The following is a 116,879-nucleotide window of genomic DNA, read 5'->3' on the forward strand; positions in this document are numbered from 1 at the left end:
TGTTGTCTCCTTGTCTCTGTTACCTGCCTGTGAAGCTAGCCCGGCCAGCCAGAGCCCTCGAAATTTTAACAACAAATGGCGCCCACGTGGACCTGACCTGCACATCTCTCAGATAAGTAAAGACAATTTGGCTACCTATGCACTATGGCCTTCTCTTCTGCTTGTGAAGAGATCTCCAAAGGCCTCTGCTCTTTCTTCACGAGACTGTTTTGCTGTTTCTGGAACATTTATCTCTGGACCACTCTGTGGTTTCCACTCGCTCTGGCGAACTCAGAACAGCCAGCAGGAATAGCCAGCGGGTGGGAGGCAAGGCGCGGAGCTGCTGTTTCCACCTGGTTAAACAGCCAGCCAGCTGGCTGCGCCCAGACAACCCCGCGCACCGCGCCCGTAGCCCCACAGCCCCGCAGCCCACAGGAGGCCGACGCCACCACACAGGAGGCTGACGCCAGCATGCAGGAACCCGATGCCACCACACAGGAGCCCGACACCAACACGCAGGAGCCTGATGCCAACACGCTGGAGCCCGATGCCAACACGCAGGAGCCCGATGCCACCACGCAGAAGCCCAATGCCAGCACGCAGGCCAGCCCACAGGAGCTGGCTCTCCACCACGTGGTGCAGGGCACTGGACACGTGATCCCTCCATGCTGCTCGGCCACTGCGAGCAGGGCAGCAGACATGGCAGGGCCATGGGGCAGGGCCGCAGTGGCCTATCATGGCCGCCACCCCTGGGCACCTAGGCCCACGCCTTCTACAATGCTGGCCTGCCCGCCCTCTTGCTATGAATTCTGGAACGATCCTAGACCTCCCGGACCCCCAGGCTCCTTGCCGAAACTGGGCACACGAGATCTCCAGCCGCTGGTCCGGTCTGAAGGCAAACAAGCTGGAGTACGCAGAGATTTGTACAGAGATCGCAACCTGCAATTCCTAGAAGTGAAGCTGCCCAAGAGACCACCACTGGACAACGCACCCCCCAACAACTAAGACAGTACAGATTTAAATTCGTGTTTAAAATGACATGTCTTCATAACAAAGGTTTCTCTCCTTGTGTATTAATGACCATGTTTATGTGTATGTTTAAAGTTTGGTAAACAGTAACTTTTAGGCTAAATTCTTACTAGTCAAAGTTAAATGAAAAAGGTTTTCAACGTAATTCTCATAAAGATAAAATTAATTTACATTTAAAGTCTGACGTAAAAATTAGTTAACAATCAAAATATTTTAACTAAGTTGGTCCAAACAAAAGGTTAAATAGACTTGTTGATATGTAAAACTCTTCATTACCTTCTTTATTAGAAATGGTAGATCGCACAATGGCTATGCTAATTATTCCCATGCCTGAGGTTTCCTTTCCTGTGCACGACTCCATCTTGAATGGGTGTAACAAAAGGTTAAAAGACGTTGTTGATATGTAAAAGTCTCAAATTCCTTCTCTATTAGAAATATGCTAATAACAAGTTTTGTTTCATAGTAAGTAAGTTGCAGCCAGCTGCCTTTGGGACTCTAGGCCGTTCCCTGCCCCCATGCAAATGCCTGTCGAGGCAAGTACGCCCCCCAGAGGCAAGAAATGTTTTTTTTAAGCTGATAAAGTTTAGCCCACAGAGGCAAAAAAAAGGCCCCCTCAGGCCTTCCCTTGGCAGCTCACTGGTTCTTGTTACTTGCTTACATGTTTCTCCATGTTTGTGCCAGTTTCTTTTTTAAAAATGCCTGTATGATAGAGGTTTCTGTTCACCCCACACCCTTGATACTGTAGTCATTTAGTTAAAAAGAAAAGGGGGAATTGTTGTATGCTTTACATTGGGTTGTTCTAGTTCTCCCCCGCCAAGAGAATTGGATCAGTCCAGTTAGTTTCGCGGGCCCTCTTGGCCCCGCCCCTAGGAACCCCGCCAGAGTTCCAGAGTTCCAGAGTTCCAGAGTTGGAGAGTTGGAGAATTCCGGAGTTGGAGAGAGTGCTTGCGCCGCCGCAAAGAGACAGCAGAGTTCTGTTTGGTGATTAGTTTGTCTTAGTTTATGAATCGTTGTTCCTGAATAAAGAAATACAGCTTCCCTGCCCAGCCGTTGTCTCCTCGTCTCTGTTACCCGCCCATGAAGCTAGCCCGGCCAGCCAGAGCCCTCGGAATTTTAACAACAAGACTGGCTGGGCTTCATGCCGGATTCTCGTATCATCAAGGTCACCACACCCTGCACATTAAGCTCACGCGAGGCTGAGGCATGGTGTAGATGGAAAACAGATGATACCGTTTTTGCAGTGCTAGGGATTAGCCTAGTACTACTGACCCCAGAAGAGGTCCTGTGGGGAGAAGAAATCAGGGGAAACTTCAAAAAGATGTTCACTCAGATCTCTCCAAGCAGAATCTCTTCATCTGCACCAATTCTGAGAGTTGGTTTTCAAATAATCTGCCATAAACCAGTTAGAGTTTTTTACAGGTCACTTTACAGTATATAATTATTTTCATGTGGCCTATTTCCTAGCTGTGCATCCTTAGACAAGTCCCTCTGCCTTTGAGTCAGAGTTCCCTCATTTGTAAAAACAGGAATAATACTGAGGCTCCCAAATCCCAGGTTCAATTCCCCATACCTCCGTAAACCAGAGCTAAGCTCTGGTAAAAAAAAAAAAAAAAAACAACAAAAAAACCCCAGGAATGATAATGCCTATCTCCTGAATCAAATTTTAAATAAATTTATGATAACTAGTGGTAATTGAATACTGGTAACATTAAGTAATTAATAACCTTTTTTTGAATATAAAGTCTTTGTTTAGTTCTTCCTTTCTGTCTACCTATATCACAGTAAGACAGCCAGCCTATATCTAGCTGGGTATGCTAGACTGACTATTTCTCTTTCTTCTTTCTTCCTCTCTTCTTCTTCTTTTTAAAAATTCATTCATTTATTTTTTTATTTTTTAATATTTATTTATTCCCTTTTGTTCCCCTTGTTGTTTTATTGTTGTAGTTATTCTTATTGTCATCGTTGTTGGATAGGACAGAGAGAAATGGAGAAAGGAGGGGAAGACAGAGAGGGAGAGAGAAAGATAGACACCTGTAGACCTGCTTCACCACTTGTGAAGTGACTCCCCTGCGGGTGGGAAGCTGGGGGCTCGAATGGAGATCCTTACGTGGGTCCTTGCACTTTTTGCCACCTGCACTTAACTTGCTGCACTACTGCCGGACTCCCAAAATTCATTCATTTACTAATGAGAGGGGAAGAAAAAGGAGAACCAGACTATTACTCTAGCATATGTGATGCTGAGGATTGAACTCATGGCCTCATGCTTGTAACTCAGAGATTTTACCTGCTACTCTCTCATCCCAGGCCAAATAAGTAAATTTTGGGTATGATCACAATGCTGTAATTTAAAAAAATGAACATTTTTGAGATGTACTTTGAAGCAACAAGGGGTTATTTTATACTATGCCTGGAATTTATCTTTAAATATTCCAGCAAAGCAGCTCAGGAAATGACGCAGTGGACAAAGTGTTGGACTCTCAAGCATGAGGTCTAAAGTTTAATCACTGGCATAGTAATGCCAGAATGATGTTCTGGTTCTTCCTCTTTCTCTTTCTCTGTCTCTGTCTCTTTATCTTTCTTTATCTCCCTCCCCTCCTCCTTTCTCTCATAAATAAATAAATAAATCTTTTTTTTTCTTTTTTTTACCAGAGCACTGCTCAGCTCTGGCTTATGGTGATCTGGGAGGACTATTATGTAGGAAGTAAGGAAGCTGCAAAAAGAAGGGGGCATTTACAGTGAATCTAAACTCCCTACCCATATTCTAACTTTTGGCCTCCATTCTGCCCTAAAGAACCTTTATTAGATTTAACTAATTCCTGATATCTTTCCCTTATTTTCTGAGAGTATTAAGAATATAGGCTACTAGGGAGTTGGGCGGTAGCGCAGTGGGTTAAGCGCACATGGCGCCAAGCGCAAGGACTAGTGGAAGGATCCCGGGTCAAGCCCTGGCTCCTCACTTACAGGGGAGTCGCTTCACAGGCGGTGAAGCCAGTATGCAGGTGTCTATCTTTCTCTCTCCCTCTCTGTCTTCCCCTCCTCTCTCCATTTCTCTCTGTCCTATCCAACAACAATGGCATCAATAATAATAATAATAACTGTAACAACAATAAAAAAAAAAAAAAAACAAGGGCAACAAAAGGGAAACTAAATCAAAAAAAATTTTTAAAAATTAAAAAAAAAAGAATATAGGCTACTGGGGAGGGGAAGCTGGGAGATAAGTCATCCAGTAGATTTCACAGTTTTCTGTGCACAAGGTCCTCGGTTTGAGCCCCTGGCCACCACATAGAGGCAAAATGCAAGAGGTAAGCTTCAAAAGTGGTGGAAGAGTGCTGTGTTACTGTGTTATCTTCTTTTTCTCTGTCTCTCATCCTCTATCTAAAACAAGAAAAAAAAAAAAAAAGAAAGCAAATTCCGCTAGGAGCAGCACAATCTTGAAGGTGCAAAACTATAGCAAAAACCTTAGCAAAAAGAAAAGGAATGCTAAAGAGAAGAAGAGAATGTTTTGTTCTCCAGCCAAACCACAGAACCCTATTATGTCTTGTTGTTTTCGACAGGTTATGTTGTTTTCACCGGGCTGGCTTCACGGGCGGGTAACAGACGACCAGGGACTCATGGTTGAGCTGTAGGCAGTATCTCTTTATTCATGCAGGACGCAACACAATCTAAGACGAGCTAAGTTAAACTCAAAGTACAGTAAAACTCACAATGCTGTCTTTATATATACTTGCCAAGTAAGGTGGAAACAGGATGTGACATAGAGAGGGTGGAGAGAAAAGTGACTGGTGAAAATCAGAGTGTGACAAAGAGGGGGCAGATTAGGCGAGAATCCTATCACTGAACTACAAATGCCCTGGAGGGAGGGTGGAACTTGTTAACAGTGGTTATGTAAATAGAATGAAGTGGTTATGTAAATAGAATAGTGTTAAGCAGGGGGGATTTAAACAGAAGGGGTCTCATGCATACCAACAATGTCTGTACACTGTACTTATAAATAGCATAAAGGAATTAATTACTTAATCTAGAAATGCTTCACTTAATAATAGGGACACATTTTGAGAGATGTGTCATCAGGTGATTTTCTTGTATCAATATAAGAGTATGAACCAATTTAAATGGTATAGTGTACTATACAGAGTCATATATATCTGCAGTCCATAGCTGACTGAAACATCATTATGAGGCATTTATGGGAAAGAAGGTAAGGAAATGTGGTCCAGGAGGTGGCGCAGTGGATAAAGCACTGGACTCTCAAGCATGAGGTCCTGAGTTCGATTCCTGGCAGCATATGCACCAGAGTGATGGCTGGTTCTTTCTCTCCTCCTGTCTTTCTCATGAATAAATAAATAAATAAAGTCTTTAAAAAGAAGAAGAAGAAGAAGGAGGAGGAGGAGGAGGAGAAGAAGAAGGTAAGGAAAGAGAGAAAAGTGGAATCCAGCAGCTAGAGGTAAAAAACAGGTAAGAAGCCTTGCTGAGAGGTAAGAGAAGGGCTGGAAGGTTGGAGGACGACAGAGAGGATTCTTGAGGTATGACAACGGGGGGCACTTAACAACATGCTCATTCCTAGTTGGTGATCCGGTACACATTTGATTGCCAGCCCTGGGCTTTCATCCTTCATATTACATACTTTTCTCTGTGGAATAGTGGGCTGATTTCTCCAGAGATGTGCCCATGGCTCTTCTATCTGGGATACAAAATTAGCCCCAATTCTGTCCTTTCTCAGGCCAGGAGTTGACAGAGTTTCCAATGGGGGCTTAAGGTTTATGGTGGGTATTTTCCAGGTGCTGGGATATGCTGCTTTCTTTGCACTGGTCTTAAAAGTGGAAGAAGAACCTGTGGCCCCCTTTCTAAAATGTCTGTGCATGGGTAACTACAGATCCTGGAACCTAATGAGGCTGAGAAAGTCCTATGGAGCTCCACCAGTCCCCTTTCACCCCTGAGTAGAAACAAATGGCTTTGCTATTTCCTAAGCAGCCTTATTCCTTCCCTCCCCAAATTTTCTCTTATACCCAAGTGTTACAAGAGTTCTAAGACAACATTCTTTTTTTTATTTTGTATTTTATTTATAAAAAGGAAACACTTGGGGGTCAGGCGGTAGTGCAGCAGGTTAAGTGCACATGGTGCATAAGGATGCTGGTTCGAGCCTCCGGCTCCCCACCTGCAGGGGAGTTGCTTCACAGGCGGTGAAGCAGGTCTGCAGGTGTCTATCTTTCTCTCCCCTCTCTCTTGCTTCCCATCCTCCTCTCTCCATTTTCCTCTGTCCTATCCAACAACGATGACATCAACAACAACAATTATAACTACAATAAGGGCAACAAAAGGGGAAACAAATAATAAAAAAATTTCAAAAGCAAAAAACAAAACAAAAAAGGAAACACTGACAAAACCATAGGATAAGAGGGGTACAACTCCACACAATTCCCACCACCAGAACTCCATATCCTGTCCCCTCCCTTGAAAGCTTTCTAGGACAAGATTCTATAGGTTATTGTCAAGGGCACAGAGCTAGCCAACTGCTTATTTTTGTAAAAAAAAAAAAAAAAAAAAAACGGTTTTTTAAATGTTTTGTAAAAAAAAATTGTTTTTTAAAATATCTATTAGTGGCTTAATAATAACTTGATTTGTAAGATTTGTAAATAAAGTTTTATTGGAATACAGTTATGCCAACCACTGTGGTGGGGGGCAGTCTTGACCAGCCACACCCTCCTCTCTTCCTCACCAACCTGATTTCTCAGTTCCCAACTAGAACTACTAAGGCTACTAACAACATTTGAATTACAAAAATAAACAAACAATAGAAATAGTCTATGCAAAAAATAGCCTATGCAGAAATCTGGATTTTGGGGGGATATAAAACAAGAACACACAAAAACTACACATCATCATATTTATGCATTCTGGTCTCCTCACAAGCCTGCATTCTTCCACTCTAAGGCAGAATGTTGGTTCTGGACATCCAAAATGTCCATTAAAATCTTCCAAAGACAAGAGTAATTTTTCTCCAAAGAGACAACAGTTTCCAGACCAGTAAAATATTTACTCAGTCATTTCTTTGGCAATTATTCTAGGAGTATTTGCTACGTGCCAGGCAGTACAAGGGCTTAGGTGCCAGGCTAGCGTGGGGGTGCCTCTTCCCAGGTGCATACTCTCTGGGTTGGAGAGAACTCGATTGGAGCCAGCCTGGGCTGCTACTCACTCAGCAATGTGAAGGAGATGACTCAGGAACCAAGCATGTGGTGGCGAGGCAACGCAATTCTTTATTAATTAGAGAACCAAGGCTTTTAAAGGGCAGACCTGGAAGTGGCAAGTTGGAAATGGAAATGGCTAGGAAAGGGGCGGAGAAAGGCAAAAGGGGGCTGGGAAGGTAGAAACTCCCTTAGCAACGGTTGCAAGGGTTTTAACTGATAGGATTAATACTACCCTGCAGACTGGGAAGGTCTTGAGGGTAGAAAGAAGATAGATCAAAGAAATGGAATGGGTGGGGATCTTTCGGGCAAAACAATGATTATGTAGATATGCCATAGTATCAGGAATGCAGAGTGCTTTGTGAGCCTTCTGGAGCTCAACCACATCCTCACAATTTCCTGACACCTAGGAACAAGATTTACATAAAATCTACTCACTAAAGTGTACAAACCATTGGGGCTTGGTGGTAGCTCAGCAGGTTAAGCACATATGGTGTGAAGTGAAAGGGCCAGCATAAGGATCCCAGTTCTAACCCCTGGCTCCCCACCTGCAGGGGGGGGTCAATTCACAAGAGGTGAATCAGGTCTGCAGGTGTTTTTCTCTCCCCTTCTCTGTCTTCTTCTCCTCTCTCAATTTCTCTCTGTCCTATCCAACAACAACAACAGCAATAACAGCAATAACAATGGCAAAAAGGGAAACAAAGTGGAAAAACAAAATGGCAGTGGATTTGTGGTGCAGGCATGCAGCCCCAGCAATAACTATGGAGAAAAAAAAAACAAACAGAAATTTCAAATGAAGTGTACAACCCATCAATTTTACTAAATTGATAGAATTGTAAAACCATTGCCACCATTTAGATTCAAAAAACTACAGTTCTATAACCCTCAAAAGATGGCAGTTGGTCCACCTGCATATTAGATGTCAGGCACAGGCAAAAACTAGTAAAGTCATGGACCCCTTGGAATATACCCAAAATAGACCTACAAGCTTTTTCCAAAACAGAGACGCCCAAATCGTCATCTGTAATATTCTTGCCTTTAGGTTCATGATTAATCAGCAATTTGTTCTGCTTTATATCTTAATGTTTTTTTAGCCACCAGGTTCCAGATGATACCATGATGCCAACCTGACTTCCCTAGGCAGATGACCCCACCATTTATTTTTGGAGCCCTGCCTCTCCAGATCCCTGCTCCACTAGGGAAAGAGGGATAGGCTGGAAGTATGGATCAACCTGCCAACGCCCATGTTCAGTAGAGAAACAATTACAGAAACCAGACCTTCCACCTTCTGCACACCATAATGACACTGGGTCCATATTCCCAGAGGGATAAAGAATAGGGAAGCTATCAAGGGAGGGAATTGGATATGGAGCTCTGGGGGTGGGCATGGTGTGAAATGTACCCCTCTTATCCTATAGTCTTGTCAACATTTCCATTTTATAGATAAAAAAAAAAAGATGGCACTTGAGTTCAGTCCCAACACCAGTCCAAGGACACAGCAATGACTGGGTACAATAGGTCACCTGGGATGAACAGCCTGCACTAAGGAAACCTCTGGTTGCCAATGTATAGTCTGATTTCACTGCCCATTTGGGGATTGACCTTGTGTTCTTGTTTTCACAGACCCCTCAGCCCTGTTCAAAGCCAGAAGAGACAGCAGAAAGGACACCTATCAGCCACCCCTTGAGGCCAACATTGAAAAGATGAAAACCACCCACCTCAAAGAAAAGAAAGCATTTGCTCTAATCAGAGAAATTCTGGGTAGGTATGAGGATTACCTACAAACTGTCTTCCTAGTTGCTGTTCCAAACAAACCTAAACAGACCATGCTACAGTTACTGTCTCAGTGGATCTGTTCCTAGATAGCAACTTGTATCAGCTTTCCCTCTAAACTCAAAATCCTTCAGTAGCTCCTCATGGTCTTTAAGGTAATGTCCAAGTTTACTGTGGTTGCATGGACCCCAGGTCATCTCACTGAGTCCCTTGAACCCTTAGCTTAGTCACAGCAGACTGTAGCTCCTTGGAAATTGTGGCCTTTCCAACCCCAGACCTTTACCTAGCTGGTATGTGAGGCTTATCTACCCAGCTGCTCAGCCCTCCTCTCCACCTTTTCTTCTGTCTAAACCCTCTTGTTCTTACACTCTCAGCTTCAGACAGGCTTTTTAAAAAAAAAAAAAAAAATTATTTATAAAAAGGAAACATTGACAAAACCATAGGATAAAGAGGGGTACAGCTTCGCATAATTCCCACCACCAGACCTCCGTATACCAACCCCCTCACTGATAGCTTTCCCATTCTCTATCCCTCTGGGAGTATGGACCCAAGGTCAGTGTGGGTTGCAGAAGGTGGAAGGTCTGGCTTCTGTAATTGCTTCCCCACTGAACGTGGGTGTTGACAGGTGGATCCATACTCACAGCCTATCTCTCTCTTTCCCTAGTGGGGAAGGGCTCTGGGGAAGCTCCAAGGCACATTGGTGGGGTTGTCAGACAGGCTTTTTAAAGACCACCTACTGGGCAGAGGGTAGATGGCATAATGGTTATGCAAACAGACTCTCATACCTGAGGCTCCAAAGTCCCAGGAACTTTCAGATTGAGTTAGCATCTTAGTCTGGGTTCCACCACAGGCAGATTTGAGTAAAGCTGTTGGTTTGGGAGGTGCCTCTCAATCATGGGGAGGGGAAGCACAGGGGCAAAGAAGGTAAGAAAAAGTTCACTCATGAGTGGGCTTCACATAGGCAATGGAAGCTCAGACTTGCTGGACACCCAAGAAACATGATCCCAGGGGCCAGGTGGTAGCGCAGTAGGTTAAGCACACATGGCATGAAGCACCAAGGACCAGAATTAGGATCCTGGTTCGAGCCCCCAGCTCCCAACCTGTAGGGGTTTTGCTTCACAAGCAGTGAAGCCGGTCTGCAGGTGTCTTATCTTTCTGCTTCTCTGTCTTCCCCTCCTTCCTTAATTTCTCTCTGTCCTATTCAACAACAATAATAATAACAACAATAATAAATAAGGGTGACACAAGGGAAAAAATAACCTCCGGGAGCAGTGGATTTGTAGTGGAGGCACCAAGCCCCAGCAGTAACCCTAGAGGCAAAAATTAATTAGTTAATTAATTTTTAAAAAAGAAGCAAATTGTTAAGAAGCAAATTGTTACCCACCAGCTAGTGGAAAGCTCCTACTGAGGGTGCTGACCAAGAACTTCCAGCATGTCCTCACATGAACCAAAGCAGAGAGCAAGAGAACCTATGTAGGAGGAGTAGTATACAGAAGGAAGAGCTTGGAGGCTCCACGCATCTGGAGGAGGTGTACAGAAGACAAATTCCTAGGTCCCAGGTCCAGACAATAAGCCTAGTAAGGCTCAGTAATACTCTTCATCCTACATGGAATTCTAACATTTGGGCTTATACACTAAATCCTTGTACCTGATGAGCTGACTCTTCTGTCTCCCATAAGACAAATGAGTTCCACAAGGGCAGAGAACCTGTATGTGATGTTCATCATCCTATGTTCATCAACACAACATGGTATTCCATTTAATGCAGCCTGGGAGGTAGCAAGCAAAAGCACTGGATTGGTAAGCATAAGGTCATGAGCTTGGTTCCTGGTGCTGCATCATCAGAGGAATGCTCTAGTAGTCTCATTAATAAATAAATAATTTTAAATTTCTACTTAATAAATACCTATACAGAAGCCTACAAGGTTGCACAGTGGAATGGCAAAGAACTTGCAAGCATAAGGCCCCAGGTATAAAATTCTCCCCCCCCACACACACACATATACCACATAGGCAAAGGGTTGGTTGGTGTGTGTGTGTGTCTCTCTATCTCACTCCAGAGCCATGGCCTTTCTTTCTTTCTTTTTTTTTTTTTTAGCCTCCAGGGTTATCACTAGAGCTCAGTGCCAGCCAGCACTATGAATCCACTGCTCCTGACAGACATTTTTTTTTTCATTTTATTGGATAAGACAGAGAGAAAGGAGAGAAGAAGGGAGATAGAGGAAGAGAGAAAGATAGACACCTGTAGACCTGCTTCACTACTTGTGAAGTGTTCTCCCTGCAGGTGGGCAGTGGGAGTTTGAACCTGGATCTTGCACAAGTCCTTATGCTTTGTACTATGTGTGCTTAACCAAGTGTGCCACTACCCAGCCCCCAAATCCAAGGTTTCTTTTGTTTCCCTTCCTTTCCTTTCTTTCTGAGAGACCAAAAACTGTAGCTTCACTCAGTGCTATGGCACTCCCATGTAAATCTAGGGCTTGAGACTAGATTGTATGAGTTATTTCTTTTTTGTTGTTGTTGTTAATTAATTAATTTATTTATTCCCTTTTTTCGCCCATGTTTTTTTGTTGTTGTTGTTGTTGTTGTTGTCGTCTTTATTATTGTTGGAGTTATTGATGTCATCGTTGGATAGGACAGAGACATGGAGAGAGGAGGGGAAGACAGAGAGGGGGAGAGAAAGACAGACACCTGCAGACCTGCTTCACTGCCTGTGAAGTGACTCCCCTGCAGGTGGGAGGCCAGGGGCTTGAACCAGGATCCTTACACCGGTCCTCGTGCTTTGCGCCACCTGCGCTTAACCTGCTGAGCTACTACTGCCGGACTCCCTGTTGTTAATTTTTATTATCTTTATTTATTGGATAGAGAAAGCCAGAAATCAAGAAAGACGGGGGCTATAGAGAGGGAGAGAGACAGATAGGCACCTGCAGCCCTTCTTTACCACTTGCAAAGCTTTCCCTCTGCAGGTGGGGGCTGGGGGCTCAAACCAGGGTCCTTGCGCACTGTAATGTGTGCGCTTAACCAGGTGCGCCACCACCCAGCCCGAGACTAGACTGTATGAATGATGAGGCAGGTGCCCTACCTAGTAAGATCTCTCACTAGCCCAATAGTTTACTCTTTAGTGAAAAAGAAAAGAAATACTTGTACATGAACTTTGTGCAGGCACTATCTTTAGTTCTTTGTAAAATACTAATTTATTGAGCATACCATCACAATTGATTTATTATCATCCCCATTACACAGATGAAGGGAGTGAGGCATGAAGGGGTTAAAGCTTATTGGAAGAGCACATGGTGGGTTAGAATTGGAACCTGAATGGAGGGAGGCTCTTGGTCGTGGACTTTACTACTTTCTGCTTTGTCTAGAAGGGTTGGCCCCACTGTCACCAGAGGGCTAAGTAGTTGGCCTTAACTAATCTGATCTCCAGCACCATTCCCATCCTGGGTTTGTTGGGAGTGGGCCACTTCATCTGACCTGAAGGTATGCTTCTCTTCCCAGTGCACCTGGGCTGCCAGTGGATGCTATTGTTGGTGGCCTATGGGCAGAGGGACCCCAGCGCCTACCACTTCAACAAACACCTTGAGGACAGCTTCACCCAAGGCTTCTCAGATGTGCTGAGCTTCTGGGGGTTCTTCACATGGGCTAACACAACCCTCATTTGCAACCTATACAGTTGTCACCCAGGTCTCTGCTTTGAGATATGTGTCAGTCCCTTGTGCATGCTCCCTTCTGGAACAGGCATGCGTCACTATCAGCATTAGAATCAGGGAGAACCAATATCCACAGGACCAAAAGATTGGAAGAAAAGACCCCACCAGGCACTATTCATGAAGCTTTGCTTGATGCCATGGGTAGTGCTCCTATGAGGTGCTGGGTGTTCAAACCCAGGTTACACTTGACAAAGTGTGCACTCTATTGAATGAGCTGTCTCTCCTTATTTATTTATTTATTTATTTATTTATTTATTGCCACCAGGGTTATTGCTAAGGATCATTTGATAGGAAAGAGAGAAGCTGAAAAGAAAGGGGAGGAGGGAGATAGAGAGGGAAAGAGATAGAGATACTTGCAATACTCGCTTCACTGCTTGTGAAGCTTCACCCCTGCAGGTGGGATGCAGAGGCTTGAACAGGGGTACTTGAGCATGGTAATGTGTGTGCTTATCCAGGTACACTACCACTTGGCCCGTATTTATTTGATAGTGCGACTTAAGTACCACTATGCCATTTTATGTGGTACTCAAAATAGAATCCAGAGCCTTGAGTTCTACTGATGAACCATCTTATCCTCAAAAGTTCTCTCTCTCTCTCTTCCTAATGGTTTTTATTTTTGTTTTTAAGCACAAGAGGATCAGGTAAAATATTCCCATATGGTATGCCCCACTAGGGACTTACCCATTCTAATCTTCCTGAGATTAGAGTTTATATATGTTTGAAACTTTTTCTTAGAGCTGATGGTCTTTGCCAGCAGCCTCTCTAAGTCCACTGCTGAGCCCCTCCTCCTTAGGCAATATTTTTTCCCTTCTTTTCTTGCTCACTAATTGGTTCCTTTCTAAGGGAGATTTTCTTCCTCTTGAGAAGACTTATACTTTTAAATGTCCTTTCAAGATCACTACTATTAAGTTCTTTTTGGGAAACATTTTATTTTTCTTGGGTTTGAAGAAAGACACAGATCTTCCAGTCCACTCTCCTGAGCAACTTTCTGGAATCTGTTTTTTCTTCTTTTGGAGTGCACTTGCCTACTCATGATCCTGTGGGTTCTTACTATTTTCTGAAGATGTGAGAACAGTCACAGTTAGACACTGATATTCTTTCAAGTCTTTCTTCTCCAGCTTCCCAGTGAGAAAGATGATTTTGATGGAACCCATCTGGTTTTTATCTTTAGGCTTTATCACTGATGGTAACTCCAAGTTGGTTGGCAGTGCTCAGATTCCTTAAGTGAGAGCCCAGGAAAGATCCTGCCCTCTTGTCTAGCAGCTACAGGCCTCTTTCAACAGGTGTCATGCACCATATTCCCTGGATTTTGAAGATATGTCAGACCATGGGGAAGGCTGGAACGCTTCCAACCTCAATTACAGTAATGGCTTTTCCCAAGCTTGATAGTACCGGAGTCAGAACCAGCGCCGCCGAGAGTATCCCATTGGGGCAAACTCACTGTGTACCTGGGAGGAGGTTACACAGTTCCCTTGGGGACCAATTGTCAAAGCACATCAAGGTAAGGCTGGTGATTCATGTGCAGCTGAGGAAATTCATTTGCCAGGATCCATGTTTGACTGGTAGACCTGTGTGGCCTTCCAAATAGAGCTCAGCCAAGCTTACAGTCATGTAGGAAATGACTGAGGATTTACCAGCATTTGGGTTGTATTTTATTTTATTTTATTTTATTTTATTTTATTTCATTTATTTTGCCTCTGTTACGAGCAAGGAATAGAGCAAAGGAATCACTCAGAGAGGGTGTTGGGTTTAAACAATATATATATATATATATATATTTTTTTTTTTAACTTATTTTTACATGCCATAGAAAGATCACACAGTTCACACAATCACACAGTCAACCCATTACTTTCTCCTTACTTAGTAGTTGCTCGCTGGTAAGGCTCATGCCGTGGTCACCACCCGCTGTGTTGCCGGGAGAGGGTCCTTTGTTCTGCTGGCACAACCGGATTAGCAGAGGCTCTGGCAGCTGGGAAGCTGTTATTCAACCATCCGCCTGTGCTTTAGGATTTTAGTCACACAGGCAGCATCCCGTTCAGTAATGGTGGAATTGCTTGCTTCAGCTGATTTCTGAGCTTCTATTTATACTTAGCTTGCCTCTGGTTTCAGAGTTACATCTCCATTGGTTCAGGTTGACATCTTATCTAATGCATACATATGTCTCTGTCTTATCACTCTATGCAGGGGCACTATGGTTATTAAAGTTACACTTGGTTTACAAGTTCATGTTCATTACATTTATATATTCACTACATTAGGGTTACATGTTCACTACAGCCTCCAAGGTTACTGCTGGGGCTCAGTGCCTGCATGATGAATCCACTGCTCCTAGAGGCCATTTTTCCCATTTTTGTTGCCCTTGTTGTTATAGCTGTTGTTGGATAGGACAGAGAGAAATTGAGAGAGCAGGGAAGATGGGGGAGGGGGAGGAGAAAGATAGATACCTGCAGACCTCTCTGCAGGTGGGGAGCCAGGGGCTCAAACCACTATCCTTACACCAGTCCTTGTGCTTTGCGTGCAACTTGCACTACCGCCCGGCCCCCTTAAAAAGAATCTTTTTTTTTTTATTTTTTAATTTTTGTAACAGAGCACTGTTCAGCTCTGGCTTATGGTGGTGGTAGTGGTGGGGATTGAGACTTCAGAGCCTCAGGCATGAGAGTCTGTTTGCATAACCATTATGCTATCTACACTCCACCCTTGAGCTGTATTTGTAGGTCCCTAGTAATAAATAATGTGAAGGGAAATCCCTCCAGAATCCTTAGCCTGGTGGCCATTTCAAGAAGGAGAGCTGAGATGGAGAATGCACTACCACATAACAATGTTAATCACCTTGCAGCTTGGAGGTGATTAAAGCTTAAGTGCACTGAGATTCAAGCAGGGTCTGAGATTGTACACTACTTGTATGCTAATAAGCTCGTCTGTTGCTGATCATAGATACTGACAACAGACACAAGATTCTGGGTCAGAGACAAAAGCCTTTCTACTCATAGCAAAAGCAGTAGCTGAATTTCAGTGATTGGTTCCCAGAAAATGGCCATGGCAGCTGCACACACGTGAAGTGAGATGCACTACCACTGAGCTTGGAGCATTCATTGTTTGCAGTGGCAGAGCCAAGCCAGCTATTTTTTATTTTCTCTTTTCTTTTCTTTTTTTTTTTTTTGCCTCCAGGGTTATCGCTGAGGCTTAGTGCCTGAGCTACAAATCCACTGCTCCACTTTTGTTGTCCTTGTTATTGCTGTTGTTGTTGGATAGGACAGAGAGAAGTCGAGAGGAGGGGAAGACAGAGAGGGGGAGAGAAAGATAGACACCTGCAGACCTGCTTCATGGCTTGTGAAGCAACCCTTGTTCAGGTGGGGAGCCAGGGACTGGAACCGGAATCCTTATGCTTGTCCTTGCCCTTTGTGCTATGTGCTCTTAACCTGCTGTGTTACCACCCGGCCCTTACCAGCTATTTTTCTAAAGGGAGGTATCACCTCATCCCTTGAGGTTGACCACTGCAAACACAACCCTGAGAAACAGCGTTGGTAAAGCACAATTAGGACCTTGTATTGCTGGAATACTCAACATGAATGTGCAAAGATGCTTAGGGTCTCTGCAGACTGACTCAGCAGCTTGAAAGTCAGAGAAAACCTGTGTAGAACTGCCACTGCTCCATTGGCTCAGTAGTCCGAGGCAAGTTAGTAAATCCTGTGAACCTCTTGTCTCTTTATTATTACAGTGATTTCAGCAGACCTCAAAAGAGAATAGCTATCCAGAATTAAGAACAAACAAGGAAATGTCTATTTCAAAATAGGATGTGTTTCCTGCCATTTGGAACAACTAACAGTTTGTGTACCGAGGACACAGACCCATGGGAAAGAGGACATGCCTTAAAGCAGACCCATTATTGTTTTTTTTGTTGTTGTTGTTTATTTTTTTATTGTTGTTGTTATTGATGTTGTTGTTGGATAGGACAGACAGAAATGGAAAGAGGAGGGGAAGACAGAGAGGAGGAGAGAAAGATAGACACCTGCAGTCCTGCTTCACTGCCTGTGAAGCAACTCCCCTGCAGGTGCAGAGCCGGAGGCTCAAACCGGGATCCTTATGCCAATCCTTGAGCTTTGTGCTACCTGCGCTTAATCCACTGCGCTACCGCCTGACTCCCTAACAGGCCCATTATTATTACTACTATGCCTATCATTACATACAGTTCTGTTTTCTCCACACAATGACATTGAGGCACTGTTGCTAAAACTATTTTAGATAAGGAAATTGTGGCCATGAGAAATCAGTCTGCCCATAGGACTAGTAGTATGTAAACTCAGGTCTCCCTGGCTCATGCTTTTCCCTCCACACCCATGAACAGAACTCCTTGAACTGGTCTCATGAGAGCTGTAACAGCTGCTGGCTAAGACCCCTGAACTTCAACTGTGGCCCTCAAACTTTATTAACAATTTTTTTTAAGTCTCATACTTGCCTGAAAGTTCCCTCAAAGGAGAACCCCCAGTCCTCACTCCCAGAGAAAATGATTCAGGAGATTTGGCATGGGGCCCTGATAATCTGCATTTCAAACAATTTTCCATATGATACTGATAAAACTGGTTTGGGACCAAACATCTTTTCCTTTTTTTTTTTTCCACACAGAGAAAAACAGAGAGGGAAATAGAGTAGGAGAGACAGATGAGAAAGGTCAGACATCACAGCACTACTCCACTGCATGTGAAGCTTCCCCTGTGCATGGAACTTCCTTGTAACTCCAAGGATTTCAACCCAGGTCCTCGCCACTGTACTAGGTAAGTCTCCCAACTTTGCAGACTGCACTTTAAAAACCTCTGTTCTCTGTAGCTGGGGACCAATTTCAGCTGATAGAGTATCAGACTTGAATACCTGAGGTTCCCAGTTCAAACCTAAGCACCACATGCATCAGAGTAGTGTTCTGGCTTGTTTCTGTCTTGTGTGAAATTCTCTCTCGTCATAATAAATAAAATAAAACTTTACATATATATATATATATGAGCTAACACTTCTGCCATAGGGCCAGTGAGATAGCTCACCTGGTAGGACACTTGCATTGGTCCAAGTTCAGGCCCGGCACCACATAGGAGGGTACTATGGCAACAGAGGATGTTCAGGTGCTGTGGTGTCTCTCCCTTTCTCTGTTTCTTTATTTAAATGAAAAAGCAGCAATGAAACTGCTCATGTGTGAGGTCCAAATTCTACAGGAAAAAATAATACTATGCCCTAATAGCCAAGAGGTCCTGGTTGCCAAGACACTGTACAGTAGAATAGGAACTTGGGAGAGTCGGGAGGTAGCACAGCGGGTTAAGCACACAAGGCGCAAAGCGCAACGACTGGCCTAAGGATCCTGGTTCAAGCCCCCGGCTCCCCACCTGCAGGGGAGTCACTTCACAAACGTTGAAGCAGGTCTGCAGGTGTCTATCTTTCTCTCCCCTTCTCTGTCTTACCCTCCTCTCTCCATTTCTCTCTGTCTGATCCAACAATAATGACAACAACAGTAACTACAACAATAAAACAACAAGGGCAATAAAAGGGAATAATTAAAAAAAAAAAGAATAAGAACTTGGTCACTCATATCGCACCAAAGTAAAAGACTCTGGGGTGGGTAGGTGGGGAGAATACAGGTCCATGAAGGATGATAAACGACATAGTGGGGGTTGTATTGTTAAATGGGAAACTGGGGAATCTTATCCATGTACAAACTATTGTATTTACTGTTGAATGTAAAACATTAATTCCCCAATAAAGAAATAAATTAAAAAAAAAAAAGAATTTGGTCACTGCCAAAGGTAGTACCAAGGCCCTGTGACCTGGGGATTAGTACAGAAGCAGAGGTATTGGCATGTTGCACCAAAGTAAAAGACTCTGGGGTGTCAGGCATTAAGCCAGCCCCCCCTGCTCCATTGCTAATACTATGGCCTATTTACATAATCATTGTTTTGCCTGAAAGATCCCCACCCAATTCCATACCTTTGATCTATCTTCTTTCTACCTAGAGACCCACCCTGTCTGCAGGGTAACATTAATCTCACCAGTTAAAACCTTCGCAACAGTTGCTAAAGAAGTTTCTACCTTAGCCCGATTTTTCCTTTTCTCCACCATCTTTCCTAGCCATTTCCTTTTCCAACTTGCCACTTCTGGTTCTATCCTGTAAAAGCATTGTCTCTGATCAATAAAGACACTTTGCGTTCCTACTATGCCACGAGTTCCTGGTCTCTTTCCCAGGTCGCTGAGTAAGCAGCAGCCCAGGCTGGCTCCGGTCGAGTTCACTCTAACCCAGAGAGTATGTGCCTGGGAAGAAGGCACCCCCACGCTAGCCTGGCACTGGGGTGGGTGGGGGGGAGAATACAGGTCTAAAAGAGTGATTCAGGTGTCTCTCTGTCTCTCTCCCTCTGTATCTCCCCCTTCCCTCTCAATTTCTGACTGTCTCTATCCAATAAATAAAGATAGAAAAGAAAGAGAGGAAGAAAGAAAGAAAGAAAGAAAGAAAGAAAGAAAGAAAGAAAGAAAGAAAGAAAGGAAGGAAGGAAGGAAGGAAAGAAGGAAGGTAGGAAGAAAAAAAGAAAGAAAGAGAAAGAAAGAAATGGTGGTTTGAGGATTCTGGGACCCATCTAATGCTCATTATATGCCCCTACCCCTCCTCTCCCACAGCCTCTTTAAAGTCTAGAAGATGCTCTGATTATTACTAAATGGCAGGTAAATTATGTCAGGAACTTTCTCTGGTTTTTTGCCTTTACACCACTAGGAGAAAAATTCTGTGGACTCCATTTCACAGAAGAGGAAGTTCATATCTGGAGATGTTAAGTAGTCTTACTGAAGTTAAAAATGCAAATTTAGAGAGTCTGGACCCTGATCTTGCCTCTCAACCCCCATGCCATACCACAAGACTCAGAAGCCAAGATCCTACACAGTTTCTGAGTTTCCCCAATTCACAGTCAAGAGCTATCAAATAGCAACTTGAGTCTCCCACTTTTCTAACATAACCAGAGGAGCTGTTTCACCACCTACTCCCAGCTTTGTTCTTCTCCTTTCACAGTCCTCATGCTCTGCCTGTATCCTTTCAGAAAAATCTCTCTCCCACATCCTTAAGTCTTTCTCAAAATACTACCTGAGTGGTTTTAAAAGTCTCCCCCTTGCATAGAAGGTGGCGTAGTGGTAGAACTTTGTAATTACAAGCATAAGGCCCCAAGTTAGATTCCCCACTACTGCAAACACATATGCTGAAGTGCTGCTCTGGTCTTGTTCTCTCTCTCTCTCTATTATTATTATTTTTTTTATTAACTATAGGTTTATTTACATTTCACCTTGAGCAGATATGGCAACTCAAAGAAGAAAGATCAACATAAAATCATTATTTTTAACATTTTCCCTTTTATTGGGGGGTTAATGCTTTTTAGTTGCCAGTAAATACATTAGTTTGTACATGCATAACATTTCTCAATTTTCCACATAACAATACAACCCCCATTAGGTCCTCTGTCATCCTTTTCCAGGACCTATACTCTCCCCCACAAATAATTATTTTTAAAAGATTTATTTTAATTGTTTCATATGCAATAGAGAGATTCACATAGAGAAAATGAAAACTGTTTTAACTAGAGGAAATTGCTGTCATAAAGATGGGCTTCTTAGTTTCCATTTTTTTATATATGAGCAAGAAATGTAAGGTATATATTTTTTAAGAGGCAGGAAAAAGCTGTTGCAGGGGACAAAGGAGGAAGGAACCATCCATACCAGCAGCTCCAGTTAGCTCAAGGAGCAGGAAGCATCTGGAAGACAGATTAGGTAGGAAGGTTTTCACTTGTTCCTGGCTAATACCAAAGGTGTGTGTGTGTGTGTGTGTGTGTGTGTGTGTGTGTGTGTGAGAGAGAGAGAGAGAGAGAGAGAGAGAGAGAGAGAGAGAGAAACAGAAAGGGGCGGACACTGCCCTAAGTGGGCTTCTGAGTCCCTGCCGGACTATATAGGTAAGACTTCTGAGGTAACAGGTCTTGGTGGGTGTCAGTTTCTTGGACCTGTTCAGAAAGACCTCCTCTGTAAAATGAGCTTTAAGGCAGGACACACACTTTTTTTTTTTTAATTCACAAGAAAGACAATATTTCTAAACTTGAAAATATAGACTAAGAAAAAAATTTCTAAGTGAATTTCAGAGGAAACATATTGGCCTGTTTTGTTTGTTTGTTTTGACACCAAAGTTATTGCTGGGGCTTGGTGCCTGCATGACTCTACCATTCCAAGTGACCTTTTCTCTTTTTTAAAGAGGGTGGGAAAGAGAGACAGAGTCAAAGAGAGACAGAGAGAAAGTGAAACACCTACAGCACTACTCCACTGCTCAAGATGCTTCCACCTTGTAAGTGTGGAACAGGGATTTGAACTTGTGTCCTCTAGCACAGTCACATGTTAATTCTACTGGGTGAGGTATCACTCAGCACCCTAATTTCTTGGAATACACATTAAGTATATATTAAATTAATTATATAATAAATAATTATGTACATATAAATAATTACATGGCTTATATACATATTTTATAATTAATTACATTTAATAAACAAATTATATTTGTTCATATTGTATAAAATTTTAATATTGCATATGTATGACTTTATATATACATTGTTGTAAAGTCTATGGAAATAGTATTATATTCACATATAATAAAATATAGATATACTAGGCCATTGTAAAAGTCATGATGCATTTTTGCATAGAAAAATACTTTATGGGGAGTCAGGCAGTAGCGCAGCAGGTTAAGCGCAGGTGGCGCAAAGCGCAAGGACTGGTGTAAGTATCCCGGTTCGAGCCCCCGGCTCCCCACCTGCAGGCGAGTCTCTTCACAGGCGGTGAAGCAGGTCTGCAGGCGTCTTTTTCTTCCCCTCTGTCTTCCCCTCCTCTCTCCATTTCTCTCTGTCGTATCTAACAATGACAACATCAATAACAACAATAGTAACTACAACAATAAAAACAACATTGATAACAAAAGGGAATAAATAAATAGATGTTAAAAAATTAAATAAAAAAAAGAAAAATACTTTATAACTTTTCTGACAACCCACTATATTAAGTACCTTTACAAACCTGGGATCACATAAGTTTGTTTTACAACTATTCTCCTTTGTTTGAACAGACACAGGTCTATGTCGTTTTTTAATGGCACATAGTCATTGAACTGCAAAGGCACAAAAAAAGAGTGGAGGACTAGGTAGGAAGGCTAGAAGAACCTAGACTCTGGAATAAAGTACACCTGCATTCCAACTTTCATTCCTCTAGGTCATTGTATCACTATGACACCAGCTGTGTGGTTTATACCAGCTCTATGTCCTCATTTATCAATGGAAAAAGCAATACTTGCCTCATTCCTCATTTTATGCTCTTTTTAAAAAATTTTTTTTATTTAAGAAAGGATTAATTAACAAAACCATAGGGTAGGAGGGGTACAACTCCACACAATTCCCACCACCAAATCTCCATATCCCACCCCCTCCCCTGATAGCTTTCCCACTCTCTATCCCTCTGGGAGCATGGACCCTCCTCATTTTATGCTCTTAAAGGCCAAATGAAATAATGCAAAGGAGACTCCTTATCTTCCTTTTATTTTTATTTATTTTCTTTTTTTCTTCTTTGCCTCCAGTCACTGGGGCTTGGTCCAGCACTATGAATCCACCGCTTCTGGTGGTCTTTATTTTATTTTATTTTTGTAATTTTATTTATTTATTTTCTCTTTTATTGCCCTTGTTGTCTTTTTATTGTTGTTGTAGTTATTATTGTTGTTGTTACTGATGTCGTTGTTGTTAGATAGGACAGAAAGAAATGGAGAGAGGAGGGGAAGACAGAGAGGGGGAGAGAAAGACAGACACCTGCAGACCTGCCTTACTGCCTCTGAAGTGACTCCCCTGCAGGTGGATAGCTGGGGGCTCGAATCAGGATCCTTAGTCAGTCCTTGCACTTTGCGCCACCTGTGCTTAATCCACTGCACTACCACCGACTCCCGGTCTTTCTTTTTTATTTGATAGGACAGAGAGAAATTGGGGGGGTATAGGGAGAGAAAGGTAGACACCTGAAGATCTTCACCACTTGTGAAGAGTTCCCCTTGCAGGTGGAGAGCAGAGACTCGAACCCAGGTCCTTGCAAGTAGTAATATGTGCATTTAACCAGGTGCGCCACTGCCGGGCCCCTGCAAAAGAGATTCCTTAGGTCCTCACCTAGCACCACTAGATAGCACTCCCATCCTTCACCCAAATGTGAGGGCAGCATGGGCATACACTCAGAGAAGTATGCAGGCAGACATTGCATCTACTGGCAGGGAGGAAAAATTGACAGAACCCCTCCCCCTTTTCTGTTTTCTGGCCCTTTGGGAGGATTCCTCCTTTGTCATTCTGCCATGCGTTGTAGCCATTAACTTAGATTGTACCACAAACAGGCTGCTGAGTCCCCATGATCACCATCACTATCATCATTCCTATCATAGCATTATCCTTACCATCATCACCATCTTCACTGTCAACTTCATCACCACAATCATCATGACCACTACTCAGCCATCTCCATCATCCTTGCCATCACCAGCATCATCGCTGTCATAATTATTATCCCTCACTACCACCTTCATCACTATCACCATTATCATAGCCATCATACCTACCATTATCATCATCAAACTGGGGAAAATGAGACAGCTCTATCTCTCTTGACCTGTTGTGGGAAATAGTGGCCTCTGAGATCATGCTTCTTGGGGTGAACACATCCCACATGAACTCATGGTCTCTGAGATCCAGCCTATTTTTTTACCCCACAGGGAGATCAGTTTCAGTGAAACAGCAGCAGCTGATGATGCTGCCCTTGACTACATCATTGCCTTCCTGGTATTCCTGTCAACAGTGAAGCTTTGGCATCTGCTCAGGTTGAACCCTAAAATGAACATGATCACATCAGCCCTATGTCAAGCCTGGGGAGACATTTCAGGCTTTATCATTGTCATCCTTTTTTTTTTTTTTTAATATTTGTGTATTTATTCCCTTTTGTTGCCCTTGTTTTATTGTTGCAGTTATTATCGTTGTTGTTGTTGATGTTGTCGTTGTTGGATAGGACAGAAAGAAATGGAGTGAGGAGGGGAAGACAGAGATGGGGAGAGAAAGATAGACACCTGCAGACCTGCTTCACCACTTGTGAAGCGACTCCCCTGCAGGTGGGAAGCCAGGGGCTCGAACCGGGATCCTTAAGCTGGTCCTTGCGCTTTGCGTCACGTTCGCTTAACCTGCTGCGACACCGCCAGATTCCCTATCATTGTCATTCTTATCATGCTACTGGCTTATTCCATTGCAGTGAGTAGTTACTTTGGGAAAGCCTTTATGGATAGTTTCCAGGGAAGACAAAGATACCTAATGATGGGGGGGGGGTAGTCGCGGAGGTGCAATGGTTAGGAAAGTCTTGGGAAGCTGAGGAAAATGGTTAATTTTCTGAGTCTGGGGCTTTATGAGATGGCAGCTCATAAACCTCCACCAGTCAGTCCAAACAAGCAAAGATGTGATACCTCATTTGGGTCAAAGGAGGTGTGGCCTCTAATGGCTAAAACTCTTTCCCACTAAGGATTCATTTTTTTCATCCCCAGATGTGCCAGTTTTCCTGATGCTTCTTTCTTTCTTTCCTTCTTTCTTTCTTTCTTTCTTTCTTTCTTTCTTTCTTTCTTCCTTTTTTTTTTCTTTCTTTTTTTCTTTCTTCTTTCTTTCTTTCTTTTTTTTTTTGCACACACTGTGTTGGGGGCTGCAAAAATGAATTGGATAGTCCCTATCCTTGAGCCAGTGGAGAGGTAGAGAGGTGGCCACATCAGCATTTGATGACCAACCCATGAGACATGAACTTAATAAATCAAGACCACTTCAGGTGCTGGGAGGTAGCTTATCTGGTAGGAAATGCACTTCACCATGTACTAGGACTCAGGTTCAAGCTCCTGGACACTAAATGAAAGAATCATGGAAGGGGGATACACTTCATGAGCAGTGGGGTAGTGTATCTCCTCTCTGTATTTCTCTCTCCCTTTCAAGAAAAAAAATTCACTAGTGGTAGAATCATGCAGATATGAAGCCCTAATAACTTCCTGGTGGCAAAACAAAGAAACAAAAAAGTTTATTTTACTTAGCCCCATATGTGATTTGACAATCACATATCTTTTATAACTGGAAAAACTTCAATCTGCTACATATTTTTTTATTATCAAATAATGTGGAAAAACCTCTCTTTGTTACACCCTGGTCTCCAGCTAAATATGGTCCCATCCTCTTGATTTCTATGATTTCCAGTATAATGCTGGTCCCCAACAGATTCATCAGCCCAATCCTGACCCACTCTTGACCCAACTATATTACCAGTTCTCAGTCTGGACCAATTCAACTCACCTTTTACCACCTCCCACCTTCATGTTACTCATTAGACCATATTATTCTAGTCTCTACTCCATTTCTCACTCTCTCCCCACTCCTGACCCCTTCCTCTTCCCTATCACATCAGTTCCATCCCTGTGCACACTGTTTCCCCCTCTTCCTGCCTCCCCCTTAGAAATGGGATGAGTTGTCTACAGCCATACCCCCCTGAACATGCCCGATGTCATCTGATCTCAGAAGCTAAGCATGGTCAGGCCTGGTCAGTACTTAGATGGGAGAAGTGGGATAAGTTATACTGACAGACAGCAAATTTTCCAGATAATGACATTTTGAAAGTGCCAGGCAGTTTGAAAATTCCAAGGTATAAAGGTATAAAACCCACACGTGTGGTCTGGGAGGTGGCGCAGTGATAAAACTTTGGACTCTCAAGAAGACAATATAGGTGACAAAAACAAAATCATACTTTATAAGTACATAGTCTCCATTCTGAGAACTGTCATGCACATGACTCCTACAGCACTGAAGGAAACCTAGGTGATATATATATATATTTTTTTTAAGTTATCTTTATTTATTTATTGGCTAAAGACAGTCAGAAATTAAGAGGGGAGGAGGAGAAAGAGAGGGAGACAGAAAGACACTTGCAGTGGTCCAGGATGAAATCAAGAGGGGAGGAAGAGAGAGGGAGACAGAAAGACACCTTCAGTGTCTTCTTCAGACTTTCAAGCATGAGGTCCTGAGTTCAATCCCTGGCAACACATGTACCAGAGTGATGTCTGGCTTTTTCTCTCTCCTCCTATGTTTCTCATTAATAAATAAATAAATAAAATCTTTAAAGAAAGAAAGAAATAAAGAAAGACACCTGCAGCCCTGCTTCACCACTCATAAAGCTTCCCCCATGCAGGTGGGGATAAGGAGCTTGAACCCAGGTCCTTGCGCACTGTAACATGTGCTCAACCAGGAGAGCCACCACCCAGTCCCTGATGATATGGACTCTTACCCTTCTCATACTATCTGTCTCTCCCTCTCTCTCTTTTTCTCTGAAGAAAAAGTCACCAGGGCAGACTGGGGAGAAGGGAGAGTAGAAGGCAAAAAGTTTTTATATGATAAAAAATAAAGAACAAGGTGCAGGTAGATAGCATAATGGTTATGCAAAAAATTCTTATGCCTGAGGCTCAGAAGTCCAGCTTCAACCCCCTGCACCATCATAAGCTAGACTTGAGCAGTGTTTCAGTTAAAAAAAAAAAAATAGAACAAGGAAGAGAAAAATAGAAAATAACTGATTGGGTGGGATGATACACTAAGCTTTGTTTGGGGAGGGGAGGAACAAGGAAACAAATATAGAGTGCAGAAGTAGCTTGGTGTTTGGAAATTGACCAAATAGACTACATTTCTAGTCAAATAGAATGTTTACCGGAACAGGAAAGCTATTTAAATTTTAGTTTATAGGCATAGCAATGGGATCGGTTCTATCCTGGGCCTAGAAATGTATTTCAACAATTCATACTGCAACTCTAGCTTAGATTTACACAGTACAACTTAGCAGCAATGTATAGATCTTCATATGTAAATTTAGGGGCCAGATGGTGGCTCACCTGGTTGAGAATGTGTAAGGAGCTAGGTTCAAGCTCCCAGTCCCCACCTGCAGGGGATAAACTTTAAAGCAATGTTGCAGGGGTCTTTTTTTCTCTCTCCCTATCTTTCTCTTCCGCCTCAATTTCTCTGTCTCTAGCAAATAAATAAAATATTTTTTAATGTACATAAATTTCTAACAACCTCCACTGGCCTTGTAGAGGGCATGTTGGAAATAAAGACAGAGCAGACAGCTTTTGAACTCCCAAAAGAAAGTGGATCTCAACCCCAAAGATACACTAAACTATGAAAGGACACAGGCAAAGACCAAAATTGACAGTTAAACCATGGTTTCATTCTAGAAAAAAAAAAACTCCCATAGGATAACCTAGGAGTGCATTTATTTTTCTACGTGTGTAACCCATGTTCAAACCCCTGGAATAACACATGAGAGCACTATGAGACTGGAAGAAGCTTCAGTACTAATGGTGTCTTTCTACCTATTTATTCTTAAGAAAAAAAAAAAGTATTTACTTATTTATTTATCAATGAGAACGAGGAGAGGAAGAGAGCCAGAGCATCACCCTGGTATATGCAATACCAGGTGTTAAACTTGGAAACTCATACTTGAGAGTCTAACACTTTATCCACTATGCCACCTCCAGAGGTGCTCTGCTTATTTGATAAAAGTCATCCCAGAGTGGTGAAGTTCCTCCAATTCTGACATCAAGAAAATAAATAAATAAAATAAATAAGTATGAAAAATCCCTTCAAAGAATGGTTCTATATGTCTCACAGTTCTTTCTCCCTTTACAAAGGAAGAAGATCTTCAGAGGAAGAAAAGATCATTTGCTGTTAATGAAAATACTCAATTTCCTGGGCATTAAGTATAAAAAAAATACAGAAGCCTGGAAGCATCATGGAACAGTCTGAACAAATGTCAGATGTCCAGATCTCTCAACTTGTACCAGCTGTGCCCAGATTTAAGTAGTCTGTCCATACACGATCAATTATCTATGAGTTAGAGTGATTCTGTAATCTCTTCATGTCAATGTTTTTCTGTAGACATACTAGAGGCATCAAAACTGATCATCGGGGGTCGGGCGGTGGTGCAGCGGGTTAAGCGCACGTGGCGCAAAGCGCAGGGACCGGTGTAAGGATCCCGGTTCGAGCCCCCGGCTCCCCACCTGCAGGGGAGTCGCTTCACAGGCGGTGAAGCAGGTCTGCGGGTGTCTATCTTTCTCTCCCCCTCTCTCTCTGTCTTCCCCTCCTCTCTCCATTTCTCTCTGTCCTATCCAACAACAAAGCAACGTCAACGATGGCAATAATAACTGCAACGAGGCTGCAACGACTAGGGCAACAAAAAGGGGGGAAAATGGCCTCCAGGAGCGGTGGATTCATGGTGCAGGCACCGAGCCCAGCAATAACCCTGGAGGAACAACAACAAAAAAAAAAAAAAAAAAAAAAACTGATCATCATCAGAACAACAAAAATAATAAGGCAGGGAGGAGCAACAGCAGCAGAATACATACAATCACCACTTCTGTGAGAGAGAGATTATTTGTTCAAATAGCTGAGTACTCCTAGAAATAAAACAAATATTGTTGGAATTCAGAAAAAAAAAAAAAAGCTTCCTCCACAAACTAATTATTTCATCTTATTGGTTGGTCAAGGGTTGACTGTCAATGACTCTACTTCAGAGTTTCCCAAACCAAGACTGTGAGGTTCTGATGGGTATACTCATTTCCTAGGGCTGCCACAACAAAACTTTAAAAAACTGGGTGGTTTTAAACAATAAAAATATGTTATCTCATAGTTCTAGAGGACGTAAGTTCAAAGTCAAAGTGACAGTAGGGTCATGCTCCCTCTGGTGCCTCTAGAGAAGAATCCTCTTGACCTGGAAGTACTGAACTTGCAGACATGAGATCCTAAGTTTGACCCCCAGAATTACAACCTTTCTCTTTCCTCCATATCATTAGTAAATAAGATAGATTTTATTTTTTAAATTTTTAAAAAATATTTATTCCCTTTTTGTTGCCCTTGTTTTATTGCTGTAGTTATTATTGTTGTTATTAATGTAGTTGTTGTTGGATAGGACAGAGAGAAATGGAGAGAGGAAGGGAAGACAGAGGGGAAGAGAAAGATAGACACCTGCTTCACCACCTGTGAAATGACTCCTCTCCCCACCCCCCTGCCCAGGTGGGGAGCCAGGGACTCGAACCGAACTGGGATCCTTATGCCAGTCCTTGTGCTTTGTGCCACCCGCACTTAACCCACTGCACTACCGCCTGGTTCCCATAAGATAGATTTTCGAATAGAGACAGAGAGAAGAGGAGGGAGCAAGGGAGGAGAAAAGGAGAGGAGGGAGGACAAGGACAGGAAGAGGGAGATTGAGAAGGAGAGGGAAAAGGGCCCCTCTTCCAGTTTCTCTAGTTTGTCAGCAAGTTCACTGGCTTGTATATGGATCACTAGAATTTCTGACTCATAGTCATATTACATTCTTTATCTCTGTGTCTCTTCTGTTCTCTCTCTCTCTTTATATTTATTAGCATGAGAGAGACAGAGAAAGAGAAAGAAGAAGATTGAGAGAGAAAGAGAGAACCAGAGTATCACTCTGACACATGTGATGCTAGGGATTAAACTCAGGACCTCATGCTCCCAAGTCTACTACATCAGCCACTGAACCTTCTGGGTTTTTTGTTGTTGTTGTTGTTGTTTGTTTTTTACCAGCGCATTATGGTGGTACAGGGGATTGAACCTGGGACTTCAAAGCCTCAGGCATAACAATCTCTGCATAACCATTATACTATCAAACCCTGTCCAAACCTTCTGCTCTTCTTATATGAATAACTAGCCACATTGGATTAGGAACTCACACTCCTCTATTATGACCTCATTTTAACTAACCACATCTATAAAGGTTCCATTTTTTAATTCCAGACGTGAGGGCGATCTGACTGCAACATCGGTAACCCCATTGATCACAAGGGTTGATTCAGCTGATCTTTGAGCATGTCAGTCACATTGCAGATTGCCTTTTCTGAGGTCAAGGTCTGATAGTGTCAGAGGCAGAAAAAGGCTAGAAAGACCTTGAACTTTGATATCAAGACATTTCACAAAGAAGTGAGAAAGTCAGCCAGTGCAGGAGTTTCAAACTACCCACCAGTGGAAGTTTTTTAAAAAAACTACTTGCCAGGAAAAGAAAGGAAGGAAGGAAGGAAGGAAGGAAGGAAGGAAGGAAGGAAGGAAGGAAGGAAGGAGCCCATTATAAGATGAATTGTGAAATGCCCTGTGCTAATTAAAGTATTCTGGAACTGCAACTCCAATAGGTTAAAATAAGACATTTTATAGGGACCAATGGCAAAATAATTTAATTGCTGCCACTCTAGTCCACTAATGACCTCGGAGGGGGTAAAGGGGAGATAAAAAAAAAAAAGACTGGCCAACAATAGTGGAGTCACTGCCTACATACATTGGTGTGTGTATTTGACTGTTTTCCCCGCCTGTTTTACAGGATTCCTTTAATTCTTTGTGGTGACTACCATGATAGACCTGGCTTTAAAGAAGAAGCCCACCAGACTTCTCCTAAAAGAGCTGTTAAATTCCTTGGAATCAGAAAGGTCCTTTTCCCACAACAATAGTATTTATTGATCTTTGTGAGTGATTGGGAACTGGTCTTTCCACACTCTCCAATCTCAAGTATCAGGACAGCAAACTGAAATTATGTCCTAAAATATTCCCAGCTTCATCATTCCCAATAGCCTTTTTTTTTTTTCATTTCTTCACATAGAGGGCGAGAGACAGATAGAGGAAGAGAAATAGAGAGATGATAACTGCAGAACTATTCTACCACTTCTGAAGTTTCCATCCTGGTGATGGAGATTGAGAGCTTGAACCTGGTAGACTGCACACATTGCCATGCACAAGGACCCAGGGCCAACCCTCCAGTCCCAACCATTATGCTGCACTGGCTTGTAAGAAAACAAGCATCACAACAAGCAATATTGACATTATAGAAGTTAGCCAGGATTTGAAGTTTAAAGTAATTATGAGCCAGTCAGCATCTTAAACAGAAGCAAGTAGAACAGAACAATTGTGAATTGGACTAGAGTCAAGTGCTACTGTTACCACCAAGTTAGCTCCTTAAGTTATAAAATGCCCTGCCTATTCCAAACTCCAGTGCAAGTTAGTTAATCTTTTTAGGCCTCCAGCTCATCTATGAAATGAGAGTAATATCTCCCAGAAAGGAGTTTTGAGAGTCAGTACGATATTTGTATAGCAGCAGCTACATAAAAAGGCTCAATAACAGGCTATTTATTATGTACACAGCAAAATGGAGCATAGCAGTCCTTGCAAGTCACTTCTTCTACTAGCGTTTGCCCTTCTTCCGTAGCCAGTCAACAGCATCAGGTTGAGTGTGATGTAAAGTTTCAAGACCTCCTTTGAATCTGGAGATGTGGCAGTCATTGACTATGTGGGTCATAGTCTGTCTGTAGCTGCAGGGTCAGTTCAGGTCGTCTCTGGCTCCCCAGCGATGGAACATAGCGGCGCACTGGCCATGGCCTGTTTGAAAGCGATTGAGGAGAGCCCAATCATAACGTGCTAGGTCAAAGCCGGGTTGACGCTTGCAGGGGTCTGTGATGAGGTGTTTGTTCTTTACCTCAGCTGACTGCTGCGACAGGCAGTAACTAGCTGTTACTTTAAAATCCCCTTGCATTCAAGCTAACTTTAAGTTCCCCCCCTTTTTCATTTTTGAGTTTAGATGTTAAGTTTTTGAGTGTTTAGTGTTAAGTTCCTTTTTTTCCTATAAGTTCCCCTTCTTATTCCTGTTTGTGAAAACCCCTTGCCCTTTCCCTGTTGAGAAACAAGACTAATCAGTGAAAGCCATCAGGTGTTTTGCAGAAGTTCTGTGTGAGGGCCAGCCTTATCAGGACCTCTGCACAGCCCCAGTGGTATACTGATCGCCAGATGGCCTGGTATGATGGTAGGGGGATGTGAGGACCTAATACCTGGTCAAGCCTTATTGGTTGTCTGGTCTTGCAAGGTTTGAAATTAGCCCGCGCTTCGCTTTGTATGGACCCCACTTTTTGCTTGGTTTAAAATGATTGGATTCCGCATTTTTTGTAATATGTAATTGGATATAGATTGTAAGATGGAGTGGACTCCCTCCTCAAGTGTGTTCTGAATTCCTATAAATTGTGTGGTTTGAGCCCTGTTCGGGGTCGAGCTTGGTAGACTGCGGCCAATCTCCATCTCGGCCCGGATTGCAATTCGTCAATAAACATCTTTTGTTTCCTTGCAGTGCATGGTGGTTTGATTTATGCTCACTAACATTTGGAGGCCCCAGCGAGATCCCTCAGACGGGAATTCCTGAGGACGCCCCATCCCGGGTCCGGACCCCTGGAGGCCTTGGAAGCCCTGCCCGGCGCCGGTAAGTCAGGCCTAAATTTTGTGCGGTACCGTTTTCAGTTTTGTGCCTATGGAGGACTGGTAAGCCAGCTTGATTTTTGTGCATGTCCCGCGGGGCCTGGGGGGTCTGTGGATTGCGGGACGCCGCGTTGAAATCCCAGACCGCAGCGCTGGGAAGTGACGACTTCCAGGCTGCTTGGGTTGGGTGATAACTGGATCTGAAATAGGATCTGCGCCCTAAGGATCTGAAACAGGGTCCAACTGCGTTTTGTCTCTTGTGGCCACACTTCGTCTGTCTTCTTTGTCTTTTCTCACTTTGGCAATTCGCGAAAAGGTTGAGCTTGTTAGTGCAACTGAGGGGTCTGGCTGGAGCCACTCTCCAGTGATTCCCGAAGGCTTAACTAGCAATATTTCTTAGTAGCGGCGGCCGGAATGGTAATTGCCCTATCTTGACTGAGTGAGTGGTCTGCTGTAAGTGTCTGTGTGTGTGAACGCTATGTGCCTCATGGCCTAAAAGCTACGGGGCTTGAGTGGGCTCTAACCTGCGTGTCTGTGGGGTCATTTCAGCTGAGTGGGGTTCTCAATTCGCTTGAGACCTGGACCGGGGATCATACGGTCACCCATAAGCTAAGACCCCTTAAGGTCCCGCGAGGGGCCTGGCCAGGCGAGCACTGTCGAGTGAGTGTCTGACGTCCTTCGGATGTTAGTTCTTTTTCCCACTTGTAATCTGTCTTGTCGAGCTCGTAGTACTTGCGGTCTGTCTCTTTGTTTGTCTCTCCCCCTGTTTTGTGTTACGGTACCACAAGAGGCTAAAAATTGAAGACTAGAAAAACTGGAGTCTCCACTAATAGAACTCTCCCATATCCCTGAAAGGGGAGAAGGTCCCAAGTGGACACCCTTTGGGTTGATAGGGAGAAGGTGTGAGAGTGGGAGAACGTGTGAGAGTGGGAGAACGTATGAGAGCATTTTGTGTGCTGGCCAGCAAGTGAGTGGACGAGTAAAGGTGGTTCTTAGTGTGACTGCTGTGATAATTGTTATCTTGTTTGTTTCCTTACTATTCCATTTTGACAGGGAAATGGAACAGACCCAGTCGAAGACCTACCCTCTCTCCCCCCTGGAATGTCTAATTAAAAATTTCCCAGATTTCTCTCGCAGGGCTGCCAGGTTTGGGGTTCGGGTGGATGTCTTCACGCTGTGGAAGTTCTGTGCCAGAGAATGGCCCATGTTTGGAGTGGGCTGGCCGGAGGAAGGGAGCCTGGACCCAGGCACCTGCGCAGCCGTGCAAGATGTGATTTTTGGGGACCCGGGGCACCCCGACCAGATGCCATACATAGATATTTGGGCTGGTATACTTTATGATAAGCCTAAGTATTTACAAGAGTGTCAGAAGGGTTCCAAGGAGAAGAGAGAGTCCAAAAGAAAGTCAGGATACGGGGGGACAGGAGAGCTGGGACGCGTCAGCGCCCCTCCTATCCTGTTCTCCCGAGCCCCCCTGAGTCTCGTCCGAAACCAGGTAGATGGAGGATTGGGGGCCCCCCTCCTTACTCCGGCTCCTTTAAGGCCACTGCTCCCGAACCGGACTCCACTACAGGGGTCCCTTTGGGTCCCTTAAGCCCGCCCCACACTAGGGCTGGGATGACCTTTGCACCCGAGTCGAGAGGGCACCAGCAGGAGCTTTCCCCTTAAGGGAGGCGGGGGAGTCGGACGCTGGAGGGAGGCCCCTAAGAGTGTATATTCCCTTCACTACCTCCGACTTATATAATTGGAAGAATCAAAACCCTCCCTTCTCAGTGGACCCAGAGGGAGTAGCTGCCCTACTTGAGTCTGTTTTTTACACTCACCAACCTACTTGGGATGACTGTCAGCAACTGTTAAATACTTTGTTTACGGTGGAAGAAAGGGAGAGAATTAAGCAGGAGGGAAGGAAGCAGGTTCAGAGTCATCGGGGAGAAACACTCGCAGACCCGGAGGTGGAGGAGGTGTTTCCTCAAACCCGCCCTAAATGGTATCCGAACACAAGTGCCGGGTTTGAAGCCCTTGCCAGGTACCGCCAGACTCTATTAAGAGGAATTCAGGCTGCTGGACGAAAGCCTACTAATCTGTCTAAGGTGACCGAGTGTAGGCAGGAGGCAAACGAAAGCCCAACCGCTTTTTTGGAGAGGCTTTACCAAGTGTACCGCACTTGGACTCCTATAGACCCTAAAGCCCCAGAGAATGTGCAAGCTATCGTTCTCCAGTTCGTAGCCCAATCCGCCCCAGATATTAGAAAGAAGTTGCAGAAATTAGAAGGTTTTAAAGGGAAGTCTCTTTCTGAGTTACTGGCAGTAGCCCAGAAAGCCTTTGAGAATAGAGAAGATCCGGCAAAGACTACGGTGGAGTTTAGTAAAAAGATGACCCAGGTCCTTATGGCAAGAGAGACAAAAGGCAGAGAAGGGAAAAGAAGTTTTAAAAAGGAAAGTGGAGGAGGGAAGAGTTGGGGACTGCCTAGGAATCTAGGGAAAACCAAACCTTTGGGGAAGGACCAGTGTGCATTTTGTAAGAAGGAGGGACATTGGAAGAAGGACTGTCCGGAGTACCAGAAGACTAAGAAGTCTCCCCTGGAAGGGGAGGCGCCCCTATTGGTTTTTGATTAGGAAGGTCAGGGCTCCCTCAGCCCCCGGGAGCCCAGGGTAAAATTCTCAGTAGGGGGAAAGTTAGTTGATTCTTAGTGGATACCGGGGCCACTCATTCAGTAATTCAGCAACCAGTAGGGCCCACTGGACAAGAAAAAGTAAAGATTGTAGGTGCTACTGGGGAAGTAAAGAGTTATCCAAAGTCTATAGGGAGAATTGCTGGCCCTGGCTGACAGACTATCACCCATTCCTTCCTGGTAATCCCTGAATGCCCGGAACCACTCCTAGGAAGAGATCTCCTCCATAAGCTTCAAGCAACTGTCTCATTTGAGGCAGATAAGGGACCCACGGTGCAACTTGGTGGGCGGATCCTGCTCACTATGCCAGCAAGTGAGGAGTACTGGCTATATGGGGACCTGGAAAAGGTAAACAATTTGGACTTGCTAGAGCAATGGAAGAAGGAGGTTCCTAATGTCTGGGCCGAGACCAACCCTCCCGGGTTAGCTAAACATGTGACCCCCATAGTGGTGCAATTAAATCAGTTCTGCCACTCAAGCCCGTGTTCGTCAGTATCCCATGAGCCGAGAAGCCCAGCAAGGCATCAGGACACATATCCAGTGCCTGAAGGAGGCTGGTATATTGGTACCCTGTAAATCAGCGTGGAACACGCCTCTCCTCCCGGTTCAGAAGCCTGGAACAAATGACTACAGGCTGGTGCAGGACCTGCGAGAGGTAAATAAGAGAGTAGAGACTGTTCACCCCATAGTTCCTAATCCTTACACTCTCCTCAGCCTTTTGCCACCAGAACGGACTTGGTATAGTGTCTTAGACCTGAAGGACACCTTCTTCAGCATCCCTCTGACCCCCCAGAGCCAGCCCATATTTGCTTTTGAATGGACGGACCCTGAAGAAGGGGAGACCGGACAGCTGACTTGGACCCGTCTTCCACAAGGGTTCAAGAACTCCCCTACCCTGTTTGATGAAGCCTTGAGCAAGGACCTATCTAGCTTTCGGGGTGAACATCCAGGGTGCAGCCTCTTGCAGTACGTGGATGATCTTTTTAATTGCTGCCTCCTCCCAGAGAGATTGTGAAGAGGCTACTCGAGACCTGTTAAAGGTACTGGGGGCCCTGGGGTACAGAGTGTCCACCAAGAAAGCCCAACTGTGTGTCCAAGAAGTAACCTACTGGGCTACTGAATAAAGGAGGGCCACCAGGCATTGTCCCAGGGAAGGATCCAGACGGTCCTGAAGATCCCGACCCCTTCCACAAAAAGACAGGTTCGGGAATTCCTAGGGGCAGTAGGCTACTGCAGGTTATGGATCCCAGGGTTCGCAGAATTGGCCAAGCCCCTCTACACTGCCACCGGAGGAGGTGATGCGCCGTTGAAGTGGACAGAGACGGAGGAGAAGGCCTTCCAGGCACTGAAAAAAGCCCTGGTGAGTGCCCCTGCCTTGAGTCTCCCTGACCTCAATAAACCTTTCCAGCTGTTTGTCGCAGAAAGTGCTGGGGTAACCAAGGGGGTGCTCACCCAGACCCTAGGACCCTGGAAGAAACCTGTATCCTATCTGTCTAAACGCCTGGATCCTGTGGCAGCTGGGTGGCTGGGATGCCTGCGAACAGTGGCTGCCACCGATTTACTGGTAAAGGAGGCTACTAAATTGACATTTGGACAGACTCTAGAAATTGTTACTTCCCATCATCTGGTTAGCCTGCTTTACTCTCCCCCGGACCGGTGGATGACCAACTCCCGGATCACACATTATCAGGTACTGTTGCTTGACCCACCCCGTGTCACTTTCAAGCAGACAGCAGCTTTGAATCCTGCCACCCTGCTCCCCAACCCGGAGGACAAAGTCAACCATGACTGTGGAGAAATCCTGGAAGCCCTGACCTCACTAAGAGCTGATTTGACAGATGTCCCGCTGCCAGATGCACTGGTAACCCTCTACACGGATGGAAGCAGCTTTGTGGAAGACGGTGTAAGGTATGCGGGGGCAGCCGTGGTCACTAACCAAGAGGTCCTGTGGGCTGCTTCATTACCACAAGGGACTTCAGCCCAGAAGGCGGAGTTAATAGCACTGACGCAAGCACTCAAATGGGGAGCAGGGAAGAAGATAAATGTGTACACTGACAGCAGATACACTTTTGCCACTGTCCATGTCCACGGGGCACTGTATCAGGAGAGAGGACTGTTAACTGCAGGAGGAAAAGCCATCAAACATGCACCAGAAATTTTAGCCTTGCTGGCGGCTGTGTGGGGACCGGAGAAGGTGGCTGTGATCCACTGTAAGGGGCACCAAAAAGATAACTCAGATATCACTAAGGGTAATCAATTGGCAGACAAGACTGCCCGGGAGGTGGCAAAAAGACTAGTGGGGACCCATACCCAGCTAGTAGTGTCCTCACCCAAGGAACTACTACAAGGACAAAAGCCAGACTATTCAAAACAAGAGGAAAAATTAGGCAAAAGACTCAGAGGGAAACCAAGTAAAGATGGATGGATGATCCTCCCAGATGAAAGGATCCTGTTGCCTCAACAGGTGGGAAGACAAGTGGTAACGTTGGCACGTGGAAGCACTCATCTCGGGGGAGAAAAATTAGCAGAATTAATAAATAAATTCTATTTGATAGTAGGTTTGCCTAGGATCTCCCACAGTGTGGCGAGCCGCTGTGTCACATGTGCCAGGGTGAATGCCAACCCCATCCAGGTTAAGAGATCCGGAACCCGATGGAGAGGAGAAGAACCTGGAGAACACTGGGAAGTGGACTTCACTGAGATGCCTACAGCTCCAGGAGGCTATAAATATCTCTTAGTTATGATAGACACCTTCTCAGGATGGGCTGAGGCCTTCCCTACTAAGAAGGAGACTTCCCAGGTAGTGGTAAAACAATTGGTCTTTGAAATTATTCCAAGGTTTGGACTCCCTTATTCTCTGGGGTCGGATAATGGATCGGCGTTTATCGCCAAGGTCACCCAACAATTGGCTGAGACTTTACAAATTAAATGGAAGCTACATTGCATCTATCGCCCCCAGAGTTCAGGGCAAGTGGAAAGGATGAATAGGACACTTAAGGAAAGTTTGACCAAGTTAAAAATAGAGACTGGCGGGAACTGGGTCTCCCTTTTACCTTTTGCATTGCTAAAAAGTAGAAATACACCCTATGTGTCTGGGTTCACCCCATTTGAAATTGTGTATGGCAAGTTGCCTACCCTTGTGCCCCGGATAGGGGCTGAAAAACTGGCTGAGGTGGCGCGAGGTAATTTCTTAGAATCTCTCCAGGCTCTTCAGGTAGTGCGTGGGAAGGCCAGGCGCGCCGTCCGGACCGTAAAACCTGGAACCCGGAGGGAGGAAGGCCGAGACCAAATCGTCCCTCTGTTTGAGCCTGGTGACTCCGTGCTGGTGAAGAAACTGCATCCTGATCATCTTGAGGCTCGGTGGGAAGGACCGTTCACTGTAATCTTGAGCACACCAACCGCTGCGAGAGTTGCGGGAAAACAACACTGGATTCACCACACCCGCCTGAAGAAGTTTGCTGTGGACGCTGCAGACCCTCCAGAGGCTGACAAACAGAAGAGATGGCGCGCCGTGCCCACCACCGACCCAATGAAGGTCCGACTGCTCTCGGACTAGTCCCGGTGCTCCTGTTTTGCCTAGGCTGGTACTCCCGAGCCGACCGACCTGCAGTCTCCCCCTTATACGTGTGGAAGCTGATGAATGCAGACGAACGGGTAATCCTTGAGTACTTCACCTCTGGACAGCCCATATTTGTTTTTGACCTTTGCGACTTATTTAGTTCTAGCTGGAGTGGAAGGAATGATTCCAGCCAAATAACCAACAATGAAGGGTGCAGCACCATAGATAGAGAGCACCACCTGAGGGACAGACCGCTCAGTGTCTGCGCTCAGAGACCCTGGAGCCAACCTCCTAGGGTGACTGGATCTCATGGACGTGAATATATACAACCCCAATGTTATACAATCTCCCCAGCGAGAAATGCTGCCCCTCATATAGCTGATACTTATATAGAACTCCAGAGGATCCATCAGAATGACGACAGCAACTCTCATCGCCGGGAGCCTCACCTTGGAGGCTCTTGCACCATAGGAGACTGTAACCCGTTGAGCATAAAAGTTAAAACCTGGTATGATGCTGACTTATGGACAAAGGGTAAGACATGGGGCATGGTGGTGGATTTCACTGGGCAGAACCCCAGTACTTTCTTCACCATCCAGTTGGAAGTGCAGCCATGGTCCCAGAACCCCATTGGACCTTTGAGACCAATTCTTTTGGGTCAGGACCCCCGGGTCACTTCATCACCCCCGACTGTAGCGGAGGCTGGGGAAAACCAGAGCAGCCCGGAGCCAACTGGGATAGTGGGACAAGGCGCCAACATCCCACCTGAAGTACCTCCCAGAGTGAAGACGCTGGTGAGGTCAGTAGAACTGATGTATAACCTTTTAAATGACTCTGCCCCAAATGTAACTCATGATTGTTGGTTGTGTCTACACCCTGAACCCCCTTATTACATAGGAGTGGCAGCCATAGCAGAAATAGGCTCAAGTAAGGGAAACATTAAGAAGCTGACCCTATCATCAGGAAATTCCAATGGCCCAGAGTGTAGGTGGGGAACACAACCCCACATGACCCTAGAAGATATTCAGGGGAGAGGAACGTGCATTATCACTATTAACTATAAGCTGCACCTCTCTCCTTTTCAGGGTAATTGCAATAATACCATTAGGGTTAGCAAAACCCAGGAATGGGCAGTTCTTTTAAAGGCTCCAGAGGGGACCTGGTGGGCCTGTACTTCAGGTATGGCTCCCTGCATATCCTCTTATGGGTTACCTAAGGAGAGCCTTTGTGTTCTGGTCCACATCCTGCCCCATGTATACTATGCTCACGGTGGGGCAGGATGGGGGCACCTAGAAAGGCAGGAGGGCCACTACCTCAGGCCAAGGAGGCAGAAGCGAGCCCTGGTATTAGTCCCCCTATTGGCAGGAGCTGCAATAGTTGGGTCACTTGCTGTTGGAGCCACCGCGTTAGCAAAAGAGTCCACTATAGTGCAGCTGGACCAAGCAGTAAATAAAGATTTAATGACACTAGAAGGTTCCATTGAAGCCCTAGAGGGGTCGCTAACCTCCCTGGCCGAGATGGTTCTCCAAAACCGTAGAGGACTTGATTTGATCTTCCTGAAACAGGGAGGCTTATGTGTGGCTCTCAATGAGGCCTGCTGCTTCTATGCAAACCATTCTGGGCTAATAAAGAAAACTTTGAGTGAAGTAAAAGCCAGAATAGAAGACAGGGCCCAGAAATGGAAGGAGTTAAGCGAGGACAACTGGTTCACTGGCTGGTTTTCAAACCTATTTGCCAGCTGGCCAACTTGGGTTAAGACATTGATTAGCACCATAGCTGGACCCATGATTGCTTTGCTTTTGATTATCACTCTGGGTCCCTGCTTATGGAAGACTCTGGTATCTATGATTCAGAGGAGAATTGGTAAAACTATGCTTCTCAAAACCTACGTAGAGACGGGGGGATACATTGATTATGACACAGAAGAAGAAAGAGAAGGTGAGGAAGAATCAAGTATTTGATTTACAGCCAAGACTAGTGGGGAATGTGACAGGCAGTAACTAGCTGTTACTTTAAAATCCCCTTGCATTCAAGCTAACTTTAAGTTCCCCCCCTTTTTCATTTTTGAGTTTAGATGTTAAGTTTTTGAGTGTTTAGTGTTAAGTTCCTTTTTTCCCTATAAGTTCCCCTTCTTATTCCTGTTTGTGAAAACCCCTTGCCCTTTCCCTGTTGAGAAACAAGACTAATCAGTGAAAGCCATCAGGTGTTTTGCAGAAGTTCTGTGTGAGGGCCAGCCTTATCAGGACCTCTGCACAGCCCCAGTGGTATACTGATCGCCAGATGGCCTGGTATGATGGTAGGGGGATGTGAGGACCTAATACCTGGTCAAGCCTTATTGGTTGTCTGGTCTTGCAAGGTTTGAAATTAGCCCACGCTTCGCTTTGTATGGACCCCACTTTTTGCTTGGTTTAAAATGATTGGATTCCGCATTTTTTGTAATATGTAATTGGATATAGATTGTAAGATGGAGTGGACTCCCTCCTCAAGTGTGTTCTGAATTCCTATAAATTGTGTGGTTTGAGCCCTGTTCGGGGTCGAGCTTGGTAGACTGCGGCCAGTCTCCATCTCGGCCCGGATTGCAATTCGTCAATAAACATCTTTTGCTTCCTTGCAGTGGATGGTGGTTTGATTTATGCTCGCTAACAACTGCCAGCTCTGTTTCTAAGAGACTGGAACAGAGAAGTTCAGTGTAGGCGTAGGGGACCAGATTGGGTGAAGCGTTGAACAGGGTGGGCGAAGATATCCGCGTATATTGGCAGGTCTGGTCGAGGGTAGATGTGGGAAATGAACTTAGATGATGCCACATCCCGACGAATATCTGGCAGGGCGATGTTGCTAAGAACTGGCAGCCATGGAACTGGGGTGGAACGGATGGTTCCAGAAATTATCCTCATGGAGGAATATAATTTGGAATCGACCAAGTGGACATGGGGGCTACGGAACCATACTGGGGCACAGTATTCTGCAGTGGAATAGCATAATGCCAGAGATGATGATCATAGTGTGGAAGCGCTCGCGCACCATGAGGAGCTGGCCAGTCTTGCAATGATGTTATTCCTCGCGCCCACCTTTGCTGCAGTTTTTATGAGATGTTTGTGAAATGACAGAGTGCGATCAAGAGTAACGCCAAGATAGACTGGCTGGGCTTCATGCCGGATTCTCGTATCGCCAAGCTGCGCATTAAGCTCACACAAGGCCGAGGCATGGTGTAGATGGAAAACAGATGATACCGTTTTTTGCAGTGCTAGGGATTAGTCGCCATTTTTTACAGTAATCAGATATCAGAGACATGTCTTTCGTGAGTGTTTCCTCAAGGAGGTCGAACTTGGATGCCCGAGTTGCACAGCAGATGTCATCGGCGTAGATGAACTTCCTTGAAGAAGTTTCTGGGAGGTCATTGATGTAAACATTAAATAGCGTAGGAGCCAGAACAGATCCCTGGGGGAGGCCACTTGAGACAAGTCTCCATCTGCTAGACTTGTCACCCAGATGTACCCGGAATCTTCTGTTTTGGAGAAGAAACGATATAGTGTTGGCCACCCATGGAGGCAGGCATCTTGAGATCTTGACCAGGAGACCACGGTGCCAGACCGTGTCATAGGCCGTGTCATAGGCTGCAAGTCACTGCACAACTATACTAACAATTCCAATTTATAAGCAGTACATAAATTCATTCTACTCTGTAAGACTAAAGTTTGAAATCTGTTTTCTAGGTGAGATATTTCTTTCCCAGAACTTTTGTTTCATGGAATTGAGACACACAAATGCTCCGCTTGCTTTTATTTTACTTATTTATTTATTTATTTTGGTTACAATGTTGGCTCCTTAAGTAAGGACTTGACCACACTGGGTCTTCATTCTGCCTTTTCATTTCTCCTATATTAGCTAACTAGGCCCAGCCCAGTCTCCAAGGAGAAGTCACTCATGACCCCTATGACCCTGGACAAGTTGTTAACCCTCTACGAGCTTCATAATTGTGTCTGTCCCCTGTTCGTGGTCCCTGAGTCTCTTTGAATCTGTAAAGTCATAAAAATAAGTTACTAGATAGTTTTCAGTATTTCAGATTCAAGGAGAAACTGTGTAAGTGCCTGAGCTCCTCTGGTCAATCCCCAACACTGATCTCTCCCAGGAAAGGCTCTACTGGAACCTAGCTATAAACCGAAGGTCCTTCATGACTTGCAAAAGGCGGGGACGTATCCTTTGCAGGACTGAGGATACTCCTCATTTGTGAGCATTCTGCACTGGTTAGCGCCACCCAGCAGCAGTCACTCTTGTCTAGAATCCTTCCCATCACCCAGCAACAGAGTGCAAGGTTGCTGACACAGCACCCGTCGACCGGAAGCGACCCCAGATTGTGGTCCCGGCCCCCTCCCCGAGACCCCGCCCACCGCAGAGGTCCCGCCCCTCGCTAGGCTACAGGCTCTGCGCTCGTCCCCGTTGTTCGTGCTGGGCTTCGGGTCCCCGCCCCTCCCGTTCACCGGCCTATCCCAGGCCTCGCCCGGCTCGGATTCCCCGTCCCACAGACACAGTCCTATCAGATAGAACTCCGCCCCATCCAGGGCTCTACCCCCGCGTCCCGCTTCAGCCGGCTCGCTCCGGCTCGCTCCGGCCCCGGGCCGCCCCCGCCCCGCCTCCCCGGGTGTCCGAGGCGCTGCACAGCGACCCCGCACCCTGCGAACATGGCGCTGCTAGCGGCGCGGAATATGCGGGCGGCGCTCTGCAGTCTGCGCGCAGCCTCGGCCCCCGCAGCCCAGAGCCCGCTGCGGCCCAGGAGGCTGCACGCCGGCGCTGTGCGGACACTGTGCACCGGCTCCGCTCTGCTGTCGGGTGAGTGCGGGCGGACACGTGGGCCGGTGACCGCCTCGCTCACCTCCAGCCCCGCGCGGGGCGAGCCCACCCATGCGCGAGCCTTTGCACTGCTGGGGCCCCCAGGGGCGCGGTCGCTGCTCCCCGAGAGTGGACGCCGCAGCCTTTGTCCTGGGATTCGGGACGTGGGAGGGCGTCCCGGCCCCCTGCGTGACCTTCGGTGTCTCGACGTGGGGTTAAGTGGACCCTGAAAGTGGAGGCGCTCGGGCTTTCGCTTGGCTTAGCGGACTTTAGCACGCTGGAATGAGAGCAGGACTTGAGATTAGCTGTTTCCTAACGGCGCTGACATAGTTAGGACCAGCTATTGTCTGCGCGAGTCCAGTCCGTCCGTGTCTGAAACGGGGCGGGCCTGAGACCTACCTGCCCGTCACTGGCATGGCTGTCTGCTGCTTCAGTGCAGTGATCACTCTGGGGAAAGTTTCATTTCATGTGCAGACGCGTGTGGTAGTGCCAACACCTTGAAGGACTCTGGCCTCTGTGCCCACTGGGCAGCATATATAGTAAAATTGGACCGATAACTGAAAAATAAAAGGGGGGGGAGAGACTGACCTCTGAGGGTGCATAAGACATTCTTAATGTGCGTCAATAGGCTTCTTTTAGAAACTTGTTTAGGATTGAAAGACTTAATAAAGTCTGAAACAAAAGAGATGTTTCTCCCCCTTTGCTAATTAATATTACTCTCATCTCTGTTGGCGACACATGTTAATGTATATAGATTTGAATGCAAGACTTGAACGTCCAGGCATTTTTTTTTAACTGTCACGCTTTTGCTAACTTGTTTTTTAAATTTATCTAGTTAAATATTGCCTAAAATGTCAATACCTATGTTCTGCTTGAATAGCTAGGTTTTTTTCATTTATTCCCTTTTGTTGCCCTTGTTTTATTGTTGTAGTTATTATTGTTGTTATTGGTGTTGTCGTTGTTGAATAGGGCAGAGAGAAATGGAAAGGGGGAGAGAAAGGGAGAGACTTGTGGACCTGTTTCATCGCCTGTGAAGCGACTCCCCTGAAGGTGGGGAGCCGGGGGTTCGAACCGGGATCCTGCCGCAGGTCCTTGAACTTTAGCGCCACCTGTGCTTAACCGCTGCCCTACTGCCCGACTCCCGAATAGCTAGTTGTTTTTTTTTTTTTTAATAACAAAGTTCCAGTTGTGATTCAACCTCTTAGAAGTCAGGGAAGATGAAATGAAATGTTAACATAAAGCCTGACACTTAGTAAGATATAAATGTTACTATTACCTATTAGTGAATAGAGGACTGGGGAGATAGCATAATGATTATGCAAAAGACTCTCATACCTGATTCTCCAAAGTCCCAGGTTATTAGTGAAGGGAGCTGGGTGGTGGCGCATCTGCTTGCTCAAGAACCTGGGTGCAAGCCCCCAGTTCTGCATCTGCAGGGGGAAAGCTGTGGTATGTGCCACTTTAACAGGTGTCTGTCTGTCTGTCTCTCTCTCTCTCTCTTTCCCTCTCTACTTCACCCCTCCTCTGAATTTCTGGCTGTCTCTATCAAATAAATAAGAGATAATAAAATATTATATGTTAGTAAATAAAATAGTAAATATAAACCCATTATTAATATGATACTCATTTCATCAGAATAGTAACCCTGAAAGCATAAGAAAACTAATTAGTCAAAATGCATGACTTTCTAGGCCAAAAACCTCGTTTTTCAAGTCTCAGTAAGAAAGTAATTATTTACCTAATCTATCCACATTTTACTGATGGGCCAAGGGTTAAAGGAGAATTCTACTAATCATTTTCTTTAACCAAAATAGCCTAGCTGAAAGAAAGACAGAGAAAACAACTTAGGGACTTTGAAGTTAAGCTGAGTTCTGGGTACATGTGCTGCGGGAGATCGAACTCAGGACCTCATGCTCAAGAGTACAATGCCTTATCCACTGCGCCACCTCCCGGACCACCAAGATAGAACTTTTACAGTTAGACCTGAAGAAGTCAAGGCAGGAGAGGTGAGAAAGTGCATGTAAATGTTAACACATAACTAACTCCCTTTTATTGAAGATCAGGGGCTAGGAAGATAACTCAGCTTTAGAACAGGAATTGCAGACTTGGTCCCAGATTCAACCCCCAGCATTACATATGCCAAAGCTTATTGCTGTGCTTTGATTTTTTTTTTTTTTCCCTACCAGAGCATTGCTTAGCTATGGCTTATGATGGTGCTGGGGATTGAACCTGGGATGTTTGGTGCCTCATACATGAAAGGCTTTTTGCATAACCATTATGCTATCTCCCAAGCCCTGTGCTTTGGTCTTTTAAAAACAGATAAACAAGGGGGTGTCAGGCGGTAAAGCAGTGGGTTAAGTGCCTGTGGCGCGAAGCGCAAGGACCAGTGGGAGAATCCCGGTTCAAACCTGCAGGGGAGTCCCTTCACAAGCAGTGAAGCCTGTCTGCAGGTGTCGTCTCTCTCTCCCCCTCTCTGTCTTCCCCTCCTCTCTCCATTTCTCTGTCCTATCTAACAACAACAACATCAATAATAACAATACTTACAACAATGAAAAACAACAAGGGCAACAAAAGGGAAAATAAATTTTAAAAACAATAGATAAAAAGCCTAGAGTGGCCTAGGAAGTGGTACAGTGGGTAAAGTATTAGAAAGACTTTAGCAGGTCGAGTCTGATCCTTGGTATTACATGTGGCAGAGTGATGTTTAAGTTCTCCCTTTGTTTTTCTCATAAATAAAGTAAATTTCTGCTGAAAAAGGAAATCAAGTTGATCTGAAGCATTCAACTATTTAAGTGAAATAAAGAAACATAATTTCCCTTCCAACAGATTTTGCAACATCTTCCACTAAAGAGTACTAAATTAACAGTTTCAGGTTCTAGGTCACCTGACTAGTGCACCTACTTTGGCATGTACTGTACCCTCACCACATTGGAGGAAGCTTCAGTACTGTGATCTCTTTCCTTCTCTTTCTTGCCTGTCTGAAAAAAACAGCCCAAAGTGGTGAAGCTACAGCAATGACAAAAAAAAACAAAACAAACCTGAATGACTTTTTCCATATCTTGGAATTTTGTCATCTCCCCCCCACCCCCATCATCCTTAAATAGTTTAATTATGTCTTTGAAGAAGCTCATGAAAGCAAAGGCTAACTTGTCCAATGAATGAGGAACATTTGACTTTCCATTAGTTAACTGTTTAGCTCTAAAGTTGAGCATTGAGTTCTGATTTTTTTAAAGATTTTATTTATTTATTAATGAGCAAGACAGGAGGAGAGAGAGAAAGAACCAGACATCACTCTGGTACATGTGCTGCCAGGGATTGAACTCAGGACCTCATGCTTGAGAGTCGGATGCTTTATCCACTGCGCCACCTCCTGAACCATGAGTTCTGATTTTCTAGTCTGCTCTTTAGATAATAATAGCTACTTGAATTCTGTTAAAGTGGAACTTTAAGAACTTAGACAACTTATAATTGTTCTAGGTCATATTCATTTGTGGAATATTCCACTTTACAAACAAATTGCAGTGAAATTCTCTTAGGTCAACTCTATCTAAAGAGACGGTTTAAATAATTTCTAAGCAGCCTTTATGCTGCTTCCTTAAACACCATCTTCCCAAGTCTTACCTTCACTAGGACAGGTTAGCAGTCAGTGGAACAGACCAGCAATAAAAATGTTTTAAAAATATGCTCAAATATTTCTAAAGAGTTGATGCACAAGGTGCTCTTATCAAGCCATGTTTTGCCCAAATGGTAGCACTGTTGAGAAGATAGATTGTCTTTTCACATGATAAGTCTTTTCTCGGACTGTGTACTCTTGAAAGACAATGCCAGTAACTCAAATGCTGGGGAAATCTTGCCTTTTGACATTGATATGAAAAGTGCATTTTAAGAAGTGGTGCCACAGCTTTTCTGAAATATTGGTCTTCTATTTTAGTGCGTAAGTTCACAGACAAACATGAATGGATAACAACAGAAAATGGTATTGGAACAGTGGGAATCAGCAATTTTGCACAGGTATTAAATTGTCTTGAAATACTTGGAAGTCTGCTTTCACCTAAATTTAACTGTCTCTTATCTTTTTTTGTTTAGTTTACTACCCCTTAGTACTTAAGGATCTTTACAAGTCCTTAGAAGAACATGAATCATAGGTAGATCAAATAAAACATTTACTTAGGACAATATATATTTTAAAAGATACTGAAAAGTTGATACTTAAAAGTAGGAAACATTCTTTACTCAAACACATGCACAGTTAAGGAAAGAAGAAAAATCAAACCAAGCAAAAGGGCTGAATAGTGATGGTATTTTGTGGAGACAGTACTATACACATTAGCTGGAGGATGTGAGGAGGGAAAGCAGTTGTTGGCACAGAGTACACAAAGAAAACCCTTTTATTTAGCTTGTCTGTTAATTACTGTAATTTCTGTTAATCCCATACTGATATCTTGTATAAGGAAAAAGAGAATCCAAACAACAGTATGTGTCAATGATTTTTTCAATTGTATCTGTGTATGTGGTGAGGCATGCAGGAGAAAGGGGATATTAATTGACGGAAAAACCTAACATTCTGTATAACTGTTGGATGCACAGATATTCAGAATCAAATATAATCTTATTTGGATTATTTGTGTACCTACTGAGTGAGGGCTACATAGTATATGATGCTTTGTGAAGCATTGTATAAGGTGTTCAAATATAGTATGAAGGATGATAACCTAAATAGTACAAAATATTGTAATGCACTCAACTCACCCAGTGGAGCAATCACTTCATATGGCAGTCTGGTCTTCAAGAAGTATCAGGCATGAAGACTGAGTTACAGAATCAGTAGATAGAATTTCAGCACATGCAGTAGAAGAAATGGCCTAAGTAAAACTGCAGAAGTGGAAAGTTAAGAACATACTTGTTTTCAGAGGAACTAATAATCTTAAGGAACATAAGGTTTATTACAGGGGTCATGGGCTGATGGGGCAAACCCAGCTGGTAGCTTTTTGCAGCTTTGGCACTAAGAACAGTTTTGTTAAATGGTTATTTGAACGAAAAAAAAAAAAAAAGAACATGGCTTCTCAAGTATAAAATACTATCTAATTGTATTTGCTATCTGAATACTATGCTTGGCTTATTCCTTTTATTTATTTTTTTTTATTAAGAAAGGATAAATTAACAAAACCATAGGGTAGGAGGGGTACAACTTCACACAATTCCCACCACCCAATCTCCATATCCCACCCCCTCCCCTGATAGCTTTCCCACTCTCTATCCTTCTGGGAGCATGGGCCCAGGGTCATTGTGGGTTGTAGAAGGTGGAAGGTCTGGCTTCCGTAATTGCTTCCCCGCTGAACATGGGTGTTGACTGGTCTTATTATTATTATTTTTTAGGAGGCTTTAGGAGATGTTGTTTACTGTAGTCTGCCTGAAGTTGGAACAAAATTGAACAAACAAGGTGAGTGTTTTTCTCAACTTGATATGCCATGATTCATGCCACATATTTTAACTTGTTTACACCTAGGATCATTAAAAGTGTATTTTATTCAGATAAAAGTAGATTAAATAATAGGGTTCATTGTGTCTCATAAAGGCAAGGCTAAAGATAGGTGAATATGGGCTGAGGAAATAGCATAATGGTTATGCAAAGAGAGACACTCATGCTTGAGGCTTCAAAGTTCCAGGTTCAATCTGTACCTGGAACTGAGCAGTACTTTGGTTTAAAAAAAAAGATAGGTGAATACAACATTTGCCCAATGAGGACATGATTTCTATGGGTACTTTTTCTGTGTCATGTCAGAGGTCACAAAATGACAGCAAAAACTTCAAATACCACATTTTCAAATGTATCCAAAAATAGGAAGAGAAGAGCAGGCTCTCTTTTGTTAATTGATTTATAACTTTGACACTAAGTGGTGAGTTCTAGTTCTCTACACCTTGTTGAGTTGTAATATTTAATGACGTTAGCATAATGTCCAGCATAAAATTAGTGTTTGATAAATGTAATAGTAGCATGTAATATTATTTATGGACTTGTCAACATATATATCCCATCAGAATTTAAGTGTCTCTTTTTAAAATATCTTTAATAGTACCGGCTATAATCTTAATTTTCCTTAGAATTTATCACACTTAAAAATGCATACACTCACAAGATCTTTTTCTTTTTGCAGTGGCAGAACTACCTGGTCCAACTTCTGTTTTATCACTATACACACAAAAAATTATTTTGGAAACTGATTTATAATTATGACAAGTTTTACTTTCAGAAACAAAACCATGAGACAACACTAATTAGTTTTAAAAGATTGGCATGCTGAATAAGATATGTTCTTATTTGTAGGAGTTCCTTCTTTTGGCGCGAGCACCAAGTCAATAACAGACAGTACCATGTTCAAGTCCTTCTTAATTACCTTTTTACAATGTGCCTTCAATTGATCCTTATAGCCATACTCAATTAATTTAGTTCTCAGCAACTTTTTAAGGTGTTCGTTCTCGTTTTCCAGTTTCTATCAGCTTTTGGTTCATTGCTGCTCTCATCTGCACATCTTTACTCATCTTGCTAATGATACTCTTTGGCTCTTTCTCTAGCCCACAACTTAATATGTTTATGTATAAAAGTTCAAGCAGGGACTTGAACCTGGGTCCTTGCACATGACAATGTGTGTGATTAATCAAGTGAGCCACCACCTGACTCCTGAAAAATATTTTTTAAAAAATCTATCAATATAAATATGTTGGGTGATTCTTGAACTAATGAATGCCCTTTATACCTTCTGCTAGAGAACCATATTTTTAGAACTGCCGTTTGCATATAGATGCACAGATTTAAGTGTATGATTCAAGGTGTACCAGCAAACATATTTTGTAAATCCTCCCAAAGTCTTCAGTATACAACCTCTAGTCATATTTCTGTTACCACAGATTAAGCTTTTGTTCCTTTAACTTCCTTTAAAAGGAATCACTCAGAATATTTTTTGTCTGGCTTCTTCTATCCAACATAACTTTGAAATTCATTCATCTTTGTGAGCTATTTGCTCAACTGTAAACTTGTTTCCACCTCACCCCCTCCTGCCCTAGCTCTAATATCACTTTATCAAGGAAATGCTGTTTACAGGATTGTTGCTTTTATAAAGGTACCTTCCCACAGGATTGTAAATTTTTTTTTGTCTTGTCTTTTTGTTGAATGTATGTTTTTGGTTCTCTTGAGTAAGTGTATATAGAAGTAGAATTCCTGATTCATAGTATAAGTATATGTTTAACTTTGTTTAAAGAAAGAAAAAAATAACTGCCAGTTTTCCAAAGTAGTTAATGTCATTTTACATTTATATCAGCAATATAAGAAAGAATTCTTGTCCCTAGTGTCAAAATATTGCTGAACAGCTTTCTGTATGCTTTTTTATCAGACATTTTTTTCTTCCAGATAGAGGCAGAGAGAAGACATACACCACAGCACCAAAGTGCCTTTAATTCCATGAGGACTCTAACGTGGATCACATACATGGCAAAGCAACACACTATCCAAGTGAGCTATTCTGCAAGTATTGCAGACATTTTTTTAGGCATTCTTTTTATGTTATAGATACACATCCTTTTCCAGGTGTGTATATATTTTGTAAATATTATGTTGGTTTGTTTTTGCTTTGTTATTTTCTTGACTTTTTTTATTTTTACACTTTTTTAAATAGAGATTGAGTGAGAGAGAAACTATAACACCAAAGCTTTCTTCAGTGTACTGGAGGCTCAACCCTGAGTCACATAATCTTTCACTTTTTTATAAGAAGCTTTTGAATACAGCTTATTTTTACTTTAGCCTTCTTTTAGAAAAATGCAGGAAGTGATGTAGAGAATGAAAAAGACCACATCACCAAAGCATCTTTCATTGTGGTGGGGGCTGGGCTTGAAGGTAGGTCACATATGGCAAAATAGAACACTATACAGTGAGCTCTTTCTCTAGTGCACAACTTAATATTTTTATGAATGAAAATTGTCTTTTCTAAGAAATCTTTCTCCATGATTCAGTTTAATTTCTAGAAAAGGCTGTTTTCCCCTACCCTAACTGAAATTAACAATGAACTCTTACAACTTCCTTAATCCAGTAAGAAAAGTGAAATCCATTAGATCAACCAATTAAGAAGACTAAAATGGTAATTTTTCTCTCGAAGGTGGCAACATCCATGCCTGATGAGCTGTAAGATCAGGAGAGCCAAGGAAACTAATTATATTATTTAATGTGTCATTGAAGCAAATACTGCACAAAAAAATAATTACTGACTGACTACCTAGTCAAGTAGTAGTATTTCACTTTGTGATGGAAAGCCTATGGCTACATAACACATTGTATATCAGTAAATAAGGTAATTTTAAATCAAGTATTTTTATTTCAGTTGGTATATTAGCTTTTAAATGGCCAGCTAATTGTGAAGATGTATAAATTCAATAAGTAGAAGCAAGAAGATAGCTCATCTTATAGAATGCATGCTATATACCATGTACCAAGAACTGGATTCAAGCCTTTGACATCACATGGAGCACCAGGGGAAGCTTTATGAGTGGTTGGAACAGAGCTGAAATTGGGGGGGGGGGGTGTCTTTCAATAATAGTGGAATTATTCAAGTGCCAAGGCTCAGCACTCCCTCTCCCCCACCAAAAACAAACCAACAAAAAAACTTACTAGTCTGGGACCTCAGAGCCTCAGGCATGACCATTATGCTATTTCCCCTCACCCTAAACCTCACTTGTAATTTCTAGATACTTTGTTTTGGTCTAGGGATCACAAAAGGAAATTACTTGTATACTAAGGGCACTGAATCAAGAAAGTTTGAGAAACTTGGTTTTTACCGTTTGCAAAGATATTTTCTTCTTGGAATTTCATATACTCAGTAGGTCTAGTGATAGTTTTTGTTTTAGCCTTATTAAATTTAGTGATTCTATTTATATTCTTTTTGGGGAGTGGGAATGGGCTAGGGAGTTGTCACTGGGGATTTACAGCTCCAGGCCAACTTATTCAGAGAGAAAGACAACACAGCACCAAAGCTTTCCTCAGTACAGTACAGACTGGGCTTGACCCTGGATTGTGCCCATGACAGAGCAAACACATTATCCAAGTGAGCTATCTAGTCAACCCGAACTTACTGATTCTAATAGTTCTGTGGATTCCTTAGGATCTTTACATAACCAAAAATGTAATCTAAAAGTAGTATTATTTCTTTATTGTTCTTTTTCTTGCCTTTTTGTACTAGAAGTGGTAAGAGTAGGGCCAACAAGAGCTCACTTGGGTCCTGCACTGCTTTGTCATGTGTATAACCCAGTTTCAAGCCCAGTCCCCATGGCATTAAAGGAAGCTATGGTGCTATGGCTTCATTCCCGCTCTCTCTGCCTATCTTTTGTCTCTCTGAAGAGTATGCCCAAACAGTAAAGCACTGGTGATTCATTACCATCACATTCCCAACGTGCTGAGAGTAAACATGATTGCTTCATTCTTGACCTTCGGAGAATACTTAGTATTTCATATTAGGTTTAATGTGTTGTTTTTTTTTTAATTTCTTTATTGGGGAATTAATGTTTTACATTCAACAGTAAATACAATAGTTTGTACATGCATAACATTCCCCAGTTTCCCATATAACAATACAACCCCCACTAGGTCCTCTGTCATCCTTCTTGGACCTGTATTCTCCCCACCCACCCACCCCAGAGTCTTTTACTTTGGTACGATATGACAATTGCAGTTCAGGTTCTACTTGTGTTTTCTTTTCTATTCTTGTTTTTCAACTTCGGCCTGAGAGTGAGATCATCCCATATTCATCCCTCTGTTTCTGACTTATTTCACTTAACATGAATTTTTCAAGGTCCAACTAAGATCAGCTGAAAACGGTGAAGTCACCATTTTTTACAGCTGAGATATATATATCTCAGCTGAGATATATATACTTGCTCAGCCACTCATCTGTTCTTGGACACCTGGGTTGCTTCCAGGTTTTGGCTATTACAAATTGTGCTGCCAAGAACATACGTGTACACATATCTTTTTGGATGAATGTGTTGGGTTCCTTAAGATATATCCCCAGGAGAGGAATTACAGGATCATAGGGTAGGTCCATTTCTAGCCTTCTGAGAGTTCTCCAGACTCTTCTCCACAGAGGTTGGACCAATTGACATTCCCACCAGCAGTGCAGGAGGGTTCCTTTGACCCCACACCCTCTCCAGCATTTGCTGCTGTTACCTTTTCTGATGTATGACATTCTCACAGGAGTGAAGTGGTATCTCATTGTCTTTATTTGCATTTCTCTGACAATCAGAGACTTGGAGCATTTTTTCATGTGTTTCTCAGCCTTTTGGATCTCTTCTGTGGTGAATATTCTGTCCATGTCCTCCCCCCATTTTTGGATGGGGTTATTTGTTGTCTTGTTGTTGAGTCTGGAAAGCTCTTTATATATGTTGGTTATTAAACTCTTGTCTGATGTATGGCATGTAAAGATTTTCTCCCATTCTGTGAGGAGTCTCTTGGTTTGGGTAGTGGTATCTTTTGCTGTGAAGAAGCTTTTTAATTTGATGTAGTCCAATAGGTTTATACTTGCCTTAGTCTTCTTTGTAATTGGATTCGTTTCATTGAAGATGTCTTTAAAATTTATGTGGAAAAGAGTTTTGCCAATATTTCCTTCTGAGTATCTGATAGTTTGTGGTCTAACATCCAAGTCCTTGATCCACTTGGAATTTACTTTTGTATTTGGTGAAATACAGTGGTTCAGTTTCATTCTTCTGCATGTTTCAACCCATTGTTTCCAACACCATTTGTTGAAGAGACTCTGCTTTCCCCATTGAATAGTCTGGGCCCCTTTGTCAAAGATTAGATATCCATAGGTGTGGGGGAGGTTTAATGTTTACTTGTGAGGCATTTCATAGTTACTAATTACTAGATGGTAAAATTCCTCTGTATATATCTCATCTCTTTAATTTTTCTCAATTTAGATGAGTTTGGTGCTTTGGAAAGTGTAAAAGCTGCTAGCGAACTGTACTCTCCTCTGTCAGGAGAAGTAACTGAAATTAATGAAGCTCTTGCAGAAAATCCTGGACTTGTCAACAAATCTTGTTATAAAGATGGTAAGTTGTTGCTAAAAACATTTATTTATTTATTTTCATGAGAGAAATACAAAGAGAGAATGACCAACTCTGGCTTATGGTGTTGGTGGTAAGGGTTTAACCTGGGACTTGAGAGCCTCGGGCATGAAAGTCTTTTGCATAACCATTATGCTTTCTCCCTAGCCAATTAAAAAATTTCAAAAGGTTTATTGCTAGAGCTAATATTTAATCAAACACAGTTTTCTCCATTTTATAACTGTGATATGCAAGGCTATTTCACTTTTTAAAAAATATTTATTTATTCCCTTTTGTTGCTCTTGTTGTTTTATTATTGTTGTTATTGATGTCATTGTTGTTGGATAGGACAGAGAGAAATGGAGAGAGAAGGGGAAGACAGAGAGGGGGAGAGAAAGATAGACACCTGCAGACCTGCTTCACCGCTTGTGAAGTGACTCCCCTGCAGGTGGGGAGCGGAGGCTCGAACTGGGATTCTTATGTCCTTACACTTTGTGCCACTTGTGCTTAACCAACACTGCGCTACTGCCTGACTCCCGGCTATTTCACTTTTAAGACCAACATATATGGCCAGTCAAGTGGCTTAATCAATGGTAGAGAAACTTATGCCTTGAATATAAAAGTCCCTTGGTTTGATCCCAGCACCACACAAGATAGCAATAAAAATTAAACAAATGGGACTCCATGGGTCATTGAGTGGTGCTTTGGTTAGAGAGAGAGAGAGAGAGAGAGAGAGAAAGAGGAAGACAGACAGAGACACTGACTCATTAAAAATAAATGAGGGGGTGGTCCAGGAGGTGGTGCAGTGGATAAAGCATTGGATTCTCAAGCTTGAGATCCTGAGTTCAATCCCTGGTAGCATATGTACCAGAGTGATAATCTGGTTCTTTCTCTCTCTCTTCCTATATTTATCATTAATAAATAAATAAAATCTTAAAGTAAATAAATAAATGAGGGGGCCAGGCAGTGGCGTACCAGGTTAAGCATACATAGTACAAAGCATAAGGATCCTGGTTCCCTACCTGCAGGGGATTACTTCACAAGCGGTGATGTCTCTTTCTCTCTCCCTCTCTTTTTTTTAAATTTTTTAAATTATTTTTATTTATATATTGGATAGAGACAGCCAGAAATTGAGAGGAGGAGGGGAGATAGAGAGGGAGAGAGACACCTGCAGCACCGCTTCACCACTCGCAAAGCTTTCCCCCTGCAGGTGGGGACTGAGGGCTCGAACCTGGGTCCTTGTACACTGTAATAACGTGCACTCAACCAAGTGTGCCACTGCCTGGCCCTTTCTCTCTCCCTCTCTATCTTCCCCTCCCTTTCAATTTCTCTATGTTATATCTAATAAAATGGAAGAAATGGCTATTAGGAGCAGTGGGTTCATAGTGCTGGCACTGAGCCCCAGTGATAACCTTGAAGGCAAATAAGTAAACAGACAGACAAACATTGGGCTGTGGACATAGCTCAGCAGTAGAGTACCCCCCACATGTGTGGGGCCCTAGGCCCCCTAGCCCTGTCACTATATTAAAAAATAAAACAAATAAAAAACTAAAATGTAAAGCTCTTTGAAGAAATAAGTGACTAATATAAAGAGTACTAGGTTAAATTTTGACATACCCAGAAACTTTACATTTTAGGTGAATCTGGCTTTTTACTATCTTCAAAAGTAATTTTAGAATTTAAAATACTTTTTTTTTTTTTTGCAGGGTGGCTGATCAAGATGACAGTGAGTAATCCTTCAGAACTAGATGATCTAATGAGTGAAGAAGCATATGAGAGATACGTAAAATCTATTGAGGAGTAAAAATGGAACTCCTAAATAAATTAGTATGAAACACATTAACAAAATAATGTTGTTTTAAATTAGTAGTGGATATATGATTTTAAATTGGAACTTTTAGCAATAATAATGGAACAAGAAATTATTTGTAGCAGTGCTATTGGAAGAATCTACTCCTTAACTTTCTAATGATTGTATATGAACACAACATACATTTTTTTCCCACAATACCCTGTTATTTCTAGGTAAGGCTCCAGTTATGATAACCAGAATTCATGAAAATATCCATGGCTAAAAATTAATTATAAATATATGTAATTCAAGGATAACATTGTCTTATATAATGTTGTGATTTGCTTACATTCATCTATAGTCAGAACACTTAAGATATTTCCATTGGAAATAACTGGCAGTGGAGAAAAGCTAGTTGTGTAATGCCAGACCAACAGTACTATCTTAATTTTGCAGTAAATTGTGTTTGCTGGTGCTATTTTTATACAATGAAGCAGTAGTCTTGCTGGAAAATAAGGGCTGTTTAATAATAAAACATTAAACTTCATTGTTTTTTTGTTTTGTTGATAATATTTCATTTAATGGCCTGGCCGATAATTGTGAAGATGCTAACCTTAATTTATGTTATTGTTTAAGAGGAAACTTAACCCATAGTAATAAGTCAACAAAATGGTTTTTTTCTTAAATCATAAATTTGATTTTAAAGTGGTAAAAATTTTAAAAATCTCATGCTAAATTCAAGTTTAGCATTATAGGAAAAAAGCAAAGCTAGAAGTGAAGCAAGGAAAGGGTAAGTTTGATCAGCATAGCACAGGTCACTCTTAAAGGCAGGGTAAGATCAGAGATTCTATTGAGCATCAAGCCATTCATCGTGGTAGGAGCACAGAGGCTAGTAGTACACGGATAGCAACATATGTGACAAGAAAGGCACATCAACAGCCTTGAACGTAGTATAAGAAAGATGCTTCTAGAACTTATCTTTTTGGAATGGTCCTAATGGAGGTTTTCATGCTTAAGTTCAGGTGAACTGTATGGGCTTAGAATTTAAAAAAAAAAAAAAGTGATCGGGCAGTGGCTCAGTGGGTTAAGCGCATGTGGCGGAAAGCGCAGGGCATAAGGATCCCAGTTCGAGCCCCCGGCTTCCCACCTGCAGGGGAGTCGCTTCACAGGCAGTGAAGCAGGTCTGCAGGTGTCTATCTTTCTCTCCCCCTGTCTGTCTTCCCCTCCTTTCTCCATTTCTCTCTGTCCTAGCCAACAATGAACAACATCAACAATGGCAATAATAATAACCACAACGAGGCTACAATAAGAAGGGCAACAAAAGAGGGAAAAAATGGCCTCCAGGAGCGGTGGATTCATGGTGCAGGCACCGAGCCCAGCAATAACCCTGGAGGGGAAAAAAAAAAAAAAAGAATTAAAAAAACAAAAACATTGAGCCATAGTTTTCACATTTGGGTAATGGGAATAGGCTGGGTGGTGGCACACTTGCTTGAGCACATGGTACAATGCACAAGGACCTGGGGCCAGGAGGTGGCTCATTGGGTTAAGCTCATGAAGTACATGTTACAATGCCCAAGGACCCAGGTTTGAGTCCCCAGTCCCCACCTGCAGGGGGAAAGCTTTGCCAGTGTTGAAGCAATGTTGCAGGTTTCTCTGTCTCGCCCTATCTCTCCCTTCCCTCTCAATTTCTGGCTGCTCTTGTCTTATCTACAGTACAAACACATAGTCATACAGTTCACCTTGATGAGCATGAAAACCTCCAATAATAAAAATAATTTAAAAAGAAAGTTTCCATGTTAGTTTATTCATACATTTTTATTGGTATTGATGAATATCAAAGTAACAGTAAATGTAGGGCTGGGGAGTTAACACAGGAGTTATGCAAACCCTCAGGTTATGTCTGAGACTCAGGTCCCAGACTCAATCCCTAGCACCACCTTGAGACAGAACTGAGCAGTGCTCTGGTAATAATAATAATTTTTATTAATATTTTTAAATGTTTTATTTATTATTGGATAGAAGCAGAGAGAATTGATAGGAGAGAGGGAGGGAAAGAGACAGGCAGACACCTTCAGCCCTGCTTCACCACTCCTGAAGCTTTCTCCTTGCAGGTAGGAGCCAGGGGCTTGAACCTGGGTCCTTGCGCACTGTAGTGTGAGTGCTTAACCAGGTGCACCATCGCTTGACCCCATAATAATAAATTTTTTCAAAGGAGATGTAACATTTTAAAATACTAACATTAAACCATTGCTATTTATGATTAAAATTTTGTTTTGGGGAGGTGCTATGGCAACCGAGGAAGTTTCAGTACTGTGGTCTATCTGTGTGAAATGATTTTGGTTCCACCATAAAGAGAAAAACATTTTAGTGTCAGGAGAGAGAGCTCAACTGATAGGATAAGGTTTTACAATGCATAATTGACACCAAAGGGAATTCCTTAGATGGTAAAGCCCTGTTTATCTGATTTCTTTCCCTGTCTCCTGCCCCGAAAGTGTGTGTGTGTGTATGTGTGTGTGTGTATGAAAGGTGAAGGGCCAGGAAGACCACATGAAATACCACTAATGTGCAAGGCCCTCAGTTCATTCGCCATTTCTGCATTAAATTTTTAAGACTCATTTCATAAGTTTTTAATTTTTCCTATTTTTATTTGCTAGGACAGAGAAATTGAGAGAGGGAGATAAAGAGGGAGAAAGTCACCCGCAGGCTTACTTCACCACTCCTGAAGTGTCCCCTCTGCAGGTGGGCAATGGAGGCTTGAACCCAGGTCCTTGTGCATTCAACCACATGTGACACCGCCTGCCCCCTTGTTTCATGAACAAGTAGATTTATTTACTTAATGAGAAGCCAGAGCAGCACTCCTGTCATACATGGTACCAGGGAATTGGGACTTCATCCTTGCAAATCCAAAGTTCTACTTCTGTGCCACCTCCTTTATTTTGTCTTATAAAATAAAATGTCAATACTAATGATACTCTTATTTTTAACATCCTTTACTATTAAATTGATTCATATGACTTTAAGTTTTAACCAAAACTCAGGTTTACACAGTAGATATGCACAGTTGTAGACACACTGTATTTCAATGTATGTCATCCAAACTAGGACCTTATGCTTGAGAGTTCAGTGCTTTATCCACTGTTCTGTCTCCCAGGCTGTGTGTGTGTATGTGGGGGGGGGGGGGGGGAGGCAGACCAGAGAACTGCTCTGCTCCTGCTTTTGGTGGTGGTGTGGGGGGGGCGGGGGGAGGCCGACCAGAGAACTGCTTTGCTCCTGCTTTTGGTGGTGGTGAGATTGAACCTGAAACTAAAAGCATCAGGTATGAAAGCCTTTTACAGAACCAACATGCGGTTCCCTGACTGTCCTGATATGCTGTCTGGTATAGTCTATGCAGAACCAGTGACTATATTTAAAATTTTTATCTTTTTAATTTAATTATATTGAGTCCTAACCCTACCTAACTTCAAATACCTTGAGGCAAAAGTAGCAGCACATCTCCAACGCTTATCCAGGTTAATTTAAAGAAGTGAAGCCACCTTTCCAAACTTGTAAAAATGAAAAAAATTAAAATAAAAAAAAAAGTGCTTGCTTGGCAGCGCTGGACTTCTACACTGACTCCGGTGCCCAGTCAAATTGAAGACCAAATCACTGGCCTACCTTACTCTGCCACAATTATCAGGGGGATAGATGGCCTGGGAAAACCAGTGTGATTGTTTTGGCTTCTTGCCTGTGGGGGTGGGGTTACAGCGGGTCATCCACACAGCGAGGTGGCATGTGCAGTCCAGTTGCACAGGAAAACAAGTTCAGAGGGCTCAGGAAGTCTGCCTGCAGATGCTTGTGGAAATGTACCCCCCCCCCCTCACCTGGCAAAGCATCTTCAGGCACAGCAGGTGGATGTTCACACACTGTGGAAGATACACAGCCGCGCAAGGTCTGCTGGGAGCACGCGCCCGCCACCTTCCGCTAGGGTTGCCTCCCGCGCTCGGAGCTTTGCGCTCCTTACGTCACTTCCGCTAGCGTCCCCGGCTAGCGTCCGTGTAACCCTTAGCAACAGTCACCCTCTTCCGCCCGCGGGTCTAAGCTGCCCTGGGACCTTCCACCGCAGTGGCCCCCACACGTGGGCGTGAGCCGCCACGGCAGCTTCTTCACCTCCAGGACGAGGTGCTGGGACACTCCACGGGCGACTAAGCAAGAGAACCTGCCCAGTTAGAAAGGAAGCTACCATCTGAAGCGGGAAAGAGGAAGAAGAGGTAGCCAGCCCTGGTTGAACTCGGAGTAGGCTGGTCTGAGGGGACTGGGTGGGGCAATGGGAGGAGCCATAAAGGGCGGGTGTGTGAGGGGACCCAGTGGAGGAAGCCGGCGGGTTGCGTGGTGGCAGGTTAGGGACCTTCGGGGTGAAGAGGAGAGCTGTTGGCAGAGGTAAGGAGACTGGTGGCCCAGAGACAACTCCTGGCGGAAGGGGAGAAGCTAGATGAGGAAGACAACAGGAAAAGACGCGGAGACTACAGGGGGAGGAGCCTGTGTGTGAGGGGAGGAACTACTCGAGGATTGGAAGGTGCCAGGTGTGACAGTCCCCGAGCTTTAGGAGCTACAGGTGTACACAGGTGTACAGGTGTGCAGTCTGTGCGTGCCTGTGTGCGCGCGGGTGGGGTGGGGGGCAACTTGTAAGCTGTAAGAAGTGGGAAGGTGGGAATTGTTTTACTATTTAATTCCCAGATCTAGGTAACTAATGGGATTTAGCGAGTTGGAGTCTGGGCTTGGAGTAGATCAAAAGGGATGGTTGTAAAAACCAAAAGACAATGTCTATCTCTTTCCTGCATTTCCAGCCCCCCCCCTTTTTTAAGCTAATCAAATCCAATGAGAAGACCTTGAGTATTTTTTTAAAGATTTTTATTTATGAGAAAGAAAGGAGAAGAGAGAAAGAAGCAGATATCACTCTAGCACATGTGCTGCCGGGGATCGAACTCGAGACCTCATGATTGAGAGTCCAAAGCTTTACCACTGCGCCACCTCCTGGACCACAGACCTTGAGTATTTATGAGTAATTAGACAATTTTGATAACTTCTCTTAAGTAGCTTTTGTAAGCTCAGTTATCGGATTCTTTTTAGCTTTTGTTAAACAGCGTTCTTTTCCCCTAAGACTTTTATTTTGTGTGTGTGTGCCTCCAGGGTTAACGCTGGGGCTCAGTACCACCAGCACTACGAATCCACTGCTCCTGGAGGCTATTTTTCCCGTTTTATTGGCCTTGTTCTGTTATTGTTATCGTTGTTATAACTGTTGTTGGACAGGACAGAGAAATGGAGAGAGGAGGGGAAGACAGAGAGGGGGGAGAGAAAGATAGACACCTGCAGACCTGCTTCACCGCCTGTGAAGCGACTCCCCTGCAGGTGGGGAGCCGGGGGCTCGAACCGAGAGCCTTATGCCAGTCCTTGCGCTTTACGCTATGCTCGCTTAACCGGCTGTGCTACCACCTGGCCTCCTCTTTCCCCCCCGCAGACCTTTTTGAAGGTCTTTACTCCAATTTAAAATTATACAAAACAGGAGTCGGGTGGAGGCGCAGCGGCTTAAACGCAAGTGGCGCAAAGCACAAGGACTGGCAAAAGGATCCCAGTTCGAGCCCCCAACTCCCCGCCTGCAGGGGAGTCGCTTCACAGGCGGTGAAGCAGGTCTGCAGGTGTCTTTATCTTCCCCTCCTCTCTCTTCTCTCTGTCCTATCCAACAATGATGACATCAGTAACAATAGCTACAACAACAACAAAAAAAACAAGGCAACAAAAGGGAAATAAGTTAAAAAATTATACATACCATATTATCTGTTCAACATATTTATTTTAGTTTTCTTAAAGTCAAAATTCACAGTTCTTTTGCCTTCCTATTATCCCACATTCCATCTCTTGAAGCACTAATAACATAATTGCTAAAAAAACATTTTACCGTGAAAATTTTCACACAGACTAAGGATAATTAGTACAGTTTAACTTCCAACCCTTCACACCTATCTATAAAAGCAAAATATATGGTAACTCTTGTCTCTTTTCTCTTTAACCACAGCCACCCCAGATCTTTCCTGCAGGATTATTTTGAAGAAAATAATAATGCTTATGTTTTCTTTTTAAAATGATACAATCAGTTTGGGAATTTTCATTTACATCATCTTTAAATTTTGCTAGAAAATATTGTTTCCAGGAGCCAAGTGGTGGCGCACCTGGTTAAGTGCATACATTACAGTGCACAAGGATCTGAGTTCAAGTCCCTGGCCCCCACCTGCAGGGGGAAAGCTTTGCAAGTGGTAAAGAAGGGCTACAGGTGTCTGTCTCTCTCCCTCTCTATCACTCCCTTCCGTCTAGATTTCTGACTGTCTCTATCCAATAAATAAATAAAAGATAAGAAAATATTGTTTCCAGATCTTAGCAAATTTTCATAAGCAAGTTTCTTAGACTTTCCTTCATCTTCATTTCATGTCCAGATAACCTAAGTTACTTAATGACTTTCTTTTCGGTTTTATTCTTTTTTTTTAATATTTATTAACTTATTTATTCCCTTTTGTTGCCCTTGTTGTTTTATTGTTGTTTACTATTGTTGTTGTTGGATAGGATAGAGAGAAATGGAGAGATGAGGGGAAGACAGAGGGGGAGAGAAAGATAGACACTTGCAGACCTGCTTCACCGTCTGTGAAGCGACTTCCCTGCAGGTGGGGAGCTGGGGGCTCCAACTGGGATCCTCACACTGGTCCTTGTGCTTTGCGCCACCTGTGCTTAACCCGCTGCACTACCGCCTGACTCCCGGTTTTATTCTTTATCCAAACAAGAATTTAGGGTCTTGAGCCTCCTAAATTCCTAAGTCAACAGTTTCTTCTTTGTATGTTTTAGTTCTAGCCTCTTCAATAGCTTATAACTAATAGGCTAATACCATCTGGCCTATATCTGTATACTTTCCTGTTTTGTACTCTAAATCCAATTTTCTAGTTGCATCTACTAATGTATTTTTCTCATACTAACATTTCCACTGTGATCTTTTTGTTTTCTTGATGTAATTTTCTTGGAAAGAGTCAGTATAGACTTTGATGTAGGCTTTATACCAGTGATTCTCAAATTGAATCAGGTTATAAAATTCCATGAAAGAGGAGCAGTGAAATAGCATGAACTATGGATTTACTTTAGATCTTTAAACTAGGCATAAATTTACTATACAAATACCACTACAGTTATCTGTATTTCACAATAAAAAGTAAAACTGCATCTAAGGTATTAAAAATCATATATCCACTCTAGTTGATCTTTGACTGCTTTTCATACATTCCTATTTGCCATTTATTTTATGAGTTAAAAGATCAGAATATGCCCCAAAACCTAATAATCGCATTTACAGGAGGAAAATGTCAAGATTCTCCTGAGTTTTTCTTCTACTTAGGGGAAAAAAAAAAAAAAGGACTACTATTCTGGTTTTTTTTTTTTTTTTTTTTTACCAGAGCGCTGCTCAGCTCTGGCTTATGGTGGTGCAGGGGTTTGAACCTGGGACTCTTTGGAGCCTCAGGCATGGAAGTCTGTTTGCATAACCATTATGCTATCTACCCCATACCCACTATTCTGTTTTGGATGCAGTTTGATACAATGTGAAGAGCACGAGTGGTTCAGAGGATCCCCTAGGAATCTGGATGCAGTAACCTGACAAATTGACAAGAGAATCTTGCATTAACCCACTCAGAGATGATTCTTAATTTTCAGTCATAAGAAATAAATATATGTTCCAAAATCCCCAATAAAATAGTACTTGTAAAACTGTAGTATCTATAAAAATGTGTAAAGCACTTAGAACAATGCTTGGTATACAGTGAGATTAATATAACATTAAATTTTGTTATTAAATCGCTGTCATTAACTGAGTTTTTCTTCACTTTGTACATCTTTCGTTAAGATTCATTTTATTGTAGTTTCCACCAGAACTCTTTGTGTTGGCAAGTTCCTTCCTTGGATGTCTGAGCGAACAGTCAAAAAAAAAAAAAAAGATTCATTTTATTGGGTTAAGCACACATGGCACAAAGTGCAAGGACCAGTGTAATGATCCCAGTACAAGCCTCTGATCCCCATTTGCAGGGGGTCGCTTCACAAGCGGTGAAGTAGGTCTGCAGGTGTGTATCTTTCTCTCCCCCTCTCTGTCTTCCCTTCATGTCTTGATTTCTCTCTGTCCTCTCCAACAATGACAGCAATGGCAACAATAACAATAACAACAACCACAAGGGCAACAAAATGGGAAAAAATGGCCTCCAGGAGCAGTGGATTTGTAGTGCAGGCACTGAGCCCCAGTGATAACCCTGGAGGCAAAAAAAAGAAGCAGAAGATGAAGAAGAAGAAAAAAGTGAAAAAGAGTAGGGTCTGGGAACAGGTCACCCTGGAGTGAGAGAAACCAAATTGTGTGGTCTTTGTTTCTTTGTGTTTTTGTTTCTTCAGGGAGGCACTAGCTATTCTTCAATAGGCAACTGGGCCTTTAGAGGTAACTACTTAGTCTTTAGAGTTTATCTGCACAGATTTCATGGTTCCCCAGGAGAATTCCTTGTCTATGGGAATTCTGTACAATCATACTCTCTACATAGGTGAGCAGATCCAGAAAAGTAGCCCACCCAAAATCTCACAGCTAGTAAATAAGACTGGAAATCTGTTTAGTATTTGACTATGGTCTTGACCATTATTACTACTTTCTTACTCTTTTGACTAGATTATAAACACCAACTCCCATTTCCCAACCTGGAAACCACAAATTAAGGATAGATAAGGTCAGCAGCATCATCATCAATTACTGCCATCAATACCACCTATATTAGTTTGTTAGGGCAGCCATTCCCTTTATCTGAGCATAGACTTCTTTGCCTGTATGTTTTTGTTTGTTCTCCAATACCTTCATGGAATTTTTATGTTGTGTCTATTATACATCGTTGACATTCCATAGAAGGTGGGCTAGTCAAAACCTGGAAGCAACCCAGGTGTCCAACAACAGATGAGTGGCTGAGCAAGTTGTGGTATATATACACAATGGAATACTACTCAGCTGTAAAAAATGGTGACTTCACCGTTTTCACCCAATCTTGGATGGACCTTGAAAAAATCATGTTGAGTGAAATAAGTCAGAAACGGAAGGATGAATATGGGATGATCTCACTCTCAGGCCGAAGTTGAAAAACAAGATTAGAAAAGAAAACACAAGTAGAAGCTGAAATGGAATTGGCGTATTGCACCAAAGTAAAAGACTCTGGGGTGGGTGGTCGGGTGGGGAGAATACAGGTCCATGAAAGATGACATAGTGGGGGTTGTATTGTTAAATGGGAATCTGGGGAATGTTATGCATGTACAAACTATTGTATTTACTGTTGAATGTAAAACATTAATTCCCCAATAAAGAAAGAAATTATATATATAAAAAAAAGAAAATCCAGGAAGATGCAAAACTACTTTATTACACTAAAAAAAAAAAAAAGAAGGTGGGCTAGTAGGAGCTTCTCAAGTGGTAAGACTGAAGCTTCCCTGATTTTTCCATGCCTCTACTATGTCTTTTGCATTTCAGGCTCACTTTACACTGGTTCCCCTAATAGTTTATACAATCCAGAAATGACATTAAGCAGTTCCTGGGTTGTTGATGTTGCTTGTTTTGCTTTTGTTTGTTTATTAACTAAAAGACCAAAAGAGCATCACTGTTCCATCAATGCCAGAAAAAGTTCTGTAGTTATATGATTTTTATTGAGTCAGTTTAGATCACAAACCTGATCTAATTTTTTTGAGATAAAATGTTTTTTATTGTACACCAATTTTTGGAGACAAAATTTGCAAGTTATCTTGACATGTGCATGACCTAAATTCAAGCCCACACCCCACCACATTGATGGAAGCTTCAGTGCTATGGTCTCTTTCACTCACTCTCTACCTCTGTCTTTAAAAAAAAAAAAAAAAAAACTATTGCACAAACTTAAGCATATTAACCACTTTAAGTATAATACTAAGCAGTAATTGTTCATTATTTTCAGTGTTATACAACCATTCCTACCATCTGATTACAGATAATTTTCATCACACACCCACACACACACAAAACCTGTATCTTCAGTCCAGGGGCAGATAGTATAATGGTTATGCAAAGAGACTCTTATGTTTTAGGCTCCACAGTCCCAAATACTGAAATCCTGAGCTGAGCAGTGCTCTGTTAAAATAAATAAATAAATAAATAAATAAATAAATAAATAAATAAATTTAGAGGTCAGGTAGTGGTGTACCTGGTTGAGCACACATGTTACAATGCACAAGTTCAAGCCCCCAGGCCCCACCTGCAGGGGGAAAGCTTTGCTAGTGGTGAAGCAGTGCTGCAGGTGTCTCTCTGTCTCTCTCCCTTCCCCCTTGATTTCTGGCTGTCTCTATCAAATAAATAAAGATAATTTTTAAAAATATTTTTCCCTGGGCAGACCCCACCATGTGTCCTGGAGCCCTGCATCCCCAGATCCCTGCCCCATTAGAAAAAGAGAGAGACAGGCTGGGAGTATGAATTGACCTACCAACACCCATGTTCAGCGGTGAAGCAATTACAGAAGCCAGACCTTCCACTGTCTGCACCCTATAATGATCCTGGGTCCATACTCCCAGAAGGATAAAGAATAAGGACGCTATCAAGGGAGGGGAGTACATACGGAGATCTGGGGGTGGTAATTGTGTGGAATTATACCCCTATTATCCTATAGTCTAGTAATATTTCCATTTTATGAGTAAAGTTTTAAAAATTCTCCCTATTGGGAGTCGGGTGGTAGTGCAACAGGTTAAGCGTATGTGGCACAAAGTGCAAGGACCGGCTTAAGAATCCTGGTTTGAGCCCTCAGCTCCCCACCTGCAGGGGAGTCGCTTCACAAGCAGTGAAGCAGGTCTGCAGGTATCTATCTTTCTCCCCCCTCTGTCTTCCCTTCCTCTCTCCATTTCTCTCTGTCCTATCCATCAATGATGACATCAATAACAACAACAATAACTGTAACAATAAAACAACAAGGGCAACAAAAGGGAATAAATAAATAAAACTTAAATTTTTTTTAATTCTATTAGGTGGAGGATAGATAGCATAATAGTTATGCAAAGAGACTCTCATACCTGAGGCTCCAAGTCTCAGGTTCAATCCCCCGCACCACCATAAGCCAGAGCTGAGCAGTGCTCTGGTTAAAAAAAAAAAAAAAAAAATTCCCCCTCTTCTATTTCTTAGCAACCAAAGTCTTGTTGCTATGGATTATGGATTTACCTATTCTAAAAATTTCAGACAACACGAAACCTTTGTGCCTGATTTCCTTCACTGAACATGTTTTCAAGATTTATCTATAGTGAATCATATGTCAATAGTGCGTGTATAGCTTTTTAAGACCACATAATTGTTCATTGTGTAGATATGACATATCTGTTCATGCATTCATTCACTGATGGACATCTGAGTTGTTTCTCTTTTGTGGTTATCATAACGAGGCCATGAACATTCTTCTGCTTGTGTGTGTGTGTGTGTTTTACTTGTGTTTGGTTTTTTTTTTTTTTTTTTTGGTGGGAGAGTAGAGTGAGAGAGATAGATGGAGATAAAGAGTATACCTTGGGAGAACTGCTTTAGCTTCCAATGGAGGCAATGGGGATATAGAACTCTGGTGGTAGAAGTGGTGTGGAATTATACCTGTTATCTTACTACTTAGTAAATCAATATTAAGTCACTAATAAAATTAAAATAAATTAAAAAGAGAAAGAATGATAAAGACCACCGCACTAAAACTGCCTTCATCATGGTGGGGCCCAGGCTTGAACCTGGGTTGTGTGCATGGAAATGCAGCACATTATCCAAATGAGCTATTTTGCCAGCCCTCTTGTACCAGTTTTAATTTGGAAAGTCTGACTTTGGTTCTTTTGGACTGAAATTGCTGGATTATATGATGATTATATGTCCCACTTTTTGAAGAATCACCAAACTATTTTTCAACATGCCTACACAGCTTTGATTCTCATAGAAATGTATTAGAGTTCCAATTTCCCCATGTCCTTGCCAACACTTCTTTTTGTGTGTACCTTTATTTCGGGAAATGTCTTGGAGGCCTAGAGTTGGAAGTGCAGGAAAGGAAAAAGGACTGGCTTAGCCTAAACCGCCTGCTCCACCAGCTTCCTCAGAATCCTCAGGACCCTCAATAATTCAAGGATGCAGGGCTGGGTGGTGGTGCACCCAGTTAAGTGTGGGTCTGATGTGTGTTTGAGCATGGATGGTTGACCAACTTCCCCCGGAAGCTCATCTATCAGACTCCCCTTGGCATGCCAGCCTTGTGGTTGAGCGAGATGTAGCCAGAGTACTCGGGGGAATTCCAACCTTCCTATCAGCCTCACCCCATCACCCTACCCCTCCTTCCTTATATACATGCATAACATTCCCCAGTTCCCCATTTAACAATACAACCCCCACTATGTCATTTATCATCCTTCATGGACCTGTATTCTCCCCACCCGCCCACCCACCCCAGAGTCTTTTACTTTGGTGCAATACGCCAATTCCATTTCAGCTTCTACTTGTGTTTTCTTTTCTCATCTTGTTTTTCAGCTTTGGCCTGAGAGTGAGATCATCCCATATTCATCCTTCTGTTTCTGACTTATTTCACTCAACATGACTTTTTCAAGGTCCATCCAAGATTGGGTGAAAACGGTGAAGTCACCATTTTTTACAGCTGAGTAGTATTCCATTATGTATATATACCACAACTTGCTCAGCCACTCATCTGTTCTTGGACACCTGGGTTGCTTCCAGGTTTTGGCTATTACAAATTGTGCTGCCAAGAACATATGTATACACAGATCTTTTTGGATCGATATGTTGGGTACCTTAGGATATATCCCCAGAAGAGGAATTGCAGGGTCATAGGGTAGGTCCATTTCTAGCCTTCTGAGAGTTCTCCACAGAGGTTGGACCAATTGACATTCCCACCAGCAGTGCAGGAGGGTTCCTTTGACCCCACACCCTCTCCAGCATTTGCTGCTGTTACCTTTTCTGATGTATGACATTCTCACAGGAGTGAAGTGATATCTCATTGTTGTCTTTATTTGCATTTCTCTGACAGAGACTTGGAGGATTTTTTCATGTGTTTCTCAGCCTTTTGGATCTCTTCTGTGGTGAATATTCTGTCCATGTCCTCCCTCCATTTTTGGATGGGGTTATTTGTCGTCTTGTTGTTGAATCTGGCAAGCTCTTTATATATGTTGGTTATTAAACTCTTGTCTGATGTATGGCATATAAAGATCTTCTCCCATTCTGTGAGGGATCTTTTGGTTTGGTTAGTGGTTTCTTTTGCTGTGAAGAAACTTTTTAATTTGATGTAGTCCCATAGGTTTATACTTGCTTTAGTCTTCTTTGTTATTGGATTCGTTTCATTGAAAATGACATTAAAATTTATGTGGAAAAGAGTTCTGCCAGTATTTTCCTCTAAGTATTTCATAGTTTGTGGTCTAACATCCAAGTCCTTGATCCACTTGGAACTTACTTTTGTATTTGGTGAAATACAGTGGTTCAGTTTCATTCTTCTGTATGTTTCAACCCATTGTTTCCAACACCATTTGTTGAAGAGACTCTGCTTTCCCCATTGAATAGTCTGGGCCCCTTTGTCAAAGATTAGATGTCCATAGGTGTGGGGCCTTATTTCTGGGCTCTCAATTCTATTCCACTGGTCAGTGTATCTATTCATGTTCCAGTACCAAGCAGTTTTGATGACAATGGCCCTATAATACAGTTTGAGATCTGGGAGTGTGATGCCTCCGGTTCTGTTCTTTTTTCTCAAGATGGTTTTGGCAACTCTAGGTCTTTTCTGGTTCCAGATAAACATTTGTAGCATTTGTTCTATTCTCCTAAAAATGTGCTTGGGATTTTGATGGGTATAGCATTAAATTTGTAGATGGCTCTGGGTAATATATTCATTTTGATGATGTTAATTCTTCCAACCTATGAACATGGAATATCTTTTCACTTCTTTGTGTCTTTTTCAATTTCTTTGAGTAGTGACTCATAATTTTCAGTATACAAGTCTTTCACTTCTTTGGTTAGATTTACTCCTAGATATTATATTGTTTTTGTTGCTATAGTAAAAGGAATTGATTTCTGGATTTCAATTTCTTCTTAGTGTTTGCATAGAGGAATGCCACTGGCTTTTGAATGTTAATTTTGTAGCCTGACACCTTACTGTATTGCCTGATGATTTCCAAAAGCTTCTTGCTGGATTCCTTAGGTTTTTCCATGTATACTATCATGTCATCTGCAAATAAGGAGAGTTTGACTTCTTCTCTTCCAATCTGTATCCCTTGAATTCCTTGCTCCTGCCTGATTGCTATGGCAAGAACTTCCAACACCATGTTGAATAGTAATGGTGATAGTGAGCAGCCCTGTCTAGTACCTGATCTGAGTGGAAATGCTTCCAGTTTTTCACCATTGAGTATGATGTTGGCTGTAGGTTTGCTATATATAGACTCCACTATCTTCAGGAATTTTCCATCTATTCCCATTTTTTATAGTGTTTTGATCATAAAGGGATGTTGGATTTTGTCAAAAGCTTTCTCTGCATCTATTGATATGACCATGTGATGTTTAGTCTTGCTTTTGTTGATGTGGTGGATCACATTGATTGATTTACGTATATTAAACCAACCTTGCATGCCTGGGATAAACCCCACTTGGTCATGATGAACAATCTTTTTGATATACTGCTGTATCCGGTTGGCTAGAATTTTGTTCAATATTTTCACATCTATGTTCATCAGAGATATTGGTCTGTAGTTTTCTTTTTTGGTTGTGTCCCTGTCTGCTTTTGATATCAGGGTGATGTTGGCTTCATAGAAGCTGGCAGGGAGTATTCCAGTGTCTTCAATCTTCTGGAAGACTTTTAAAAGTAGAGGTATTAGTTCTTCTTTGAAGGTTTTGTAGAATTCATTTGTAAAATCATCTGGTCCAGGACTTTTATTTTTGGGGAGATTTTTGATAACTGTTTCAATTTCATTAGCTGTGATGGGCCTGTTCATGTTATCCACTTCCTCTTTACTTAGTTTTGGAAGTTGGTAGGTATATAGGAAATTGTCCATTTCTTCCAGGTTCTCTAGCTTGGTGGCATATATTTGTTCATAGAAGCCTCGCATGATATGTTGAATTTCTACGGTGTCTGTTGTGATATCTCCTCTTTCATTTAGTATCCGATTTATTTGTGACTTCTCCCTTTTTTGTTTTGTGAGTCTGGCTAAAGGTTTGTTGATTTTGTTTACTCTTTCGAAGCACCAACATTTACTTTCGTTGATCTTTTGTATGGTTTTCCTATTCTCAATGTTATTTATTTCTGCCCTAACTTTAGTGATTTCTGTCCTTCTGGTTGCTTTAGGGTTCCTTTGTTGTTCTTCTTCTAGGTCTTTAAGATGTGCAATCAGGCTGTTTATTTGTGCTTTTTCTTGGTTCCTAATGTGTGCTTGTATAGCTATGAACTTCCCTCTTAGGACTGCTTTAGCTGTATCCCAAATATTTTGATAGCTTGTGTCTTCATTTTCATTGAACTCTCAAAACATTTTGATTTCTTCCTTGATTTCCTCTTTGACCCAGAAGTTGTTAAGAAGTGTACTGTTGAGCTTCCACATTTTGGGACTGTTACTAATCTTTTGTTGATTGTTAAGTGTTAGTTTAATTCCACTGTGGTCTGAGAAGATGCTTGGGATGATCTCAATTCTCTTGAATTGGCTGATGCTGTCTTTGTGGCCTAACATATGGTCTATCCTTGAGAATGACCCATGTGGATTTGAGTAAAATATGTATTCCAGTTTCTTGGGATGAATGACTCTGAAAATATCCAATAGTTCTAGTTTATCTATCTCTTCATTTAGCTCCCTTATGTCTTTATTGATTTTCTGCCTGGATGATCTGTCAAGTTGAGAGAGTGGGGTGCTGAAGTCCCCTACTATGATTGTGTTACTGTTAATATATTGCTGTAGCTCTTTCAGTAGAAGTTTTATGTATTTAGATGGCTTTTCATTGGGTGCATAGATGTTAATAATTGTTAAGTCCTCTTGATTGACTGATCCTCTGAGCATTAAGTAGTGTCCATTCGTATCTTTTTTAATCTTATCTATTTTAAAGTCTATCATGTCAGATATGAAAATAGCTGTTCCTGCCCTTTTTTGTGGGCCATTGGCTTGAATGATAGTTTTCCATCCTTTCACTTTAAGTCTGTGTTTGTCTTGTTGAGTTAGGTGGGTTTCCTGTAGACAGCATATTGTTGGGTTGTGTTTTCTGATCCATCTTCCTACTCTGTGTCTTTTAATAGGTGAATTCAGGCCATTGACATTTATTGATATCAAAGATTGAAGATATTTTAATGCCATTCTTGTAGAGTTTTAGAGTGTTTTGATATATGTCCTATTTGTGGTGGTCTGATTGTTTATAGGAGACCTTTCAGAACTTCTTTCAGGGCAGGCTTGGTGATGGTTGCTTCCTTCAACTGTTGCTTGTCTGAGAAGGTTTTGATGCCTCCATCTAGTCTGAATGACAGTCTAGCAGGATATAGTATTCTTGGCTGAAAGCCTTTCTCATTGAGCACTCGATAGATATCTTGCCATTCTCTTCTGGCCTGTAGTGTTTGTGTGGAGAAGTCTGCTGCTAATCTTATGGGTTGTCCGTTGTAGGTGACTCTTTGTTTTTTTCTTGCAGCCTTCAGGATCCTTTCTTTATCCTTATTCCTTTCCAGTCTAAGTATTATATGTCTTGGTGTCTTTAGGTCTCAGTTAATTCTGTTTGGGACCCTCTGGGCTTCTTGAATCTTTATGCCTTTGATGTTGTCTAGACTAGGGAAGTTTTCAGCTATTATGGCCTGGAAAATGCTTTCTTCCTCTCCTTCTCTTTCTTCCTCTGGTATGCCAATAATGTGTATATTGTTTCTTTTGAAGTCATCCCATAGGACTCTGTTGTTGTTTTCAGCATCTCTTAATCTCTTTTTGAGATCTCTTACTTCTTTTTTAGTTGTCTCTAATTCATCCTCAATCTTGCCAATTCTGTCTTCAGCCCCATTTATTCTAGTCTCTCTGCCCTCTACTGTTTTCTGGAGTCCATCTATTTTGTTGCCCTGCTCTGATACTGTTTTAGCTTGTTCCACTGGTTGCATTCTTAGCTCAGCGATTTCAGCTTTCAGCTCTCTAATGACCATGAGATAATTAGTATTTTCTTCCATATTCTCATTTGTTGTTCCTGTATTTTTGATTATAATTTTTTCAAATTCTTTACTCAGTCCTGTTATTATTTCCTTAGCTAATGTTTGGATGTTGAACTCGTTATTTTGTGCTTCACCCTCTGGAGGACTTTTAGCTGGACTCTTGTCCTGGTTCGATTCTCCAATATTTTTTCTTGTTGTTTTAACCATTTTATATATTATGTTATGAGTTCCCTTTATCAGTACTTTTCAAATTATTGATCACTTTTGCCTGGATTGACTTGTGTCTAAGTAAGTTAATTAAAGGGTTTACAGTGGTAGAAATTTACAGTTGTTTCAATCCCTTGAGTTGGAGCTCAGTGGTTTAAAAGCCTCTTTTTTTTTTTCTTCCCTGTAGGCTATGGGAGCCTGAGGGCTTTTAAACTATCAATAGGCTTCTTAGCTTAATCACTGACTCCTGACCAAGAGATAAAGCAGAGTGTGGCAGAGATAATCCAGTGGTTATGCAAAGAGACTTTCACAGCCCCTCAGCTATGCCACCGCCACCGAGGTATAGGTCTTCTCATGAGTTTCCTGGTTAGATCTCTGTCCACTGGTGTCCCTCCCTGTTGCTGCTACAGATTCTGAGGGTAGTAGCAATGGAGACTCAGAGTTGCACTTGATGAGTCTCTGGGGAGTCCTCTCCTCCCTTAAGTTGTCCCCTTCTTGGTGGAGCAGACTGGAGGTGGTGTCTCAACTGATAAACTGCTGAACTGTTAGCAGTCATTTAATCTCTCCTTATGCCCCTCTCTCCTGTCACCAGCCACACGTGTTTATACTCACCGGTGATTTACTGGGTTCCTGTGGTCATTCTAGTCCTGTCTTGTTTTGGTCCCGAGTGGTCTCCTTTGCTATTCCTAGTTGATCCGGGAGAGGAGAGGAGAGGAGAGGAGAGAAAGTGATCTGCTGCTCTTAGCTCTGCCTCCGGAAGTCGAATCCGTCTCTCCCTCCCTTATATTTCTATTTCCCCACTCCTGCATCACCATCCATACCTTCTCATTGCCTTGTTCTCTTTTCCCTTATAAGGAGATATTGACCTCACTGGTCAGCTGGCTACTTCCCCTGCACAGCTACCCCTTTATAAACTTGTAACTATGTCAATTAAGATGTTCTGTTCCCCGTAATGATACCCGAAAGATGTTTGTGTATTGTCCGCCGCCACGGTATGCTAGGAGACCCCTTTTAGTGAATTCATCCCTGCCTCTGCTAGCTCTAGGTTCCCCGCTCTCTCTCTCATGGTGGCCAACAGGCCAGACAGAAGTGGCAGACAAAAGTGGGAGCCAGGCTGGCTCATCCCCCCTCCCACCCCCAGGAACCTGACAGTTAAGCACACGTAGTACTACATGAAAGTATACCCACATGAACCCGGGTTGGAGCCCTTTTTCCCCATCTGCAGGGGGATCGCCCAGCAGTGAAGAGAGTATGCAGGTATCTTTCTCTCCCTCTCTCTATCTCTACATCCTCTCTCAATTTCTCTCTGTCTTATCTACTACTATTTTTAATGAAAAAATGCCGCCAGAAGTGGTGGATTTGAAGTGCCAGCACCAAGCCCCAGTCAGTGACTGGAGGGAAAAAGAAAAAAAAAATATATATATATATATATCAAGGATGTTGGGAAAATGAAGTTAAGGGACCAGGCGGTGGTGCACCCCATTAAGCGCATGTATTACCAAGCACAAGGACCTGAGTTTGAGCCCCTGTTCCCCACGTGCAGGGGGTCCACTTAATGAGTAGTGAAACAGGTTTGCAGGTGTCTATCTTTATATATATCTCCTTATCCTCTCTCAGCTTCTTTCTGTCCTATCTAAACATAAAAATAAAAATAACAAATAGAAGAAAATGGCTGCCGGGAGCCATGGATTCATAGTGCCAGTACCAAGCCCCAGCTATAACCCTGGTGGCAAAAGAAGTAGAAGGGGGGGAATAGGAGGAAGAGGAGGAAGAGGAGGAGGAGGGAGAAGAAAATGAGAAGGAGGAGAAGAAAAGATTAAGGAGGCTGGGTGCATAAATCCCACATATCTCCAATACTCCACTTGACATTATCACAGTGCCATTTTGCTATTTTTAGAATGGAGGGTAGGGATACTTCCACCTACATTTCTCACTCTACATTCTGTATCCAGTCAAAAAGAAGAGTATGTACTTGTCTTCCTGACCATTTTCCCTCACTTTAGTTTCAGCTTTACCTTCCTCATGTCAACAGTTGGAATAGATAGTTTTGTACTGTTTCTTCTGAGTCGTATGCCTGAATGTGTGTAAAAGGTATTTCACCTGAGGCTATCAAAATAGCTCACCTGGATAGTATGATGCAGGTTTGAATCTGACTCCCACTACATTGGTGCCTTTCCCTCTCTGGGTCTCTGTCTGTCTCTATCTGAAAAAGTGAGCTGAATGGTAAAGCCTTGGCACTTACTTAAAATATATATTTCAGGGGGTCAGGCGGGGGCGCAGTGGGTTAAGCGCATGTGGCGCAAAGTGCAGGGACCTGCGTTAAGGATCCCGGTTCAAGCCCCCGGCTCCCCACCTGCAGGGGAATCGCTTCACAGGCGGTGAAGCAGATCTGCAGGTGTCTATCTTTCCCCTTCTCTGTCTTCCCCTCCTCTCTCCATTTCTCTCTGTCCTATCCAACAATGAATTGCGTCAACAAGGGCAATAATAATAACCACACGAAGCTACAACAAGGGCAACAAAAGGGGGAAAAAAAAATGGCCTCCAGGAGCGGTGGATTTATGGTGCAGGCACCGAGCCTAGCAATAACCCTGGAGGAGGAAAAGAAGAAAAAAAAAAAAAAAAATATATATATATATATATATATATATATATATTTCAGTTGAATTATTGAATTGTTGTTTTTAAAGAAAACCAGTATTGCAGCCTGGGAAGTGGTACAGTGGGCAGAGCACTGGACTCAAAAGCATGAGTCCATGAATTTGATCCCCAGTCTCACATAAGCCAGAGTAATGCTCTGGTTCTTTCTTGTACATATAAGTGCATAAACAAATAAAATTTTAAAAATCAATATTTAAAACTAAGGTCAATTGCACTTGAAATTACAGGAAGAAGATGTTAAAAAAACTTTAAGCAATCACCACAGTAATGGATGTCTGCCAGAAAACTGACACTGAATTAGAAAGTAGTAAGAACAATGAAATTCAAAGTACAGAAGAAGCTGAATTAATATATTCTTGTCCAGATGAAAGAAGTGAAAAGAATCATGTTTGTTGTCTTCTCAGTATCAGTGATAATACACTTGAACAAGATAAAAAAGCTGAAGAGTTTGCTATTGGAACTGGATGGGAAGAAGCTGTGAGTATCTTAAGACCTATATATTTTATATAAGATAAGGGGAAGAAAAAGGGAGAGAGAGAGAAAGAAAAATAAATGCATACTTTCCAAGTGAGCTAACTTGCTAGCCCTAAACTATTTTTTATAATTTATTAAAATGTATAAGCATACCCAGAAGAGTGCACATATTACTATGTCTCACCCTCTAAAAGAGAGAAAGAGAGAGAGACCTACTGAGAGCAGTGGAATCCTCCAGATACAAAGCCCCAGCAAAAACCCTAATGGCAGAATTAAAAAGTTAAAATAAATATGGAAAAAAACAGGTGAGTCAGTTTTAAGGAAAATAGCAGTTGGGGTCAGGTGGTGACACATCAGGTTAAGCAACATCATACAAAGTACAAGGATCCTGGTTCAAGCCCCCAACTCCCCACCTGCAGAGAGGTTGCTTCATAATCAGTGAAGCAGTTCTGCAGGTGTAGTATCTTTCTCTCTCCCTCTCTCCCTCTCCCTTCTGTCTCAATTTCTCTCTGTCCTATCCAATAAAAAAAAAAATGTTTGTCAGGAGCAGTGGATTCATAGTGCAGGCACCGAGCTTCAGTGATTAACCCTGGAGGCATATATATATATATATATATATATGTCAGTTCAGTTTAGATAGCCATTTTAGGTCTTTGGCCAAAATTGTGGTGGCTAGGCTTTGAGAATAACATGCTTCTCTATTTGCAGGTTCAAGGCTGGGGAAGGACTTCTTCCACTGCCTGCATCTGGCCCAGGAAGAAGCTAAAGAAGACCAAGCGGGGAGAAAGCTCCAGCAACTGCTTACTCTGTATCGGTCTCTCTCAAGGGGTTCCTGAGGCCAGGTCTCAAGTGTCAGGAAAGCTAGAGTCAGGGGACCCTGAGAAGGATAAAGGCATCCCCTCTCAGACTCAGGGTCAACCCCAAGGCCTCACCAATGCTTCCAGGGATATTAGCAAGATCTGTTTTCCCACCTACAGTCAGGGAGAGAAAAAAAGCCTGCAGATAAAGGAGTTTATTTGGTGCATGAAAGACTGGGATACCCCTGAGACTGTTAGGGGAAAGGATCTAAGAAGTTCCAACAGAGCGCTTGACAAAGGCACCTCCATGGCAGACTCCTTGACTTCCAAGGCCCTGTTAGTTCTACCTCCCCTGAAGACTGCAGCCCCTAAAGCCTTGGATGTTCTGGGTAAGAAGAGTACGAACTTTCTCTTGCAGCCAGAAGAGAAGGTGTTAGGTGTGGAAAAGGATGAGTGTGTGTCTTGTACATTTGCATTGAAATCATTTGAGGGGAAAAATGAAAAGAGACCCATTGAGTTGGCCATGCACCTTAAGGTCAACCAAATGACACCCTTCCCTCCCCTGGTGGCTCAGCTGCCCCTGCTGGCGGATCCGGATCCCAAGCGGTGCTGCCTACACTGGGCTCTCCTGCCTGAGAGAAACCTGGCCTGCCCCTCCCACCCCCAAAATCTTCGGTACCTCACTACCTTGCGGCTTTTGCAGAAACATGGGACGCAGAACTACAGAGACAAACTCAAAGCCAGTCAGCCACGACCTCCCGTGATCAACCAAAAATCCATTGTCCCTGAGGCCAAGCAAGAAAACGAGCCCCAAAAGTTGTCGACTAAACTGCTCACAACACCTCTCTTGCCATCCCTTTCAGTGAGCAGAGTTATTCCTATCTCCACTCACAGATTCCTCTGAATTGCCACAATATAATTTCTTGAGAATAAGCACTGTTTGACATTCGTTCACACACACACACACACACACCTTTTCCTGCCCCCCCATTCCATTATTATTGATCTCCTATCTAGTCCCCTCCTTTTCCCCCTCCCCTTGTCTTTTTTTTTTTTTTTTTTTTTTTGTTAGTAGAACGATAGACAATTATTCAACTTCACTGTTTGGATTATAATTGAACCTAACCCTCCCCCCATCCATATGTTCCCTGTCTCTTATTTAGCCAAGATCAAAATGCACATTCAGCCTGTGTCTGCCTCACTTCCCACTGAAACCAAGAGGAGGGAGAGACTATTCCCAAGAACCTCCCTCAGTGAAGTCCCCAAGTCAGTCTCCAGCTGGCACAGAGGTTCTTTCTGTCCCACTCCTGTGCCTTAGTCAAAAAACATTGGGCTTATTTAGCCCAAATGGTTTACTGGTTTTTCCATTCAGGCAGCATATATGTTGATTCATTTTCCCTTGGGCAACATATAAAAAATGCTTTAATAGAAAATTCCAGCTTTCCTTCAGATGAATATCTTTGTATTCAAGGTGGCATATTCCCATACGTTTGGATATAATCGATCCATTGTTGTGAAGGTATCATGTATCAGTGGATTTATTAGATATATCCTGTATGTCCAAAGTGACACATCCTTATATTATATCCTTAGACATACCATATCTGTTGTGTCATATGTACCTAAGTTTTCATATACTTGTAACCTCTTGCTAAGGCTATGTGTTTAGGAAGTTTCATTTACAGTTTTAAAAAATCTATCCTGACAAACTGGTTATATGTAATGAGTTATTTGAGAAAAACATCCCTGTGATTATGCCACCTTACATGCTTTCTCCAGACTTACTTTGCATATAATATTGAGAATACCACTTTTTACAGATAGATACTTATGGAATAAAGCTGTTACTTTCCCCCTTCTCCTGCCCCCCTCCTTTACCCAGGTGTATATTTCTTATAGTTGCACATAAACATTTGTAAATTAGTCATTTTAAATGCCATTGCTATATAGAGAAATGCTCTGAAAAACCACTTGTGATTTGAATAAGCATTTAGCTACTAGTTTGCATTTATTTTATGTAGATTATACTTGAACTCTGGGCTTTCTACCCCCTAAAAGATGGGACAGACAGGATATATGACTTCTTGTAAACATCTGTTTTCTATAGTTGGTCTTTGTAATGTCTTCTCTGTAAGCTTAGGTTGTTTGATTTTGTTTTATTGGTTTGTTTTTAGGAAACACCAGGCATGCAGGGTTAATTATATATTTGTCATTAAAAGGTATATATTTTGCCTACTGAGGTTGGAGACTTCTTTTTTTTATTTATTTAAGAAAGGAGACATTAACAAAATCGTAGGATAAGAGGGGTACAGCTCCACACAATTCCCACAACCCAATCTTCATATCCCATCCCCTCCCCTGATAGCTTTCCCATTCTCTCTATCTCTCTGGGAGCATGGGCCCAGGGTCGTTGTGGGTTGCTGAAGGTGGAAGGTCTGGCTTCTATAAGTGCTTCCCCGCTGAACATGGGCGTTGACTGGTCGATCCATACTCCCAGTCTGCCTCTCTCTTTCCTTGGTAGGGTGGATCTCTGGGGAAGCAGAGCTCCAGGACACATTGGTGGGGTCATCAATCCAGGGAAGTCTGGTCGGCATCATGCCGGCATCTGGAACCTGGTGGCTGAAAAGAGAGTTAACATACAAAACCAAACAAATTGTTGAATAATCATGGACTTAAAGGCTGGAATAGTGCAGATGAAGTGTTGGGGGTACTCCCTGCAGACTCTTGTGTACTTCTGCCTTCAGGTATATATATTTTCCCTGGTTTATGGGGACGTGTGAACATATGCTCTATCTCAGGGGACCTGGACTATATCTAGGTTTGGGGACTTTATTAAGGAGTGGAATACCTGGAATGGAATTGAGAATACTATGAAAGGAAAGTTCTCACTTAAGTGATGAAGCTGAAGGGTTGTCATTCCACACCTGAAGTCTCTGGACACAGTCTGAAGTGAAGCATGTTGAGGTGGCACTCGTTGCGTTGATTAAGTTGCAATCCGCAGATGCAATATTATTTGATTTGAATTGAGAGAAGCATGCAGGAAAGTGGGTCCCACCCTCAGGTTCCAGGACTGGGGGAAATATAGGCTCTATAGTGGAAATGTGAGGTTCTTCTGTCCCTGCTGTCTTAGGGTTCAAGAGGACAATGCATAGTTATTGTTATCATCTCATTATTTGGTAATAGGGTTAACTTTGAAAAGTCCCTTTGTTAGGGTTTGCTGTATAATACCCAGCATCTTGTATATAGCTGTGCTACCGGTTGCTTCTGTTCTCCCTGGTCTAGGCTTTTGAGAGAGTCAACATATCAAAGACTCAGCTTATGTATTAAAAAGACTCAGTCTGTGTTTTAAAAAGTTCGAGACGTATGATCAATTTCCCCCCTCTCATATCAATTAAATAGTGGTTTATATGACTACACTTTAATAGGAGTGTATATAAACACCATTCCCACCACCAAAAGACTGTGTCCCATTCCACCCACCCACCGCCTCCCCCACCCCCGCCGCCCCGAGAAGCCTAATGTCTACCCTCTCCCTCACCACAGGGTTTTTACTTTGGTGCCCTACTCTTGATTTAATCAGATCCTGCTTTTAGTTTCCCTTTATGTTCTTCTTTCTCAATTTCTGTTGATGAGTGGAATCATCCCATACTCATCTTTATCTTTCTGACTTAGCTGACAACATAATTCCTTCTAACTCTGTCCAAGATGGGTCAGATAAGGTGGGTTCATTGTTGTTAATAGCTGCATAGTATTCCATTGTGTATATATGCCACAACTTTCTCAGCCACTCATATGCTGTTGGACACCTGGGTTCCTTCCAGGTTTTAGCTATTATGAATTGTGCTGCTATGAACATAGGTATACACATATCATTTTGATTGGGCATTATGGAATCCTTGGGGTATATCCCTAGGAGAGGAATTACTGGGTCATATGGAAGGTCTGTGTCTAGCCTTGTGAGAGTTCTCCAAACTGCTCTCCAGAGAGGCTCGACCAATTTACATTCCCACCAGCAGTGCACAAGGGTTCCTCTGTCCCCACAGCCTCTCCAACATTTGTTGCTGCTGTCCTTTTTGATGTATGCCATTTTCACAGGATTGAGGTGGTATCTCAATGTTGTCTTTATTTGCATTTCTCTGACAATCAGCGACCTGGAGCAGTTTTTCATATGTTTGTTAGCCTTTTGGATCTCCTCTGAAGTGAATGTTTTGTTCATATCCTCTGCCTATTTTTGGATGGGTTCATTTGCTTTTTTGTTGCTGGATACTTCTTTATAATTAATTCTTAACTAACTAAACATCTTTGCTGAATGAGGAAATCATCTGGATTCTGCCTCCAAGAAGAGGTCGGTCCATAGCTTTCATTGTGTCTGGATAGTGGAGGTGGTAGACCAATTTACTACACTTATGGATCCTCCAATTCTGCCACCTAAGTCAGATATATATTTTTTCCTTTACAAGCAGCAGAGCAATGATTAAGTACAATATGTAAGATAGTCAAAAGGGTTTTATTGAGAAGGATACATACCAGCTTGAGTGAGGAACTGAGCCCCACCTGCTCAGTCCAGATATACTTTTGGGGACTTAAAATAGTTTTAAAACATTTAAGTTACAACAGAATATTTATTTTTAATTTGTTTTCTGTTGGTACTTTTAGGGCTTCAGGCCTATATGGTTCCACCACTTCTGAACTTTTTTTTTTTCCCAATCACAGGTAAACGAGAGGGAAGAGATACCATAGCACTGCCTCACAGCTCATGAAGCTTCCTATGTGTGGTGTTCTCATATGATGTTGAGGGCTTGAACCTAGGTCTTGAGCATGGCAAAGTGTGTGTACTACTGGCTGAGTTACCAAGCTGTTTTGTGCACCTTACTACATAATCAATACAAACATAATTGTATTTATTACTTTATTTTTATTGGGGGTATTAATGATTTACAGTCGACAGTAAGTATAATTGTTGATACATGTGTAAAATTTTTCAGTTTTCTTCAGAACACTCTAAATCCCCTTCATCGTCCTCCTTCATCATTGTGCATGAGGACCTGAAATGTTTATTATTTTTAATTATTTATTTATTTGATAGAGACAGAGAGACTGAGGTGGAAGGGGAGGCAGAGAGGGAGAAAGAATGACAACTGCAGCCCTGCTTCACTCATGAAGCTTCTCCTGCAGGTGGGGACTAGAGGCTTGAACCCAGGTCCTTATGCATTGTGATGTGTGCACTTAACCAGGTGCATCATCACTGGTCCCCATATGTAATTTTATTTATTTTTACCAGAGCACTGCTCATATCTGCCTTATGGTAATACTGAGGATTGAACCTGGGGTCTCAGAGCCTCAGGCATGAAATTCCTTTGCATAGTTACTGTGCTATCTCCCTGGACCCCCTTTTAAATTATTATTTTAATTCATATGAGGCAGAGAATTCTGAGAGAGAAAGAGAGAGACATCAGAGTACCATTCTAGTGACCAAACTAGAAGCCTCAGACATGCCAGACTATCTCTGCCAGTTGAATTATTTCCTTGGCCACATAATAGACTATCTCCTAAACAAATAAAAATTGTTGGCACTGGGAGGTAACTCAGTAGTAGAGTGCATGCCTTCCATGTATGAGGCCATGGGATTGATCCCTAGAATCACATGACACTAAAAGACAGAAATATCACTCTATGAGTGATGCTTTGGTGACTTTCTCTCATAAGGGCATAAAATAAGAAATTGGGATTTGGAGATGATTTAGCAGTAGAGTACATTGAAAGGTCCTAGTCTGATGCCAGTCATCACAAACAAAACAAAACAAGCAAAAAAAGAAAAAAAAAAAAAAAGAAAGCAAAAGAATAAAGACTCCATTTAGGTAGGAGTTGAAATTGTAAATTCTGTAAGTTTATGGGTAAACATAATTTAGAATTAAGATGAGGTCAGTCTAAGCAAAGAAAAGACACACATTTACTCAAAATCTGTAGCATCCTTCCTGAACAAATAGCAGAATATTGACAGATTTCCTCTGTGGATAGATACGGTGTTTTGCATTTTGGCATTTCCTCATTTGGGTCCCACTGGGATCTGACTTACATTGGCTCAGGTTTAGCTTGTTTCTCTGTGAACAAAGTCACTCTAGGTCTTGTTCTAATTTTCATTCATATTAAATTAGGGCTTCCAAACTGGTCTTTGGTGTCCAAGTCTAAATGAAACCTAAATGTTTATAGAATGTGGTCCTCACTGAGGTTCTAATCCACTGTCAATATGCTCAAGGGAAATCTTGCTATTTGGCCAGGTACGTGATACAGTAATCCTACTTAAAACAAAGCACTCTTTTTAGAACTTAATGTTGGTCATTTTGTCTTTTTTTTTTTTCCTTCTCTTTCTTTTTTACCAGAGTATTTATCAGCTCTGGCTTACTGTAGTACAGAGGATTGAACCTGGGATTTCAGAGCCTCAGGCATGAGAGTCTCTTGCATAACCATTATGCTGTCTACATCCCCCAACCCTCCCGTCCATGTTGGTCATTTTGCATTCATGTACCTGGGTGCATGCTCTCTTACTAGACACATATGTTCTGAGAATTGCCCAAGTGAGGGAAATTCTCAGTTATAATTTCCTTGAATATGTTCCCTTCACCCTGTCTTCTTCCTCAGGAATTCCTATCTCTCTCATGTTCAACCTTCTGATGTAGTCTGCAGTTTCATAGAGTGTTGCTACATTCTTCTAAACCTTTTTTTTCTCCATCTTTAAACTGAAATAGTGGTGGTCTGGGAGGTGGTGCAGTAGATAAAGTGTTGGACTCTCAAACGTGAGGCCCTGAGTTTAATCCCCAGCAGCACATATACCAGAGTGATGGCTGGTTCTCTCTCCTCCTATCTTTCTCATTAATAAATAAATAAAATCTTTAAGAAAATAAATTGAAATAGTGGGAATAATTGTATTTTTCTAGTTTAGATATTCTTTTTTTTAAATGAGATTTTTATTTATTTATTTATTTAAAAAATATTTATTTATTTATTCCCTTTGTTGCCCTTGTTTTATTGTTGTAGTTATTATTGTTGTTGTCGTTGTTGGATAGGACAGAGAGAAATGGAGAGAGGAGGGAAAGACAGAGAGGGGGAGAGAAAGACAGACACCTGCAGACCTGCTTCACCGCCTATGAAGCGACTCCCCTGCAGGTGGGGAGCCGGGGCTCGAACTGGGATCCTTTTGCCGGTGCTTGTGCTTTGTGCCACCTGCGCTTAACCCTCTGCTCTACAGCCTGACTCCCTTCTTCTTTTTTTTTTTTTTTATTAGATATTCTACCTGATCTTATATTGCAAAGTGTCTTTCACACCCAGAAATTCTGTTTGAAATTTTCTTTCATGTTTCCTAACTGCTTAGAAAACTTTCTTTGGGGGCCGGATGGTGGTGTACCAGGTTAAGTGCACATAGTACTAAGTGTAGGGACTCACTCAAGGATCCTGGTTCAAGCCCCTGGCTCCCCACTTGAGGGGGGGGATTCCACAAGTGGTGAAGCAGGTCTTGAGGTATCTATCTTTCTATCATTCTCTCCCCCTCTGTCTTCCCTTCCCCCTTCAATTTCTCTCTGTCCTATACATAAAAAAAAAAAAATGAAAAAAATGGCCATTGGAACAGTGGATTTGTAGTGTAGGCACCAAGCCTCATTGATAACCCTGGAGGCACATAAAAGAAGGAGGAGGGGGAGGGGGAGGGGGAAGGGGGAGGAGGGGGAGGAGGAAGAGGAGAAGAATTCTCTTTGGAGCTCTTCTTTTGTGTTTCCTAACTTCTTAGTAAATATTCTTTTTTAAAATTAAGACAATTTTTATCATCTTTATTTATTGGATAGAGACAACCAGAAATAGAGAGGGTAAGGGAAGATAGAAAAGGAGAAAGACACCTGTAGCATTTTTTTCACCACTTGGCAAGCTATCCCCTATAGGTGGGGACCAAGGATTTGAACCCAGGTACTAGAACATTGTAATATGTGCATACAACCAGGTGTGCCACCACCTGGCTCCGTGAAATATTCTTTCACTCTTGAATGATTCTCCATACTATGCTTTGATTTTTGGGGAGTCCTCATGATGGGTTTTCTGTAGTCTTTCTCTGATAGTTCCTCTGTGTCTGTAATTTCTTGAAGTCCTTCTGTTTCATTTATATCTATCTATCTGGCTTGTCATATTTGGAAGTTTGGCTTTGAGTTTTTCTTCTTACACATTGTGCTGGCTACTACTTACCAGCAGATGATGCTATCACTGTAGTCATTTTCCTCTAGTGAATGACTGACTACTGAAAATCATACAAAAATCACATTAATAGGCAAATTGTCATTGGAGTTTGGTGGGGCTTTACTCTTTAACAGTCATCAAAACTCAGCTTTCTGACTTGTTGACTGATGGTCCTTACTTTAAAATCATTAATCAAGGGTCAGGTGGTGGTCACCTGGTTGAATGCTCTTATTACAGTGTGCAAGGACTCAGGTTCAAACCCTTGGTCCCCACCTGCAGGGGAAAAGCTTCATGAATCATGAAGCAGGGCTGCAAGTGTCTCTCTCCCTCACTATTTCCTGCTTCCATCTCAATTTCTCTATGTCTGTATTCAATAATAAATAAATAAAAATATTTAAAAATAAAATCAAATCATTAATAAATTCTTAAACCACTTCATTTCCCTAACCCTTTTCCTCAACCTATCTTCCTGAATTTGCACTACACTAGGCTAAACTGCATATTAATACCATGCCATCATATCAATTTGTTGTCATCTTGTGATGTTATAGCAAAATATGATCTTCTAGATCATCAAAGCTATTGTATAATTTTATAAACACAGTCTTAGGAAAAATCCAGTTTCTAGTACAGTAAGTAGTAAAAGAACTAGCTTCCTTTCTTTCCAAAGAGCCCAAACTAGGAAATTAATATTAGACTTGTTTTTTTAATATTTATTTTCCCTTTTGTTGTCGTTTTTCATTGTTGTTGTAGTTATTGTTATTGTTGATGTTGGATAGGACAGAGAGAAATGGAGAGAGGAGAGGAAGACAGAGGGGGGAGAGAAAGGTAGACACCTGCAGACCTGCTTTACTCTTTTGTGAAGTAACTCCCCTGCAGGTGGAGAGCCAGGGGCTCAAACTGGGATCCTTACTCCGGTCCTTGGACTTTGTACCATGTGCACTTAACCCACTGTGCTACCGCCCGACTCCCTAGACTTGTTTTTTGTTTTACCCAACTTTTGCCAAATTGTATTTCTCTGCCTTTGTCCTAGAAAATGAGATTAATACCCAAGGCTCTTTGCAGTTCTTTCATTTTAGTGCAATTTGTTTGCAAACAGTACTTGAGACTTAAATTGGAGAACAGCTCTTTCTGCCATGTATTTACAATCAGATTTACTCTGGATCCTGGCCTTTGTAATGTGAAATAAAAAAAAAAAAACTAATACCTAAGGTACTTTCCATAAGTAACCACTAGTAAATTGATATTCACATCTATATATACATCTATTCACATCTATATTCACATCTATAAAAATGGACTTTTCTCCTACTTAGCTCACATTACATATTTCTCTTCATTGTGTATCTTTTAAAGTGAAATGATTTTCCTGCTTGAGGACAACTAATTTGAAGACATAGGGGGCCAGGTGGTGCCCAGTTAAGTGCATATAGTACTTACCTATTTCAGTTGCTTTAATTTTCATGTACTCTGTGAAAAAAACTAGAAAGTCAATATTTGATGTAAATAACACTAGTCCTAATAGTGTTCATGATTCTGTGAAAGCTTAGTTTCTCTGACTATTTGCTTGTATCTCCATGGTTGTTTTTTTCCATGGTGCTCTCATGTAGTATTAGACTGGAACTCAGGGTCACTTGCATGATAAGAGGAGCTCTACTGGGAGTCGGGCTGTAGTGCAGTGGGCTAAGCGCAGGTGGCGCAAAGCACAAGGACCGGCATAAGGATCCCGGTTCGAACCCCGGCTCCCCACCTGCAGGGGAGTCGCTTCACAGGCTGTGAAGCAGGTCTGCAGGTGTCTATCTTTCTCTCCTCCTCTCTGTCTTTCCCTCCTCTCTCCATTTCTCTCTGTCCTATCCAACAACGACAACAACAATAATAACTACAACAATAAAACAACAAGGGCAGCAAAAGGGAATAAATAAATAAATATTAAAAAAAAAAGAGGAGCTCTATTAAATATGCTATCGCCTGGTCCCACCTTTTGTGCGTGTGCATGTGTGTTAGAGAGAGATGGGGGTGGGGTGGGAAACTGGAGTACCACCCCACCATTTATAATGTTCTTTTATTTAGCTTTCTATTTTATGCTTTAAAAAATTATTGCCACCAGGGTTATTGTAGAGACTATGTCTGTACAACAGATCCACCACCAACAACAGCCTTTTTTTTTTGCCTTCAGGGTTCTTACTGGGGCTTGCCTGCACTATGAATCCACTGCTTCTGGCAGCCATCTTTTCCCCATTGTTGCTATTATTGCTGCTGCTGTTTGATAGGACAGAGAGAAAGTGAAAGAGGAGGGGAAGACAAGGGGGAGAGAAAGACACCTGCAGACCTGTTTCACCACCTGTGAAGTGACCCCCCCGTATGTGGGGAGCAGGGGGCTCAAACTGGGATCCTTTTGCCAGTCCTTGGCTTTGCACTATGTACACTTAACCTGGTATACCACCACCTGATCCCCCATTTTTTCCTTTTTAATTTTTTTATTTGGTAGGACAGAGAGAAATTCACAGGGGAGTAGGTAAGAGAGAGGGAGAGAGATGGATACCTGCAGCACTACTTCACTGTTTGTGGGGACTAGGGGCTTGAACACAGGTCCTAAGACATAGTACTATGTGTGCTCAGCTGGTATGTCACTGCCCAGCCCAAATTATTTTTTTATGTAACGTCAGAGATCAAGCCCAATAAAGATATGCACTTTATTGCTGAACTATCTGACTGTAAAATCTTAATTTTTGAAGTTTCTCTTCTTAGGGAGGGAAATGTTATCAAAGAGTGTTTTATAATTAAATATCCTTTTGTGAAAAGTTATTTCAGATAGATTGACTTAGCCAAATTTTTATTGCAGCATGAGCACTACATTTTCTGAAGTCATTAAATTTCTCATTACAGCAAAGGAAAAAGAAGATAAAGTAGGAGAGGGATCAATTTCAAATTCAGTCGTAAGCAGCAACATGTTTGAGATGCAATCATAACACCAAATATTTCACCCAGGACAAGGAAAATGCAGTGGAACACCAGAAAGCAAAGAATAAAAAAGCTGCAAGCAAAAGCAATAAGAAGATGCCAAGCTTGAAACAAAGTCTTATTGACATAAATCATGCTAATAGGCTCACTTTTTTAAGAAAAAAAGTTTTCACATTGAGATAATATATGTACTTACAATTTGCTTTTAAAATTTTAAGAGAGAGAGAGAGAGAGAGAGAGAAAGGGACAGTAAGGGGCCACAGGCCGCTGTTTTGGCATATGTGGTACCAGGAATATGGAATCCAGGGCCTCATCCATGCTAGTCCTATGCTTTATCCACTTTGATGTCTCCCCAGTTACCATATGAATTTTCAGAAATAACAAATTCACCATGGAGATATGCATCCCAGACTTCTTCATTTTCTAAAATATTTTATTTCACAGATGCACTCAAAAAGGTTTTACTTGTTTCGACTACTATTTTTCAGCCTTATACACTATAATATTAATTTGCTTTTGAGAGTTACGTACCAAAAAGTAATGAAAGGGATTTGGCAATTTGCTCCATAGTCAACTTTGACTATTTTTGAGTTTGTGGGCTTAGAACTTGTTATATTTATTTTGTTATTAGTAAAACAATATAAAACTTAGTTTTTCCTGAGGTTTGTTGAAAGAGTTGAGTGAATACTGTTTTATCTTCCAATTTAAGTGTTTTATAGACAATACTACTTTTACTCATTCATAGTTTGGGTACTGGCTCCTTTCAAAGGAACACATATATTTTTAATTTTTTATTATCTTTATTTATTTATTGGATAGAGACAGCCAGAAATTGAGAGGAAGGTGGGGATAGAGATGGAAAGAGACAGAGAGCCACCTGCAACACTGCTTTACCACTCACAAAGCTTTCCCCCTGTAGGTGGGTCTGGGGCCTGAACATGAGTCCTTGCACATTGTAACATATGTGCTCAACCAGGTGTGCCACCACCTGGTCCCTCGAAGGAGCATATTTTTCATTTAGCATCCACACTTGTTAATTTGAGAACCTGAAAAATCCTTTGACTTTTTTTTTCTTCTTTCTCTCTCCAGAGCACTAGTCAGCTCTGGCTTATTGGTGGTGCTGCGGACTGAATTGTTGTCTTTTTCTGTGCAAGTCCTATGCACTACTGTTGTGTATCTTCTTGCTACTGCATCTGTTCTTTAACAAGTATCTCGTTATGTAAACTAGTGTCATCTAATAAATACCACTTCTTTACACAACTAAGAATCCTTTGCATTTAAAGATTGCAAAACAATATTTAGCCCACTTTTTTTTTTGCCATAAAAACATTACCTAACATCTTTATAAACAACTAGATTGAAATTCATGTCTTTTAACAGTCTTTCAGCCAAAGGACCGAGACTGTCCTCTCCTAGTTTTAAGTATAACCAATGGCACAACAGAGGAGTATGCTGAGAGCTATAAAGAAGATAAAACTTTCTAATACTTGAGATTACAAAGCCTTTATCTCTAACATCCCCAAAGCTTCATGTTCTACTTTTAAGTTACAATCTACAAACTTGAGTTTTAGGACAAACTTGAGAAGCAGTACTTTAACTGTACCAAATAGGAAGTGTTGTTTGGAGTCAGTATTAAGTTTTTGTTTTCCAATGTGATGCTGGAGAATGAATTCAGGGCCTCATGCATGCATGATACTGTTTAGTAACTTCAATGGTCCAAATTTTTATTCTTCATTTTTTTTTTTTTTTTTTTTTTGAAAGAGAGTGACAGAATGGGAGAGGAAAGACATCATGCAGTTCTTGGATGCCATTTGTGGTGTTCTTTGTGGTGTTGGGACTTAAGCTCAAAGATTCACCCACAGTAAGGTATGTGATCTGAGTGAGTTATCTCCTGGCCCCATTAGATAGGTTTAAAACTGGAATTAAGACAATCATAAAATTGAGGCCTGTTATTTGCCACCATTAGACAGTTTCACAGACTAACAACTATACCCTCCTAATCAAAAGAAATATTAAATCTTACTAAGCATTTTACAGGTAAGTCTACAATTTTCTCTTTTATTTTTCCCCTCATCCCAAGGGATTCACACACACACAGATTTGACTTTGCTACAAATTACTGAGAAAAAAAAAATCATATTCTAGCTTTCATGCCAGAACTACACTGTTTACAAATATAAGGTACTGCATTATCAAATGGTTACATTTGAGGAATGCATGGAGTTTTTTCCTGTAAACAAAATTTCCCAATACCTAAATTCTAAAGTTTTAGTTTAGTAACATTAAATCTTTACATAAAAAGTGAACATTATTTTTTGTCAACCAGTAGGTGAAATGGACAAAGCACTGCACTCTCAACTATGAGATCCTGAGTTTGATCTCTGGCAGTACCAGGGTGATGCTGATTCTCTGTTCCTCTCTCTCATGTAAAAATAAATATATTTAAAAATGTTTACTTATTTAAAAAGGATATTCTGGTAATGTACCTCTTAACTTTTTAAAAAAAGATTATTTTGCCTCCAGGGTTATCTCTGGGGTTCAGTGCCTACACTACAAATCCACTGCTCCTGTGGCCATTTTTCAACTTTTTGAATAGGACAGAAATTGAAAGGGGAGGGGAAGATAGAGAGGGAGAAATACACCTGCAGACCAGCTTCATCACTTGTGAAGAGTTCCCTTCAACCCCACTGCAGGTGGGGAGTCAGGGACTAGAACTGGGATCTTTGTGCTAGTCCTTGTGCTTTGTACTATGTGCACTTAACCTGGTAGGCCACCTCCTGGCCCCCTTAATATTCTTTTTCTTTCTTTCTTTTGCCTCCAGGGTTATTGAAGGGGCTTGATGCTGGCACTATGAATCCACTACTCCTGGCAACCATTTTCCCCATTTTAATCAATAGGACAGAGAAATTGAGGAGGATACAGAGAGGGAGATGTACACCTGCATATCTGCTTCACCGCTTGTGAAGTGTCCCCCCCTGCAGGTGGGGAGTTGGGGCCTGAACCCTATCCTTGCACAGGTTCTTGTGTTTAGTACTATGTGTGCTAAACCGGGTGCACCAACACCTGGCCCCCTCTTAACTTTCTATTATGTAAATTATTAGTCTATTTCATGAACAAAGACAAAACCATAATGAAAATAAGCAGGCACAATAATTTAATCAAGTGAGATGAGTCTGTGAAAGACAACAAAGTAACTCACATTATGAGCTCTAAAATTCACCCCCCCCCAAAAGGTAGAATTCTCTGACTTAATCACTGAAATTTCAGGTTTTACAAATCTTAGAACAATTCAGGTAACCAAGGTTTTTTTTGGGAAAAGATTTTACTTGTACATAAAGAACTATTACATGCTCCATTTTCCTGTAATTATCATCTTGATTAACAAACATTATCACAGTAACAGTATTTTTAAAAGCCATAGATTGCTGCATTTATATTTACAAACAGCCCTAAACACAAACATGCATTTCTCCTTTATTAAGAGAACTTAAGTAAATGCTTGCACATTAAGGCAGTGACATTCTAAAACAATGAAATTCTAAGTTAAGGCTTTATGTTTGCTTTGAAATCCATATTCACAGGCAATTGAGACCAACATAAACTGTCATCTACCAGGTTGAGTTCATCTATCTAGGGTATGTTATGTAGGCACTATCAACAATTCTATGAGGGTAGGAATAGCAACACTGATGATTTTCTTAAATGAATTATAAGTCTTCTCCTTAGGTTTTAGCAACAAGTTTGTGTGTCACAGGAGAATTTTTTTTTTCTCAACTTACAGGCTTACCAATTCTTGCCTTAAAATTGAACAGAGGGAAAAAAAAAAAATCCAGAATCTTCTAAATACAGAAAACTCCAGAAGCATGCTTGACCATATTTCTTTCAGGACAGGGATTTTTTTTTTTTTTTTTGGATTACTGAAATAATGGGTCTTTTACAGTTGAAGATTGTTTGAAACTATCTTTTTTACTTTATTTGAGATAACGAGAGAAACTGACAGGGAGACACAGAAACCTGCAGCACTGCTCCACTTGTGAAGCTTTCCCCCTGCAAGTAGGGGCTTGGACTTGGGTCCTTGTGCACTTACCCAGGTGTGCTACTACCCAGAGCCCCATCTCTTCTCTAAATAAAAATAAAACAACAAAATTCAAGTTACTATACTTTAGGTGGATCTATTTTATAATTTCTATCTTCAAGGCACAAATCATATTCTTGCTAGATTAACGTCTTTCCTTTATTCAAAGAAAAGATGTTGTGAGGTGACTGAGAAATAGAATCACTGGACTGGCAAGACAGTTCACTTGGGAACGCATCTGGTTATCATGCACCCCACCCAGATTCTAGTCCAGCCTCCACCTCACTGGGGGAAGCTTTAGCAACACGGAATCTTTCCCACTCTCTCTGCCTTGTTCTATCTGAAAAAAACTGGCATGGTGCAGTGAAGCCACAGTAACAGGTCAGGGGTGGAGTGGGTGGGTGGGATTCACATTGAATTGTAGGTTGTATTCTTGCCCTATCAAGCTTGTTAGAAGTACAAAACATTAAGAATTTTGATGGTACATGTGCCACTCTGGAGAGAGCACCTCATGTTCTAGCCAAGTACAAGGGGTATTCACTCTCCAGTAAAAACTACCAGGAATGATTCCACATCCAGTATGGCCATGACTGCCATCAACTATTATTTAGACTAGAAGGATCAGTATTTACACTTAAGTCTTTGCTGCTCTTTCATTAGGCAGTAACTTTGCAGTAACATATTTCTTGTTGAGGAAAGTACTGTATACTTGCTATTAGTAGTAAATAGTTCATGTAGAGAAGGGATGATATTGATAACAAGAAAATTATCTCAAATGCTAATGACAGCTGTAGCTTTTTCCTTTGTTTTCAAGTCAGAAGAGACAGAGCAGATGAAGCTGCAGGCAGCATAAATCTCAAACCATCTAGGCAACAGAGTTTACATCTGATAGTGTATTTCTTTAAATGTTACTGTCAGGAAACAGGACTTTCTAACAAGCAGTCAACAATACTTTAGGTGTACTTTAAGTGAAGCATGTCACATTTTGACTAAAATATGTTGAAGATCTGATAAATGTGTACTCTAGTACCTGGTAAGCTTGGCTTCAGTTAAATGTCTAGATGTGTTTGAAAGATGTATTTATTTTTTCCTTTTTAACATGGAAGCAGTGAAAGGGCAAAAGTAGGCAACACAAAAACAATAATTTTTAGACCAACATTTTACACTTTATCATACACACATTTATACACAAATCTGATGTTTGCAAGTACAAAAGGCAAAGAACCTCCATGAATTGAAGCAACTGCATCATCAACTACATTCAGTCAAAATTGTTCTTTCTCATTCTCATTTTTTGAAGTCCAGAAGGAAGTTGTAAACGCCGTCCCACAAGTGGGCTCCACTTTTAGAAGCTGGAAACTGTGTGTAGTTCTGCACATGTCTGAGTTTCTACAGAGCTGAACTGAGATTCCATTGTGTTCCAGGCCAAATCAGCTAGGAGAAAGTCGTCCATTGCTGTTTGAGTTTCATTACTGGTGAAGAACAAGCTTCCCAGGGTTTCAAAGCCAGAATTCATGGTCTGTGTTTCTGTACTGTTCAACTGAACTTTGCTTTCAAGAGAAGGTATGTTTTTAGCAGCAGCAATTCCTTCAGTTTGGGTCTCTGTGTCAGATGAATCGGTACTCATGGAGAAGCTGGAGTGTTTTAGAATATTCCCCAGAGGCAGGTGAGGGGTACTGTCTAAAAAGAAGTTCAAGTCTGTCTGTGTCTGTGTGTCAAACATTTCAAGGCCTAAGAAGTTAGAATTTCCCCTACAACTGTAAGACTGGACAGAGGAGTCTGCAAGGAAGAAGTCAGTTTGGGTCTCTATGTCCAGGGATTCCAAGACTGGCTCAGTGGTTATGGTGCTCAGATCACTTTCTTCAGTTTGAGTCTGGATATTGGAGGCTGAAAAGAATTCTTCTATATCAAAATCAATTGAGGGATTTTGATTTGGGCCAGATGGAAGCTGGGTATCAGGTCCAGTATTTGTATCAGACAGGAGACTACGATTGTCCATTGTCTGGCTAGGCAAATTACTTGACAAGATGTTTTCCAAATCACTTAATAAATCTATGGTTTGGGTTTGATTATCTGTCATATTCTGTGAAGAAAGTATACTACTTTGAGCACTGAAGTTTATGATTGGTGCAGACTTCTCAATATCTTGACCTAAAGTTTTCGGGTGGTTCTGAGGTAACAAATTATGAGTTACAGGATCTGCCACTAAATTGTTGCTTATAATATTGTCTGTAGAGACATGGTATGATGAATGAACAGTCTCAAAAATGTCTCCACACATCACAGCTTGGTCCATCTGTACTCGATCATCTGTGGGACTTTGTATTCCACTTGTTTGAGTTTCTCTGGAGATTCCACCTGACTGGAAACAAACATCCATAAATGCATCTGTCTGAGCAGCTATAGTTGAAGTTACCTTAGAACTGGGTAAAAGTGTTTGAGTATGAACACTAATGGGAAGGGAAACTTGAGAACCAAATGTCAAATCTGTTTGTGAACAAGATGATACTGAGGAATCAGGGCTAGCCCACTGTGCCGAAGGTATTAAGTGTTGTGAAGCGTAAGACAGATCAGTCTGTATATTGATTGAAGAAATGCTGTTCTTTTGACATGTGTTCCCTAGTTCTTGTAAAGGATTAGATGAACTTTTACCCAAGTTTACTTGGATACCTGTGCTAATTGGCTCAACAGCAACAGGAGTTAGAATTTTTGAGAGAGGGAGGCTTTCCTTAAGAGAACAAGTTTCTGAATTCAGGCCAAGAATGAGGGTTCCTATGGACAAGGGCAGTAAGTGCACAGCACCAGGGGCTGAGCCCTGATGATCTACACCCAACACCACAGGCTGGCCTGAGGAGTCAGCTGTAGGCACAAAGACAGGCACTGGAGAAAGCTGCATGACAGGGAGTTTAACCAAGGCCACCTTGGGCTTTGGGAGAAGCAACTTCTGAGGGTATCTTGGAGGTGTTGTAAGAGTCTGTGTTCTGGCATTAGAGCTGCAAGAGTCTTCAAAAGATGTGACTAGCTTTATTTCTGAAGTTTCTAGTTTTTGAGTGTCTGCTCTGGGGGCTTGTTGGTTGTTTAATGATTCAGTGGTCTTACTGGACAGTTTCCCGTTGTGTAGGTAGTTTTCCATCTTTCTTTTCTTACTAGGTGGATCCCTAAAAATAATGGTAAAGTCAAAAAAGAAAAACTTTAAACCACATAACAAAACAAAAACAAAACCCTGGTGTTATCTTCTTCACTTACAGATGCTATTTCTAACGTCTATAGCAGAGGTCAGATTCTACCCAGGGAAGAGAAATTCCTTCTTTTGCAACTCTTAAAGAACTGGCTCTAACAACATGGAAATAGGGAAGCATATGTTTAAACAAACAAACAAACAGACAAAAACCCTCTAGTATTAGAACTCAACTTAGACTTTAAGTATATGGAAGCTAACATTATATAATGCAACTTTCACTACATATATATATATATATTTTTTTTTTTTTTAAAGATTTTATTTATTAGAAAGGTAGGAGAGAGAGAAAGAACCAGACATCACTCTGGTACATGTGCTGCTGGGGGACTGAAATCAGGACCTCATGCTTGAGAGTCCAATGCTTTATCCACTGCGCCACCTCGTGGACCACAACTTTCACTATTTCTATAGAAGGAAACTATTATACCAGATATAAATTTGACCTTTAAAATGAATTAGATGATTCAATTCATTCTTCAACAATTTAAGATCACTTTAAAAATGTTAGAAGTTGAAATTTCAAAATGGGAAAGTGATAGACATTCAAAATGGGATGACAAAGAATACAGAACAATTGGGTCACATCAGGTGTGGATCCTTTGCCATTCCCTAAAGTTTCTTATATAGCCCATTTTCTCCAGTATCCCTCACCTTTCCCTATACTAATGGCTCTTCCCATAGTCAGTCACTTTGGCATCACCATGTCTTCCCCTTTACCTGTGTTCTGCAGGGATCTCATGGCCAGTTCGGTAAATATGAGACTGTAAAGCAGTTCTGCTGGCATAGGGACAGCCACATGTGCACTGAAAGATCTTCCCACAGTCTTCTGCATGTCGTTTCAAGTCCCATTCAGTGCCATATGAATTGCTGCACTTACTACATTTATGCTTCTTTTCAGCATGCATTTTCATAAAATGCTAGGAAGAACACAAAAGGGACACAAATGAGAAGCTGTTACTGCTCAAAACATGTCAATAAACTTAAATTAACAATGATTTTATGTGTATAAAGTATAGCAGTCCAAATCAAAATAACTCAAAAGCAGAACAACTGCATTTTATACCTATTCTCACAATCATGTTTGCTTTATGAAAAGTAAAACTGGGGGGCCAAATGGTGAAGCAGGTCTGCAGGTGTCTATCTTTCTCTCCCCCTCTATATCTCAAATTCTGTCCTATACAACAAAAAAAATGGAAAAATGGCCGCCAGAAACAGTGGATTCGTAGTGCAGGTACCAAGCCCCAGCAATAGCTCTGGAAGTCAAAAAAAATTAAAACTGGGGATGTCAGGAGACAGTTCACTTGGTAGAGCACACACATTATAATACATGAGAGATGAGGAGGATTCAAGTCCATGCCACCTATAGGAGCAACATGTAAAAGGAAAGCTTAACAAGAGGTGAAACAGTGCTATAGTGTCTCTCACTATCTTGGTTTTTAAAAAGTGAGCCGTTTGACTTATATCAAGGTGCTTAGTAAAAAGACTGGTTTGGAAATAACACCCAATACTGAGCATCAGGTTTTGATCTACAAATGGGTGCTGCAGGCAGGAAAAGTTCTAGCTCTGCTTTACTAAGGATGTCTTCTAGCAACTGTCAATGAATTGCCCATCTTTTTCTGTCCTGAACCACCTCCTTTCCAGTAGCCCGGGCCCCACCTTCCTCTTAAGATAGCTGCTTCAGGAATTCTTTTCCAATACTTGTTATTCTTCATGGAGAAAATTTTCTTTGTACATTTGCTGTCTTCACCTGGAGGTGTACAAATTTACACACGTTTTCTCATTCTTTGCTGAAAGGGTCTTCTCTTCCTTTCCAAATTCCATGTTGGTCATCTTTTCTCCAGAACAAACCTCTTTCACTTGCATTATATTCTACTTACTTTTCCCAGCTAGGAGACTCTTGGGTGATTTTCCTCACAAACAGTTTTCTCCTTGTTCTTTTTTTTTTATTTAATTTTTTTTTTGGTTTTTAAATATTTATTTCTTTTTTGTTGCCCTTGCGTTTATTGTTGTTGTAGTTATTGTTGTTGATGTCATCATTGTTGGATAGGACAGAGAGAAATGGAGAGAGGAGGGGAAGACAGAGAGGGAGAAAGACACTTGCAGACCTGCTTCACTACCTGTGAAGCGACTCCCCTATAGGTGGGGAGCTGGGGGCTCGAATCGGGATCCTTACGCTGGTCCTTGTGCTTTGCGCCGCCTGCACTTAACCCGCTGCGCTACTGCCCGGCTCCCTTCTTTTTTTTTTTGACCATAACTCTGCTCATCTCTGGCTTATATTGCTGAACCTGGGACCTCTGGTGCCTCAGGTCTGTTGCTTAAACTTAAACTTTGTGTTTCTGCCCCTGCCCACAAGCTGCTTTCTCCTCAGTTCTTTAGGTATAACTGGTAACTAATCAATGCACATTGAGTTTCTATCACCTTTATTTCATCCAAAGTACTACACTAAAGACAAGTAAATACCTGTTTTACGAGAGAAAACTGAGAAAATGGTCTGTCAGGGCCTCTAGGGCATCCTTCAATTGGACAACAGTAGAATTTCGGAACTGCTGTCAAATCTTTTCTTATTGTTGGATTTACTATGCCGTCCTGCAAAAGAAAAACAGAATAGGCTGGAAATAGAAATGAGCATTGACTAAAGAGGAACACAGTAACTTTTTGGTGGGTGATGAAAATGTAACTGCGTGGTCCGGGAGGTGGTGCAGTGATTAAGCTTTGCACTCTGAAGCATGAGGTCCCAAGTTCGAGCCCCGGCAGCACATGTGCCAGAGTGATATCTGGTTCTTTCTCTCTCCTCCTATCTTTCTCATAAATAAATAAAATCTTAAAAAAAAAAAAATGTAACTGGATTGTGGTAATAATTACACAACTAAGTAAATCTACTAAAAATGATTTATTCACTGAAAATGGACACTTTTTATAGTGTGTTAATCTTATATACCCGTACAACACTTCAGTTTTTTAAAGTAATAGTGCATATATATTTATACATATACATTTATTTATTAGTGAGAAAGAGAGAAAAAGAGAACTAGAGCTTCAATCTGGCACATTCAATGCTGGGAGTTGAACTCAAGACCTCTTATGTCCTAAGAGTCCAATTCTTTATTCACTGTGCCACCCCCAGACCACAATAAGACTATTTGTTAAAAGAGAAGTTGTAGATTCACAGCAAAACTGAGTGAAAGTTAGAGTGTTCCCACATCACCATCCTCAAACATCTTCCACTAAAACATCCTCTAACAGAATAGTACACTTGTTAGAATTGATGAATCTACACTGATGCAGCATCATCACCTAAACCCCATAGTCTGTATTAGAGTTCACTCTTGGTTTTATATATTCTGGGGGTTTTGGAAAATGTATAATGACATACATCCATCATTACAACACTATACAGTCTTTCTCTGCCATAAAAATTCCTTGTGTGCCACCTATTCTTGACACTTTTTTTTTTTTAATCTTTTCCAGTATGTCATACAGTTGGAATCACATAGAATGTAACTGTGTCAGATTTATCTCTTCCATTTGGTAACATGTCTCTAAATACTCTTTGTCTTTCATTGCTTTACAGTTTGTGTTGAGTAATATTCTGTTTTTTGTTATGTACAACAATTATCCATTCATCTGCTGAAGAACATCTTGGTTGCTTCCAAGATGGCAACTATTCACTTCTCTCATAAAAAAAACAAAAAACAAAAAACTGCTTATCTATTGTTGAGAGACAGAAAGAAAAGAGAACCAGAGCATCACTCTGGTATATGCAAAGCTAAGCACTGAACTCAGGAACTTGTTCTTTTAGGTTTAATGCTTCAGCCACTGATCCACCTCCTGGGCTGCATTTCTCTTTTTAAATTTCTTCTATCACCTTCTACCTCAACATTGCTTCACCATCATTAGCTCAAGCACTCCTGTTTCTCTGAACATTGTTATTAACCTCTTAACAAATTTCTAGGCCTTCATTAACATTTTATCAAATTAATCTTTGTAATATATAGCTTCACTCAAATATCTTCTTTCTTAAAGACAATTGTTTTCACTTTTTAAAAAATTATCATTGGAGCTTCACTGATCCATAACCAACTTTTCAGAGAGAGAAGGAAAAATAACACAGTACCAAAGCTTCCTCTGATGTGGTGGAGGCTGGGTTTGAACCTGGGTCATGAGCATGGCAAAGCAGGTACACTATCCACGGGAGCTGTTTGGCTGGATCTTCATTCAAACCTTTTAAACAGTGCCCTACTTAATTCCCAATTTCTCTAGCCTGGAGTATTCAAATTCCCTTATGTATAATGGAACTGTTTGAATGTTCCAAATCATCTTAAGGATAAGAATATATCTGTATCTTCTGTTGCATTCACAAATGTTTTGAATGGAGTAAATGTTCAATAAAAACTTGTGGCATTGAACTGGGGAGATGCATACTTGATGGTTATGCAACAGCTTATTATTATTATTTTTAAATATTTATTCCCTTTTGTTGCCCTTGTTGTTTTATTGTTGTAGTTATTATTGTTGTTGTTGGATAGAACAAAGAGAAATGGAAGAGGAGGGGAAGACAGAGGGGGAGAAAAAGATAGACATCTGCAGACCGGCTTCACCGCTTATGAAGCAACTCCCCAGCAGGTGGGGAGCTGGGGGCTCGAACCAGGATCCTTATGCCAGTCCTTGCGCTTATGCAACAGCTTATTATCCCTGAGGCTCCGAGGTTCCAGGTTCAATCTTCTGCACTACCATAAGCCAGAGTTCTGGTCTGTGTCCTCCTCTCTATATCCTGTTTTTTTCCGCCCTTTCATTAAAATAAAGTAAAATAACATATTGAAAAATACTTGTGGCATTATACTGAATATCCTCAAGTGGTCATGTAAGTAAAAAACTGTATCACGTAACAAAATGAGACACTAAATACAGTTGAACTGGGTATTAGTAAGGAAAAAAAATCCTTGTTGGGGGAAGGGGGGCTTTGAGGTCCTGGTGCATAACCATGGAAAAGGATTTGAGGTGGGGATGTTTTGCAGACAGTTATCATGGTAAGATGAGAAACTACTGGAAACCATTAACCTCCCAATTAGAGCAAAATCCTTGTTATTACTATAAGCATAGGCAACAATCTGACACTGTACATTTTCCTGTTTTCTGAGGTCAACTCCTGAGCCTTCCCCCTCACCTTTCCTGGGACTTCTTCCCATTGTTGTCCTGAGGTGACAAGTTTAAAGGATAGGCTGACTGAGATCAGAACAAGGGAGTCCCTTCACAGGTGGTGAAGCAGGTCTGCAGCTGTCTATCTTTCTTCCCCTGTCTTCCCCTCCTCTCTCCATTTCTCTCTGTCCTATCCAGCAACAACGACATCAATAACAACAACTACAACAACAATAAAAAGACAACAAGGGCAACAAAAGGGAAAATAAATAAAATTTATTTAAATAAATAAATAAATAAATAAAAGAAATGGTGGAACAATGAAACATGAATTGGCAGTGAGAAAGTGATTGATTCTGAAGCCCTCTATATATTCAAAACCAAAATCTACCAGCCTTTTTATCTTCATCTTCAGTATGTACATAACTAAAAACTGGGAAAAGATGCACACAAGATTATTTCATGGTTTGTATTTTCTTGGGCACATGCTTACAAAACATTTTGAATTAAGTACACTTTTTTTTTTAAACAGGGGGCTGGGAGATTGTTCACTCAGTTAAGTGCACACTTTACTATGTACTTTACCTGAGTTAGAGCCCTATACTATCACATGGCAACACTATGCAAAGAGGAAACTTCAAGGGGGCCAGGTGGTGGCGCACCTGGTTAAGTGCTCACATTAAAGTGTGCAAGGATCCAGGTTCAAGCCCCTGGGCTCAAATCTGCAGGGAGAAAGCTTTATAAGTGGTAAATCAGGGCTGCCAGTGTCTCTCTGCCTCGCTCCCTCTCTAGCTCCTCCACTCCTCTCAATTTTTCTGTCTCTATCCAATAAAAAATAAATACAAATATTAAAAAATAATAAAATGTAATTTTTAAAAAATGGAAGTTTCAAGAGCAGTGGAGCAGTGCTTATAGTATTATCTTCTTTTCTTTTTTCCTTTGTCTCACACCCTCTATCTGGAAAAAAAGGTGAGGAAATAAGAATCTACTGAGAGCAGTAGAATAGCATAGGCACCAACCCCCCCCCCCCAAGTATTAGTGGAAAAACAATGTTTTTATTTATTTATTTATTATTGGATAGAGACAGAGAGAAATTGAGGGGGGAGATGAAGAGAGACAGAGAGACACCTGTAGTCCTGCTTCATCAACCGTGAAGCTTTCCCCTTGCAGATGGGGACCAGGGGCTTGAACCTGGGTACTTGTGCACTGTAATGTGAGCGCTTAACTAGGTGCACCACCGCCTGGCCCCTAACAATTTAAATGTTCACAGAACATTTTATGTAAATGTATTTGAGTGGGCAGGGAGGTGGCACAGTGTCAGAACACAGGTTTGCAGGAATGAATCCTGGGTTCCATCCTGGGTATTACATATCCTGTAGTGATGTTCTGGTTCTCTCTCATTAAATACATTAATTTTTTTTTTTTTCTCCTCCAGGGTTATTGCTGGGCTCGGTGCCTGCACCATGAATCCACCGCTCCTGGAGGCCATTTTTCCCCCTTTTTGTTGCAGCCTCGCTGCGGTTATTATTGCCATTGTTGACGCAATTCGTTGTTGGATAGGACAGAGAGAAATGGAGAGAGGAGGGGAAGACAGAGAGAGGGGGAGAGAAAGATAGACACCTGCAGACCTGCTTCACTGCCTGTGACGTGACTCCCCTGCAGGTGGGGAGCCGGGGGCTCCAACCGGGATCCTTACACCGGTCCCTGCGCTTTGCGCCACATGCACTTAACCCACTGCGCCACCGCCCGACCCCCCACATTAATATTTTTAAGAAGACTGTATGGAGCAGATGGAAAACATGAAGAGAAAAGCGGAGGGATATAACTGAAGGAGAGAAAGTAAATAGGATTATAAAAAGTGTGTGTGTGTGTGTGTGTCGGGGAGCAATATAGCAGGCTGGGAAGATAGCTGACTTAGGAGAGTTTCTTGCTTTGCCATGTATGCTAACCAGGTTTGAACCCAGTCCCTATTAAACCGGGGGAAGCTTCAGTGCTGTGGAGCCTTTCCCACTCTGTCTTTGACAAGGTCAGCCCAGAGCAGTGAAGTCTTGGTGAGGAGAGGAAAAAAAAAGTATATATATATATGTATATATATGTATGTATATGTATGTATATATATATATTAATATAGCTATTTTATCACCTTTTGTATTCAAAGAAAATACTCAAGAAGAAAACTAGTCGTTTTACTGTACACATTTAAAATTAGAAGTCTTTGTACAACATGGTCTAAAAACAACCTGAAAACTTTTTTATAATAACTTCCTGGTTAATCATTAAAAGCAAACCCATGGATTAAACATAATCAAAAAACGTTCTAAGCCATACTTTAAATATGTAGATGTTGCTGGATAAGAAGTTTTTTTTTGTTTTTTAAAGAGGAGCAGGGGTAGATAGTATAATGTTTATGCAGAGACTCTCATGCCTGGGGCTCCAAAGTCCAGGTTCAGTCCCCCACCCCATCACAAGCTAGAGCTGAACAGTGTTCTGGTGAAAAGGGGGGGGGGGAGTATTTTAAGAGCCCTGTTCCTGTTCACTACTTCCAAACACAAGGAATGAAAGAATCTCTAACAATCAAGAAATGCCCATAAGCCCCAACTATTACTGTCTATTTCCTAATCCCAGCCTTCATTTCTTCATGGATCCCCCTAAAGGCAAGGTGGACCTAATGTATATACTTGGAGAACAAATTTATCTTAATGCACATCAAGGGGCTGATTAATCACACTCAATCTCTCTCTCTCTAAAAGACATAACTTTTTTTTGCCACCAGGGTTATTGCTGAGGCTTGGTGTCAACACTACAAATCTACTGCTCTCTGTGGCTTTTTTTTTTTTCTTGACAGGATGGAGAGAAATTGAGATGGAAGGAAGATAGAGTGGGAGAAAGACACCTGTAGATCTGCTTCACACTCATGAAGTATTCCCCTGCGGCGGGGAGTAGGGGCTGGAAACTGGGTCCTTGTGCACGTTTGCTTAGCTGGGTGCGCCACTGCCTGGGCCCCTCAATTTCTCCTTGTCCTATAAAATAAAATGTGTGTGTGTGGGGTGGCTGCAAGGAGCAGTGAATTCACTGTGCAGATACTGATCCATAATGGTAATGCTGGTGACAATAAACAAGCAAACAATCCACATTAGACCAAAAGCAGAGGCCCTTCTCACTTTAGAATTCAATCCCCATTCTTACTTATCATCTTCAGAAGGGATTGCAAATCATTTAGATTAAGAAAGAACTATTTGGAGGCTGGTTGGTGCCAGACCTGGTAAGCACACATTGTCATTATTCAGGAGGACTGGAACCTCCAGTCCTCACCTGTAAGCGAGTAAGCTTCATGAGTGGTGGAGCAGCACTGCAGGTTTCTGTCTCTGTTTTACTCTATCAATTAAAATTGGGGGGCGGGGGTACTGCTGAAAATAATGAAGCCCTTGTGCAGACACCCAGCCTCAGTGATAACCTTGGTGACGAAAAGGAAAAAAAAGTTGGTGAAATAAATAGCTCACTTGGTTTTGCCATGTGTACAACCCAGGTTCAAGCCAGGCCTCCACTACAGTGAGGAAGCTTGGTGCTGTGGTCTCTTAGAGAGAGAGGGAGGGAGAGAGAGGGAGGGAGGGAGGGAGAGAGGGAGAGGGAGAGGGAGAGGGAGAGGGAGAGAGAGAGAGAGAGAGAGAGAGAGAGAGAGATAAAACAATTTGGCTGGGGGTTAAGTGTTATAAAGAATAATCAGGGAGCTGGGCGGTAGCGCAGTGGGTTAAGCACCCGTGGCACAAAGCGCAAGGACCGGCCTAAGGATCCCAGTTCGAGCCCTCAGCTCCCTGCCTGCAGGGGGTTGCTTCGCAAGCGGTGAAGCAAGTCTGCAGGTGTCTTTCTCTCCTCCTCTCTTCATTTCTCTCTATCCTGTCCAACAACAACAGCAGCAGCTATGACAACAGTAACAACTACAACAAGTGCAACAACAAGGGCAACAAAATGGGAAAAATGGCCTCTAGGAGCAGTAGATTCCCACCTAGCCGCAAAGATAACCCTGGAGGCAAAAAAAAAAAAAAAAATCAATGAAGTAATGATTCAGGTCAAGGGAGACAGCATAGTGTTTATGCAAAAAGACTTTCATGCCTGTGGCTTCAAAGTCCCCAGTACAGGGCCCCACACAAACCTATGACAAAGCCAAGCAGTGCTCTGGTAAAACAAGCAAACAACCCAAAGCCCTGGTCTGGGAGGTGGTGCAACAGGCAAAGCACTGGACTCAAGTATAAGATCCTGAATTTAAGCCCCAGCACTATGTGCTAGAGTGATGCTCATGTTCTCTCCTTTCAAACAAATAATGAAATATTTAAAAAAAATATTCAGCAACTAAGGGATACCAAAATAAAGATGATCATAATCTAGAAAATGTAAACATAATAAAAATAATAGAGTAACTATAATCAGGAGAATAACAAGAAAGTTTCATTGAGTAAAACTGATCCTGGAACATTGGTTTGAACTATGCCAGGTCTAACTATATGTGCATTTTCCTATAACAGACAATGTAAACTAATGGTACTGATATAGAGGAGCAGGGGGCTGGGTGATGGCACACCTGGTTGAGTACACACATTACTTATTATACATAAGGACCCAGGGTGAGACCCTGCTCCCCATCTGCAAGAGGAAAGCTTCATGAATGGTAGAGCAGTATTGCAGGTGTCTGTGACTCTTGCTCTCCTTCTGTATCTCTCCCTCCCCTTTCAATTTCTCTCTGTCATATCAAATATAAGAAAAATAAACACAGAATAGCACTATACATGCATTCTTCTTTTGGTTTTGTTTCAGAAAAGATGTATTTATATTTATTACAAATGAGGGAGAGAGTTTCACATGAGGAAGACAGATGGAGGGAGAAGCCAGAGCACCACTCTGGTACATGTAATGCCAGGGATCAAACCAAGAATCTGGCAGGAGAGACTGATGTTAAATCAGCTGAACTATTTCCCCAGGTGCCTCTTATGATTTTCTTAACATTTTCCCCCTCTTATTTTACTATAAGAATATAGTACATACTACTATAAGAGAATTTGTGTCAACTGAATCTGAGTCAATGCAGGCTAGTAAAGTTTTTTTGGGGATTTGGAAGTTATATGTGGATTTTCAATGGCACGGGGTTTGGTGCTGTGCTAAATCTGCCAAGCAGATACGTTTGATGGGTAGCAGAGTCTCTAAGTCCAAATATAGACTGCTTTTAAAAATCACAGGAAAAATCTACTCGGTCCTTGTTCCCAGACCTCTTCCTTCCAATAGTTTGAGAAAAATCAAGTATTAAATATAAGGTTTGAATTTAAGAACCAGAAACTCAGCATCACCACTTTGGTGACTGCTGTTAAAAGGACTCTTTTTGTAGATGCTCAGAAACTACAGGGTACCATGATTAGAAAGAGTATGTAGGAAAATGATTCTCTTTGAAATAAAAGACAGCTATGATTAAGGGTGAAGTTTCCTTCACTTCCTATTAAAACAGGTACCCTTGGTGGTCCAGTAGGTGGTACATAGATTAAGTACTGGACCCTCAAGCTTGAGGTTGTGAATTTGATCCCAAACATTGCTTGTACCAGAATAATGTTCTGATTCTCTCTCACCCTCCTCTCCTCTCTCTCTTGCATAAATAAAATAAATATCTAGGGAGTCGGGCGGTAGCAGAGTGGGTTAAGCGCAGGTGGCACAAAGCACAAGGACCTGCGAAAGGATCCCGGTTTGAGCCCCTGGCTTCCCACCTGCAGGGGAGTTGCTTCACAACTGGTGAAGCAGGTCTGCAGGCGTCTATCTTTCTCTCCCTGTCTTCCCCATTTCTTTCCATTTCTCTCTGTCCTATCCAACAATGATGACGACAACAACAACAATAACTACAACAATAAAACTAGGGCAACAAAGGGGAATAAGTATTAAAAAATAAATATTTAAAAATATTTTAATGAGTGAGGTAGGGGGTGTGTGTGTGCAGGGGGAGGGGGAGATAAGAGCATTGCTAGTTCTGACTTATGATGGTGCTGGAGACTCAACCTGAGACCTAGAGCCTCTGGCATAAAAGTCCTTTTGTGTAACTAGTATGCTATATCCTCATCCTAAAATAGATGAATCACGTCACAGGCTATGAGGGAGTATACTGATACTCTGAAATGCTAAAGGATTTGTATTTCCTTTAAATATATTGTTTTAAAAGATTCAGATATCAAAGTATGATCCCTGTCAACACATATGCCAAAGCTGATTGGTGCTACGGCCTCTCTCATAAAAGTAAATAAAAATAAAATTTAAGTGCTTGCCAACAGCACGGAGAGTCTGGGTTAAATGGGAAGGTTTATTTATTTGTGTACAGATGTAATATCTGCCTTTACAGCCTATTAGTGAGAAGGTAATAATGAAGATGGGTGATGACCATTCTGTATGACCTAAAGAGAGAGAGTCAAAGGATTAGGTTGGAGAATTCCTACAGAAATAACAGTTTATCCACTCAAGTTAAAACTATGGTTAAGGGAGTCACGCGGCAGTGCAGTGGGTTAAGCGCAGGTGGCGCAAAGCACAAGGACCAGCATAAGGATCCCGGTTCGAGCCCCCGGCTCCCCACCTGCAGGGCAGTCGCTTCACAGGTGGTGAAGCAGGTCTGCAGGTGTCTATCTTTCTCTCCCCCTCTCTGTCTTCCCCTCCTCTCTCCATTTCTATCTGTCCTATTCAACAACAACAACATCAATAATAACCACAACAATAAAAAACAAGAAGGACAACAGAAGGGAATAAATAAATATTTAAAAAAAAAACTATAGTTAAGACAAGGAAGGGTTTAATTAACATTTACTAATGTTAATTACTAAATTAAGAGTAATTTAAGATGATTCTCACAAATTACTGCATTTGTGTCTTAATAAAAACCCCAAAACTAATGAACTATTGTATTTTACTGTCGGCTGTAAACCTTATCACCCCGTCCCCATAAAAGGGTGTAAAAACTATTTTGAGGAAAATTGCAACCCCACCTGTGGGAGTATCCTCACCACAGCTCCTAACTGAGCTAATTTTCTAAAGAATATTACTGAAAACTTCCTTCATGTGCGTGACGCAGGTTACAGCATGGCCTCCAGCTTTGGTACTGTGGTTTCTTTCCCCTCTCTGTCACTATATGAAAAGTCAACCTGGAACAGTGAAACCCTGGAGGTGACACTAAATAAATACAAAAGAAAAAAGAAAGAAAAAAAAAGGCTCAATCTTCATGGGCCCATCTGCCCTAGCAGAGATCACCACCTCAAACTATACTAGTGAATTTTCCTCAGAAGCCTGATACTGCCCAGGAGATGACAGAACATAAAAAGAGTGATGGTCTTGTCTGTTTCTTTTTTTTTGTCTCCAGGTTTATCTCTGGGGCTCTGTGCCTGCACTATGAATCCACCGCTCCTGAAGGCCATTTTTTCCCATTTCTGTTGCTCTTGTTGTTAACTGCTGCTGTTGTTGGATAGGACAGAGAGAAGTAGAGAGAGAGGAGAGGAAGACAGAGGGAGAGAGAAAGACAGACACCTGCAGACCTGCTTCACCCCCCTGCAGGTGGGGAGCCAGGGGCTCGAACCCAGATCTTTAGGTCGGTCTTTGCGCTTCGTGCCATGTGCGCTGAATCCACTGTGCTACCACCCGGCCCCTTCTTAGTTTCTTTCTTAACTAGTACATCTAAAAGAGGGGAGAAGATAAATCTAACGATGCTTTGATTCAGGATTTACCTAATGGACCGAGTATGCAATATACTTTAAACTTACTACTCAATCAATTCAGACCATCAAAGCAACTTACTCATAAAGCCGCTTTCAGCGACACGCTTTGGAGTTATGTCCCAGTTGGCACACAAGGCTCTAAGGAGTGGTGGAAGGAAAAGTTCCTATGGCAATGACTGAGAAACTATGATTTCACAGGTTTGTGGGTGGGGCTGGCCATCTGGATTTTTAATACGCTTTCCAGAGACATATACTTAAAAGTAGATGGGATGCTCGTGACACCCTAAGCAACAAACTGCTGCCTTGTTTATTCTCCCTTGTTGTGCTCCTGCTTAAAGACGGCTCACGGGAGGAGCGCATTTCCCTCAGGTCTCCCCGCTGAGCCAAGCTCATTTACGCTCTTGGAAAGTCGCTGCTAGCAGAGCCAGGGCGTCAGACATCCGCACAGCCCCCGCAGCAGCCCGCCGGACCCACCCGAGGGCGGTTCTGTGGGTGTCTGCTGGAAGGCAGCCGGTTCCAGAGCCAGAGACAGCGGCGGCGTTCAGGCTGCGTAACCCCGCGTCTCTCGGCCGCAGAGCCAGGCGGGCGCGCACGTTCCTGGGCTGCCGCGAGAACCAAGGCGACGGGTCGAGGTGGAGACGCCTGAGCCGGGAGGCCCGCGGCCAGGGAGCCCTGTAGTCGAAGCCCGTCGCCGGGTGACCGGCGGGTGACACGGTGCTTGGCTCCGGCCGAGCAGCACCCACTTTCCGCGGCCAGGACACCCCCGCCTTCCCTTCCGCTGGGCGCGCGGTCAGTGCTCGGGAGCCCCGCGGTCGCAGGCCGGCCCGACCCCGCGACCCCCGCCCGCCGGTCGTCCGGGGCGCCCGGCAGACTCACCTGCAGGCGGTGACTCTTGACCAGGTGCATGTTGAGCGCGGGGCTGTTGGGCAGGATCTTGCCGCAGCCGCGCACGGTGCACAGGATGTTGGTCCGCACCGCCCGGGACAGCTCGCTCACCGACGGCTGGATGAGCTCCCGGGCCGCCGGCGCCGGACCCGTGGGTTGCTGCTGCTTCCTAGCGGGGGAAGGTCGCGGCCGGCTGCCCCCTAGTCGTCCCGGGGGACCCCACGGGTCCGAATCGGTGGCGGCGGCGGCGGCGGCGGCGGCACCTCTCGCGGCCTCTGGGATGACCGCGGCGCCCGAGGCCAGGGCCGCTGGCCCCGCCGCCGCCGCCTTAGAGGCCGCCATGGCTCCAGCACAGTAACCCGCCCGGCTCGCAGACCCCGCCTCCCGCCGCAGCCACTTCCGGCAGGGGGCGGGGCCGCCCGGCTGATTAGCATCCGGCGGGGCCTGGGCAGCCGCGGCGCCCCCTGCCGGTCGCCAAGGGCGCGTTTTCTGGGGAACCAAGTCCACTTGAGGCTGAGAAACTTCCCAAGTATTCCTGCAGGATAGGTAAAAAGTTATTGATCCAGGTAGCTCATTCTTCATGCTAGTAATAACTTGAGGCAATGGTTGGATGGAAGAAAAAGCAATGCACTGAGGAGCTTGGCTTCCCAGAGACTGGAAACAACTAATGTTAAAGGGTAACAGAGCATTATTTCAGCTGTCATTTACTGAGAACTGACCAATGCTCCAGAGACTAGGGGATGTATTTTTCATTCACCATCTCATTTTGTTCTTATAATAACCCTAGTATTTTCTTTCCATCGCCGTCCCCCTACTCCACCCTCATCCTGCAGAGAAGTAACTTGCCCAATATATCATATTACACAAATGAAAGTATTTGACTGCCAACAAACTTCACCTGGGTGGGTGTCTCGTGCTTTGTCATGTGCTACTTAGGTTCAATCCCCAAAGTATGGAGAGGAACTAGGTCAGTCATGGAAGTGGGCAGTGAAGGCCAGGTGTACACAAAAGGGAGGGTGAGAACTGCAATGAAACTGTAAATGCATCCTGCAAATGCCAGGAGGCTGGCAGCTATTCATCTTTGGTGTCACTAGTTTTCCTTTCCTTTATTAATGAGAGAGAACTAGAAAAAGAGAACCAGAATTCTGGCACATGCGATGCCAGGGAATGAGTATGGCAGCTCCTGATAGTCCAGTACTTTACCCACTGCACAATCTCCCAGACTGTAGTTTTTATGTTCCAATATTTGTGTAAAAAAATTCAGTTTTTTTTTTTTTTTTGCTTCTAGGGTTACTGCTGGGGCTTGGTGCCTGCACTATGAATCCACTACTCCTGGAGGCTTTTTTCCAATGTTGTTGCTGCTGCTGTTGTTGCTGGATGGGAGAGAGGATTTGAGAGAGGAGGGGAAGACAGAAGGGGAAAGACATTTGCAGACCTGCTTCATTGCCTGCAAAGCAACTCCCCTGTAGGTGGGGAGCAGGGGCTTGAATTGGGATCCTTGCAATTTGCACTATGTGCGCTTAACCTGGTGTGCCACTGCCTGGCCCTAATTCCAACTTTTATATGTTAGCAGCTGTATTGTCTGTTGCTGTTATTAAGAAATTACCTCTCCTCAGACAATAACTTGGATCCACCTGCATATCAAATGTCAGACTCAGGAAAAAAAAAGCTAGTATAATCATGGGCCCTTTGGAATATAACTAAAATAATACTACTAACTACAAAATGGAACCCCCCCCCCCAACTCATCATCTGAACTATTCCAGCCTTTAGGATCATGATGAGTCAACAATTTGGCTTTATATGTTAACTCTTTTTTCAGCCACCAGGTTCCAGATGCTATGATGATGCCAACCTGACTTCCCTGGGCAGATGACCCCACCAATGTGTCCTGGAGCCCCACTTCCCCAGAGCCCTGCCCCACTAGGGAGAGACAGGCTGGGAATATGGATCGACCTGCCAATGTCCATGTTCAGTGGGGAAGCAATTACAGAAGCCAGACCTTTCATCTTCTGCACACCATAATGACCCTGGGTCCATAATCCCCGAGGGATAAAGAATAGGAAAGCTATCAGGGGAGGGGATGGGATACGGAGTTCTGGTGGTGGGAATTGTGTGGAGTTGTACCCCTCTTATCCTATGGTATTTGTCAACTTTTTAAAAGTGTTTTTTAATATTTATTTTCCCTTTTGTTGCCCTTGTTATTTTATTGTTGTAGTTATTATTGTTGTTATTGATGTCACCATTGTTGGATAGGACAGAGAGAAGTGGAGAGAGATGGGGAAGGCAGAGAGGGGGAGAGAAAGATAGACACCTGCAGACCTGCTTCACTGCCTGTGAAGGGACTCCCCTGCAGGTGGGAAGCCAGGGGCTCAAACTGTGATCCTTATGCTGGTCTCTGCGCTTTGCGCCATGTTCTCTTAACCCACTGTGCTACCGCCAGACTCCCCAGTGTTTCCTTTTTATAAATAATTTAAAAAGTTCCTTATAACAATGCTGAAGTTGTCACTAAACATAAGCTACTACCCACTTTTGGAAATCCTACTAAATGTGTAGTAAACTCCTTTTGGCTATAGATTCTTGGACCTGCCTTTGCTGATTGTACTATGTGCCTTTGGACCATCAAATACCTAAGAAAGTATCCAAGTATCCTTTCCTGAAACAAAAGTCACTAGGATGTTTTAGAGTGTAGCCTCAGTAGGTGTACTCTACGTTGGATAATATGATGTGTCTTCCATTCAGGCTTCAGTAGCATATCCCAGCCAGGCACCAAGGAAGGTTGGAAGACTGCAAGAAACTACCCATAGAAATCTATAAAGCCGGGCGGGGGAGACAGCATAATGGTTATGCAAATAGACTCTCATGCCTGAGGCTCCTAAGTCCCAGGTTCAATCCCCCACCCCACCATAAGCCAGAGCTGAGCAGTGTTCTGGTGTGTGTGTGTCTGCATCTCTCTCAAAAATAAAATTAATAAAAATAAAAAAAGAAATCTATAAAGCCATGCGAGGTACAGACCTAAAACAGATCCATGCAACAAATTGTAAAGAATGTGCAAACATAGGCCTCTAAACTATGGATCTGCTCTACAGGAAAATTAGCATGATTAAGTCCCTACAGACTCAGTGTTTTACACTGAGATAATAGAGGTGTCCATACAACTTGCTAATTATATCTAAAGTCACATTTTCATGTAAGAAACCTGTAATCTGCAGACAATCCTGCTAGAGGCAGGCTAGGGTCAAATGGTGGCCCATGGGAAGGGTCTTCTCAAGTGAATGTCCACACCCTGTTCAGGACAAAAACAACTATTATGGGATGGACTGCAATAGACCCTTATGTAAATGAGGCATCCTGGAATTACCAACAGGTTGACCATAGGGACCAATAGCAGAAGGGGCCAACCTACTCCAACTTAGGCCTGCCAAGTAGCTATAAAAGTACTTGCCCTTGGGAAGCCGGGGCATGGTGTCCTGAATGTCTTCTGCACCTTTCCTGCTTTCTTCCTTGTAAATGAAGCTCATGCCTGACTCATAGGATTGCACTGATTCTTTGTGGCAACTATGGTGAAGGACCAGGCACTGGGAAACTCATAGGGGTTTAAGAGCTGTTAACACTTCATTGGACCTAGATCAGTCTTCCCTTGGCACTGGGAAGACCACTGGGGCTTGCTAAGTACTGTAACAGACCATTAGACCTGGGAACCTGCTTTCCCCTGACATTTGACAGCTCATCCGAGCTTCTCTCAAGAGTGGAAACCTGCTTCCCAAACAATATCATAAACCATTTTAAATTCATTTTTCTTATTTATCTGTATATTAAGCCTCTATATTTGATATTTATTAAAACAAACATATCAGTTTCTTTTTTTAAATATTTCCATCTATTATTGGATAGAGACAGAGAGAAATTGAGAGGAGGGGGGAGATTGAGAGGGAGAGAGACAGAGAGATACCTGCAGCCCTGTTTCATCAGTCATGAAGCTTTCCTCCTGCAGGTGGGGATCAGGGATTTGAACTCAGTTCCTTTTTAATATCAGTTTTTTTTAAAAAATACTATTTTTTAATTTATTTTAATGAGAAAGAGTAGATACAGAGGGAAAGATACCATGAGAGAGGAAGAGACCAGAACACTGCTCAGTTCTGGCTTATGTTAGTGCTGGGGATAGAACCTGGGACCTCAGAGCCTCAGGTTTGAAAGGCTTTTTGCATACCATTATGCTGTCACTTCAGCCCTTAATATTAGTTTCTAAGCATTTTTAATCACACATTTGTGTTTTTTTTTTTTCTCTGCTGTGGCCATTGGCTAACTCCATTTCAATTTTTTAAAATATCTATTTACTCCCTTTTGTTGCCCTTGTTGTTTTATTGTTGTAGTCATTGTTGTTGGATAGGACAGATGAAATGGAGAGAGGAGGGGAAGACAGAGGGAGAAAGATAGACACCTGCAGACCTGCTTCACTTCCTGTGAAGCGACTCCCCTGCAGGTGGGGAGCCGGGGGCTTGAACCGGGATATTTACACAGGTCCTTGCGCTTTGTGCCACATGCACTTAACTTGCTGCACTACCGCCTGACTCCTTACAGGGTAGTTTTTTTTTTTTTTAAAGCGAACTGTTTATTTTATTTTTTTAAATATTTATTTTATTTATTTATTCCCTTTTGTTGCCCTTGTTTTATTGTTGTAGTTATTATTGTTGTCGTTGTTGGATAGGACAGAGAGAAATGGAGAGAGGAGGGGAAGACAGAGAGGAGGAGAGAAAGATAGACACCTGCAGACCTGCTTCACCGCCTGTGAAGCGACTCCCCTGCAGGTGGGGAGCTGGGGTTCGAACCGGGATCCTTGTGATGATCCTTGTGCTTTGCGCCACCTGCGCGTAACCCGCTGTGCTACAGCCCGACTCCCTCTTTTATTTTTTTATCTTTATTTATTTGTTGGTAGAGACAGTCAGAAATTGAGAGGAGAGGAGACAGGGAGAGAGACAAGAGAGACACCTGCAGCACCGCTTCACGACTTGTGAAGCTTTCCCCCTGCAGGTGGGGAACAGGGGCTCAAACCTGGGTCCTTGCGCACTGTAACATGTGCACTCATCCAGGTGCACCACCACCTGGCCCCCTACAGGGTAGTTTTTATCTTTATTCTTTTGGCTTTGGCCATCCCTGGAGCTGCTCCAGGTCACTTTTTCAGATAGAGACAGAGAGAAAGACACCACAACACTGAATCTTCCTTCTGTTCAGTGGGGCTGGGTTAAAACCTACGTCATGCTTTATCAGTAGCATTATTTTGCTTTCCTCATCCTCCTGTTTTATTTTTTTGATTTTATTTATTAATGAGAAAGACAGGAAGGAAGGGAGAACCAGAGCATGAGTCTGGCATATGCACTGTCAGGAACTGTAACACCTCCTGGGTATTTAATAAAACAAAAGTTGAAAGAGAACAGGGAGATAGAGATAGATAGATAGACAGGGTCACCTACAGCATTGTTTTACCACTAGTGAAGCTTGTCTCCCTACCTCCCACAGGTGGGGACTAGGGATTTGAACCTGGGTCCTTGCATGTTTTTTTAATTAATTAATTAATTTCCTTTTGTTGCCCTTGCTGTTTTATTGTTGTAGTTATTATTGCTGTTGTTATTGATGTCATTGTTGTTGGATAGGACAGAGAGAAATGGAGAGAGGAGGGGAAGACAGAGAGGGGGAGAGAAAGATAGACACCTGCAGACCTGCTTCACCACCTGTGAAACGACTACCCTGCAAGTGGGGAGCCAGGGGCTTGAACTGGGATCCTTACACCTTAACACCGGTCCTTGCGCTTTGTGCCATGTGCGCTTAACCCGCTGTGCTACCTCCCGACTCCTCCCTCGCATGTTTTAATGTGTGCACTCAATCAGGTCAGCCACTAACTGGCCCCTTTTAAGATTTACTTACCTGTTAATGAAAGAGTGAGGTGAGAGAAAAAGTGAGAAGAGAGTGAAAGAGGAAGGAGGGAGGGAGAGAACACCAGAGCTTCACTCTGACACATAGGATGTCAGGGGTTGAACTTGACCTCACTCTCTAGAGTCCAAGGCTTTACCTACAATGCCACCTTTTGGGGCCCTTCTTTTTGGTCCTCCGATTTGCTCAAATTTCCCCACCCTTTAATTTTATCATAACTGTATTTTTCTTCTTTTGCTGCCAGGGCTTCAGTACCACTTCTCCTGGTAGATTCTTTTTTCTTTTATCCACATAGAGGGTGAGACAGAGAGAAAAGGAGAGATACCACTTCATTACTAGTAAGCTTCTTCCCCTTTGCATGGTGCTCCCAAACAGTGGTCAGGGTCTCGGACAGAGATTCCCCTTTCATGGTAGTGTGTACATTCTGGGGGTTAAACTATCCCCTCATTCCTGCAATTTTTTTTAAAGATTATACACACAAACACACACATATATATATATTTTAACAGAGCACTATATATCTCTGTATTATAGGGGGTTGGGGGATTGATTCTGGACCTCAGGGCCTCAGGCATTAAAGTCTTTCTTTTTTGCATAACTAATAATACTATCTCCCCTATACAAGACTTATTTTATTTTAAATATTTATTTCCTTTTGTTGCCCTTGTTTTATTATTGTAGTTATTATTGATGTCGTCATTGTTGGATTGAGAGAAACAGAGAGAGGAGGGGAAGACAAAGATGGGGAGAGAAAGACACCTGCAGACCTGTTTCACAGCTTGTGAAGCGACTCCTCTGCAGGTGGGGAGCCGGAGGCTCGAACCAGGATCCTTCCGCCAGTCCGTGTGCTTTAACCCCATGTGCACTTAACCCGCTATGCTATTGCCCGACTCCTGACTTATTTATCTTTAACATAAGCTAGAGAGGAAGAGAGAGAAGGAACTAGAGTAGAGTATCACTCTGGCATATGGGATGCCAGGGATCAATCTTAGGTCCTCATGCTTCTAAGTTTAGCACTCTACTCACTACACTACTTCCTGAGCCCCTGGAACAATTTTTCTTTTTCTTTCTTTTTTTTGCCTTCAGGGTTATTGCTGGGACTCCGTGCCTGCACTAGGAATCCACTGCTCCTGGAGGCTATTTTTTCCCATTTTGTTGCCCTTCTTGTCATTATCGTTGTCATTTATGTTGTTGCTGGATAGGACAAAGAGAAATCGAGAGGAGGGGAAGACAGACAGGATAAGAGAAAGAGATACCTGCAAATCTACTTCACCACTTGTGAAGCTACTCCCTGCAAGTAGGGATCTAACTAGGATCCTTAAGCCAGTCCTTACACTTCGCTCCATGCGTGCTTAACCTGCTGCCAGACTAACGCCCGACCCCCCACAATTTTTCTTTTTTAAA

General features: G+C 42.3%; 5 protein-coding genes across 7 annotated transcripts in view; 4 read left to right on the forward strand and 1 right to left on the reverse strand.

The window, feature by feature from the left end:
- Nucleotides 1-13,983, forward strand: part of LOC103107825 (polycystin-1-like protein 2) — a 20,908-nt gene extending 6,925 nt beyond the window's left edge. Inside the window, exons 4-7 of the mRNA XM_007516640.1 lie at nt 5,787-5,851; nt 8,791-8,951; nt 12,459-12,644; nt 13,931-13,983. Of these exons, the coding sequence (XP_007516702.1) occupies nt 5,787-5,851; nt 8,791-8,951; nt 12,459-12,644; nt 13,931-13,983 (465 nt within the window). The remainder of the gene's footprint in view (nt 1-5,786; nt 5,852-8,790; nt 8,952-12,458; nt 12,645-13,930) is intronic.
- A 24,367-nt stretch (nt 13,984-38,350) lies between these two features.
- LOC107522190 (endogenous retrovirus group S71 member 1 Env polyprotein-like) lies at nt 38,351-40,234 on the forward strand. The gene has a single exon (XM_016185355.2). It carries the CDS (start codon nt 38,351-38,353, stop codon nt 40,232-40,234), a length of 1,884 nt encoding a protein of 627 aa, XP_016040841.2.
- Nucleotides 40,235-42,843: 2,609 nt separating this feature from the next.
- Nucleotides 42,844-56,518, forward strand: GCSH (glycine cleavage system protein H). Its single transcript, XM_007516623.3, has 5 exons — nt 42,844-43,100; nt 47,032-47,111; nt 48,477-48,540; nt 54,054-54,185; nt 55,886-56,518. The coding sequence occupies exons 1-5, from the start codon at nt 42,953-42,955 to the stop codon at nt 55,981-55,983; spliced, it is 522 nt and encodes a 173-aa protein (XP_007516685.1). The 5' UTR covers nt 42,844-42,952; the 3' UTR covers nt 55,984-56,518.
- A 3,039-nt stretch (nt 56,519-59,557) lies between these two features.
- On the forward strand, nt 59,558-79,166 carry C2H16orf46 (chromosome 2 C16orf46 homolog). Of its 2 annotated transcripts, none has more exons than XM_060185119.1 (3): nt 59,558-60,218; nt 76,265-76,514; nt 77,220-79,166. In XM_060185119.1, the coding sequence occupies exons 2-3, from the start codon at nt 76,305-76,307 to the stop codon at nt 78,210-78,212; spliced, it is 1,203 nt and encodes a 400-aa protein (XP_060041102.1). In that variant the 5' UTR covers nt 59,558-60,218; nt 76,265-76,304; the 3' UTR covers nt 78,213-79,166. The 2 variants fall into 2 exon arrangements, with proteins under 2 accessions (XP_060041102.1, XP_060041103.1); XM_060185120.1 differs by lacking the exon at nt 59,558-60,218 and adding an exon at nt 60,306-60,387.
- Nucleotides 79,167-91,617: 12,451 nt separating this feature from the next.
- ATMIN (ATM interactor) lies at nt 91,618-109,941 on the reverse strand. Of its 2 annotated transcripts, XM_007516624.3 has the most exons (4): nt 109,539-109,941; nt 98,263-98,388; nt 96,520-96,719; nt 91,618-95,719 (listed from the first exon to the last, which is right to left on the reverse strand). In XM_007516624.3, exons 1-4 carry the CDS (start codon nt 109,887-109,889, stop codon nt 93,907-93,909), a joined length of 2,490 nt encoding a protein of 829 aa, XP_007516686.2. In that variant the 5' UTR covers nt 109,890-109,941; the 3' UTR covers nt 91,618-93,906. The 2 variants fall into 2 exon arrangements, with proteins under 2 accessions (XP_007516686.2, XP_060041101.1); XM_060185118.1 differs by lacking the exon at nt 98,263-98,388.
- Nucleotides 109,942-116,879: the final 6,938 nt, after the last annotated feature.

This window comes from Erinaceus europaeus, chromosome 2 (assembly GCF_950295315.1).
Source record: "Erinaceus europaeus chromosome 2, mEriEur2.1, whole genome shotgun sequence".
NCBI lineage: Eukaryota > Metazoa > Chordata > Mammalia > Eulipotyphla > Erinaceidae > Erinaceus > Erinaceus europaeus.

Coding starts and splice junctions, on each gene's coding strand:
- ATMIN (XM_007516624.3), bottom strand. CDS start 109,889: ATGGCGGCCTCTAAGGCGGCGGCGGCGGGGCCAGCGGCCCTGGCCTCG. Junction 96,720..98,262: donor AGTTTTCTCTCGTAAAACAG/GTATTTACTTGT, acceptor TGTTCTTCCTAG/CATTTTATGAAAATGCATGC. Junction 95,720..96,519: donor GAGATCCCTGCAGAACACAG/GTAAAGGGGAAG, acceptor CATTATTTTTAG/GGATCCACCTAGTAAGAAAA.
- GCSH (XM_007516623.3), top strand. CDS start 42,953: ATGGCGCTGCTAGCGGCGCGGAATATGCGGGCGGCGCTCTGCAGTCTG. Junction 43,101..47,031: donor CGGCTCCGCTCTGCTGTCGG/GTGAGTGCGGGC, acceptor CTTCTATTTTAG/TGCGTAAGTTCACAGACAAA. Junction 54,186..55,885: donor CAAATCTTGTTATAAAGATG/GTAAGTTGTTGC, acceptor TTTTTTTTGCAG/GGTGGCTGATCAAGATGACA.
- C2H16orf46 (XM_060185119.1), top strand. CDS start 76,305: ATGGATGTCTGCCAGAAAACTGACACTGAATTAGAAAGTAGTAAGAAC. Junction 76,515..77,219: donor GAACTGGATGGGAAGAAGCT/GTGAGTATCTTA, acceptor CTCTATTTGCAG/GTTCAAGGCTGGGGAAGGAC.
- LOC107522190 (XM_016185355.2), top strand. CDS start 38,351: ATGAATGCAGACGAACGGGTAATCCTTGAGTACTTCACCTCTGGACAG.